The sequence below is a fragment of the Eucalyptus grandis genome, chromosome 6 (assembly GCF_016545825.1).
Source record: "Eucalyptus grandis isolate ANBG69807.140 chromosome 6, ASM1654582v1, whole genome shotgun sequence".
Lineage (NCBI taxonomy): Eukaryota > Viridiplantae > Streptophyta > Magnoliopsida > Myrtales > Myrtaceae > Eucalyptus > Eucalyptus grandis.
In genome coordinates, this window is record NC_052617.1 from 40527633 (window position 1) to 40667740 (window position 140108).

The 140108-nt window shown below is 39.4% G+C and overlaps 13 protein-coding genes, 1 long non-coding RNA gene and 1 other non-coding gene across 25 annotated transcripts; 9 read left to right on the forward strand and 6 right to left on the reverse strand.

Moving 5' to 3' along the window:
- Positions 1 to 3000: 3000 nt before the first annotated feature.
- On the forward strand, positions 3001 to 4800 carry LOC104451999 (serine hydroxymethyltransferase 3, chloroplastic). The gene is made up of 5 exons (XM_018875301.2): positions 3001 to 3227; positions 3358 to 3444; positions 3553 to 3660; positions 3999 to 4071; positions 4161 to 4800. Exons 1-5 carry the CDS (start codon positions 3033 to 3035, stop codon positions 4232 to 4234), a joined length of 537 nt encoding a protein of 178 aa, XP_018730846.2. The 5' UTR covers positions 3001 to 3032; the 3' UTR covers positions 4235 to 4800.
- A 1008-nt stretch (positions 4801 to 5808) lies between these two features.
- LOC108960654 lies at positions 5809 to 44788 on the forward strand. 3 transcript variants are annotated; one of them, XR_001988618.2, is made up of 6 exons: positions 36571 to 36958; positions 37037 to 37142; positions 37222 to 37491; positions 37745 to 38690; positions 39715 to 42804; positions 42909 to 44788. It is a non-coding gene; the product is annotated as an uncharacterized LOC108960654 (long non-coding RNA). The 3 variants fall into 3 exon arrangements; XR_005552032.1 differs by lacking the exon at positions 36571 to 36958 and adding an exon at positions 5809 to 6088 and having other exon boundaries at positions 37037 to 37491; XR_001988617.2 differs by having other exon boundaries at positions 37037 to 37491.
- Positions 13586 to 25128, forward strand: LOC104430165. Its single transcript, XR_005552031.1, has 13 exons — positions 13586 to 14476; positions 17468 to 17691; positions 18108 to 18171; positions 18750 to 19089; positions 20852 to 21147; positions 21552 to 21632; positions 22137 to 22235; positions 22696 to 22917; positions 23085 to 23273; positions 23778 to 23853; positions 23952 to 24246; positions 24375 to 24496; positions 24735 to 25128. It is a non-coding gene; the product is annotated as a potassium channel SKOR (transcript).
- On the forward strand, positions 29914 to 34755 carry LOC104430164 (serine hydroxymethyltransferase 3, chloroplastic). 2 transcript variants are annotated; one of them, XM_010042922.2, is made up of 12 exons: positions 29914 to 30000; positions 31029 to 31273; positions 31397 to 31592; positions 31690 to 31864; positions 31971 to 32088; positions 32189 to 32301; positions 32414 to 32536; positions 33021 to 33125; positions 33255 to 33341; positions 33449 to 33556; positions 33894 to 33966; positions 34076 to 34755. In XM_010042922.2, exons 2-12 carry the CDS (start codon positions 31060 to 31062, stop codon positions 34348 to 34350), a joined length of 1587 nt encoding a protein of 528 aa, XP_010041224.2. In that variant the 5' UTR covers positions 29914 to 30000; positions 31029 to 31059; the 3' UTR covers positions 34351 to 34755. The 2 variants fall into 2 exon arrangements, with proteins under 2 accessions (XP_010041224.2, XP_039171149.1); XM_039315215.1 differs by lacking the exon at positions 29914 to 30000 and adding an exon at positions 30079 to 30173 and having other exon boundaries at positions 34076 to 34350.
- A 3393-nt stretch (positions 44789 to 48181) lies between the features above and the next one.
- On the reverse strand, positions 48182 to 49474 carry LOC104449746 (U-box domain-containing protein 21). The gene has a single exon (XM_010063997.3). The coding sequence runs from the start codon at positions 49472 to 49474 to the stop codon at positions 48182 to 48184; it is 1293 nt and encodes a 430-aa protein (XP_010062299.3).
- Positions 49475 to 65059: 15585 nt separating this feature from the next.
- LOC104449747 (zinc finger protein 4) lies at positions 65060 to 67644 on the forward strand. Its single transcript, XM_010063998.3, has 2 exons — positions 65060 to 65326; positions 66493 to 67644. Exon 2 carries the CDS (start codon positions 66617 to 66619, stop codon positions 67412 to 67414), a length of 798 nt encoding a protein of 265 aa, XP_010062300.2. The 5' UTR covers positions 65060 to 65326; positions 66493 to 66616; the 3' UTR covers positions 67415 to 67644.
- A 3941-nt stretch (positions 67645 to 71585) lies between these two features.
- On the forward strand, positions 71586 to 74033 carry LOC104452000 (protein GAMETE EXPRESSED 1). Its single transcript, XM_010066542.3, has 6 exons — positions 71586 to 72111; positions 72219 to 72806; positions 72897 to 73023; positions 73145 to 73331; positions 73431 to 73578; positions 73660 to 74033. Exons 1-6 carry the CDS (start codon positions 71624 to 71626, stop codon positions 73913 to 73915), a joined length of 1794 nt encoding a protein of 597 aa, XP_010064844.2. The 5' UTR covers positions 71586 to 71623; the 3' UTR covers positions 73916 to 74033.
- Positions 74034 to 74043: 10 nt separating this feature from the next.
- Positions 74044 to 76286, reverse strand: LOC104449748 (pentatricopeptide repeat-containing protein At3g14330). The gene has a single exon (XM_010064000.3). It carries the CDS (start codon positions 76079 to 76081, stop codon positions 74144 to 74146), a length of 1938 nt encoding a protein of 645 aa, XP_010062302.2. The 5' UTR covers positions 76082 to 76286; the 3' UTR covers positions 74044 to 74143.
- Positions 76287 to 76591: 305 nt separating this feature from the next.
- On the reverse strand, positions 76592 to 78199 carry LOC104449749 (uncharacterized oxidoreductase At4g09670). Its single transcript, XM_010064001.3, has 2 exons — positions 77633 to 78199; positions 76592 to 77448 (listed from the first exon to the last, which is right to left on the reverse strand). The coding sequence occupies exons 1-2, from the start codon at positions 78092 to 78094 to the stop codon at positions 76828 to 76830; spliced, it is 1083 nt and encodes a 360-aa protein (XP_010062303.2). The 5' UTR covers positions 78095 to 78199; the 3' UTR covers positions 76592 to 76827.
- A 1699-nt stretch (positions 78200 to 79898) lies between these two features.
- LOC104449750 (F-box/LRR-repeat/kelch-repeat protein At1g09650) lies at positions 79899 to 83227 on the reverse strand. 3 transcript variants are annotated; one of them, XM_010064004.3, is made up of 3 exons: positions 83018 to 83227; positions 81309 to 81492; positions 79899 to 81206 (listed from the first exon to the last, which is right to left on the reverse strand). In XM_010064004.3, exons 2-3 carry the CDS (start codon positions 81473 to 81475, stop codon positions 80246 to 80248), a joined length of 1128 nt encoding a protein of 375 aa, XP_010062306.2. In that variant the 5' UTR covers positions 81476 to 81492; positions 83018 to 83227; the 3' UTR covers positions 79899 to 80245. The 3 variants fall into 3 exon arrangements, with proteins under 3 accessions (XP_010062306.2, XP_010062304.2, XP_010062305.2); XM_010064002.3 differs by having other exon boundaries at positions 79899 to 81492; XM_010064003.3 differs by having other exon boundaries at positions 79899 to 81517.
- Positions 83228 to 103709: 20482 nt separating this feature from the next.
- Positions 103710 to 108396, forward strand: LOC104449751 (transcription repressor KAN1). 2 transcript variants are annotated; one of them, XM_010064006.3, is made up of 6 exons: positions 103710 to 105175; positions 105301 to 105377; positions 105882 to 105927; positions 106258 to 106417; positions 107678 to 107774; positions 107970 to 108396. In XM_010064006.3, the coding sequence occupies exons 1-6, from the start codon at positions 104314 to 104316 to the stop codon at positions 108075 to 108077; spliced, it is 1350 nt and encodes a 449-aa protein (XP_010062308.2). In that variant the 5' UTR covers positions 103710 to 104313; the 3' UTR covers positions 108078 to 108396. The 2 variants fall into 2 exon arrangements, with proteins under 2 accessions (XP_010062308.2, XP_010062307.2); XM_010064005.3 differs by having other exon boundaries at positions 103711 to 105175; positions 107675 to 107774.
- Positions 108397 to 110762: 2366 nt separating this feature from the next.
- Positions 110763 to 114829, reverse strand: LOC104449752 (eukaryotic translation initiation factor 3 subunit J). 4 transcript variants are annotated; one of them, XM_010064008.3, is made up of 7 exons: positions 114606 to 114828; positions 113574 to 113641; positions 113178 to 113299; positions 112288 to 112424; positions 111869 to 112016; positions 111632 to 111788; positions 110763 to 111170 (listed from the first exon to the last, which is right to left on the reverse strand). In XM_010064008.3, the coding sequence occupies exons 2-7, from the start codon at positions 113584 to 113586 to the stop codon at positions 111076 to 111078; spliced, it is 672 nt and encodes a 223-aa protein (XP_010062310.1). In that variant the 5' UTR covers positions 113587 to 113641; positions 114606 to 114828; the 3' UTR covers positions 110763 to 111075. The 4 variants fall into 4 exon arrangements, with proteins under 4 accessions (XP_010062310.1, XP_010062312.1, XP_010062311.1 ...); XM_010064010.3 differs by having other exon boundaries at positions 110775 to 111170; positions 113178 to 113296; positions 114606 to 114829; XM_010064009.3 differs by having other exon boundaries at positions 110775 to 111170; positions 113178 to 113296; positions 114584 to 114829.
- An 885-nt stretch (positions 114830 to 115714) lies between these two features.
- On the forward strand, positions 115715 to 116955 carry LOC104449754 (15.7 kDa heat shock protein, peroxisomal). Of its 2 annotated transcripts, XM_039314932.1 has the most exons (3): positions 115715 to 116033; positions 116296 to 116316; positions 116428 to 116955. In XM_039314932.1, exons 1-3 carry the CDS (start codon positions 115895 to 115897, stop codon positions 116712 to 116714), a joined length of 447 nt encoding a protein of 148 aa, XP_039170866.1. In that variant the 5' UTR covers positions 115715 to 115894; the 3' UTR covers positions 116715 to 116955. The 2 variants fall into 2 exon arrangements, with proteins under 2 accessions (XP_039170866.1, XP_010062313.1); XM_010064011.3 differs by lacking the exon at positions 116296 to 116316 and having other exon boundaries at positions 115742 to 116033.
- A 9068-nt stretch (positions 116956 to 126023) lies between these two features.
- Positions 126024 to 127623, forward strand: LOC104449755 (universal stress protein A-like protein). The gene is made up of 4 exons (XM_010064013.3): positions 126024 to 126485; positions 126633 to 126742; positions 127080 to 127198; positions 127371 to 127623. Exons 1-4 carry the CDS (start codon positions 126311 to 126313, stop codon positions 127459 to 127461), a joined length of 495 nt encoding a protein of 164 aa, XP_010062315.3. The 5' UTR covers positions 126024 to 126310; the 3' UTR covers positions 127462 to 127623.
- An 89-nt stretch (positions 127624 to 127712) lies between these two features.
- On the reverse strand, positions 127713 to 135082 carry LOC104449756 (glutamate decarboxylase). Its single transcript, XM_010064014.3, has 7 exons — positions 134893 to 135082; positions 134540 to 134744; positions 129336 to 129536; positions 128935 to 129149; positions 128590 to 128843; positions 128433 to 128485; positions 127713 to 128343 (listed from the first exon to the last, which is right to left on the reverse strand). The coding sequence occupies exons 1-7, from the start codon at positions 134976 to 134978 to the stop codon at positions 127876 to 127878; spliced, it is 1482 nt and encodes a 493-aa protein (XP_010062316.2). The 5' UTR covers positions 134979 to 135082; the 3' UTR covers positions 127713 to 127875.
- Positions 135083 to 140108: the final 5026 nt, after the last annotated feature.

Genomic DNA, 140108 nt, shown 5'->3' on the forward strand with positions numbered 1-140108 from the left:
TATAAATGATTGACATCAATTCCTAACTAATTTATGCACAAATATAATCGAGCATGTTTCCTTCTAAGTATATCTTCAGAATCCATTCGATGCATATCTTCCAACATTTGATTTGCTTATAATCATGCATTAAATCAATTAGGGATTAGATTGAGATATTAAATAAATTGATTTGTAGAATATCTCTTTTCCTTTTATTCATATATCTCTTGTACTATAATTACAAGTGTTGTACAATTGAATATTATAGAGAAATACATAAAAGAATTTTTCTCCCAAAATTCCTACATCTCTTGCTTTGTTTCTCGCTTCTCTACACCTTTCAATCTACACACAAGCTTTTTTTTTCCTACATGCACAATTTGGATCCGTTGAAAATATTGTAATGGTTGCCCGATCCAAGGAATGAGAATACCACCGAAATTGAGAGACAGAGCTGATTTTATGAAGAACAGAAATGACCGCCTGCGAGCGCACCCTTAGAATAAGTTTGGGAACGCCTGGAGAGATGTTGCTTTGAGTGAAGAGCGTGCGCGAAGAAGCATCGCCTTTATTTCGATGGTCCGGGTGATATCGCAATAGCGCACCCCTTTACAGGCCACTTTAAACTTTTCTGCGTTTCCTGTGTAGAGAGAGAGAGAGAGAGAGAGAGAGAGAGAGAGAGAGAGAGAGAGAGAATCCACATTTTTTTTTTTGTCAATCCTACTCTATTCCTACTCTACACTCACTCTTAGATTTTTGCCCTTACCTTTTATAGAACATGGGAGTTGAAACTCACTCTTGAAACTTACGCGTCCCCACCCCATCCCCCATGAGAAGGTGAGGATTTGAACCCCTCGCCTTTCCCTTTCATGTTGGAAGGGTGGCCACTAGGGCATATCCCAGTGGTTAGAGAGAATCCACATTGCGTTGTTATCAAGTCGCTGGTGAGGTATTACTCTTTGTCAAGCCATCCATATTGACCGAGCTTACCAGTCTTTGTGCGACCCGATCAATGATATCCTCAATGAATCGAAACCCCGCAACAACAACATAATAAGAGATAAGTTCATCAGGAATCCTAAAATTTAACATAAAAATATAATTGAGTCATAAAACTTGTAAAAAGTATAATCAAATTCTAAAACTTGTTAAATAGATGCAATTAGGTCTTAAAGTTAATACAATCAATTTATTTAATGAAAAATATTGACGTGACAAATTTAAATTAATTTATCTCTCCTAGTTGGCATTTTTTATTGTTTTCTTTTTAATATTTTATTTAAATTAGATCGAAAACTGAAAATGCTAAAATTTTGTTAAGAATAAAACTAAGAGAGAGAGAGAGAGAGAGAGAGAGAGAGAGAGAGAGAAGGAAGGGCAAGCAAGCCACGCTGGTAGGCGTTGCCACCCATCACTGGAGGGGTCGATGACCTCCATTGACCTTGGGCAAGGGTGGTTGACCCTCACCAATCCAAGCGAGGGCCAGTGACCCTTGCTAGGCTTGGGCTCGTGCTCAAGCACTTGAACCTAGGTGATGCCGGCACTCACTATGGGCCTAGCGAGCATTGCTAGCCCTCACCTTAGGTTGGCAATACCTCATTTGGGGTTAGCAAGGCTCGCCGGCTCCAAGTGACAGCTAGCGTCACTTAGATCTGGGAGCCCTTGCTTGAGTTAGCAAGGTCTCGCCAAAGCTAGTGAGGGTTGGCCATCCTCGCTTAAGGCTAGTGACCTCCACCAAGCCTTTTGGTGATGGGTGGCAGTAGCGGCAACGCCCACCGCGTGTGCCCTGCCTTGCCCAGCCCTTCTCTCTCCCGCCCTCCCTCCCTCTCCCCGCCCTCCCTCCCTCCCCCTCTCTCTCTCTTCATTTTAAAAAATAAAATGTTAGGTTTTTTGTAGTTTGTTAATATGATTTTATACTATTTAACAAAGAAAACAATAAGAAAATGCCAATTGGGAGAGATGAATTAATTTAAAAATGTCACATCAACATTTTCTGTTAAATAAATCAATAATATTAACTTTAAGACTTGATTGCACCTATTTGACAAGTTTTAATATTTAATTGTACTTTTTGCAAATTTTAAGATTCAATTTACTTTTATGACAAGTTTTAGAATTTCTAGTGAACTTATCTCAATAATAATAATAATAATAATAATAATAATAATAATAATAATAATAATAATAATAATAATAATAATAATAAGCCACAATAAAAAAATAAAAATAAAAAGTAGAAGGAAGAAAGAAATCGGAATACGAAGTGAATCAGTCGAGACAACTGAGCGGACTTTATGCCCCGAAAGTATAACAACTTAGGTCCCATTTCAAAATTAACCAGCACTTTTTAATCTCAATATCGAAATTGTAAAGGTTTATTGTTCCCCGTCTCTCCCTTAGTTTTCGACGAGTTTTATCCCAAAACTCTTTTTTGGTTCTTATGTAATTATAAGAATGAGCTCAAAGTCAAGTGCGCTGTTTCAAAAACTTGTCATTTGTGATTGGGCTTTGAATGAATTAACGATTTCAATCTTGAGTTTAAGTTAGTCTAGTCTTTTTGCCTAATAATTATGATTTTTTTTATTGAAAGTACTAAGAATGGAATTATGTAATTGAGGAATACTTCATCCGATCTTTTTGCCGAGTGTTTAGCATGAAAATATGCAATTGGAGAGACAAACTCAGGATTTCCCACTTTGATATCATGCATATCTTGCGAGATCACTGTTAATTTTTTTAAAAGTTTAAATTGTTAGAAGAATGTGTAATTTAATATTTAATATTCTAATAATAAAATCAATTTAATATTATGAACATAAAAAAGTAGAATAGAAAAAATAACCCAATTATTAAAAAGCCCCCCGCTAATTGTAAGTATACAAAATAAAATTGATTTTTAATTGTTATGGCCATATCGATCTTATCTGTATAATTAGATATAATTGTAATTCGGAATATGTTAATGAGTGCCGTAGAGGCACCTGCTAAGCAATTTATTTCTTGTTTTCTATACTTCGCTTGTTTAGGTTTTCTGTATCAGTGCACTTGAGATGAAAAACAATTACTATACTGAGAATTCTCTCAAGAGGTTTTCTCTTCAAGCAGTAATAGCCAGCTCTGATAATATGAAACTTGTTCAGTCCTTGCGAGGGCCAAGAGGTGGCATGATCTTTTTCAAGAAGGAGCCAGTTCTTGGAGTTGATTTAGAATCTGCCATCAATAATGCCGTTGTCCCAGGCTTACAGGTTTGTTGGAATTGTCTTTTTGCTCAACTTGATGTTTTCGATTGGCTTTACTTCGTTGTAATTGTTCCTTAGAGACACAAGCATATTTCAAGTCATTGTGTGGCATTGCAACATTGACTTGTGAATGCAGGGTGGTCCTCATAACCACACAATCGGGGGACTTACAGTTTCCTTAAAGTTTGCCCAGTCGCCTGAATTTAAGGATTACCAGAACAAGGTATCTGATGTTCCTTTCTGGTCCTTTTTTGTCCAAGTTTGTCCTATCAATGCACTCTGTTTTCCTTCTGGAGAATTTCTTAACAAAAAATTCCTGCTGCTTTCTTAGGTTGTCTCTAATTGTAAAGCTCTTGCAAGCCGATTGATTGAATTAGGGTACAAGCTGGTTTCTGGTGGGAGTGATAATCACCTTGTTCTTGTAGATCTGCGGCCACTGGTAAGTATCAAGCCCTGGTTTCAGTGACTGATCCGATAGGTATAGGTCGGAACTCATAGTTAACCTTTTCTTTTTTTCCCCCTATTGGAGTTTGATAAGCTTTTCGACCAGATTTCCTTGCATGAATTCTGTCGGAGCAAGCTGTAGATTAATGTAATGAAGTAGCTAGCTGCAGGGACTTCAAAAAGTTGACTTCTAGTTATTTCTGGTCCTCTGGTTTTGGCGATGTTCAATTCTTCAAACCCAGTTAATCTTTCGAGAATCTAAGATGGATGATAGCTGCTACTGAGCACACGATAGCTTTTCATCTTATTGAGCATGGCATATATTATTATTAGGGGATCGATGGTGCTCGGGTGGAGAAAATTCTTGATATGGCTTCCATCACCCTCAACAAGAACTCAGTTCCTGGTAAGTTTGTGGTTTTACTTGGACTACATTTTTCTATGCAAATCTGTGTTTGTCGGGATCAATTGAAGTAAACCAATTTCTTCCGGAAGGTGACAAAAGTGCCCTAGTCCCCTGGTGGCATACGGATTGGGTCACCTGCTATCACAACCCGAAGTTTTACTGAGGAAGAGTTCCAAGCAACTGCGGATTTTATCAATGTAAGGCGTTCAAATTACTCTTGAAGCTAAACGTTCCGCTCCGGCGTCAAAGCTTCGAGATTTTCTGAACTTTGTGAAATCTCCCGACTTTCCTTTGAAGGAAAAAGTCTCAGATCTTCGTCGGAGAGTGGAAGCTCTCACTACTCAGTTCCCCCTGCCTGGACTGTAATTTTTACTGCTAACCTTGGCTTGGGGTAAAAAAAACAAAAGGAACTGATGGCAGAATGCTGTCCCAATTTTGGTTCTGTGGGAAGTCCTTGTCTCCTTTGCAAGTGTTATACCAGCCATGATTGTCAGTAACGGTTTTTAGTGTACCGGTCGACAGTTCAGAAAATAAAAGAAATGAGGTGGTCAAGCTTCGGGGACTGTCATTTCTCACGCTTTTTTTTTAGGAGTTTTCACTGAGATTTTGGGAACTCTTTCTCAAACATAGCTATTCTCCTGATCCGCAAATGCGAAACGATGCAATGACAATGATTTGTGTACCAAACTTTTGTCGGTAACATCAATCTTGTCTTTTCTCTAAGTCAAATTTCGAAATGATGTTGCGAAACTATAGCTTTGCTATGATTAGTATGTTTGTGCGCATGCGAGTAGAAATAATGACATTAATCGTCCTGGAACCTTTGCCTATTATTATATAACGTAATCTTCAACTCTTTTTTTTAAACATTGCCGTCCTTAAGTTTTTAAAATTTTTATTGAGTGGACTCTTCAGTTAAATATTTAGCATTGTTGACGCGAGAGTGAAGGTTACTGACCAATCATTTCGTTTTGTTAAATTTCGTCTTTGAACTTTGCTTGTTCTCATCCTTAAAATAGTATAATTTTTGTTCTCTCTTCAACAGTCTTCACTCCATAAAATAGTCATCAAGAAAAATCTTGATAACCCTTAATGTCTAGTAGTTTTCAACACAATCCATTGACAAAATATGTATGCTCCAATATTTTCATGTTTAATCGAGATAAATAATAAAAACGTCAAGTATGAATGGACTCTTTTACTTGTTTATATTGCGTATGAACTTGTTTAGTTAAACTATTGAAGATGTTTCTTGGGTTACAAGTAGAAGATACATAAGAACAAGTGTTATTTTGTATAAGAACATATTTCTTGAATTTTTGGATTGTGTAATCCATTTACTTAACATATCATGTTTGGCTCTCATATCTAAATTTGAGATGTTGCAATTGAGACAGAACAAGGAAGCAAAAATTGGGGATTAGATTGAACAAATAAACAAAATACAAGGATAAAATTATAAGAAAATTTATCAGATTTTGTGAGTGAATCTAACGGATAGATCAACTTAAACAACCTCTGAAAAAATCGAGGAAGACGACGAATGAAAACGTAGTTTAGGAATGATATCAAATATTGAAAAACTAGGTCGGATTGATCACATTAGACAACTTTTGAAAAGACCGAGGAGGACGACGAATGAAAAAGGATTTCCAGAATGATATCAAGTATTGAAAAAATGGGTCAGACGACTGCTGGTTCTTTAGCAGGAGAAGTTTGCAAATGCTCAAGTGAGTCCGTTCTGTGAATTGATGGGGCCAGGTGAAAGCTGGGGCATGAATGGGGTGCAAAGCGCAAATTTTTCTCTTGGAATTGACGTTGCCGAAGAATGAGATTCTCAGTGACCTGTGGACTTGTTTCTTGGGGCGTGATCACGCTTCCGTTACAACCAACCGAACCCTGTTACCTTCCTTTGTTTCTTTATGTGTTTTTTTTTTTCCTGGGTTCCATGGAATCGGTGAATGCAGAGGAAAAGGAAACCTCGGACTCACTCAACGCTGCCAAATGCCGATGTCCGGTATCTATCTCCCTATCTACCATCTTTCGTAGTTCTCGTGGTGTCTCTAATTCTTCTTGACGCTATGAATGAACAGCATCTATCTTGGGGGTACTTCATCGTCTTTATGGGCAAAAGTGCGTGTGACTGTTTTGGGATGTCTGTCCGTGCAGAACTATGTGCTGCATGGCTTGATCAATGGGTACTGGAAAATTTGATTATTTTCTGGAGTCAATGTATGGAAATCAATAGCTTGACAGCTAGTGTTATGTACGTGATAGGTCATCTACATCGAGTTTGAGCTCCATGCGAGTCACTTCGGAAAAAAGAAAGGGTGAAATTTCGGTTGCAAGCGAATCTGTGTTCAAGGCTGGTTTTTAGGGACCCTAAAGGATGTCCAGGAGAAATAGAACTTGGTTGCAGGGTACTCTCTGGGGTTTCTCATCCCAACGGGACAAGCTATCGTGGCACGATTCCAAAGCGGTGGGAGAGAAACTGAGTTGGTTACTAGATAGATACCGAAAGTATCTCAGGATTCTGTTGGCTGATTAGGTGAGCTGACCCTCATAAACTGATCAGGAACAATGTGTTTTTCTTGTCAATATGAACGCGAAAATTTGGAGTTCTCCTTATGAGGTTTGCTTGTATGGTTAGCATTCATCAACCCACTTGACAGCCATCAACGATTTCATTCCCAAGCCACCTTTTTTCTAGAGGCAACTTGATCTTTACCTACTTAACCAGATTATGTTTGAATACCTTGCTATTGCTACTGCCTAAGATTTGACATTGTATGTCCTAAGGTCTTTTGGAAATCACTTCCACCAAAGGTAGTTATGACAAGCTATTCTGGCAAATATGAGAACAGTCATGGTAATTCTACCTGCTTTTGAGTAGTAACCGGTAGCCTTTTCCACCCAGCCAGTATCCTGACAACCTCAACCACAATATATAAGCAACATGGGGTTAGTTCGCAAAGTGATAGCAACCACCTGAGCCTGGAGAATGAGTAACATTGGTTTGCAGAGTTTAAGCAAGCAAGATCACTCTGATGTTGACAGAGTCTACAGTATATGATGAAAACAACAGACATGTCTCAGTTCATTCTGAGCATCTTATCCAAATTAAATAGCCAGTTTCAAAGCACCAGCATTGGTTTGCAGAGTTTAAGCAAGCAAGATCACTCTGATGTTGACAGAGTCTACAGTATATGATGAAAACAACAGATAAGTCTCAGTTCATTCTGAGCTTATTATCCAAATTAAATATGCAAAGCACCACCAAGATTGTGAAGTCCTCTCCAAACAGAACCGAATAAGTTTCTCCAAATGTGCCATCGAGACTTTAAAAGAACGGAGCTCTTTGAGGCTTCCCTTTTCTTCGGTGCGGTGCTTTGCTGGGTTGAGAAGCTTTACTTTGTTTTTCCTCTGTTGGAGCTTGGACGGAATGATGTGGAGGCTCCTGGTCTTGGGCTTTTCTCGAAAAAGCCATAACCTGAAGTTTTAACTTCTTCAGTGTAATGCACATGGGATTAAGCCAAGCATATTCTAATTGACCAGTATTTCTGCCATGGTTACCTTGCAAGAAATGGAGCAGTAATCATAGAGGTCAGGTTCCGATAATCTTCTCTTGCAGATCTCACAGGATGTCTTACCATTTGATGCTGTTGGACCACTATGGGGAAGAGGGTTCAAGGCTATTACCATTCTCTTGTTGGACTTGTATGGCTGAAATTTGGAAGACAAAAAGGTACTTAAATAAAAAAGATAATGCCTTGCTATATCCCAGAAAATCATAATGACAGCATCGACATTACTGCCACCTCAAATGCAATCTGCTCCCAATCCTATAAATGCGATCTTTAACAGGCAATCTTGAAAACATAATGTCATCTCTCTATGTGTACCGAAAGGTGTTCACCTTTAACATGCATGGAGGACTTGTCAGAAAACCTATTAGATATATATAAAAATGTAAGTTGCTTCTGCCAGATAACATTCCTTGCTGGGTACATCTGCTTTGCCTTATGCATGTGCCACTGTGAGTGGACAAAGATCTTGTAGGAATGAAATTATAAAATTTCTCATCACTTGTCCTCAGCAGATGAGCAGAATACTAACTGAATAGATCCCGATGAAGATATCTCAGTACTGATTGATTAATTACTTGCATGTAACCCTCCCCTTATAAGACTATTATGGCCTGCTTATACATTCGTCTGTGTAATGTATATGTAGAAGATATGACTCAGTAACTCTGAAGAATCAGAAAATAGTTTCCACTTACATTCTAACACGAACACGTTTCTTTTTTCAATGAATGAAATTATAAAATGAATTCTGAATGCATTAGTATTTGTAAGGCTTCCAACATTTCAATTTCCGATTGCCAAAAAATAAAAGTTAAGTCGAGATGAATAAAAGTTGGGAGTCACCCCAAAACACCCACTGAACCTTTCCTAGATCAATCACATGCTTTACTTGCATTTCTTTTAGCTAAATAATAAAATAATCCACATCTGCACTTAGGCGTAGCTTTTAACAGAACAATGGCCTTCCACTGTTACAGAGGGCTTGATCACAACTTGTTTCGGACACATCGCACACTTGATGTCTTAAATAGAGTAATAAAGCATCCAGAATTTTCCCTAATAAAATTTAGGTTCAATAAATCCTTTTCAAGCAAAAGTCTATCATCAAATCATGTATATATCAACACTATCCTATACTTAGCTAAATACCATTGATGAGTATTGAAACTTGCAATTGTAGGGTACATAGGAGGTACCTGTATTCTGGAGCAATCGATATGCTTTTCGATGGAGAAGAGGGAGACAACATCCTTGTAGACATGTCTGTAGATTTTAAGTATCTTGTGTTGGCGATGACTTCCTGAAGAGATGCAGTACTGACAAGCAAATGAATCACAGTCGATGCAATACTTATTTAACTCATTCCTACGAATTGGGTGCACCGAACATGATTCGAAGAAAGTATTCTGGAGGAAAGAGTCGAGCCATTCTGGCTCTTGCTTCTTGTGATGGTTTTCATTATCAGCCTGCTAAGAAGAAAAGTTGATTAGACTATTATGTACATTCAACTTTACCCTTTTCTCTCCCTCGTAAAATTTGATACAACAAACAGTCCAAGCGAAAATTAGAATCTATATAAATGCTATCAGGACAGAGGAACTTACATATGAACTGAAAAAAATCTATTGACAATTTTTTTTTTGCTCTGCGAAATCTATTAACAACTTGAAGGATACCAAAACTCATGTTCTAGATAAAAAGCATGGATGGGAAGCTGGAGCTTAGGATCTTATTGAATAAAAGAATCGCTAACTTATTCAGGGGATCAATCCATTTTGTGGGGGAGTCGGCTCAAAACCTATCTAGAGATTATGTTTGTTATGTCTCACTCTTCTTACTAGGTTAGTGCTATCATTCATTGAAAATACAGCTTCCTTCTATCTTGATTTACTTATATTCTTTCTTTTTTGTCGGGAGAAGTGCCAAAAAAGTCCTAAACCTTTTGTCTTTGTGCTGATTTAGTCCTAAACTTTTTTACATTATGCCAATTCAGTCATTTCCGGCTAATTTGGCTGGATTTTGCTGACTGGACGCCGGGCGGCTGACGTAGCCTGATCGGCGCTGACGTGGACAATTTTTAATAATTTTTTAATATTTTTTAATATTTTTTCTTTTTTCTTTTTTTCTTCCTCTAGCCGTCGCCGGAGCTTGGCTAGAGGCGACAGCCGACGAGGGCGGCCTCGCGAGGAGCGGCGGTAGGCTCGCCCTCGCCGAATCCGGCGAGGATCGAGCCTCGCCCATGGCCGGTGAGGCTTGACCCCGCCAAATCCGGCAAGGGCGAGCCTCGCCCGCCCGACGCGAGGCCGCCCTCGAGGCCTAGGCGGCGAGGCTCGCCCCGCCGATCTAGCGAGGATTGAGCCTCGCCCATGGCCGCGAGGGCGAGCCTTGCCCGCCCGCCAAGGCCAACTCGACGGCGACGGCAAGCGGCTGGATTAGCTCCGACGGACGGCGAGCGGGGCACGGTGACGAGCGTGAGAGGCGAAGATGCGCAGACAGGCGTGCGAGCAAGGGATGGCGCGACTGCAGCAAGGCCGCCTCCTCGCCCTCGCCCTCGCCGACCATGGGCGAGGCTCAACCCTCGCCAGATCCCGCGAGGGCAGCCTCCCGCCGGGCGAGCGAGGCTCACCCTTGCCGGATTTGGCAGGGGTCGAGCCTCGCCGACCATGGGCCAAGCTCGACCCTCGCAAGGCTGCCCTCGCGGCCACCGGTGTGGTGGCCGGCGAGGTCGACCTTGACTTCGCCGGCCATCGCCTCTGGCTGGTCGCCGAGCTCCGGCAACTAGCTAGAGGAAGAAAAAAAGAAAAAGAAGAAAAAAATTATTAAAATATTATTAAAAGTTGTCCACGCGCACCGATCATGCCACGTCGCCCGGCTGTCAGTCTGTCCAAGAAAATCCAGCCAAAATTGGCCGGAAAGGAATAAATTAGCACAATGTAAAAAGGTTTAGACTAAATCGGTATCAAAAAAAGGTTTAAGACTAAATTGGCACAAAGACAAAAGGTTTAGGAATTTTTTGGCACTTCTCCCCTTTTTTGTCTATTTGATATGGCCTAATGAGAATCTAATTCCACTTCCCCCAACTGTTATACCTTTTTCATTGGCCTACTTAAATCGTTGCCGGTATAGGTTTTTTGGCAACCTAAGAGATTATAAAGAGGGTCTACAGGATATGAAATTAATACGTAGCTAATATGATATGCTTATTCCATAGATAAGTCACAACTCACAAGTAGCATGCAAATGCAAAATTTGCCCTTTCCCTTTGTCGAAAATATATATCTAGACATATAATATTAAAATATCGAGAATCTAGATTTTATTATTTCCGAATAGTCAATGCATCGAAAAAATAGAAGAGGAGTTTCGAAATCGGAGATCAATGTAATGAAATCGTGTAGTATGTCTTGACTTCTTTTTCTATATAAGAGAAGACAAAACTATGTACTCCATTAGAACCAAAACCGGGCATACATGACCCCTTATCATAGCTAAGGTCAAAGGCATAAGCGCAAATCCTTATTGGATGGTTTAAATATTAAGTAGGTAGAAAATCATCACTTGCTAGGGTTTTTTATTTGGAATGACAAACACGGTGTAATGTGTCACTACTAAGACTCTGTATGTTTCGCGAAAAGTAAAAGATTTGGAAAAAAAAAATCCAAAAAGAAAAGATCTCTTATATTGCTTCACATAATTAGCTAATGAAAAATATTTTCACATCAATAAGAATTTTATTTAAACATTTTCAAGTTTTATTTTTTTTTGTAAACGATACAAATTATTTTATTTATGAAAATATTTTCTCTTGGCCACAAACTAGAGGAGCGTTTCCAACAGTTGTTTGTATGGGATGAGGATTGATCCGCCGAAAGAATGCTAAACAGAATTTGTCCGTGCGATATGCATCCCTTTCAATGTTTAAGTTCTGTATCTAGTGAATTCAAAGCAAAGCAATCGGCTAATAGCGGGTTTTTCGCCAACCAAATATTTTCCTTGCTTTTATTTGCTTAGTTCCATCATTCCGTATACTTGTGATAACTTGATGCGATGGTCGTCGCCTCTTGAAATATGAAAAACTCTAAATTTGATAGTCAAAAACATGTGGCACGTCAGGACCGAACCATAGCCTATTTCATCATTTCCGTCACATATATTTTAATCATTGGGTCAACGTAATTAGTAAGCAAGGTCAGTGTTATTGAATACCAGCCCCTTATATTTAAACTCATTCTGTCCCATCTACAACTCATCGTCTACCGGGCAAAACCGTAAGTAAGAAATGCCTACTCTACGTTAACTCCAGCCTCGCTCCAGCCTTTTCAAGAGCCATCATCTTGCACGCATCTGCACTTATCATTATCATAATCCAACTGTAAACACGTTTTCACAATATAATGAAAAGGCTCCGAATTCGATACGGCAAAGCACATTGCGTAATGTTGATGTACCCGTGCCGCGCACCATCAAGTGGCTTTAATTTTCTAAGAGGTGCGTTTCATTTTAACATCACTCGGTAATTAATACAAATAGACTTAATGATTGGCGGTACAATCATATGAAATCACTAGATTACACATTATTATTTTTTTCCCTGATGCACGTCTCTTACAAGGGGTGTGCATCGATCTAATCTAACCTGAGAACCAAACCGGATCAGACCAATGAATAGCTAAGATTTCTTAATCTTTTCTTTTTTATGTTTTGTTTTGAAGTAAACCTAATTAGTAAGTTATTTATATTTAATGTTGGAAAACTCGCACTAGGGATGAGCATGGTTCCAGGGTAGAACTTGAAATCTGAGAATCGGACCGATAAAAACCTATAGGTTTCAGGTTCCAAGGTATGTAGGGTAGGTTCTTTCAAAAAATGAGGAACCTGTTTTAATAGGTAGGTTATAGGTTCTTAGTTGGAAGAATTTGGAACCTGGATACTGTAACCTGTAACCTAGAATCTAAAAAGTTTTAATATTCTTCTTGGTCCATATCTTTGTGCAATCATCCAATATTCCATATCATTCGATGATGAGTGTATAATCTAGAAGTACTAGTCCGAGTTTCCATTTTATGGCTAAGATTTTTACTTTATTAACGTTCATACTTTTTGTGTGTCTAAATATAAGTTATAGTTAGTAAATTTTAATCGTTCAAATAATAATATATGTGAAACTTAGGTAGATCCTGAAACCGACTTTGGAGATTGTGATAGGGGTAGGTTTCAAGTTTTAGGGTATGCAAGGTAGATTTCAAATTAAAAAAAAAAAAATGAGAAAACTCTTTCAATGGATAGATTCCAAGTTCTACATAGAATTGTACGGAATCTAGAATTGCTCGCCCCCTACTTTTATTTAGTTGAATTCCTTGCCAAGAATTCATTTTCCTCTATCGATAGTTTTGTTCATTTTATATTCTCTTTGATGAATGACAAATTTGTTTATTATTGTTGCGTTCAATTTCATTTTGTTTAACTAAAAGTAAAAATAATAATAATACGTTCCAACTTCTGACAAGTGATAGGATATATTTTAGGTTCCAAGTTCTAACGAGTAAATTTCATGTTTCAAAAAATGAGAAACATGTACTCAAGGATAGGTTCCGAATAAAACTCGTAAGAAATTTAGAACCACTCACCCCTAACTCTTACTCATAAAAATTTTCCAGTTTCAAAACAAGTCAGTCTAGTTTCTCGCCTTGCATATTGAAAACCCACCTTGCTCGATTTATTGGAGATTCTGAGTAAAAATCGAGCCATCTTAAAATCAATTATCCCTGATCTCTCACATTAAATTGCCCCCGTACACGTTTGGCGTTGTATGGTAAAATACCAGATAAATCATTCTCACGCTTACGTCAGCAGTGGATGGGATGGCTGCTTCTTCTGCGTGTATATAAACGCCCGCAGAAACACTTGCGGCATCATCCACCTCCACGTCCCCAACACTTTCCAAGCTCGCTGCGTCCCCAACTAGCTTCTCGAGATTTTCCCCCGCCTCGTTTTCCCTCTCATTTTCCCGAGAAAGTTCCTCCTCCTCCACCACTAATCCCAAAGCCTTTGCGCACGCATGGCCATCGTCTCGGTCTCGTGAAGATTTGACGTCACTTGCCTCCCCGCTTTTCCCCGTGATTCCCGCTCTCTCTCTCTCTCTCCCTATCTCTTTCCAGAAAATTACGTATACAGACGTGTCGGCAAAGGTGAAGATAGCATTCCGCAACTTTCTCTGTGTGCCACATTCGATCTTCTTTTCCTCAATCTCATCGAAATCTTTGAAGAGGAAACGTCACGTCACGTCAGGTCTCGTCTGGCCCTTTGCCAACTTGCGAGCGATGTGCCTTATCTATCCACAACATCGAGGCTCCATTTCCGCCATGGGATCCTCCTCATGTCCTCAATACTCTTTCTGTGTTCTCGCCTTCTTCGTTGCAGATAGGAGTGGCGATCGGGGTGCAGGATCGGGAGCGTCGCGGCGGATGCGATTCGTTCCTCCTCTCGATCCGAAGGGACCGAGCTGGCGTTCCGATTCCGCGCGGTTGAGATCGGAGAAGAAATACGCGGGCGAGAGAGGAGATGGCGCGCGGGAGAGTGAAGCGCAGCGAGAGAGGAAGAGAATCGGAGGAGGAGGAGGAGGACGAGGAGGAGGACGAGCGGGAGTACGAGGTCGGGGAGGTGAGGGATCGGATTAAGTCGTCGAGAGGTAGCCAGTTCAACCTCCTGACCCACGAGCTAGGGCTCGGCGCCGCCGCTAGCCGGAAGTTCAGCCGCGAGACCGTCATCAACGGCATCAGGGACCTCTTCAGAGGCCTCGTCATCCACCCCGACAACAGGTCACGATCTCTCTCTCTCTCTTCATCATGAGGTCTGCGCATGGCGACGCTTGGCTTGATATTTTTTGAGATCGGAGGGGTGATGAAACGGACGCTCGACGATTTGTCGTCTCGCGTTATCTCTCTCTCTTCAAAATTCACGAAGCGCCAATAGGATTCGATTTTGACGTGAAGTAGATAGAGGCGGGATTGATGTTGATTGCTTGGGAATCCGGAATTGATTTTGTGTTTCTGGTGGAACAACCGAACGCGCGCCCGTCGCCGCCGTACACGTGGCGGGTGCTTACTGGAGCGGTCTATGGACAGTTACTGTAGGCCCTCCAGTTGGGTCATGCCATCCTCGCCTCACACTTGGCTCCGACTCCAATCCGATCGGACGGCCAGCGTTTGCCCAGCCCCCAACTCTGTTCCTGTCCCATAAAAAAAAGAAGAAAAAAGAGTGGGGATGCCAAGCGTCCTCCCCGACATCATTTATTAATTTCAAGCCCCCTATGATAGTCAACTTCCCAAGCAAAGGAAAGTACTTTTTATTTTTATTTATCTTAATCTAGCCCTCAATACAATCTTAGATTTTTGTTCTTATCTTTCTACTAAGCATGGATGAACTCCACCACTAAAATTAAACGACTCCATCGTCCTCCACCTTCACCTTCTCCGACCTAGTGATTAAAGAACATTCATATGTCGTATTTGTTACTTTTCGAAAAATATAAATGAGGACTCAAAAGGGTTCCAACATAAGTATGTGATTGAGCCTTCGTTGGTAAAACTAGTAAATGTAACCACCGTTTGCTGCTGATCTGTCTGACGTTGGTGTCTGTGAATACCCCATTTTCGGAGCAGATCATTAGGCAGACATGGGATTTTCTTTTTTAAATACCCCATCTTGCTGGTTGGTGACTTGCCCACTTGGCACGGTGATTCTCTGCTTGGCTGTCCTTGTTTACGTGAAGTCACCATGTTCCTGCTCGACGACAACTGCATGAGTTGAGCGACTGCTCGATTTGTTTGTTCTCCTTTGTTTCTTTCTCTTCCTTTCCTGACCAAGAAAGGGACAGTTTTCGGAATTTCACATTGGCCTGCACGTGCTTCCACATGTGATCTTCTGTCAGAACGTCCGAGGACCCCCGAAATGATATTCTAAGAGAATCCAAATCTATTTTGGATTGATTTTTATATTTAATTTAGTTTAAAATTTCCAGCACACGCATTTATACTTTGATGACATTAAAATCTTCACTTGTAGATTCATTAATAATTTTTTCATAATTTTCTGAAAATTAAATTATATATTAATTTCTGACAAAGGGTCAAAAAGCCAAAGAGTACTTTTTATCTTTGTTTAAGTCCAAATCAACTGACCTATGAAGCCAAAGACAAGGGAATCACTACTCATGAGCTACAAAATATTTATTTACAAGATGTGATGACATCACTGCTTTGTCAGAGGCGATATTCTCTATATAGAGTTGTTCCTACAACATTGGTTGTATGCCAAAGGGGTTGCGTAGCTATTCTAAATAATTAATGGAAATCTTTGCCACTAAATTTTGATAAATTTTGATATGTTTTTTGATCAACTTCTTTAGTTAAAGTGGGTATGTTGCTCGTGGATCGAAAGTTGATTTTAGGAGAAGCGGGTTTTAGAGAAACTGACTTGAAATCTACTTCGTAAGATCGATTCTATTTACCTTTATTCATAGATTGTAACTACAAATAGGATATGAATTTTAAGGTTTGTCTTGTTCTTAAAGGAGCGATTAATTTTTAAGTTATTTTTAAATATAAAATCACTGAGAACAGCAAGACTTGATTAACATTTTAATATCTACTTTGAAAATGTTAAATAGTTAGACATTTATCACTTCTTTAAAGACTCAATAGGCTTTGATTTAATAATACAATTGAGATATAAGACTTTCAAGGAATAAAATCAATATGATTTGTTCGATTTCTATACTCGCCAAGAAAACATTTACGCTGATATTTATCGACACATTATTCTTAAACTTGTGGTGAAAAAAGAAAACTATTTTGGCTAGGGTAAAGTCCATGATGGAGTAAGTGGAACACTGCTAATATGACAATAAGCACGACATGCGGTTATGTTCTGCCACTCTACTTTTGCCCTTTCGTATCCTCTAAAACTGTGCACTAGGAGGCGCTTTATCCCTTCTATAAACACTTCCTCCTCCATTTGTATTCTCTTCTTTCTTTAAAATCGGTTTCTCCTCCCTGTCACTTATTAGTACACTGTGAATACTATGAAAGATTTTGTGGCTTCAAGTTTTTTTCCTCTAGATTATCCAGGGAGAATGTAACATTTTGGAATTGCGAAGATATTTCGCATCATCACGAGTGGGTATTAATGGGGCCGTGCTTTGGTTGGATTAGAGAGCTGAAATAAAATGTATGAGATTATCAATACAACGCTTGCAATTTGGACACTTTGGTTGTCTACCATCGAGTTTTCAAGTCAATGACAAATAGAAGCTCAAACGATTACAAGCTTGTAGGTTCTAAATAGAGCAACACTTGTACCTTAATGCCCTTTTTGCATTTTATTGATCTCATCAATAGTCCCCAAGTTTACCAGATGATCAGCGCAGTGTTGGGTATAGTAGCAATGCTAGAGAAAAAAGAATAATCATATCCTTACGGCAATTAGTAGAAATAAGCTATATCAGCCCCTCTGGTTGGGTTATCTACGTGTATTTGCCTTAAATCATGTTGGTATATTAACAGGAACATAGCTTGTTCTTTTGGCAACAGAGAGACGGTTTTTATTTTTATTTTTTGTGCATTTTTCCCCTTTTCTGATAATCGTTTTCCAGACAATGAGAATTTCTTAAGCTTTTGAACTTTTACTTTTATTAGTCACCGCATGTGGACACAAGTGATCAATCAGCTTTCTTCTGTGCATGAATGAGGCCTTCCAATTTCCTAGCTATGTATTTATGCATTGAAGTTAAATTGCGAGACACAATGCAGGTATTATCGGGCTTGGAAAAATTCATACTTCTGTGGGCTCTCTACTCATCCTTCTTCACGCCATTGGAGTTTGGCTTCTTCAGGGGATTGCCAGAGAATCTCTTTATATTAGACATTATTGGACAGGTTGCTTTTCTATTTGACATTGTTTTGCAGTTCTTGCTTGCTTACAGAGACACACAGACCTATCGAATGGTCTACAAGCGCACTCCTATTGCTCTACGGTCAGTTCTCTATCTGTTGTCTACTTTTTACACGCACTAGGATGATTGCCTTGTGATAATTAGGTACAATTTGCGAGTAGACTTCCTTACAACTTATAGAGCTACGTAATTTATCTACACACAACATTACTGGTTAAGTTCAATCTTAAGATATAAGCAATCAAAAGGAGATGACTTAAGACCATAAGAATTCCAATACCTGCAAGCACTTGCAGAACTGAAAATAAAATGAATAGAGCTTAATTTAATCACAAGGGAAAATTTTCAGCTTTATTGTAATTAAAAAATTACAAATGACCGATTATTACTAGTTCAAAGCTTATTGAAGGTTGGGCAATTTTTGTTGGGTAAGCATAAGATTTCGTCATCTAATAGGTGTAAATAAATCACGCTTCTTTCCTTTGGCTTTCTTGTAGGTACTTGAAATCTAGTTTCATTGTGGACTTTCTAGGTTGCTTGCCTTGGGATATCATATATAAGGTAATCCCTCGCTTTGAAGTTATCTTCAGCCATTCAGGGCGATACTACACCCAAAGTATTTTTCTTCTATGGGTGGCATCTTCTATGCATGAATAATATGGTTGGGAGTGGGATTTTCAGCTTGACTTCATAATCTGCAGCATATTGTCACGGGGCACCAAACAGTTGAATTTCTCCTTTGACCATTAGAATGCACTTTATCACTTTTCAACTTTAAAGAAAACTGTAACTGTCTTGTTATTAGATGATCTCCTTTTATGGTACTACGAGTGCTCTAACTAAAGATACTACTAAGAGATGCAGTGTCATACATCCATAAGGGGATTCACGTCTGACCATGCAACATTGCTGTTGACTGACTCTGGTTGTTAGTTCCATATTCTCAGGTTTACGAATTCGTGCTGGTGAAATTAGTTCGGAGAATTTCTCAGTATAAAATAGGAAATTATCAGACTTCTCATTTTCTTTTCACCTGGAGAAAGATAAGCGGCAACAATGATTTCTCACCAGAAAAAATGATTCATTCATTCTCTATGTAGAGCTTTATCTGATCAAGTTGCAAGATTTGTTTCTGACAGGTTGGTGGAAAGAAAGAAGAAATCAGATACCTTCTATGGATTAGGTTGAGCCGAGTGCGCAAAGTCACAGAATTTTTCCAACATATGGAGAAGGACATACGGATTAACTACATGTTTACAAGGATCGTGAAACTTATTGTTGTGGAACTTTACTGCACACACACGGCTGCCTGCTTTTTTTACTATCTAGCAACTACACTGCCTTCTTCTGAAGAGGGTTACACTTGGATTGGAAGCTTGAAGTTGGGTGATTACAGTTATTCAAACTTCAGAGAGATTGATTTCTGGAAGCGGTACTTAACATCCTTATATTTTGCCATTGTTACCATGGCCACAGTTGGTAAGTCGTGCTTCTGATTTCAGTTCTTTGTGCAAAGTCTAAGTCAAGACTCTCTTGATGCGCTTGTTATTTTTTATTATGTCTTCCTTTTTCGCTTAGTGGCTTATGCAGCTCTAAGAGAATGATGAAATGGCCAGAGTCGCCTGAAATAAGTAAAATGGGCTGCTACCAGTAAATTTATCGTGGGGAATTTATTCCCTACGACAGTTTTTTTAGGTCTAATCGATACTATAGTTAACAGCTCTGACTTATTTAGTCTGGTCACACATGTGAAGAATGAGTCTGCATGATAAAAACGATAGCATTTGTGTATTCCATGCGGGTAAGGGAATGAAAAATAATATGATGCTTCGTCCTTTTTTTACAAGAATATTGACTCAAAGGGCAATATTATTAGGTTCTTTCCTTGAGATAAAAATATGCTAGATATGGAAGCACAATGTTAATAACTATAGCTTAATGGGCAATGATAGCGAAAGCTAATTCGCTAAGTGGTCAATCTTTTTGTCAATAATAGAAAATCAAGTAGTAGTTTGTTGAGGAGTTTTGCTCCGGAGGTACCTTTGCTTGCGGAAGGATTAGCGTCACACAATTGTAACACTGTAAGTGAGATGAAGTGAAGAGGGCACTAGAGGAGGAGCGAACAATTCTAGTAGACTCGAATGCAGGAAGCAGGTGAGGAATGCCAAGTTAGTTAGAATCAATGGAAGTCAAGAGAAGTCGACAGAAATTTGTTGTGGGAACTTCTTAACAGTTCGACACCGAAGTCCCTAAGTTCGGAAATACCGAAATGGAGGAGTCCAACAGTCTAGAAGAAATAAAGAGCCAGCGGCCAAAACTCCAATAGTCAGTTTCATTCTATATCTACATGTGTCAAAACTCTACCAATTGACAGCGGCCGAAGATGGTTAGCGGACAGGATCGTGCCATGTGGTAATTTGGGTGTAGGGAATCGGCAGTAAACATGTTGCTGCGTGTCAGGGAGAAATGGTTAAATTCAGTTTCATTGTATATCTACATGGATCAAAACCCTACCGATTGACGGCGGCCGACACCCAGTCAATTAGATTAGGGTTAGGGAATAGGTCAAGTCATCTTTAATGAGCATCACTCCTAACTCACCAAGTCAAAACTTTATAAAACTTCTCAACTGGACGGGAATGATCCAGGATTCCGCCACCAATATTAAGTCATAACGAGCCATGCTAACGCGAAGTAAACCTGTAAAAACTGCCTGAAAATGACATTTGTTAGTAAATTCAGGAAATTATATTAAATGAATAATGATTTATTTTACAATAAAAACAAAGGACCTATTTACGCATCTATACAGCTGAGCTTTAAAACAGTGTAAAAGTTATGAAAAGCTCTATGAATCATTAGCCCATTATTTCTTCAAATTATATCTTCTCCGAAATGCTGCTTTTGGGGAAAAATCCGTCATTGGGCAATCCATTGTAGAAGGAAATTGATCAATTATATACATTGTTTCATCCCATTGGCTCGGTGTCCATCTTTTCTTTATTTTTTTTCTGGCAAGCCTTTGCTTGAATAGCTATTTGATCGTTCTTTTACTTGCATTATCTTTAAAATTCTTTAATTAGCCTAAAATTATTGATATTCGGATATCAGCTGTGGATGTGATCCTCAACAGGGGATCTGAATTTGGCATGGCATTACTGTTTTTGCATTCATCCACTAAGATCCTTGATTTCTTACATGTTTCACAAGGTAGCTGATGTGTGTACTTTTCCTGCAACAGGCTATGGAGAAATACATGCTGTCAATTTGAGGGAAATGATATTTATAATGGTTTATGTGTCATTTGACATGATTCTTGGTGCCTACCTGATTGGTAACATGACAGCTTTGATTGTGAAAGGATCAAAAACTGAGAAATTCAGGGATAAAATGACAGATCTCATAAAGTACATGAACCGGAACAAACTTGGAAGGGATATTCGTAATCAGATCAAAGGCCATGTACGTTTGCAGTATGAGAGTAGCTACACTGAAGCTGCTGTTATTCAGGATATCCCAATCTCCATCCGTGCAAAGGTAATATGCAGCTAGTGATTATTACCTGTCAGAGCATCCTTAATTTCTCTGTATCTAAAATCTTTGCAGTTTCAGTTGCAACATGCTGACATGCTTTTTTATTTAGTATCCTACGAGTACTTGGGAGCTGTCATTTACTTTAATGGCCTTTTATCAGGGAAATATGGAGTATTGTATGCTTCACTAATCAAAAGCATTTCTGACTCCATCATGGTGATATTAGCATGCTGATTATCTTCTCCTATGTACAATATACAGTATGCGGAATTGTTTCAAAAATTTAGGATTTGCTCCAGATTTGATATTTACACAACAATAGGGAGTTCAGCATTACCGAAGAAAGATGTTTTTCTCATGCTATGGTTACCAGATATCGTGAAGAGCTATTTTCTCATTCCCTGCAGATCTCTCAGACATTGTATATGCCATGCATAGAGCAGGTCGCTCTTTTCAATGGATGCTCATCTGACTTCATTAACCAAGTTGTGAGTTCCTTTTTGATTATATGCTGCACATGTTTGATTGACAGAAGGTGAATAAAACAGAATCGCTCCAAGTCATTATAGAAAAATTGGGTATAATTTTGTCTACAGCCTTTGATATGATAAATAACAAGAAATATAATTCACAATTCTTTGCCTTCCCTTTAGACCTAATTATATTAATAGATTGTTAAGCAGCATAGACAGATGAGTAACATAATATCTAGTTGCACAGACATATAGTGTTCAAAGAGATGCTAATGACTAGAGGATTTTGAATCCTCTTGGCGTTCAGCATTTCCATGACTATTGGAGTTTGGGCACTGAAAGGACTTGGTATTGGTGTGGGAGGATTCGATATCAATTGCAAGCTAGAAGGGTGGCAGAATAAAAAGATCATGGCACTGAATATCGCTTTTGGGAAATGGTCAAAGTGAGAACTCATAGTATTTTAAAGACAACTTTCAGCTGAGTAAATGTGAAGTCATTATTATGTCTCTTTCGCAGGTAACTAAGCTCCATGAAGAATTTTTTCTCCCAGGAGAAGTGATAATGGAGCAAGGAAACGTGGTGGATCAGCTTTACTTTGTTTGTCATGGTCACTTGGTATGGTTTTGTAACCTCTGGCTTCTTTAACATTTATCATTTGTATCTCTCTTTCTGAGCAATAATTCTCTTTCTTCCACTATTAAAGGTCTTTGTTACATCTCTTCATCTAGTAACTTTTACTTTGATTGTCCAAACTTTTTCATTCCCTTGCGCTCTTGGGTTGCTGTATTGTTGGTCCTGACAAAATCAAATATCTGGGCCTTTAAGTTTTGCATTTTTCACATTCAATGCACTAATGATTTTCCTTTGTTTGCATCAAACGAGAAGACGTCTCCAGATTACAGTAATAATTAACAATAGCTTACATGGTTCACTATGACCTTGCCATTACTTAAATTGTTTTTAGTCCCCGTGATGATATCTCATTTACCATAAACGTCCATGTTCTTGTTCAGTTGGCTGGATAGGAACATTATGATAATAGCTACAGCTCATGATTTGGTAAGAACTTCTACAGGAGGAGGTTGGCATAGGAGAGGATGGATCTGAAGAAACCATTTCACTTTTACAACCTAACAGCTCATTTGGCCAAGTCTCCATTCTTTGCAACATTCCTCAGCCTTATACAGTCCGAGTCTGTGAACTGTGTCGGCTTCTGCGGATTGATAAACAGTCTCTGTCGAATATCCTCGAGATTTATTTCCATGACGGGAGAAAGATTTTAAATAACCTTTTAGAGGTAATGTAATTGTGTTTGAAAGAACAAAATGTGTTTGCTCCTGTTGCTCTTCGTGTGTAATCCATTTTTGAAATATCACATTAGTAGAAGATTCTCAGAGTCTTCAGATGCTCTGTGATTCACATTACAACAGTCATATAGGAATTTTTTGCTGCATATGCTTGCAGTTAAGGGAATCTAATCTCCGACTCAAGCAATTGGAGTCAGACATCTCATTTCATATTGGAAAGCAAGAAGCAGAACTTGCTTTGAGGGTAAATAGTGCAGCTTTTCATGGGGACCTCCGTCAGCTAAAAAGTTTAGTCAGAGCGGGGGCGGATCTCAACAAGACAGATTATGATGGAAGGTCACCCCTGGTATGAATTGAGCTTTTGAATTACTTCTTTTTTATTTTTATTTTTTTAGGTACATCTCCTTATCAAGTGATGGGACCCAAATCACAAAGAGGATATACTTTTAATCCGCTTGCGTTATCAGTGTGGTCTTGTGAAGGTGCTCCTGATGTTTCGATGCAAGTGTCTTTAGGGTTAAGGAAAGGACGATTGTGGTGAAATTAGTAGGAATAAGTCATTATCAACTACTATGTCAAATTGTGTGCAGAAATTGACATTTGAACATCCACTGCATTTTTTCCCACTTGTCAATTTGTTAGATTTGGCAATCTTCACCTTCACAGTTACCACAATACCTTAGTAACAAGGTCCAAGGTTTTTATATAGATATCTAATGCCATCTTCAAGGTAGCCAGGAAACCTCTTATATACCAATTTTAAGTTGTGAAGGCCACCTTTCAATGTGGAGGCATTGTGTTTCCTAATTCACAGTTTTTTGGAACTTTGAATGCGTCTTTCTGTTTTCAGCATCTTGCAGCAGCGAGAGGCTACGAGGATATTGTGTTTTTTCTTGTTCAAGAGGGAGTAGATGTCAACACAAAAGGTTTGTTTCCTCATTAATGTGAACTGGCTCTTCTGTCCTCCTTAAACTATAATTTATACCCTTTTCACACCAACATTGCCAAGCTGATTTCATTGTAGATGATTTCGGGAACACGGCCCTTCTAGAAGCTATCAAGAATGGAAATGATCGAATTGCTTCATTACTTGTTAAAGAAAGCGCATCTCTAAGGATAGATGATGCCGGTAGTTTTCTTTGTACAGCCGTGGCAAGGGGCGATTCCGATTTTCTTAAAAGAATTTTGGCTAATGGCATAGATCCTAACTCTAAAGATTATGACCACCGAACCCCACTTCATGTAGCTGCCTCAGAAGGGCTATATCTGATGGCAAAGCTGCTTCTAGAAGCAGGGGCTAGTGTTTTCTTGAAGGACAGGTATATTCAGACTTTCAGTGTCCATTTTTCTTGCACTGAATGATCGGATGCTTCAAACATCTTATAGAACTAATCTAGCATTTTTCGAGATCTCGCAAGTGCAATTATCAACTCTTTTGTTCATGCAGATGGGGAAACACACCGCTTGACGAATGTCGAAAATGTGGAAACAAAAATTTGGTTAAGCTGCTGGAATCTGCAAAATCCTCTGAAATGTTAGAGTTTCAGGACAGCTTTCGGGAAACCACAGGTACCTGCAAACCTTATCAGCAGTTGCTAGGATGTGTGTAAGATCCTAGAAAGAGATGAAGAAATTTCATATAGACATGATTAGTGGGAAGCAATCAATTAGATTTAGAAATGTCCGCAATCGTTACCTTCATTGTGCTTATAATGCGCAGTCTGAGTTCATTACCTTGCCCGGTTCTTACTGTTACCTGATTGAGCTTTAGACTGACGTGAACTCTTCACCTGTCCATCCTTTACAGATAAGCTGCATTCAAGAAAATGTACAGTTTATCCTTTTCATCCGTGGGATCCTCAGGAGCATAGAAGACATGGGATTGTGTTGTGGGTCCCTGAAAATATCGAGGAGCTCATAAGAAATGCATCGGGGCAGTTAAATGTTCCGTCCGCCAATTGTGTATTATCTGAAGATGCAGGTAAAGTTCTTGATACGGACATGATAAGTGAGGGCCAGAAGCTGTATTTGATTACCGAAACGCAGGAATAATTTTCACCAGCTATTATGTTGAGAAACTATACACGTTGTTGTAAATATTATTTTGCATCATTCGCATGTGTTTGGGCGCACTCTTCATGAGTTTCTTGATGTTTGGTCGAGGGATTGATTGAGTGATCAGGTGATCCACATTCCAGTTCTGGTCACAACGACTCATGCGGTTCTCTCCTCTCTGGGTTTGATTCGGAACACGTACTTCTACAAGCGTTAGCATGTGCTTTAAGGTCCCTGAAATCAGACCAAAACTGTAGCATGCTGTACGTTGATTTACATTCATCCCAACGTATCATGGTTTCGGCAAAACACTTTTAGAGTGTTTAGAATGTGCATAGATGGTGTGATTCGGTCTCAAAACTTCCTGGTTGAATGAATCATATCGTCCCTTAACTTTTTAAAGAGATGCAATCAACATATTTTGATTGATTAAGTTGGCTTTTTTTGTTAGAAATTGCTTGGCAAGTACTCTTATGCAATGAAGTGGACAATGAAACTTGTCTCGATCACTTACACTTAGTAGGGTTGACTAGAAAAGAAAAGAAGAGAAACAATTTGATCGTAAAAATAAAAGTTGTTCATTAATACACAAAACCCTTTTTATCTCCCCTGGAGGGATTTAGAATGTACATATGATTTTAACAAGCCCTCCTAATCTCTCCTAATTCGTCTTAATTCTTTCCACCCTTCTCTTCCCCTCCATCAGACAAATCAGATTGTTGTTTTTAGAATCCTTTCTCTTCCTCCCTGATCCTCCTGCTGAACAAATGTGGAAGCCATATCACCATAGATGTCTAAAACAAGAAGTAGTCAACTTATATGCAATGTAATCCGGCCAAGTTGCTTCGTAAACACAAGGTAGAAAGGACTACAGCACGTTTCGAACTCTTCCCCTGGTGACATGCTCATCTAAGATTTATCGAGGAAGTCGTAACATCTTAGGACGTTGGCGGCGGCGGCAGCGGCGGCGGTGGCGGCGGTGGCAGCGGCCGCAAGGCCAGACCAAGGGATTGGTGCCTCACCAAATCCCATGAAGCCGACAGAAATTGGTGATTAAGACTGTCAGAAGGGGTGTGATATTCGGCCTATATTATATGTGGAAAACGGAAGGACCAACAACAGTACAAAAAATAATGGAGCTATCCTGGTGTTCATATGATTGCTCGGTTTCGGATAATAAAATATTGAATCCAATTATTTAATTTTCATAAAACTGCAGAGAAGAATTACCTGATTTGCAACATTGGTATTATAAGAATAAAAAATCATTATGGATGCCCTAATATTCTTGCAGAATTTATAGCAAGACAATTAAAAAATATAGTTTCGTTTCACAAAGTGATAAACGATAGCAACTGAATTAATCGAACTTACAAATATAGAAGGAACTCAAGTACAAATTGCAAGTCACATCAACGGAAAAGATATTGTACATGTCGATAAAAAAGGTGAGACTCCTCTACAACCATTTAAGTTAAAATTGACTATTGTTCCTATGAAGTCTAAACGATTTATGGAGTACTAGGCATCGAAATTTGGGTACACAGGAAATAAGAATACTATCCTTGTTTTTATTCTATATACTATATTCATTGATAAATAAAATAAATAAAAAGGCGAAACTTTTCTCTTCATGCTTTTTATCTTAAATAGAAAAATCGCCCAATGAAAAGTGCAGAGAAGAATTATGTTGATTTTGCTGAACGTTCTAAATAGACAAACGCATGGAAATGACGGGACAATTCTTTCGGTCGGATTACATGTTGATTTCCATTATGAAGCAACTAAAGAGCGCACGAAAGCTTTTTCTGAGTTGATAAACTTGAGCAGCCTTTTAGATATATCTAACGATCAATGACCACGCAAGGTTCCGGAATTAGCCGTTCCACCATCGAGTTGGGGACAAATTCGAATGAAGAGTCATACTTTGTAAGTTCCCGATCCAACTAGAACCGGTCATCCTATGTTAGATATATTGAAACCTATTTGACACCGTTGTTCATATTTTCATCTCAAAACAACAAACTGATACGATTCCGACATATTCAAATGAGGGGAAAAAAAACAAAGAACCAGGTCGAGGAGATCCGAACTTTGCGAAATTGTGATTAAAAGTCACAGCCTCTCTTTACTCCTTGATTTCTGCGGCTAAGCGGCGGAAGACATTGAATATCTGGACATAAATTAGTCTGCTAAATGACAAGGAAAAGCAAGAGCACCATCATCAGAGAATCCTCAAAGATCAGTCGAGACTTTAATGATTCAAAACCCCCAAAATTAAAAAAAAGGAGCCCCAGGCTCACGACGACAGGTAATTATAAAGATCATACAAACACCGAATCTGTCTGGTTTCATAGCATATCAGGACCACAAATATTCAAAACCTGATGCATGCTGTAACCATACTAAACGACTAAATTCATCACGAAAGCCAAATCACAAAGGACCAGGGGGTGATCATCTTCGAGAAGTTACCATCCGGGGGATCCTCAGGCGTATCGCATGTGCTGAGGTTGTTGGAAATGCCTCTGCACCACAGCACTTTCCGAACGTTCAGCACCGTCTCCACCTTCATTTCCGTCCACGCCGTCACTTGAGGTAGGGCTCTTCTCGCCGTCCGTGGCGTTAGACGCCAAAGCAGACCGATCAGGAGGATTCAGCAGATGGAGGAGAGTCTGCACGACCGCGCAGCCTAGGAGAGGGAGTGCAGACAGCATCAGCGCAACCCTCTTGAGATTCATCGCCGAGGACTTTGACCGAGCCCAACAAACAGTCTAGCAAGCAGCAAGAGCAGCGACTAGCTTGCAGAGAGAGAGAGAGAGAGAGAGAGAGATGAGACTACAAGGGAATGAGTCAGTCTCATAAGAGGAAAATGTCTGCCGTACCGTATTAATTTAACAAGGCATGCTTCCATGGCGTCAGCGAATTATCGCTCCCTCAACAAGCCACATCCATCAACGGAGACACTTCTTTTATTCTTTTATAATAAAAAACGACCAAAGTCCGAGTATTACACTACTAATCTCTTAACAAAACTTGAGCCAGATCCTTCGATATAGATAAAACCCATGACGATGGCAAATATTTTCGAAATACAGAGAAAATGTACCGAATGGATCTTGGAATAATTTACGTAATAAAGTCTCCATATATATGAATCTTTAGTTCGCAATAGTAATAATCTATGGATGACTTATCTGAAGTTATATCATCATCCATGTCATGCATTTAGGATTGGACGACCAAATTCGATGACCAATCTGCACACAAGCTTCTTTTTCCCGCACGCACAATTTGGATCCGTTGGAAATACTGTAACGGTTGCCCGATCCGAGGAATGAGAATGTCACCGAAATTGAGAGACGGAGCTGATTTTGTGAAGAACAGAAATGACCGCCCGCGAGCGCACCCTCAAAATAAGTTTGGGAACGCCTGGAGAGATGTTGCTTTGAGTGAAGGGCGTGCGCGAAGAAGCATCGCCTTTATTTTGATGGTCCGAGTGATATCGCAATAGCGCACCCCCTTTACAGCCCACTTTTTAGACTTTTCTGCGTTTCCTGTGAACATAGAGTAGAGAGAGAGAGAGAGAGAGATTCCACATTGCGTAGTTATCAAGTCGCTCGTTAGGGATTACTCTTTGTCAAGCCACCCATATTGACCGGACTTACCAGTCTTTGTGCGACCCGATCAATGATATCCTTGATGAATCGAAACCCATAAATTCATCAGAAATCTCAAAACTTGACATGAAAGTATAATTAAGTTTTAAAATTTATAAAAAGTAAAATCAAATTTTAAATTTTATTAAATAGATGCAATCAAATCTTAAAATTAATACAGTCAATTTATTAAATAAAAAATGTTGACGTGACAATTTTAAATTAATTTCTCTCTCCTAATTGGCCTTTTTTTTGTTTTCTTTTTAATATCTTATTTAAATTAGATTAAAAACTGAAAAAGCTAAAATTTTATCAAGAAATAAAACGGAAAGAGAGAGAGAGAGGGGCAGGCAAGCCACATTGGTAGGTGCTACGACTGCTGCCACCCATCGTTGGAGGGGTCGATGACCTCCACCAACCTTGGGCATGGGTGGTTGACCCTCACCAGTCTCAAGAGAGAGCTGGTGACCCTTGCTAGGCTTAGGCTCATGCTCAAGCGCCTAAACCTAGGTGATGCCGGCGCTCACTATGGGCTTAGCGAGCGTTGCTAGCTCTCGCCTTGAGTTGGCGAGACCTCTCTTTTTTGATGCTTATGTAATTATAAGAATGCGCTGAAAGTCAAGTGCACTGTTTCGAAAACTTGTCATTTGTGATTGGGCTTTGAATGAATTAACAAGTGTTTAGCATGAAAATATGCAATTGGAGAGACAAACTCAGGATTTCCTACTTTGATAACATATATATTTTGTGAGATCACTACTAATTTTTTGAAATGCTTAAACTATTAGAAGAATGTGCGATTTAAAACTAATTTGATAGTATGAACTTAAAAAAGTAGAAAAGAAAAAACAACCCAATTATAAAAAAATCCCACTAATTGTAAGTATACAAAATAAAATTGATTTTTAATTGTTACGGCTATATCGATCTTGTTTGTATAATTAGATATAATTGTAATTCGGAGTATGTTAATGAGTGCCGTAGAGGCACCTGATAAGCAATTTATTAAACAAATTTCGGAATTTTTCGATATATTGATCATCCTCATATTATACATAATCAATATTTCGAAAATTTTAATCTCAGCGCTCGAGGTGTTCAGACCAATTCTAATAACAAATTTGATGGTTCGTTAATTTGGATTGGCTAAGTTTCCGACGAAGCATCGGCAATTAATGGCTAATCCTCAAGATTAGCTAATCCTAATTATTACAGAGTTTTGAATCCCATAATCACCCTCGTTTATTGCCGATATTACAGAAATACCCATCCCAGTATTTAAACCCTAATCTCGTCGTCTTTCCCCTGCCTCGGCTCCTCTCCATTTCGTGGCGGTGTTCTTCTGCAAGGTCGAAGAAGGTCCGCGTCCCCTCTCCCTTCTCTCTCCCTGAATCTCACTCTCGCTTGCCCACTCTCTCTCTCTCTCTCTGCAAACAGGCGGTTTCCTTTCCAACTTACTCCTGTGGCTTTAACTCCGGCAGAGGACGCCTGCCCTGTCCCTTGCGTCTCCGTACATTTCGTGGGTCTGCGAGGTGTGGCAGCCGTGTTTTGTTGACACGCTGTATCTAATGCTGCGTTTTTATCCAGTTTGCTGCTTTTGGTCGATGCCATGCAGGATAAATTGGTTAAAATGGGGTTTTCTCATTAGAAAGTTGGTTTTTTTTTTTTTTTTATTAATTTTTTGGTGGAGTGGCATTTTCCGGGACTCATGAATTAACCCCCATACGCTAGATACTGCAGAGCTTACGGTACACAGCTGGTGAAAAAATTGAAACTTGATTGCCTGAAGATGATTATGCACTATCCACAGGGTCCAACTCTGTAGACGTTGTTCAGAGTGCTAAATTGTCACACTCTGAACACAAGATCATTTGCTGATTTTGGTTGATGCCTGCAGGATAAATTGAAAAAAAAAAGGGGTTTTCTTATTAAAAAGTTGGTTTTTTTTTGGTGGAGTGGCGTTTTCCTGGACTCGCGAATTAGCCCCATACGCTAGAGACTGCAGAGCGTACCATATACAGCTGATGAAGTACATGAAACCTGATTGCCTAGAGATGATATGCACTGCTGGGTTTAATTCTGTGGACTTTGTTCGGATTACTAAATTCTTACACTCTGAACACAAGATCTTATGTTTGCTCGTATAGCGATATGCAGTTATGTTGGTATTGCGATTGAGTATTACTGTTACCTGTGGGGATCTACTAGTGTACTACTAGAAAATAATTAGGAAAAGATTTGAATTGGTAGTTTTGGAAGGAACTAATTGAATTTGTAAGTACTATCGAGTATGTTATGAGTACATGCTTCTTTTTTTTCTTCTTTTTTTCATTAGTCCATGCTTAAGAGTCAAGTGTTTTGACTTTATTGGTCCATGGAATTCACAGGACAACTTCAAAGAGAAGTTCTTTAGCCAAAATGCAGGCTTGTAGTGGAGCTGCTGTGACTGGGTCTCTACAACAACCTTTACGGACCAAGCCATCGGCCTTTCCTCCAAAAGGCTTTAATTTTAATGGATTTTCTCATCACATAAATCCAACTTCAGTTAAGCCTCGATTGGCCTGTATTAAAGCAAGTCTGGTCACTGGTCAGCCACCCTCTTCAGTGTCTGTCCCTGTTGGTGAAGTGGAAGGTGACTTTTTTTTTTTTTTTTTTAACACCAAAGTTAAATTGTCCCTGCGTAAATGCGTAAAAAGGATATTAAATGCATAAGCTGATTTATCAAAACCTTTTGAATCTTGCTTGCTTTTATCAGGTAGAAGAAGCAGCTTTATAGATTATAGTTTGAGTGAAGCTGATCCTGAAGTGCGCAAAATTATTGACATGGAGAAGGAGAGGCAGTTCAAAAGCCTTGAGCTTATTGCGTCAGAAAATTTTACATCACGGGCGGTTATGGAGGCAGTTGGGTCCTGCCTCACAAATAAATATTCTGAGGGGTTGCCTGGTAAAAGGTGAATATACTTAAATTTAAAATTTCATCAGCAGTGTTTGCCCCTCTTACCCATTTTTTGGCATGTGACATGGCTAATGTTATTATAAATTTCACAGGTATTATGGTGGCAATGAGTATATTGATGAGCTCGAAACCTTATGTCAGAAAAGGGCTTTGGCTGCATTTCACCTGGATCCAAAGAAGTGGGGTGTTAATGTTCAACCTTTATCTGGTTCTCCTGCCAATTTTGAGGTTTACACTGCAATTCTCAATCCCCATGACAGGATAATGGTGCCTTCTCTCTCCCTTTCTCTCTGCGTTCATGCCTTTTTTTCCTATTTTTTTGGTTTTGCTAAATAAGTTGTAGTTCAAGTTTTTTCTCGTTTATTCAATTTAGGGTTTGGACTTGCCTCATGGTGGGCACTTGTCTCATGGCTTCATGACTGCCAAACGACGGGTTTCTGGGACATCAATATACTTTGAGTCGATGCCCTATCGACTTGATGAATCAACAGGTGATGTACCTTTTGTCTGTGTCTCAACTTGATGTCCAGGTTATGCTTGAGTGGTTGCTCTTAAATTTGGCATGCTAATTTTGTCCACTATCTATAACAGGCCTTGTTGATTATGACATGCTGGAGAAAACAGCTACTCTCTTTAGGCCTAAACTCATAATTGCTGGTGCCAGTGCCTACCCCCGAGATTTTGACTATGCTCGTATGAGGAAGGTAAGGGTTGCAATTGTTCCGATGGGTTTTGCTTTCCATTAGATTGCATGACCAAGGAACTGATTTTACTTCTCTGGCTGCTGAATAATCTTGCAATGATATGCATGCGAAGATTGCAGATGCAGCTGGTGCTTTTCTTATGATGGATATGGCACACATAAGTGGTCTTGTTGCTGCTTCCGTGTTAGCAGACCCCTTTGAGTACTGTGATATAGTGACAACGACAACACACAAGGTGCTGATTTTTTCTTCCTTGATCTCCCTATTTGAGATCTTTTTTTACCGTAAGACCTAGATGTTTATATGCAACTGTAGCCCATTCGTGGTTGCAGGAATGTTGTATTGCTATATTATTATTATTATTATTATTATTATTGGTAGAGAGCTATTCTATGTCCGGTGGTTGAATGTCTAGAGGCTACTTTTACAGCCTGACGTCTGTCTCTTCTTACTCACCTCTCCTCTATTGATTTTTTGGGGCTAGAAAAATAAGGGAATAAGGTAGAGTGAGGAAAAAAGGGAAGGGAGAGAAAAAAGAAAAGGGGGGAAGAGGGGGGTGGTGAGTGTCTTATCACCTGGTCATTTCTTGTTTTGTATACTGCTCTTGTTTAGTTTTCTGTATCAGTGTACTTGAGATGAAAAAAAATACTGAGAATTCTCTCAAGAGGTTTTCTCTTCAAGCTGTAATAGCAAGCTCTGATTATATGAAACTTGTTCAGTCCTTGCGAGGGCCAAGAGGTGGCATGATCTTTTTCAAAAAGGAACCAGTTCTTGGAGTTGATTTAGAATCTGCCATCAATAATGCCGTTTTTCCGGGCTTACAGGTTTGTTGGAATTGTCTTTTTGTTCAACGTGATGTTTTCGATTGGCTTTACTTCGTTGTAATTGTTCCTTAGACACTAGTCATCATTCAAGTCATTGTGTGGCATTGCAACATTGACTTGTGAATGCAGGGTGGTCCTCATAACCACACAATCGGGGGACTTACAGTTTCCTTAAAGTTTGCCCAGTCGCCTGAATTTAAGGCTTACCAGAACAAGGTATCTGATGTTCCTTTATTGTCCTTTCTTGTCCAAGTTTGTCCTATCAATGCACTCTGTTTTCCTTCTGGAGAAATTCTTAACAAAAATTCCTGCTGCTTTTTTAGGTTGTCTCTAATTGTAAAGCTCTTGCAAGCCGATTGATTGAATTAGGATACAAGCTGGTTTCTGGTGGGAGTGATAATCACCTTGTTCTTGTAGATCTGCGGCCAATGGTAAGTATCAAGCCCTGGTTTCCGTGACTGATCTGATACGTATAGGTCGGAACTCATAGTTAACCTTTTCTTTTTTCCCCTTATTGGAGTTTGATAAGCTTTTCGACCAGATTTCCTTCCATGAATTCTGTCGGAGCAAGCTGTAGATTAATGTAATGAAGTAGCTAGCTGCAGGGACTTCAAAAAGTTGACTTCTAGTTATTTCTGGTCCTCTGGTTTTGGCGATGTTCAATTCTTCAAACCCAGTTAATCTTTCGAGAATCTAAGATGGATGATAGCTGCTGCTGAGCACATGATACCTTTTCATCTTATTGAGCATGGCACATATTATTATTAGGGGATCGATGGTGCTCGGGTGGAGAAAATTCTTGATATGGCTTCCATCACCCTCAACAAGAACTCAGTTCCTGGTAAGTTTTAGTTTTGCTTGGACTACATTTTTCTATGCAAATCTGTGTTTGTTGGGATCGAATTGCTAGTCCAGTCGAAGTAAACATCAATTAACCTTTCTTCCGGAAGGTGACAAAAGTGCCCTAGTCCCTGGTGGCATAAGGATTGGGTCACCTGCTATGACAACCCGAGGTTTTACCGAGGAAGAGTTCAAAGCAACTGCGGACTTTATCAATGAAGGCGTTCAAATTACTCTTGAAGCTAAACGTTCTGCTCCGGGGTCAAAGCTTCAAGATTTTCTGAACTTTGTGAAATCTCCTGACTTCCCTTTGAAGGAAAAGGTCTCAGATCTTCGTCGGAGAGTGGAAGCTCTCACTACTCAGTTCCCTCTGCCTGGACTGTAATTTTTACTCCTAACCTTGGCTTGGGGTAAAAAATAAAAGGAACTGATGGCAGAATGCTGCCCCAATTTTGGTTCTGTGGGAAGTCCTTGTCTCCTTTGCAAGTATTATACCAGCCATGATCGTCTGTGACGGTTTTTAGTGTACCGGCTGACGGTTCAGAAAAGAAATGAGGTGGTCAAGCTTCGGGGACTGTCATTTCTCATGCTTTTCTTTTAGGAGTTTTCACTGAAGATTTTGGGAACTCTTTCTCGCATATAGCTATTCTCCTGATCCGCAAATGTGCAAGTTGCAACGATGCAATGACAACGATTTGTGTACCAAACTTTTGTCGGTAACATCAATCTTGTCTTTTCTCTAAGTCAAATTTCGAAATGATGTTGCGAAGCTATTGCTTTGCTATGATTAGTATGTTTGTGCGCATGCGAGTAGCGATAATGACATTAATCGTCCTGGAACTTTTGCCTATTATTATATAATGTAATCTTCAACTCCTTTTTTTTTAACATTGCCGTCCTTAAGTTTTTTTTTAAATTTTTATTGAGTAAACTCTTCAGTTAAACATTTAGCATTGTTGATGCGACTGTGAAGGTTACTGACCTATCATTTCGTTTTGTTAAATTTCGTTTTTGAACTTTTCTTGCTTTCATCCTTAAAATAGTATAGTTTTTGTTCTCTCTTCAACAGTCTTCACGTCATAAAATAGTCATCAAGAAAAATCTTGATAACCCTTAATATCTAGCAGTTTTCAACACAATCCATTGACAAAATGTGTATGCTCCAATATTTTCATGTAAGTTTAATCGTGATGAATAATTAAAACGTCAGGTATGAATGGACTCTTCTACTTGTTTATATTGCGTATGAACCCGTTTAGTTAAACCATTGAAAATGTTTCTTGTGTTACAAGTGGAAGATATGTAAGAACAACCGAACAAGTGCTATTTTGTATAGGAATACATTTCTTGAATTTTTGGGTTGTGTAATCCATTTACTTGACATATATCATGGCTCCGTTTGGTTTGGTTTTGGGAATGGGTTGAAAATGTTTCTTGTGTTACAAGTGCAACCAAACAAGTGCTATTTTGTAGAGGAATACATTTCTTGAATTTTTGGGTTGTGTAATCCATTTACTTAACATATATCATGGCTCCGTTTGGTTCGGCTTTGGGAATGGCCTTTGGGACTCTAAAGTCTCTTAGCCAAATGTAAACGCGTTTGGTTCGATTTTTTGGACAACTTTGGCCCAATGCAGTTCTAGAGTTACTTTAGGAAGTTGCATTTTCGGAATGCAAATCTGGTATTGTTCATCTTCTTCCTGGTAATATTCATCTCTTTCGGAGAGACATGAATAGAGGATGACCACCGGCCAAGGAGTGGCCTGTGTCGGCGATCGTCGCCTGAGGCGTCGCTTGACCCCGACGACCACCACTTGGGGGTTGCGGCCACTCGGCAACCGCTACTTGAGGTCGCGTGACCCAAGCGATGGTCACGTGACCTTAGGCATCGCCTGGTAATTGGACCTCAAGTGTCGTGCAACCTAGGCGTTGCTTGAGTTTTGGCGACCTCAGGTGGTGGTCGCCGAGGTTCGCGTGACCCAAGCAATGGAGGCTTGAGGTCGCCCAACCTTAGGCAACGCTTGGGTCGAGAACCCTAGGTAACAACTCGGCAACAACAGGTGACCGTCACCCGGGTTGTGTGAACCCAGGTGACCCTCGCCGAGGTCGCCGGTGGCTACATTTAAAAAGAAAATTATATGTAAAATTTAGTAAAAGTCACTTACAAAATGTAGTTTTTATCGAACGATATTTAAGCTAAAGTTCTTTCACAATACATTTTAAAAACTACAATTTACCAAACATTATTTGCATTTGCACAAATTCCTTTAGTTCAAAAGTACTTGTATTTTTCTTATGACATTTGCTCAAAACCGAACCAAATAAGCCCTATGTCTGGCTGTTAAATCTAAATTTTAGATGATGCAATTGAGACGGAGCAAGAAAACAAAATTAGGGATTAGATTGAACAACTAAACGAAATACAAAGATAAAATTTTAAGAAAATTTATAGATTTCGTAAGCGAATTCAATGAATGAACCAACTTAAACAACCTTTGAAAAGATCGAGGAAGACACGAATGAAAAAGTAGTTTAGGAATGATATCAAATATTGAAAAACTTGGTTGGATCGATCACATTAGACAACTTTTGAAAAGACTGAGGAGGACGACGAATGAAAAAGTATTTCCAGAATCATATCGAGTATCGAAAAAATAGGTCAGACGACTGCTGGTTCTTTAGCAGGAGAAGTCTGCAAATGCTCAAGTGAGTCCGTTCTGTGAATTGATGGGGCCAGGTGAAAGCTGGGGCATGAATGGGGTGCAAAGCGCAAATTTTTCTCTTGGAATTGACGTTGCAGAAGAATGAGATTCTCAGTGACCCGTGGACTTGTTTCTTGTGGCGTGATCACGCTTTCATTACAACCAACCGAACCCTGTTACCTTCATTTGTTTCTTTATGTGTTTTTTATTTTTTTGGGTTCCATGGAATCGGTGAATGCAGAGGAAAAGGAAACCTCGGACTCACTCAACGCTGCCAAATGCCGATGTCCGGTATCTCTCTCTCTCTATCTACCATCTTTCGTAGTTCTTGTGGTGTCTCTAATTCTTCTTGACGCTATGAATGAACAGCATCTATCTTGGGGGCACTTCATCGTCGTTACGGGCAAAAGTGCGCGTGACTGTTTTGGGATGTCTGTCTGTGCAGAACTACGTGTTGCATGGCTTGATCAAATGGGTACTGGAAAATTTGATTTTTTTCTGGAGTCAATGTCGGGAAATCAATAGCTTGACAGCTAGCGTTGTGTGCGTGATAGGTCTTCTACATTGAGTTTGAGCTCCATGCGAGTAACTTCGGAAAAAAAAAGGGTGAAATTTCGGTTGCTAGCGAATCTATGTTCAAGGCTCGTTTTTGGGGACCCTAAAGGATGTCTAGGAGAAATAGAACTTGGTTGCAGGGTACTCTCTGGGTTTTCTCATCCCAACCGGACAAGCTATCATGGCACGATTCCAAAGCAGCGGGAGAGAAACTGAGTTGGTTACTAGATAGATACCTAAAGTATCTCAGGATCCTGTTGGCTGATTAGGTGAGCTGACCCTCATAAACTGATCAGGGACAATGTGTTTTTCTCGTGAATATGAATGCGAAAATTTGAAGTTCTCCTTATGAGGTTTGCTTGTATGGTTTAGCATTGATCAACTCACTTGACAGCCATCAAAGATTTCATTCCCAAGCCACCTTTTTTCTAGATGCAACTTGATCTTTACCTACTTGAAACAGATTATGTTTGAATACCTTGCTATTGCTACTGCCTAAGATTTGACATTGTATGTCCTCAGGTCTTTTGGAAATCACTTCCACCATAGGTAGTTATGACAAGCTATTCTGGCAAAAATGAGAATAGTCATGGTGATTCTACCTGCTTTTGAGTAGTAACTGGTAGCCTTTTCCACCCAGCCAGTATCATGACAACCTCAACGACAATATATAAGCAACATGGGGTTGGTTCGCAAAGTGATACCAACCACTTGAGCCTGGAGGATGAATAACATTGCTTTGCAGAGTGTAAGCAAGCAAGATCACTCTGATGTTGACAGAGCCTACAGTCTATGATGAAAACAACAGACATGTCTCAGTTCATTCTGAGCATATTATCCAAATTAAATAGCCAGTTTCAAAGCACCAGCATTGGTTTGCAGAGTTTAAGCAAGCAAGATCACTCTGATGTTGACAGAGTCTACAGTATATGATGAAAACAACAGACAAATCTCAGTTCATCTGAGCTTATTATCCAAATTAAATATGCAAAGCACCACCAAGATTGTGAAGTCCTCTCCAAAACAGAACTGAATAAGTTTCTCCAAATGTGCCATTGAGACTTTAAAAGAACGGAGCTCTTTGAGGCTTCCCTTTTCTTCGGTGCGGTGCTTTGCTGGGTTGAGAAGCTTTACTTTGTTTTTCCTCTGTTGGAGCTTGGACAGAATGATGTGGAGGCTCCTGGTCTTTGGCTTTTCTCGAAAAAGCCATAACCTGAAGTTTTAATTTCTTCAATGTAATGCACATGGGATTAAGCCAAGCATATTCTAATTGACCAGTATTTCTGCCATGGTTACCTTGCAAGAAATGGAGCAGTAATCATAAAGGTCAGGGTCCGATAATCTTCTCTTGCAGATCTCACAGGATGTCTTACCATTTGATGCTGTTGGACCACTATGGGGAAGAGGGTTCAGGGCTATTACCATTCTCTTGTTGGACTTATATGGCTGAAACTTGGAAGACAACAAGGTACTTAAATAAAAAAGATAATGCCTTGCTATATCCCAGAAAATCATAATGACAGCATCGACATTACTGCCACCTCAAATGCAATCTGTTCCCAATCCTATAAATGCGATCTTTAACAGGCAATCTTGAAAACATAATGTCATCTTTCTATGTGTACCGAAAGGTGTTCACCTTTGACATGCATGGAGGACTTGTCAGAAAAACTATTAGATATATATAAAAATGTAAGTTGCTTCTGCTAGATAACATTCCTTGCTGGGTACATCTGCTTTGCCTTATGCATGCGCCACTGTGAGTGGACAAAGATCTTGTAGGAATGAAATTATAAAATTTCTCATCACTTGTCCTCAGCAGATGAGCAGAATACTAACTGAATAGATCCCGATGAAGATATCTCAGTACTGATTGATTAATTACTTGCATGTAACCCTCCCCTTGTAAGACTATTATGGCCTGCTTATGCATATGTCTTTGTGTAATGTATAAGTAGAAGATATGACTCAGTAACTCTGAAGAATCAGAAAATAGTTTCCACTTACATTCTAACACGAACACGTTTCTTTTTTCAATGAATGAAATTATAAAATGAATTCTGAATGCATTACTATTTGTGAGGCTTCCAACATTTCAATTTTCCAATTGCCAAAAATAAAAGTTAAGTCGAGATGAATAAAAGTTGGGAGTCACCCCAAAACACCCACTGAACCTTTCCTAGATCAATCACATGCTTTACTTGCATTTCTTTTAGCTAAATAATAAAATAATCCACATCTGCACTTAGGCGTAGCTTTTAACAGAACAATGGCCTTCCATTGTTACAGAGGGCTTGATCACAACTTGTTGCGGACACATCGCACACTTGATGTCTTAAATAGAGTAATAAAGCATCCAGAATTTTCCCTAATAAAATTTAGGTTCAATGAATCCTTTTCAAGCAAAAGTCTATCATCAAATCATGTATATATCAACACTATCCTATATTTAGCTAAATACCATTGATAAGTATTGAAACTTGCAATTGTAGGGTACATAGGAGGAACCTGTATTCTGGAGCAATCAATATGCTTTTCGATGGAGGAGAGGGAGACAACATCCTTGTAGACATGTCTGTAGATTTTAAGTATCTTGTGTTGGCGATGACTTCCTGAAGAGATGCAGTACTGACAAGCAGATGAATCACAGTTGATGCAATATTTATTTAACTCATTCCTACGAATTGGGTGCACCGAACATGATTCGAAGAAAGTCTTCTGGAGGAAAGAGTCAAGCCATTCTGGCTCTTGCTTCTTGTGATGGTTTTCATTATCAGCCTGCTAAGAAGAACAGTTGATTAGACTATGTACATTCAACTTTACCCCTTTCTCTCCCTCGTAGAATTTGATACAACAAACAGTCCAATCAAAAATTAGAATCTATACAAATGCTATTGGGACAGAGGAACTTAAATATGAACTGAAAGAAATCTATCAACAATTTGAAGGATACCAAAACTTATGTTCTGGATAAAAAGCATGGATGGGAAGCTGGAGCTTAGGATCTTATTGAATAAAAGAATGGCTAACATTTTCAGGGGATCAATCCATTTTATGGGGTAGTCAGCTCAAAACCTATCTAGAGATTATGTTTGTTATGTCTCACTCTTCTTACTACGTTAGTGCTATCATTCATTAAAAATTCATCTTCCTTCTATCTTGATTTACTTATATTCTTTCTTTTTTGTCTATTTGATATGGCCTAATGAGAATCTAATTCCACTTCCCCCAACTGTTATACCTTTTTCATTGGCCTACTTAAATCGTTGCCGGTATAGGTTTTTTTGCAACCTGAGAGATTATAAAGAGGGTCTACAGGATATGAAATTAATACGTCCACTGAAGAAAACTCCTCATCCAGCAAACTATGTTACTAATGACAATGAGATATGCTAAAAGAAAGCTCTTTTCTACTATATAGTGGTCGTATATAGAGAAGTGGGCATATCATCGACTATCTGACAAGCTCCATTCCGAGAAAAACGACAACTCTTGTTTTTTACGGTTACATGATGCAAAGATATTGAAACATATGCTCATAAGAACAATAACAGATATACACTGAAACTAAAGCCGTGTAAATTTTTTGACTCAATAGTAGGAAGACAGAATCTGAGGTTGCATATGTGATAATATCTGATTTGTATTTCACATAGAAAGTAATCTCTACGGCATGCTCATAAATTTAAGTCATGTCACAAGGCGCCGGGAATACACGTTGTATTTGGAGTCTTAGCCATTTCAGATTCAGGTATCTGTTTGATCTAATCATTTGTCCTTTGCAGAAGAGAAAAATCTAATCTCTTATGTCCTATTTCGCACTAGTTTTAACGGTACTAAGCACTTTTTATCCTATATCTTTGTGCAGATACAATGATTTCTTGTGATATTATGAGAATCTTACAGGAGAGATCCTGGAATGGAACTTCTGTATGCCTGATCGTTTAATGACAAAAGCAAGGTACATGTCACTAACTTCAAGGTCATTTTTGGCGAGTGAAATTAATCTCATGTGAAAATATTACATGACGACAAAGAGGTCAGTATACGTACTGTTTCTTTTGGTCCAAAAGTCTGAGGTAGTTTATCGACTCAACTGTGCAAAAGAATGAATTTTTATTTCTGATAGCCACAGATCTTACTCCTTTTTTTTTTTTTTCATTTTTTGCACTTTAACTCTTATCTGTTGTGGAGAGTAGGAAGTAGTCAAAATAAATTGATAGATTAGTTCTTCCGTGACCTAATCTCGTTTATGCTACACAATAAAAAATTGACTGCACTTAAAGAATGAGATCAAGGAGCCTTAAGGAATGATCTGATGCTACAAAGCAGTTGAAGGTAAGTAATGAAAGATTTCATGTATATAGGAGAGAAAATATCAAAAGCATTAGCTGTCTCACACATATTGCACTAATTGAGAAGGAGGAAGACTTGCCATTTTTCTTGTCAGAACAAAATCAGTCCTGGATCTTAGGGTGTTGCAGAAATGGAAGCGTTGGCCCAGAAATTGAAGAAGAATCGTGCAAGGGATCACGAAGACGATACCAAGCGCATGATTGTATACACTATCAGGAAGACGAGAGTAGAAACGGGAATTATCGATGAAATAAAATTGTATATAGCGGACTTGGCGATGGAACCAAGGCAAGTAATACTCTGGATTTCTTTCTCCTTTATCCATCAGTAATTAACTTGCATTGTTAAGAGACATCTGTTAGTTTCAGAATGGTTAAGTTTTCTTTCATGACATGTAAGATAATTAACACTGGCCTTTTCTGCCTAATTGATGAACAGAAAAGTTAATGATATGATTTCTATGTCCATAAAGAGATGCCATGATATCCTTGTGATGCTTTCTGCTTCTGATTCAACAATTAATATGGCGTTTTGTTTGCTGAGTAGAATCTGGCAGGACTCGAGGAATCAGTCACGTCACACCAAACATCCCACTCTACAGCTGTTGAAACCTTAATCCACGTGTTCATTGCTGTTTGGACAATTGAATTTTTTCTCACCATTTTTAATTTTTCATGTGAAACAGTCAGACCACTTCAATTGTATTAGAAGATATACCAACCATAGCCACTCTTTTGATCTCCCACTGTGGTAGAGTTTGTAGATGATCAATGGTTGCTTATTTGGCAAAAACAGCTGCAATGGAGCCTGATTGGATTCTTGAAAATTACAGTTGCTTTTTACCGAAGATTTGTATCAATTGTGAGGCATGATATAAGGTGTCAAGATTTCGACCTCAAAAAGCATCAGTTTGAATGAGCATGACTGGTTATAACCGCACTTTCAAGGTCTGCTCATAAGCTTTAAACATGTGATATTGGCTGGACAAATCAACCCTGTACAATTTCTGAATTGACTGCAAATTTGTTTTCTTTGCATAAATATTTTGGAGTCCACTGCTATCCTGGTAGAGAAAGTCTCAATGGATATGAGTTCAGGTTCATATGCATCCGAGTGGGGCAATCTGTTTTAACATTTGAAGCATGTAGCTTGCTGACTCAGTGCCAGGTGTGCATGCCGAACTGCTCCTTCAGGAAGCCGTTTTGACCCGAGGCACATCGTCCCAAGTATGCCTTCAAGACTTAGCACAATAACAAGACATTTGAAGCTTATTTGAGGTGACACTCATTTATGGCTTTATTTGTAACTGCTTATCTTTTGCTTTGCCCAGGATTTGATGCAGGAAAAGAAAATTTAAACTCTTCTAGCAGTTACTCAATACGTTTGCACAGTGGGGCTCCTGTTTTCCGGTTGGAGTATTGATTTCAAGAAGAGGGAGAATCCTTATGAGGAAAATCCAGAAGAAAACAAAGATAAAGAAGAAAATTACATGCCCGTGCATAAGCATTCTTTGGTTCTTGATTATCCTAACAAGCCTTCAGCGGACTAATTTCTGGTCAAAAGTTGACTAAACTTAAAAGTGCCATTAGAGGAAAAAAATGCGAGTCACCATGAGTTCTTCAATGGCTTCTCTAGCAAAGCAGAGAGGTACATCTCTTGAAGCTCGGGCCCACGGTCAAGCTTCCTTCCCACGACCCACTTCAGCTTGTTGAAGCCGACACTCTCAATCACTGGTGCATACACTTTCTCCAACTGATCACCGGAACAAAAGAAATGGTCCAGCCAAAACAACCCTCCAGGCCTCAACACTCTGTACACATCGAACAGCAGGAAATGCAGGAGTGTTGTTGGGATCCAGTTACTCAACACGTGCATTGAGTGCACGATATCAAGAGTGTTGTCAAAAAATGGCAGCCTCTGGGAGATGCTTATGTACAGAGGCACAACTCCCCTGGAAGCAATGAAGCTGTTGAAAGGACCATTTAGGTTCATGGAGGTGGTCACAATGGTTATGTTCCTCTGCATCATCCGGATGGCGAACGTGGCCACGCCACCGCCTATGTCTAGCCCAATCCTGATCGTCCCTGGTGGTTTTGTTGCCAGGACTTCGTCAATGGTGAAGTCAAGGCTTCCATGGCTCTCGGTCGCAGTCCACCGGGACTTCTCCCGCCCCTCAAGGTCAAAGCAGTCCTTGCAGTCGTCAAAGCCTTTCTGCCGGTGCTTCCGGTTGATGAGGCAGTCATAGTTCTTGCACGTGTAGGCAGTCCACACCACAGAGTTATCCAAAGGAGTTGTCCATAAGCACATCGGATGAGGAAAAGGCTCAACATAGTCGGGAGACGCAGCAGGGCGGCAGCGGCGGCGGGGGAGGGCCTCACAGCCACGTAGGAGTAACTTCTGCGCAAGGTGTTCGTCATCAGGGCAGGAGCCATTGACAGCATACGTCATGAAGCGGCGGAGATCATCTGGGAACCTTGTGCATCCGTTGCCAACAGGAGGGAAGATGGTATCAGAGTCAAAGTTGGAGTTGAAGCCAAAGGGGAGGGACTGGCCTGATGTGAACGCAAGGAACTCGGGTGGGAGATCTTCGGTGACACTGGACCGTTTGAATTCATCGCGTGAGACTGTGGTGGAGGGAACACTGTTTGTTGAGGTGGTACTACTGGTGGCGTCCAGGACGGAGGAAGTGAGGGAGCAAGAGGGGTAGAAGGTGGTGGAGAGGAAGAAGGTGAGGAGATTGGTGGAGAGGAGGAGGACGAAGAAGAGATTGGTGGGGAGAGAGCGGGGCTTGTGATGGCGAGGTGAGTCCATCCCCAATCCGATGCGTTTGGTGTTTGCAAGTCCCCGCTACTTTTGCACGCCGATGTTTTCACTCAGAAATGGACTCCGCAGTGTGTATGGTCTTTAGCAGTTGCAGGGTTCAAGTGCTGTGTAGTATGTGGAACAGTAGAAGCAGGCATCGACTGAAAACTAGAGTTTCGTTTAGGCAGGCATCGATGTGATTTCTTTACGATAAAAAATTAGCAAGAGGTGAGTCATAGTTGTGAGAAGCGATTAAAGAAATGGATGCTTTGGTGAGGGTTAGTATTGGAAGCTTGTGGAAGGTCAACGGTTGGGAAATCTCCATGAAGTTTTGTTGATCAGACTCTCTGCTCTTCTCATCTTCTTTGCTGCAGACATGCATCCATTGCTTGCGGATCTCCTAGTCAATTGAAATTTGAACGCAGAGGAAACTAAAGTCCCGGAATTTTGCGTCTGTGCCTACTTAATATAATGCCCAACTGGCATCCATTAATATAACAAGAAAAGGTCTTCTCGTACAATAACAAATACAAAAACAAATTCTGAACTTGTTACTTGCTAATGACTCAAACCTTGTCGGTTGTGATTTAATGGTTACGCCATATATCTGTGTGCCAAGCAGAATCCAAAGTTGACTGGCAAGAACAAAAAGAATTTCCTGCTGCTCTGGTTGGATTATCACCCCATCAAGAAAATCAGCATTTTAAGTTGAAGTCTTGATCTCAACAATATGAAAACTTTAGTTTACATAGATGGGTACTTACAAATGCACATGGAACGAAGAGATCACGTGCATATCCCCGCAACCCCCGCATCCTTGCTTACCAATTCTTCAGTATTAAAATATCTTATATGCAAATTTTCGATAAACTAATCGAAACTTCTGGGCATCTGAATATTACAGCAAAGTCTGATTTCAAGTCCTGGAAAGAACCAAAAATTGAGCGTGAAAGCGACATGAAGTAATTAGCTGCTTGGTTGCTTAAAATGCTTAAATTTGTATGTGACTATCTTGGTTCCAACTTCCAATTCCAAGTTGGTTAAAGTTATGAAGGACTCCATAAAGCCTTGAACTAAGATAGAAGAGACAAAAATTACGGGTTACTGAAGAAAGTGCATGAGAAAAGTTTGAGTAAAATAGAGTCGGTAGCTCTGTTGATCGCTCGTGGAAACGCTTTGAACATGGAAAAGAGACGACATGATATCTGCAAATTGAGTAGAGGAATATAGAATAAGGACAGAACTTAGAACAGATAAGGCGTTAAGAATTTGGTATTTTTATTGAAGTCAAATGCGTAGAAGTTGCCTTCCTTCCGCTCCCTTTTCAGATGAACTGTCCATTTCTCTGGAGCAATGGAATGAGGATGTTTTTGGATAATATATTCTCGCAAAAATGAAGGAAACAAGAGCTGCATTTAACAAATGAACTCAATGATATCCGAAGGGGGGAAGAATAGCTCCGGTGGATGAAATCTCGGATAGAGTGGCTACGATCTGGTCATAGCACCATCAATCGTTGTCTTGGAAACTGCATCGCCCAACTCCTCATGAAAGATCTGAACGTTTTTACTCAACAACGTTTCACCAAAGTTTTCACAACCACACTTCAGACAGCTTCCCAGCTATTAATATACTTGCAGTCAACTTTTATCTGCTCCTCCTGTGGGAGATGTTACCACTTGCTCTTTGGTCCCTCAAACCTTGTTAAGACACCCGGACCTCACGGTTGTCAGGGAAAATATTTTTCTAGGAATCAGACATATCTTTCATGTAGGTCACATTGGCCGGGGTGGAACCTTACTCAGGTTTGCCTGGTACTAAAGATTATATATTCCTCCGCCGCCATTCATTACTGACCATAAGCCTTTACAGGCTAATATGGGTTAATGGCCATTCGAAATGACCTACTTAATAAAGCTTATGATGGCTTAGAATGGTCCTTCGTCCGTCACTTCTACCAGTCCCCTAATAATAATATCACAGCTCTGGTTGAGCTGTGTACCTTCAGTTGAACCCGCTGTCCTAATAAATGGAGAGAAATTGGCTTATATATCTCCCAACTCGTGGCTTGAGACAAGGAGAAGCCCTTTCTCCTCACCTATTCATCTTGTGCCTTCAATATCTCTCGCAACTTATTACTAAATCTGTTGAGTCAAAAGAGTGGCAACCGATTCTGGTGGGAGAAACTGTTTTGAACTTCCTTGCATGTTTTTTGGCGGATGACCTAATGCTCTGTGCAAAAGTTAATGAAAGGACTTGTTGATCCATCGCAATTGCACTAGCAGAAATCTGCTTGGAATCGCGCTATGTCATCCAATGTGAGAGATCACAAGCTTTCTTCTCCTCTCCAATACCGTCTTCACTAAAAGCTCCTATCGCCCATTTCTTGGTATCAAGAAAACCAAGAAGGTCTTGGCTTTTCATTATTCAAGAGAAGATGAGACCACAAAATTTCAGTTTGTGTTTCTCTCATCCGGTCAGTTCCATCAATTATGCCAATTCATATAAATGCAGGTGACTAAAATTCAGAAGAAAGTCGGTGGTGATGATCAATGTACAAAAGAAAAATCAGAAGAAAGTGAAAAAATGGACCAAATGATACTGATGAGAAAAAGAAAATCCACTTGCTTAATTAGGATTCAGTAGCCGTGCCAAAAAGCGAGGAGGTTTAAGCCTTCAAAAGACTAAATTTTGAAATTTAGCACTCTTAGCAAAACTCCATTGGCAATTGCATCTACCATAATTTATCCCAAGGCAGTAAAAGTATAGGACCATTTCAGCTGGTTGGTAACCACCGCTGCAAGAATGGTCTAAGCTGAATACAGATGAGCCTCCGTTAGAAAATCCTGAGAAAGGAGGTGTAGGTGGGGAGTTGAGGGATTTCCAGGGAATTGGATTGCCCAGTTCAGTAGAAACGTTGGCATTGCAACCAGCGTGGTGGCAGAACTATGGCACTTCATGATGTGCTCAGATTAGCTAAGGTTCATAGCATTCAACAGCACTAGTGTACTTGAATTGGATGCTGAAATTGTCAATGCATTTCTACACAACCTCCAAGCTCACAACAATCTTTGTACTCACCAGTGGTTGCAGGTCATTGCTCCAAACATTCAGAGACGTGCCGGTCGTCCAGTGTGCTACTGCTGAGGGCAACCAGATGCTGATGCCTTAGCCCAAATATGGGCTACTACTGAAGAGTCTTTCTCTGCATTTTCCCATGTTCATTATGTCCTGTTCCAAGTATTATGTCCCATAGCTGCCTTATGGATTTGCTCAGGCTATGTTTCCCTCTGTGGCATAATGATTTGTGATAATTGATCACATGTTTGCAGACTCACACAATCAAGATACACAATTAAGTGAGAATTAAGTGAGCGAAAAAGGGTGCAATTAGTGCGCCTGATAATTTCGAGCACTAATACGCAACAACCAGAAGCAAGGTTAGTCCATCTAGCAATTTGATCCTCCTTAGGAAGCGATCTATCATGCCAAATGTGGTTGTGCTGAGGATTTGTGTGCAAAAGGACAGCATAAAATTTAAGAACTTTCTTGGTCTCTATTGTACTTTTCCAGTTTCCAATTTTGGCATTCTTCGGGTATATCATGTAACAGATGGTATTCATGTATATCTTATCGAATTCATTATAAAATGGCGGTCAAGTCTTCAATTTGCGATCAAAAGAGCTCGTGTGTATCTCAATTCTTCTAACTAGAAGAGTCAGTTTTATAATTCCTGTATTTTTTTGTACATCTGTTTCTGATCTAGCCTAATGAAAGAATGGGTTAAAACTGGGCCAATCACTATGGCCTTTTCAGATACTTCAAATCCAGAGAAGAGTCCACACAATCCACCCGGTCCTTGTGCAGATGCATCAGCTTCAACAGCTCTCTCACGTTCACCTTCGTGCCGTCCCCACAGCCCACCTGTAACAGCACCAACATCTTCTGAAACCCACCCGCCTGGATCGCCTCTATCAGGGCTCTCCTGTCATCACCCTCTTCGTTCTTGCACAGCTTCCACAGGATGGCAACCGCGAAGTCCGTCGCCAAATTGGACACCCTCAGGATCTTCTTGACCAAGATAGGCATGGTCAAGGCATGGCCAAAGGCCTCCTCCCTCCCTTCTCTGCTCTCACAGAGGAGGTCAAGAACTCCCAAGACCCTCTCGCACACGCCTTTGTCTGATGAGTCCAGAAGAAGGTCTATCAGCAGAGGGACAAGACCCAGTTGCAGTAACTTGGACGTTGTCTTGTCACTGTTTGGAGACTGAGAGATCATGTTGAACAGGGTCAATAGAGAAGCATTTGTTGCGGTTGGGCCAATTGGCTCTCTGATCATCCTCACCATTGCCTCTTCAATGCCATCGACTAGTGCCCTGTGCCAGATCCGATCCGACGAGATGGCTTCTTTTAGCACCAGGACCGCGTTTTGCCTCGAGGACAGGTCGTCGGAGTTCAAGAATCCTAGGATGCAATGTAAGGACGTCGCCGATCCTAGCCTGGCGAGACCTTCCTCGCTGGCCGGCCTCACGTGCGCCAATGCCGACACGATCTCCTCGAGCAGCCCGCCGTGCTGTCCCTCCGCCGAGGCGCTCCCGAACGTCTCGAGCGCCGCCGACAGCGCATCGCCGGCGCCGCCCTCCGTCACGCACCGCTTGTTCCGCTCGCTCTCCTTGACCCACGACTTGATCTTCCCCACCAGTTCGCCGCACCTCCTCGCGTCGCCGCGGTTGGCGGCGGCGGCGACCCTCTTGCAAGCCTCCGACACCTCGTACGGCGACACGGGGATCCTCGGCGTGGGGATCCTCTCCACCCCGAGGGAGCGGTTCTCGACGCACCAGCTCTGGATCATCTTCCTCAACGCGTGGTTGGGGATGAGGTAGAGCCCGCCGCCGACCCCGAGCGGCTGCTTCGTGACGGGGCAGCTGGCATTGCCGGCCTCGATCCACCTCTCGATGCTGCAGCGGTCGTACGTGATCCCGGTGGGCAGCGTGACCGGGTCCTTCATGAGGTCGAGGGATATGGGGCACCGGAAGGGCATGGGGACGGCGACCTCCGTGTCGAGGCACGCCGCGTCGATGCCCGAGTCCCCCATCTTCTTGCCAGCGCGGCGACCCGCGCCCAGTCTTCTCAAAGAAAAGATCATCGTCGCCGTCGTGGATGTCCTTTGCGTCCGACAGACCAAGGGAGAGATTCGGGTTCTTGAGAGAATGTATGCGTGTTTGCGTTCTTGCGTTATTGCTTTGCGGAGATGAAGAGGGAGGGACCGAGATGGCCTTTTATACGCGAAGGGGGAACAGTTGAACGCGGGTCAAAACTTCGGGGGTGTGGGGAAAGGGGAAAGGGAAAGATTGATGACTCGTGTGGGGGCGGGATGACAGGCAGGATCGTTCAAAATCTTGGGCGAGAGATCGTGGGAAGGTAATAAAAGAACAGTGACGGGGTTTGACCGTTGACCGTTGAACGTTTGAAATGGGGTGGAGGGTAAGATGGGAAACATGTTACGAACGGCAACCACGCGGTCTAAGGATCCGAGGGCTGGTCTTCGATGACGAGGGAGAGGGGGGATTAAATATATGTAGTAGTAAAATGAAGTGGGCTGAGGTTTGACCGGTTGACTCGGCCCTCGTGGGGGAGGTTGGCGGGTCAAGCAGGCAGTGAATGCTGAATAATTAAGGCTTTAAGAGCTGGCGTAGGGCTGGGTTAGACCACCCAACTCGAGGGGTGGCTCTACCTGCCGGACTTTATGGCCGCGCTAGTCCGCGGTTGCGCGCCCGCCCCCAAGGGGTCTGTCCACGTGGGGGTTGAATTTGGTTTGACCAGCTTGGAATTATCGCTTTCTATATTGCAAAAATTGCCCATGTGAATCCTTGATAGGTGAGTTATTTAGTTTCCTAAAATGAGTTTAGGGGATAATTATTATAAGGAGAAATGTTTTTCATGAAAATCCGTCTTTAATGAAAAAGATTTAGTTTCCGATTATTTATTGAGTGGTTTAGGAAAAGTGATTTTCTTCTTACTAGTAATACAACAATTATGAACTCGGTGTTTTCGATCGGTGAGAAATATTTTTCTTGGATTGATTAATTTTTCATCTTTCAAATATCATAAAGTTGAAAAATAATTTCTCATATATTCTTGATAAGTGGTGAATAAGGAGCGATGTTTACGTTCGTAATTTTACCAATTCGAACGGAGAAAATCATTTATTTGAAAGCGAAAGAAAGCGCATGGTCCTGAGTAATGTGGCTAGAAAGAACTGGAATTGAGGTGAAAAACTGAAAATCGCGGCGCTTTTCCAGCCGTGTAGGACTCGTGTAACTTTTGTCAAACCGTGTTTCCAACTGGACCCAAGTCAGATCCTGCTGGTGGTGACTACCTGGGAAGCAGCAATCCGTTGAATTTGTGTAGCTTTCGAGAAGTTCGGGATTGATACGTAAAAAATCCATTCAGATGGGATCCATTGCGCGTGGGTAATCAAGTAAACAGTTCACAATTCAACTATTAAACGGAAAGTAATTTTCTCACAAAAAGAAAAGGAATCGATGTCATTAATCACGGTGTGAATCGATTTCATTTATCTTGTTTAAATATTTTTCCCTTTAAAGGTTATTTTGAGACAAAAAAATTTCCATGTTAACGAGTGAAATGAGGAATTTCACTGCTATGAAAATTCTCATTAGAAGATTCTCGCTAAAGTTACTTAACAAGGAATTACCCCAAGTCAAACGCATTGACCAGACATGTAAGGATGGTTCGCGAGAAATTGTGAGACATTCATTGCGTTATTACTTTGAAATGTTGAAACCGCTCTTTAAAGACAAAAATCCTTCAGTAAAACCGCTCTTTAAGGGCCTTCATGGTGCTATTACTGGCTAATTCATCCGGAATGAAACTTACCTCCCTCTCTTATTTCAATTTTGTTTAAACCTTATTCTAGTTCCAATTCCTTTTATGATTTTATCACGGAATTGTTGCATCAAAGATAGGGAAATTTTCAAGAATCTTCTTTTCTAATTCTTTTCTTTTTTGAGTGTTACTGCTAATGCGAAAACCAATTTCAATGGAAGAGATGCTAAACAAAATATTGCGAAGGATCAAAATGTACTATGTCTGGTCTTTGCAACAGGATTAAGTCGTCCACGAAGAGCCAAATTACATTAAAATCAAGTGGTGATTACAGCTTAATGAGGACCATAAGCCGATTTTTTTTCCCTTTATTCAAACAATATACATATTTCTCCCGTAATTTGGGCGTAAAGAAGCGAAAAGCAAGGAGGGCCTTTGGAATATTTCTTGTCCATTATTCAAATAGACACGCAATTTGCGGATCACTTCAATTAATTACGAAAAAGAATGAAGAATAAAGCTATCGAGCAATCACTTTAATTAAATTAGGTCGCCAATGCCGGTTGCCCTATCTCGTCCTTATTTCTTAAACATTTGCGCGTAGTAGTACCGCTAAATTCAACCTCTCTTCTAGATATAATCTATTGGCCTGTACTATTTTAAAATGCCCCCTTTATCATCAAACAGGTTGAAATGACCTCCCTCGTTTTCCTATTTTATTCGATATTTGGGTTTCGAGCTGATAAATTTGTACAATCGAGTCATCTAGCTTACTTAATTTATCTGATCAAGTACCGACCACTTATTCTATTCGATCTCTGAATTGTTAGAATAAGAAAATCAATTTATTCAAATAATAACGGGGTTGCTACGCAAGAACCAATACCGGTACGTCACCAATTAGGAAAATTGCGGAACCCACATAATATAAACATACATTTTCATATAGTCTATATATTATGATCGATTCTATTCATTACACCAGAATTAATCAATTTAAATGGTTTTTTCCCGCTGAGCAAAAGTACATTTGCTCTCCTCGACGGGTGTGCTCAATTGATCCGCTAGGGCAAGTGCTCGTAGCACACGAACATGCCCACGAATCTTTTAAATTTTCAAGATTAATATAAATGTTAATTAAATCATGGTAACTCGAAATGTAATTACTGTTCTAATATACTACTCGTACATGCCCGTTGTAATATTTTATACTTTTCAATCCTGTGTCGCCAAAATATACCAAGGAAAACTCAGGATGATGGGGATGATGGTGATTATAACCCTTATAAAACGGGAGTATAATATCAAACCGCAATAGATGGGCCTGGCAGCCCATGCCTCTTAGAGCCGAAGCCCAACCCATTTATTTATTTCTTCTTCAGCAGACGGGCCAGGAAGACCATCAGGGACAGTACCAAAGAACGAAGCTTGTTCGTGGAGAAAGGGAAAGAGGAAAGGAAGAGAGGAGGGAGAAAATTTTTCGAGTGTAGCCGATGCGGAAACCCAACAAGCGGAATCAATTTCGAATTGTAGCGTTGGGTAAATATTCAAGCCTATTATTCATCTAATCAGAGTAATTTTTTAAGTTAGATCTTAAATTTGGAGTTATGTGATGCGAGGTTTGATTGAAAAGTTATTGAGCTTTAGATTTATATGGAAATGGTAGATAAAAAGTGTTGTGGAGACGTAGGGTTTGATGAAAATTGGTTTTGAAGTACGGTTTGATTGGAACTAACTTCTGAATGTTTCGTGTGCAAGTTACGCGTAACAAATAAAGACGAACATTTGTCATGAATGAATTTCTTCGTTAGCATGTATAAGTCATTTTATCTTACGGATAAGTGTAATTTAGTAGTATCATTCATTAGAGTAGCATATTGTTCGCTTTTTAATATAGTTCTTTTAAATAATGGATTGGAATACGAGTGCGTCAACTAAGTAATCAACGTAGGTTGGTCTTTAACTTTCTCAGATGAGTAATGCTATCTCCTCTTTAAGTTTGTAAACTCAAATTTCGATTCTGAAATGATTTGAGAAACATTTTGTGAATGGTGTTACGAAAGGTTATACATATTGATTTGTGAATTAGGTTTATGAATAATTTTGAAATGGTTTGAGAAATGCCTTGTGAAATGTATTTTGTTTAATAAGCAGAGTTGACAAAAATTATATGTTTTGATTTGTAAACCGATTTGTAATATATATTACCAACTGGCTATATGGATTTTGGAGGATGTTGTTTAGGCTTGTGTTGATGCTCAATATCTAATGAACCCATTAAGTGGACTGTAGGTAGGGATACTAATTTTCCAGCGCCTTCAATTTTATTATTATTATTTTTTTTTTTGGGCAAGCAGTTAACATTTAGAAAAGACAAACCAGAAGTCAAACAGAGAGAGATATTATGTAATCTCTTTAACAAAGAACTTTTGAAAAACAGACAAATATTCAAAAGTTTAACTTTGTTTGGCAAAAAGAGAAATACTCATACTCATAAAGCTATTGAGATAAAGACTTTGACAAACTTGTTATATAATCTAACATAATATGCACGACATTCTTTGAAAGCATCTTTAACCTCCCAATGTTGTTTGAAAATTAGAGGTCTTACACAAATCAAAGTGAGAGAAAATTGCCCTCATTTGCAACATTTGAAATCCATATTGATGAAAACTTTAAATCCAGTTAGTCTTAGACAGAAAAGTCAAGTAGCTAATATTGAGAAAAGACAGAACAAAAGTCTCATAATTTTTGCGAACAGAGAGAATTTTACGAAATCTCACTGCTCAGTAAGAAATTGACTAGATTCAAGAAATATGTGGGATATTCTACACGATATAGATGACACTCTTTATGGCACATTAAATTCCAAAGGATTGGAATTAAGAGATGCATTGGAAATAGTGCCATCGCATGCAGCATTTGAACAGAAACGTGGTAAAGAAAGGCATTAGCGCAAGATCTGTGACAAAATGATTAGAAGGCTTGATCTGAGGATAAGCAATAGCGAATCATCAAAAGAAAAGGTAATTTCCCAAAATCGAACATCAAACGGTATGGCTGTTAAGGCATGTCAATCTCTTTATAAAGACGTGTTCACGTTACGAAAAGATCAACAAACAGGTTGAAAAACCACAAAACTCTGGCAAACAAATCAAGTTACTCTCTAGCAAAGCACTTTGAAGCAAGAGATTAATATTTTCAACGTACAAAAAAAATCAACTTTTTTTTGGAGAAAAATAGAGATTTGTCCAAAAAAATTACTGCTCATAAAGCCATTGACAAATAGGTTTAAAAAATTCGTGGGATAATCAATCATAATATGCACGTTCCTTAAAAGTAAAATCCAAAACCCCAAAAATGTTTAAAAAATAATAGGTCTCGTATAATTCAGAATAGGACTATAAATTCTGTCGGTTGCAAGAGGCCTATAAATTCTGTCGGTTGCAAGAGGACTAAAAATTCTGTCGGTTGCAACTTTTCAAACTGACTTTGATGGGGTTACTCTTTGATAGAAAACTTAAAATCAATGAGTCAATTTAGAGAAAGGACAAAATAAAAGTCTAACAATTCTATAAAATAGAGAGAGCTATTTCGAAGTCTCACTGCTCATCAAGACATTGACAAATAGGTTCGAGAGACTTGTGGGAATTTCAAAAGATGTATGAAAAATAATAAGTCTTGTTCAAATCAATCCAAGGAATTACTAATATTCATAAGCCCGTATGAATGAAGATTTTAAGTTCTCATGACAAGATTTACCACATACGATAGCATCACCGTCACGCAACAACACCCATTCACACGAGCCACAGAGAAAAAAATTCAAAGAAATTTACTAATCCACCTCAAACTCAAGCAAGCCCTCGCATGTCCGTGATCAGCCTCCCCTTCGCCGCTGCCCCAGGCGACCCAGTCTCTAAGCCCCGACCAAGTCCCACTCCTCTCTCTCTCTCTCTCTCTCTCTCTCTCTCTCTCTCTCTACCCTGACATTGGGGCGTCTGATTGCAGATCATCAGCCGCCCATGGAGCCAGATGTGGTTCCGCCCTTTCCGATCAAGCCGAATGTGGCTTTGTTGAGGGAGGAAAATGAAACAATCAAACGAAGAAGATGGTGGAGAGAGAAAGAGGTTCTCACTAGGGGTGAATATGGTTTCATAGTACAATTGATAACCTGATCTAGTTCCAGGTTCTAGGGAGACTGAAGAGAGAGATTCTCACAAGGAATGAATATGGCTTTAGAGTACACTCAATAACTTAATCCGGTTTTAAATTTTAAGGAAACCAAAGAGAGAGGTACTCACTAAGGGTGAATATGGTTTCAGAGTACAATCGATAACCTTATCCTATTCTAGGTTCTAGAGAGATCCGATTCATTTCCCTATTTTTAGAAACTGGACCCAGAACAGGAATCGGAATTGGTACAAAACCCTAAAATAGATCAACACGCATGCTTTCTTTCTCCCGATGCACTAAGCTGCCATTGAAGATATTGCCTCAAAAGGGGCTGCTTCATTAACATCCATGTCACACAAAGCTAAATAGAACACGACAAGTTTTCATTTTTGTTGTTATTCTCACTTTCATTTTGCTTAATTATAATAAAAACAATAAATGGAAATTGGCTAGTTCCACGTACAACTTGGAATAACTCACCCCAGTTCTAACTGGGTATTTTGGTCTCACTCTCCTTGTTGTTCCAAATTTGCCCCCGAACGTTGGAGGTCAAAATGGTAAATTGCAATGGCTACCTCCACAATAATCTTCTTTTTTTTTTTGGTCGGAACCTCCACAATAATCAATGTGGTGGATTCGTTTTAATTTTTTAGTTTTTATTTTGTGGCAATTACTCACTAAAGAAAAATCCATTGACTTAGGATGTTTTGCTGAACTGGTCCTCTTGAAAGGCTAACTGATTTTCTATGAAAGCAGTAATTTATTGACAATTAAGAAAGTTCCTTTTTCTTGGTTCGAAATTGACATATAAGAAAGTTTACCGACGTAGAATTTTAAATTGTAGAATTAATGAAAGAGAATACTTATCGATAGACTCCATTGATTGCGAATTAGAAATACACGTTGCAAACCATTTAGGTGAATTTACAAAGAATAGAGAAAAAGAAAGTTCAAATAATTTTAAGTTGCTCACTATTTCTCAAGAGAAATTACCATCATCATGACCTCTGAGCTTTCGATAATTTGAGGTAATTAATTATTTCCAAAGGTGGATTACTTACAACCATATACGTGGACTTACGGATAATTTACTATTATATAGGTCAATTGTAGATCATAAGTTGTGTTTATACGACAATTTCAAGTACTTTACTATTTCATTATTAATTACTAAGTGATGGGAATTTCTTGCTGTGAATTGTACAACTAGATTGCTGCACAAAAAGAAGGAAAGCACTAATTGTAGGTGCAATTGGAATCACTGTGTATTTCAAGCAAATTACAATTATTGGAGGTATAATTACTAAAGACGAACTACAAGTTATGACTTGCTGATGAAAACTACACTATAGTAGGATGATTACTTAGTAATTTCATCGTCAAGTGACAAAGTTTAAAGAAAAGTTTCCATTAACATGGGAATACTAACATCAACAGAACTACCAGTTACAGCTAATTGGAGAAAACTATAATATTACTTAGTAATTACTTGTGACAACATCCCCAACTTACGAATTGTAAAGCTATATCACTATTTTTATAAAATAATTCGAACAATAAGTTCAATCACCTTATGAGAAATTTAGCAATTTACCATACCTTTAAGTCAATTACCAAATATCAAATCACTCGTGATGGTTTGGGATAATTTACTGTGTTACAGTAAAATGACCGACTATGGGCAAATATAGGAGTTTGTAGATTATTTTCAATCTCTATTTGCTGTATCTGCTTATAATGAATAGACTCCTTAAAAGAATTTAATATTCCCAATATTTAGCAAAACTCCAATTAACAATTCTCTTTTCTGCAAATTGTCTGCCATCTATTGTAGGTTTACTTAATTTTCATGTACTCATGATTCCCAACGAAGAAACACTAATATAACTGAACTAACGTAAAAGTCATGCAACTTGGTTAAGAGCGACATTGGTTATCTATCCTTGGTCAGCATATATGGTGGAACTATTATATTCCAAGGAGGACATAAGTCAAACACGTAATAGTGGAAAACTTTCTTAAGATATTTTGATTTGTGGGTATTGATCTAAATGAAGACTTTCCCTTTTTATGGAATTGGGGTAATGATAGTCTGAAAACTTTCCCATCTTGAAATAATTGGAAAAACCGCATGTGTGGTCCCTAAAATTTGTCCATTTTCCAGTTAGTTGCTTGATCTTTGAAAGCTGCAATTTTAGTTCCTAAATTTCATTCTTGGGTAGAGTTCACCGTGATTATCATTTAATTACAATGCAAGTTACATTTCTTATACGCTAAAAATTAGTAACAACATAGTCACATAATCAACATACGAATCTCTTTTTTAGTTAATAGACATAGACAACCTCGAGAGTAGTCATCTCCTAGATTCACGCCTCAGATTCATGATATATAGTAAGACCCGTGAATGTGGTGGCATAAAAGTGAAAACTTAAGAGGGTCACACCTCAATTCTTACATGCCACGGAATGAGAAGAGAAAACGTCAAACTCTAGAAATTACATAAATCACTTTTCATGATGTAGTGGCATTATGATTTGTCCTCAAAATCTTGCAACGTGGGGTCACTAGCTAGTCCACGGGTGTCGAGTTGAGAAGATAAAAGGTTTTTTTTTTTTTCTTAAAAAAAAAAAAAAAAAAAAGCATGTTAGGGAACCCCACAGCACTTGTCTTGTATTAAACTCACTAGGGGGGTTGAATCATGGCACTTGCTATTTGAACTTCTCAAGGCCAATGTGGACTGTACACACAATCAAGCATGAAGTTGAAAGTCATGCAACTATCCATGAGAAGAAACCATTTTATAAACCACCACTATTTGGCAGCTTTGATCGATGGATATGCTTCAACGAGCTTTGGAATCTCCCGCACTCGGTGGGGCTCTTCACTCGCACCCCATCATCTACCTCAACCGCTCTACGTGCCACCTGTCTACTGATGATAGCCAAAGCCAAAGCCAAAAAAAAAAAAAAAAAAAAACCAGTGGAGGCACGAGCGGAATAAACAAACCCGAGCCACTATCTAAAAAAGTTAGGTGGTGGAAGATGATGAATTACCTATTCCCGCTTATGAAAGTCTTTTTTTTTTTCCTCTCCCATATAAAATGTAAAGGGGAAGCTCTATAATTACACCTGACAATGATTAAAATAAGCCTTTTAGATAATCACCGGATTTCTTTAAGTTTAGTCAGCCAGTGATATGCAGAGATGGGGATAGTGCAGGGTGACAAAGACGATGCTGCCTTTTGGAGTGCGGAGGAGGGCGGATGGTGGGAGGGTGGGGGACCATTGTAGTCGGAAAGGTCAGTTCCTCGTGAGGCTCGGAGATGCTCAGGAACGGCGTCCTCGGGAAGCGTTCTCGAGCGGCGCGAAACGTGAAGCTGTCGGAGATTGCCGAGACTGGAGCAAAAGGTGTTGGTGCTTGCCTTTGTTTTTGGGATCACTCTGGTTTTTTTCTTTTTTTCCTTCCTTCAAGGTTTTTTTTCCTTTCACGTGGGATCCGAATGTTGTTGTGATGGAGTCAGCGAGACAGAAGACAAGGTTGTCGTGTGTACAGTGATTCCTCACTGATTAATCCCCCCTGTTTTAATCAAGTTATCTTTATTCAAACAAGAAGAACATGATAAGAAGAAAAACATGATATTAGTTGGAGAGACATTAGGGAGTGGAGAGAATATTGGTTTTCTTTTTCCTTGTTAAAAATTATTTTCACTCTATGAACGGTCGTTTTGGTATGCACACATATATGCATACATGTTTATATGGATTTATAAAATTTAAGTAACATATGTCACATTATTGGTTTGCGTTCTATATAAGGCGGTTGGTCTTATTGCATCTCATGTTTCGCATAACGCTATAATACCCCATGCTCTCTCTCTCTCTCTTTCTCCCCCTCCCTCCATTTTAAGTGGATATTTTCTAAATTTATTTTTTTAGTTCAAGTGTCATAAGCTCAAAAGAGAGAAACTAAATGAGTTGTCAAGATAGTAGCTTAGCTATAACTTCATAAAGAATGAAGAATAACATGGTTTGTAGGGCAAAGTTGTCTCATTTTATTTTTTTTTTGCCATCATTCAATTTTATTTTTCTTCGCATGACCAATATTATCATATACTCATTTACAGAATGGATTTTGCCTCAGGACACTTACTAAATATATTACAAAATAGAAGTTTTAATTTTTAGGACATTCGATTAGATACTTTACAGGTCGCTGCAATATTTTTTTGATTGGATACTTAACAATCATCCACGAGATGTTCGCCTGATAGAATTCTTTTAACAACATATGTTTTTTTCTCAACAATTCATGTGCGAGAAGTAGATATTCTCCCCCTTTTGTGCAAAGTGGGGAGAGAGTAGATGGTGATTTCCCCTTTATCTAGGGTACAAATAAAAAAGGTATTTTAGACAAGTCTTGTGTGCCACACATGAAAATCGACCAACCACGGCGCTTTTACGTACAACTTGCATCGCTTTTCAAGATTTTGTTGAGATTGAAGCCGGACAAATAATAATTTTTTTATGGGCTAATTAATAATTTTATTGGTTCGTGCATCTCATGTGGATATGGGCAAAAAAAAAAAAGTACTTTGGGTGCGGCCAAGCCAACACGTCGTACGTTATAAGTCCCCATCGGTGTTCGTTCGAGGCCCTTGAGGGGACGCAAAGCACGAGAAATCCAACAGATTCCTTAAAAAGGGTTACGAATCCAATGGATTGAGATAACGACATTTATTGACTTAGAAGGTTGAGTACAACAATAAATGGAGTACGATAAACCCTTACCGATGCTAGTATACAGGAAAAAGTATCACCAAGTACAGAATTTTTAACCATGCAACCAAACCTCCTAGTCAAGAAGGTTTTCTTGTGGCTTTCACGAGGCCATCAATTCATTTCTGTTCTATCTATTAGGGGTTAAAAAAAGGGGATTGAAATCGTAAACGAATCTCTGAATAGCTTGCGATGCTTTATCTACTTATGACGTACGGCACATGGAAAAAATTATTTTTTTCTGTTAGCATCTTAATGGGATTATGTCAATGAACCTATCGACTTTAGATCAAGCGATCATAAGTGGTACAAAATAATTATATCTCTTTGTAGCGAGTGTGAAGCTTTTATGATAATACTTGGAGGGTTCCTCCTTACCTTTCCGTTAATTAAAGAGAAAAAATTTAATAATTGTGATCACGTCAAATTGGCGATGAGGAAGCAAAAGAAGAAGAAGAAGAAGATGGGAAGGTTATGATTAGAATACCCTAACTCCCAAAGTCTATCGTTGATAATAATAGTTTGCTTGGCCCTCCATTGCAATTAAAAAAATGAATTGAAATTAAATATCACATTTAACATGACATAAATTTAATTATAGCGAAGTGCATTTGGCTGTGGCCAGAAAACTATAAACTGATAAAGTATTTTTTAGTCATCTTCCGATTATTGCATATGATTCCTTGAATTATTTTCATTATTTGGAGAGGCATGGATTAATCATAATATAAACGATGGCATATTATCATGCAATGTCATATGGAAAAAGAAAGTCTCCTCTCATTAAAATAAATGCATTAAATGTCCAAAAGTCTATTTAAGCATAGTATATTAGGTAGGAAGAATTAATTCCCCAAAGAAGTCACGTCCAAAAGAATAAAAAAAATTCCTTTCCATGTGGAGATGATTGGTAATTATCCTATAAAAAATTTAAGCACGTAACCAAATCAAGTAAGGAAATCAAATAGGGAAAGTGTCAAATCAATCATAAACTTTTCAATTTAGTCAATTAGTTTCAAACCTTTTTTTATTATATAGAAAAGTTCACTATAATCCTTTTAGCCAATTTTCTCTGAAAATGCTAAAAGTGGCTAGCAATAATTGGCCTATCACATTAGCGACTTTCACTGAAAATTGACCATAAGGAATACATTATAATTTCAGGTAGAGGTTTAAGATTAAATTAATTATACTAAAAATTTTATGATTGAATAGATATCCGTATAATACATTTCTAACTAATCAGGTAATTTTTCTTGAGTCAATTAGACGGTTTTTTAGCAAAAGGAAGGAAAACAAAAAATCAAACATATTGAGATTTTCTTAGCTTGACTAGGTAGTCTCAATTGTTGGCCAATTTTTTTTTTTTTTTTAAATCACAAGTCTCAACTTAAAAAGTTCACGCCTTATCGTCCTCAACGCTCCGGATCGATCATTCGATCATGGGGATTAGTTTTTTTTTTTTTTTTCCTAGGGATTCAGTGATCATGAGTTATGCCCACTCTTGAGCATGACATACTTCGATCAAGTCGTGTTTTATTTTTGTTCTTTTTGTGGTTTTGTACTCATCGTTTTGGACTTTCAACGACAAGTTGCAACTCTTGAAAAGCTCAAATAGACTTGCTGACTTGCTCAAATGGTCTTCTAGGTTTTAGAAATACCGTAATAAAGACATAAAACTATTCAAAGAGTCCTAAATCTATTGTATGGTGGCCAGTTTAGTTATAAACATTTTTTGTAGTCATAGAAATTTCAATTATGTTAATTTAGTTCTAAATTTTTCAATTTTAGTAATTTAGCCTTTCAGTGATTTGCCAATTTAGCCTTAAATTTTTTTGATAATTTGCTGATATAGTCATTTTGACCAAATAACTAAATAATATGTTTAGAACTAAATTGACAAATCATCGAAAAATTTAGTACTAAATCTGTGTAATGAAAATTTTAGAACTAAATTGATATAATTGAAATGTTTAAAGTTAAATTGGCCATTATATAAATAAGTTCGTGACTCTTTTTATAATTATTTGCAATAAAGATGACCACTCTTTTTCGAGGAGGGATGAAGATCAGCACTTTACCATACGGAGATGATGCCAAGCTCTTCTCCACGCGAAGAGCCGTTCCGGAATTTGGACCACATCAGGACAGTGACTCAAGTGAGTTGAGACAATGTGAACAAAATAATTGGGGAGAATTATTAATGCAGACCCAGGTTGAGTTTAGAAGTTTTTTTCCCCTTATGTTTTTTTTTTTTTTTTTTTGGTCAATCCTACTTACATTCACTCTTTCTTTCGCCCGCTCTCGCTAGACGTGAGAGTCGAAACCCACTTTTGAAACTTACTTGTCCCCACCCCATTCCTCCTGAGAATGTGGAATTTGAACCCCTCACCTCCCCCTTTCATATTGAGCCCTAAAATTGGGAGCAAACCTTATGATATTAGGACTTGGAAATCGCCCATTTTATGTTTAAGGTAAAAATAGAAAAAGAAAACCGCATTCTTGAATATAATATAAAAGTCCCATCATTTCTGTACAAAAATATTTGTTGGTAAGTAATTACATGGTTGTATCTTGGCTTCAAAGATTATGATTTAATTCTTGTTGGGTGCAATTTTTTTTTTCTACAAGAGATTTGAAAATTGACTTCGAATTGGTTCAACCTTGGAACCATTTCAAGGTAGAGTCCCTTGTAAAATAGGAAACGAACCCTGGGTGAGTAGAACTGAAAACTGAATAGGTTCTTCCTAGAACCAGCCTTGAACTGCTTGGTCTAGGCCGGTTTGGTCTAGTTCTATGGATGAATTGGACCTGGCGCACACAGTTAATTCTCTGGTCAGCATTAAATGATACATGGCATTATTGTGCTTTATGAATTTGCTTGACATGTTCGGAGGTAAAATCGGTTATTTTTCAGACCACGACGCGTCATTCAAAAAGGTTGATGATTGAGACTGAAGTCACCGCACACATTTTTCAACTATCAGATTCTCAATGTTGCTTTGTTTGTTCGTTTGTCGCTTTTGCATATCTAAATGAATGTCAAGAGCACGCTAGTATTGGTTCTCGCTTTAGGGCATAATCTCGCTTTTTCCCAGGAGCGATACTTGATGGCCACCTGCTTTTAAGATATGATTCATCATTTAGGATTTTCAACCCATGCATGAATGATGGCAAAGGTACTAAGAACAGCATTTTGAAAGAGGACTCAAATCATTCCACTGTCATCTAGCATGAGTAAAATTAAAGAAAAACGACACAAATCATCTATCAATTTTAACTTAATGTATAATATGATCTCTTAATTTTTGATTTTTTAATACGATCCTTGAATTTTAGCCTAATATGCAATGTCATATTCCAAATTTCAAATTGTTTAATGTGGTTTATGAGCTTTTAGTACATGTTCAATGTAATATCTGAACTATGTAAAGATATTAAATGTTGTTCATAAACTTTAATTAATAAACGTTTGATATTGAATATTTTTATATAGTTCAGAGACTAAGTTGAATGTGAACAAATTAGAATTTCACAAATTACATTACACATGGAGCTGAAATTTAGAGATTATATTTTACATTAAGTCAAATTTAAGGATTAATTGTGTTATTGTCCCTAAAATTAACCACGGGAGACGTATGGAAAAGATGCGAGTCTTGATGGGCATCAAACAAGAGGGAACACTAATGGCACAAATCCACATCAGAAGGTACAGCTCCTTTAAAGGCTTTGTCTCCTTTGTAGCTAGAAAACCAGAGGCTTATTGGGTTAGTCCTAGGACGGGTACAAAGAAAGCACCATAATTTCCTAGGACATGTAGCGCAAAATGGTGAGTATAGATCTTGTTGTTGGGTTGATGCCAACAACCGAACTGACAAGGTCCGCTGGCAATGGATGTGACTTGAGTAGCTCATGGTAATTTCCCATTCCCCTTGCTAAAAATGATTAGGACATGAAAGCAGAGCCTTGGGCTTGGGACAACTTTCTATGGTGGTAGAAAGGCTTTTGGTTCCTCCCGCAAGAGAACGATGGTAGTCCCCGACGCACCGACACAACTTCTCCTGTGCTTTGTTTCATAGAGATTCGACTTGAGAGATGGGGAGCACCAGTTGCCTATAGCTCGATGTGCCGATCTCTGTTCTGGCAAATTTGAAACTTTGCTTCGGGGGTGAAGGTTCGGAATCCAAACCTTTTGGGTCGCGCCTTTAGCACCGTCTGCTATACCGACTGTCTAGGGGCGCTCGAAAGACTGCAACTAATGGAAGCTGAAAACCAACAAAGGCTAAGGTGACTTTAAGGAACGATGGATGGAGCAGAGTCGGCGGACCCCATGTTACGGTGAAATTCAAGTGAAATGCCCTTTGAAGAGAAGGGGAAGAAAAAGGGAAGGGAAGGGAGGAGGATACTTTTGAGGGGGCCTTTGACTTAGACTTGAATATTATCCCATCTGACTCGAATCTACTGTTTCAGTTGCAGTAAACAAGGGGTTATCATGGCTTCACCTGTTCGTGGGTTAGCAATCGTTGGTCGGGAAGAAATAGGCCACATTAGAAATCAACACGGCAGTGACACAGTAACCCTGTTCATTCTGCTATTGAGTAGGGTCTCGTGACCTTTCGAGTGGTCGATTAACGCACACCATCCATGGCCATTATGGCGTATTTTATCTGTGTTCTTAGGGGGGGGTTTTAAGAGAATACGCAGGTGCAGTAGAAAAGACCAAGCCCGAAAAAGCAAATGCAATATGCTGCTTTTTCGTTGTATGAAATGCACAGGCAACTTTTCTTTTTTTTGTTTTTGCTCTGACTCTCACTGACGTCCCCACCACTGTCTCCCCCCACCCACCGCTCTCTTCCTTGTTACCTCTGCTTTTCCCATAATTATACATCAGTCATCAACCATAACGCTCGAACCATTTCCACATCAGTTTTTTCCCTTTTCGATATCTCTGCAAATCTGCGACTCTCTGCTCTCTGCTCCAACCCCCTCCTCTTCACTCTTCTTCACAATCCCTGTCTCGCGAATTTATGGCACTACCCGCACGACAGTCCGTCCCTTCCTTTGATCACTAGCAAATGTACGACCGAGGATTAGCAACCCAAAAGCTGTCGAATTCCATCTGATTTGGTGCCTCTCATGGTGTACGCTCTCTCTCTCTCTCTCTCTCGCTCGCTCGCTCTATCTCCCCCCATGATATCTGTTTGCCATGCTTTATATGTTTGTGATTGCAAATGAAGAGATTGACTTGGTGTTGGCCTGTTGGGTACTTCGATTTTGTTTTTGTGTTCTGAAAGGCTATGTTACTTTGACTGGGTTGCAGTCTCCTGCAGAGCTCCCTCCCTCCTCCTCCCCTTCCTCCTCCTCCTCCTTCCTTCATCTTGACCGTCGGATTCTTGGTGTTTCCCATGGTTATTACTTCTATACTTGGTTATGCTTTATCGGATCCTTACCTTTTTACAAGATCAAGAAGTCAAGAAAAGGAATTGTGACCTTTACCTTTTGCCTTGTTTTGCTGGTGAAATGTTGAGACCTTCAGTAGATGTGGTTCTCTGTCCAATGAAACTCTAGTGGCTAAGAGCAGTCACAGGCCAGTAGAAATTAGCAGCTTGTCTAGTGGCTGAGATTGTCCGAAGAATGGTAATTTACAGACGACGAGTTAAATATGATAATTAATTGTCAATGTAGCCGGTAAAGTCGATAAGCATCTGTGTTTCCGTACTGTCTTTGATGAGGCTTCGGTCCTTAAGAGCGATGGTTCCTGGCAAATTTCTTACCTTTTCATGTGGTTGCAACTTATAAATGAGCTCCTGTGTCCTTTCAGTCATAAGGTCAGGCCATAGTCATTGGTCTCCGCTCAAACTAGAAATCTGATGCTAGATCTTTATGATATGGGGAGCTTTCAATATAAAGACAAGCAATAAAACTATGAGATTTGAGGCACGGGATCGGGAATAGTTCAGCCTGAAATATACTCCATTTTCCTTCTCTAAGTCGTCGAAATTTTTGCTAAGCCTATAGAACAATGAGAAATGAGCTGCTTGCTTTGTGTTACTATGTGCTTTTCGCTTTTGTTTGCCACTGTGTTATCCTCTACCCAGTAATTTTAACTAATATTTAGTTTCCAGTACGCTTTGTCACTCTTTAATCTTAAGATGCACATATCTTGTGCTTTCAAGTCCTTTCATTTCAATTTCACAATGCAGAAATTTATCAAGCGGTATCTTTTCGAAATTTACTTACAAGATCCATAAAGTCTTTGATTGAATCACAATAATCTGTCTCTTACACAATGCTTTCAATTAACCAGGTGAAAAGCAGAACTGTTCTCTCGTATTCTTGGCATCAGTACAACTGGCTCAACATGCTGTTACTCTTACTCAACTAAAACTTCAGCACCACATTGTCGTTGGCCTTAAAGTTACAGCTCAGTAATGAAACCAACCATTGATCTGGAAGTGGAGGCCGTCTCGGAAAATGACTCTGAGATTAGTAGCCAAGTCGCCTCCAATCTATCCAATCAAGAGCCCTCCATGGGTCCCTCCAATGACAGCCTTGCTAACTCTTCCTACCTCATCAGCCCTTCGGCTGTTGGATCAGGTTCCGAAACTGTGTTCCTAGACTTGAGCCTTGGTTGCAGCAATGATGAGTCCAGCGGGAGGGATTCTGTAGGAGTCGCCTTCTCGAGCACCAGCGAATGTAGCAATGAGCCCGAATCTCATCCGGCAGCTGCAGGACCAACCACTTCAAGAGTCTTTTCTTGCAATTACTGTCAAAGGAAGTTTTTCAGCTCACAGGCACTCGGTGGCCATCAGAACGCGCACAAGAGAGAGAGGACCCTGGCAAAGCGGGCAATGAGGATGGGCATGTTTTCTTCACAGAGATATTCCAGCTTGGCGTCTTTGCCTTTGCACGGGTCTCCCACTGTCAGGGATCTGGGGATCAAAGCGCATTCTTCCGTGCACCAGGTGCACCAAGGCATGTTGCAACAGACAAGACCACATGATCTGAGCAGTGGTCCAAGATTCGGAGACGGCTTTCTAGGTGTTCCGATCTTCATAGAAGATGATGATGTTGAGCTGTTGTGGCCTGGCAGCTTCCGTCAGGCGGCACAAGCACACGCTCCTCAACCGAGTTTTGTTCTAACTGGAGGTTCTAACATAAGCTTCGTCGGGGTGAATCCACCATCTGATGCAGGCAATTCAGCTCCTGACTTGACACTGAAACTTTAAAAGAGGTTAATCTTCAGTTAAGTCTCATGTTTGCTTAACCCAACATTGCACTTCTGCTTTCTTTTGGTATATTCCCAAATGTTCTTTCCAGTTCCTTTCCTGTAAGTTCTCACTCCAGTATGAAGTCTATAAATTTTTAGTTGTTCTAGGGTTGATATTGTAACTCTCCTGCTTGTTGTACTGCTGATCATGCTCTGATTGCTTGTTATGCTTGTTGCTTTCTGCTTAAATACCTTTTTCTGCATTTATCCTTTCCCCGTCATTCAAGCATCAATTTGAGCAGTCCACCGAATATTAACCCAGGGCCGTACGGGATTGGGAATTCAGGATTCTGCATTTTTATTCCCTTTTGGATCTGCATTTTGGAGATTTACTGTAGTGTGAGTAAATCATTGGCAATGTAAAATGATTGAGCAAGGCGATCCTGACAAAGTTCAGAAGCCATCTGTACATGCGTAAACAAGAGAAGGGTAGCTCTTACCTCGACCGGGAGGATTTTCTGCACACGACGCGAGAGAATCCTTGTGAATATCATAGTGGAAATCGGAACCTAAGACTACATGGCTGGAGCTCAACTTTCTGTAATACCGGCATGTCTTTGAACCTAAAACACACTCCTTGCAACTGAATTTGTTCTGTTACTCTGAAAATCTCTATCCCTTTCTCTGACTTGATCGGCTGTTGAGTTTTAGTGTGCTCGTCCGTCAGGACATTGATCGTGAGCATCAACTTTGTTAGGACAAACGCATGCCCGGTCCTTTCACGTCCGTCTGTCAAAAAACTTCAGCATCCGAAAAGTGCTCCATCTTGTTAGTCATGGTGGAACCAAATTCATCTTACGCACCTAAGCCATGATGATGCTGTCCCGCTTTTGTCTCCAAAACTTTGAAAAAATTGTCCGAAAGACCTAAACTTATTATACTTTTGTCAATTCAATCTTAATTAAACTTTTGCCAATTCAATCATGCATATTTTTATTTTATCAATTTAGTTGTAAACCTTTTCAAGTTTTGCCATTTGAGTCAATTTAGCCAGTTTTGACCAAAAATTGCTTACGTAGACATTAACCATCTTATGCGACACAATTAACATTTATGTAAATAATTTTTAATAATATGTATTTTTATTTTTATTAATTTTTTTATATTTTTTTTTTTTTTTTATTCAAAGGGTCGATGAGACTCGCAGACTTTGACTAAGGGCTAACGACCTCCATCAACCATTGATCAAAGGGCCGATGACCCTTGTGGGCGGGCGTCTGGCCATAGCAAGTAGGGTGTCAAAGATCGAACCAAACCGAAAGGTTTGGTTTTTTACAGCTCGATTTTCATTCGGTTTGGTTCTTATTAGAAATTGAAACTTTTTAAACCAATTCGGTTTTTATCAATTTAGTTAACCAAACCAAACGATAAAATCTAAAAAATTTCCTTTTATTTATTATTATTATTTTCTTTTTGTTTCTTCTTCTTCTTCTTCATTAGGCCGGTCGGACTGACCACAATGGTGGCTAGCTACGGTGGTGGCTAGCTTTCAGCCAAAAGCAAGCTGGAACCTTGCCATAGGGCAAATGAGGTCAAGCTCGCCAAATTTCGATGAGGTTGAGCCTTGTTGGCCTATGGCAAGGCTCGGCCTCTCGCCGGAGGTCGCTAGATGCCAAGTGAGGCTTTGGTGACCTTCGAAGAGGCTTGAACCTTGCCTAGCACATCATATTTGGTAGGCTCGAGCTCACCAACATCAAGCGAACTCGACCTCGCCATAGGCTGGCGAGGCTTGACCTCACTAGAATCTAGTGAGCTCGAGCCTTGCTGGCCACTTTGGCCAATGAAGAAGAATAAGAAAAAGAAAGAAAAATAATTGAACAATAGACTTTTAAAAAGAATAAAAATTATTTAAAGGGGTGCATGCTGGGGAAAAAAAAAAAAGTAAAAACCGAAAACCGAACCGAATTGAACTAGGATTTTGGTTTGCTTCGGTTTCAATTTGGATTGGATTTCGGTTTGGTTCAATAAAATTCCTTATTAGTTCGGTTCGGTTTGGTTTTTCAAAAAAACTGAACCAAACCAAGCCACTTACACTTCTAATAGTAAGGGCATGCAGCCCTCGCCACTCTCGTCGAGAGTGGATGAGGGCTGTCATGCCCTCATCTTGCTAAATTTGGTGAGAGCTTGCGAGCCCTTGCAAGATCTAATGCGGTCGTGACCCTCGCCCCCAATTAGCAAAGGCTTTGTGGCTAACAAGGGATGCCGGTGCCCAATGGCCAATAGAGGTCATTGGCCCAATGGTCCCACTAACCCTCTGAACAAAAAAATAGTAATAATAAAAGAAAATGAAAAAGGAAAAAATAAAAAAATATAATAATATTTAAATTTTATTTAAATTTATCCACATCGATGGCCAGCGTCGACTAAACTATTCCTTTAGTGATTTCTAGTCAAAATTGATCGAACTTACTCAATTGACTAAATTAAAAAATTTATGACTGAATTTATAAAAATGTTATATATTTAAATATTTTTGAACAATTGTCTTCCGTACCTTTGCACATGAGCATTGCATTATCCCTGCGCAAACTGTTTTCAAAATTTAGCGGTGTCAAGATTATTGCAAGCTTGAAAATTGCATTAACTCGATTTAATAAACGCTAATGGTTTCAGGACCGCGTACACCTCTTTTGCTTTCTACGTACATTCCCTTGGAAAGAAAACATAATTCAACCCTTTTTAAATTTCTTTGACAATGAATGACCCCGGTTTAAATTAATGTATGTAATGTATAAGTAAAAAAATCACTGGATTTGCTCCAATGGCCAACCTTCCAACATAGAAGGAGAACGTGGGGTATTCGAATCCACATCTTCTTAGGGGGATTGAAACGAGGACAATTTAGTTTCAAGTGTGGTTTTCGACTCTCACACCTTCCAAGGAGGCAGGATAAAAATCTGAGAATTAAAGTTAGAATATGAATAGAGTAAAGACTGATAAAATTTGTGATAAAGGAGCACTCACATTTCGAATCTCTATTTGGGAAAGTTAATAGTCTAAGATCACACCCTGATTGCTTTTCTTCGGAAAGCAATTTGGACGAACATGGAAATTTATCTTGTGTCATTGACAAGTAAATCATTCATGGATGAGGGTTTCTCAATTTGGAGTCACGACCGCCAAGTCATGAGCAAATCTTTATCCAATTGAATTTGATAAGAGAGACTCTGCGCGCTTGAGAAATTAACCCGAAGACAGAAGTCCAGACACACCGAATTATCTAAAAGCAATCGTATTCGAGCAATTACCCCTTTATCAACAAATTGTTAAATTACGAGATTTATATCAGAAAAAAAGATAATAATAAATGGAAAGAAAACAGAAACAAAGAAAGAGAAAATACGAAAAAGGAAACGGCGCCGTCGGCAGGCGCCTATTCGCAGCACGGAGTCGCGTCTGTTCGTTCGCAGGCGAACGCACCGTTCTGTAACTCCCACAGGCCTCATATAGTTTCGCGCCCTTCCGTGCAACTTCACCGCCCCTCTCTTCGTCTCTCTCGCTCTGTCTCTCTCTTGGGGTAAGTTGATGAATCATTGGAACGTCGAATTCTTCGGTTTTGATCATTGCATTATCACTCCCACGCTCTGCAATGGCTCTGCGTTTCTCGGCCCCGTATAAATCTGGCAACTTTTCCCGTTTCTTTCGATGCGGGACTTGGATTCTCAGCAGGTTGTTCCGTGGATCGAAAACGTACTTTCCATATTTAGCCACGCCCCTTTTCACTTGCTGTTGAGATTTTCCTCTGCTTTTCTTTCCCTTTCCTTTTTCGCTCTCAGGGTCCTCTGTTTCCGTTTTTTGTCCTGTCATGGGCAGGTGAGACGCACCGAACGTATGAACATACATATTTCGACGTCTCTTTTCTTGGTTTTTTCAAAGGGTGTCCCTGTCAACGTTGTTTTCATCAGAAACGGATTTTGTTTCCTTTAATTGTATTACCCAGATAAGGTTATTCTTGTTGGCCTCCATTTCTTGCACTCTAAGTTTGTTTCCTCTCTGGAAGATACGGATGGTAAAATCTTATTGGAAGCTTATAAATCTCTTTGCCGTCTCAATATACACTCGATAAGATGTATATATACGCTTGTTGAACTGGACTTTTGAATCTTTCTCGTGATTTTTCTACAGGGTCTCTCCAGGTCGTCTTCAAACATAGAGAACACAGACTGAAATGGGTTACAGTCCCGTTCCTCTGTTTCTACTTGTTCTGGCGTTCGTCCCCTTGAATTGCCACTCGTGGGGTTGGTTCTCCTCGTCTACTACGGCAACGCCTCGCTCCGAAGGAGGTTCTTTCCGAGCGACGAGAGACAGTTCCGATGGTTCTGTTACGGAGTTCTCCATGGAAGGGCTCAATAATCCCAGGGGGGCCAAATTAGTCGAGAACGCTAGAAGGAAACTGGCCGCGTCGAATTCGTGTTGGAGGAATGCGTACAACACTCTTTTTGCCGGGTGCTCAGAGATTCTGGCTGCTGAGGAGAAGCGCTCGAGGTTTGCTTGGCATCTCAGCGATTGCTTCCAACGGGACTCGGGACGGCCCGCTTTCCCTCGCTGTGATGAGAAGTCCTTGATGGTGGATTGCCGCAAAATGCTGGACGACTCCGAGCGCACGGTTTATCTCGAATTTTACCTCGAAACCAATTCTATCTGCCACCAATTACAGTTCAGTATTTATAATGTTCTTATTATTAGTGCGATCTGCCGTTGCATTTTCATTATTTCCTCTGTGCTTTTCTAAAGCGAGAAGTCGATTCTCATGAGTTTTGCAGGACACATGCATTTAAGCAGGAAACGGAGAGACTGGTGAACGATCTAAAGAAATCTGCAGAGAGTGCAGAAGACAAGCTAGAAATCATACAAGATAGATCGGATTCCCTTTTCCAGCGTTCCAACGAGATATACGATTCGCTGATCTCTATTGACTCCCGAACTCAGCAAGTGGCTCAGGCATCGAAGAATGTGCAAGATCACATTGAAGAAGTTCTGCACCACTCGGAAGCAATTTATGAGCAATCCAGGGGAATTGCCGCTTCCCAAGCGGAGCTACAGGAAGGGCAAGAGAAAATGAAGGAGAAAATAGAAGATGGCATGGCGAAGATTTTGGAATCTTCCAGTAATTTGGGACGAGAGATAGATTCGTTAAGGAAGGAAGCTGGAGAGATAGAGAAGGAGATAAGTAGAGTTAGAGATGGGATGTTCTCGAAGATGGAGGATTTGCAAGGTAAAGCTGATGATATTGGAGATAAGGCAGGGATTTCACTGGAGAAGCAGAAGCAGCTCTTGGATGGACAATCTTCTGCACTTAAGGGCCTTCAGTTTCTCACCGAGTTTCAGTCTGAAGCATTAGAAGAGAGCAGGTAAACAGCAGACAATCGACAAACATGTTTCATATGAAAAGATGAACACTAACCTGATTATCTTTGTTCTTCTTGTTATGACCACCTCAGGGGCACCTTGCAACAGTTGGCTGAATATGGCAGAAGACAACAAGAAGACCTTCTTCAACGGCAAGAGCAGCTTCAGCTCGTCCACAATCACTTGATCAAGAACTCGAAGTCTATCTTGGAAGCTCAGGTTTGTCTTGTCTTAGAAATTTTATTTTTGTCGAGTTAGGAGTTTTGAATTTAGATGGTTCATTATCCGTATGTATTAAACAAGCTCTTTACAAAACAGCAACATCTTGTCATATTTGCAGGAAGCCTTTGAATCAAAGCAAGCGACGATGTTTGTGGCCCTCGACAAGCTATTTGCTTTGCACAATGCGATGCTGCTCGAGTCACGGATAATAAAGGCTTTCTTCCTTTATTCTTTATCGATCTTTATTATTTATATGTTCACCAGCACCAAGCAAACATACACTGTGAGGCCCTGGCTCTATATTGGTGAGCGTTTCTTTTCTCCAGTCATTTTATTAGTGCAAATTGCAAAGTAGCTTTTAATAATGCCAGTTTTGACTAAATCAAACACTTGCGTCTTTGCAGGTTTGTGCATGACTTTTGTTATTGAAGTATTTATTCTTCGATTCACAACCATGGGTATTGAAGAACAGGCATGGATCATAAACTTGTTTAGATCTGTCTTTGCACTTGCTGCTTTTGCCCAGCTTCTGTATGCAATTTTTACATACAGGTGAGTAAATAGAAGAATACTTTTGGAATTGGCACAAAAGGTCTAGCTTAGTTACCTTATTTGGAAACTGTGCGATTGCAGGGATTATGAAGTTTTAAATCATCGGATGCTATTAGCCTTGGTTGAAAAGGTGAACAGCTTGCAAAAGGAGAACAAGCTCTTTGACGACCTGGACAGTGATGTAAACTGGTTGTCATGGATGGATACTGAGCTACCGGAAGAGGCAGATACCAATGAGGACCCAGACTTCTTGCCACGCGAGGAGGTTGGAGAGAATTCGATCACAACCGACATTTGCACAAGAAGATATAACCTCCGCCGTCGGCTTCCTTATTGATCATGTCTCTTTTTGTTTTGGTTGACTTTGTTAGACTGAACTTTCTGGTCCATTTTTAGCTTTTTAACATACACATGGTTTTGACTTCAAAATTCTTAACATATCCAGAGTGTAAACATCACAGAGGATTTAAGGCAATTAGCACATATTCACGTTCAATTGAAAGTTTTTCATTTCTTTTTTTCAATGCAGTTTCATATGCTTGCTCAATAATGTACTTCTACAAAACTACCAATAATCCTTACAAGAGCATGTACCTCCTTTGAAATGGTGAAACCGATTCGTATCTCTCAATGTAATTACTCGGCTCGTAACTCTCGACACAAACTTCATCCAAGAATGACAATCCACACAAACACGAAGATTCTTTGTAATCCTTATTGGTGTCCCAGCGCCTGTGTGAATGAGAGCAAACGTAGTCGCCAGTCTCTCGCTATGCCCACAGACCCACAATGTCTTCATGTCTTCATTCACATTGTGAAGAACTGCTCTAGTATCAGGCACGTATCCCACTTCTTCCATAGCTTCCATCAGATCACTCCATAAGTTTCTATATTCTGAAGAGTTCTGGAAATCAACATGCCCTCCAGCTACGAAAGTATGTATTCTGTTCTTTATTTGTATCCAACTGCAGCCAGCCTCCTTCTTTATCCCTCTCTCTTCCATCAACTTTCTAACCACTTCAACATGGTCCCACATTCCTGCATTTGCGTAAATGTTGGAAAGGATCACATAGTTCCCAGAATTGTTCGGTTCAAGCTCAAAGAGATGGCCTGCTATCTTCTCTGCAATGGCCACATTTCCATGGAGTCGACAGGAGTTGAGAATAGACCCCCAGACGCTGCCACTTGGCTTCATCGGCATATTTTCTGCAACTTTCAGTGCCTCCTCAATTTTTCCGGCTCTTCCTAACATATCCACCAGGCAAGCGTAATGCTCTGAAGTTAGCGAGATCTTGAAATCCTCCATTTGATCAAAGAGTTTCCTTCCCTCATCAGTAAGCCCGGTGTGGCTGCAACCAGACAATAGAGTGACGAAAGTGACCGCATCTGGCCTGATACCGGACTTGGTCATTGCATCAAATAGCTTGACTGTTTCATCCATAGATCCATTTACTGCATAACTATTCAGCAATGTGTTCCAAGTCGTTAAATCCTTTGCCTGCATTTGATCGAACACTTTCTTGCAATAATCCGTGATGCCACACTTAGCATACATATCCATGAGCGAATTAAGTACCAAAATGTCTGGTCTTGCTTTTGATTTCACAATCTGCGCATGTACTTCCTTCCCGCTATGAAGTGCCGTTGCCGCTGCACAAGCTCCTAAGATTGTTGTCAACGTGACCCAACTGAACAATATTCCGCCCCTCTGCATTCTTCTGAGAATGCTCAATGCTTCAGTCACCTGATTTTGCTCAACGAAAGCAGCAATCAACGAGTTCCAAGAAATTACATTCTTCTCAGGCATTTTCTCAAACACCCTTAATGCTTCCTCCAAAGACCCACACTCTCCATATAAGTTCAGAAGAGCATTGTAAACAGCTTGATCTGGGTCTTCACCAGACTTCACCACCTGGGCATGCACTGCTTTACCAACCCATAAATCCGTCAAATCTGCACTTGCCTTTAAGGCCATTGACAAGGCAAACTTGCTTGGCACAACGCACTGCAACAACATGTCACGGTACAGGAGCAAGGCCTCTTTGGAGCACCCATTTTTGGAGTACCCAACGGCCATAGCCACCCACATGGATTCAGAGACAAGTCCATTGTCAAGGCCATCTTCGAATATTTGCCGCGCCTGATCGACTTGGCCACAGACCGAGTAAAGGGTAACAAGCTTGGCTCTCACGGTCTGATCATCCAGTAGATTATCATTGCCTCTATCCCTACGTAGTAATAATTGTAGATACAGTCTCTGGCCAAGTTCTAAGGATTTACAGGAGATGCAACTATGGAGGACGAGGGAATAGGACTGGGGATCGACGAATTTGGAAGGTGCTGATTCGATCAAGCGGACAGCCTCTTCTAGTCTGCCCGATCTGCAGAGAGATCTGAGGGTTAAATTGAAGGGCTTGCCAGGTTTGACGGTCCTGGGATTCGAAGTGGCTGTTATGGTAGTTGGCAAGGTAATGGTTGGTGAGAGAGAAGTGGAGCAGAACATGATCAGGGAATGAATTGCGTGGACAAAGGTTGCGTGTGAAAAACTGAGGTTTTCATAAGGATCGTTTGGCACTGGCAAATGGTCATCACCTGTTATCTTCTTTGTAACTGTCTGGCGTGATGGTTGATACGTCCCTCATCCGACAACGGAATTTTAGGAGGTTGAACAGGCCTGAAAAGTTGAACTAACACTACAGGAGCAAGTCTCTCCATTGCTTAATGAGTCGGTTTCCATGAGCCAGTTCAGAAGATTGAACTAGCTCCATAGAAGTTACGTCTGTTAGGCTGATTGCGGTTGCCAGGGTATTTTCTCTTTGCTCTGTTTCAAGTCTCCGTTGGCCTTTTTAGCTTGCAATGGGACTAGTCAACCCATGAAGTTGTTGATGAAATGAACTAAACGAACCCATATGAGAAGAAGAAACTGTTTTTTTGTACCGATTCATGGAAAATGCATTTTCGCAGAAGCTGAAGCAAAAGAACTTCAATATTAGCGCATTGGTCTTGAGAACGATTGAGCGCAAAAACCGCAGACTGAGAACTGAATAGCTGCTATCTACACATACACTGACTGAGACTCTTTCAAATTATAGCAAATCCTCAATTACATTATTACAAGTGAACAAGTATCCTCCCTCCATCCACAGACTTCTTTACGGCGTCGAGGACTAGCTGCGAGAACTGAACAGCTGCTATCTATACACACACTGACCAAGACTTACAAATCAAAGCAAATCCTCATTAACATGGCTACAAGTGAACAAGTATGCACCCTCCATCTATGGACTTCTTTACCGCGTCGAGGACTAGCTGCGTCTTTCTGCTGATTTCAGGCCATTTTCTCTCTGGGGAACACCCAGAATTGCGAATGCCCTGAACAAGGCTTGCAAACTCCCGAATCATCAAGGCCTCTTGTGGAAGCTCCGTGGGGACAAGGACCCTCTCCGGCTTTACGTTCCACCCTATATGGAGGTCCGCGAATTTAGCACCGGGAGTGAATTCGAATGAAGCAGAACCTTCCTCGATCGGTATGGTGAAGTCCTTGAGATGCAGCGATCCATTTGAACCGATGATTGCAAAGTCCATGGACACGTGGGCGAGGAACGAGCAGTGGAACGTCGCGGCCGTTTCGTGCGCCGAACCCCAGTACAACACAGCAGAGCACGACAGGATGACTCCGGCCGAGTTGCGGGTAACATCAGGAAGAGCGGATACAGCAGATGGTAGTTTGTAACAGGCAGCCCAGAGAAAGGCACTGATGCAATACCAGCCCAAGTCACCGAGCGCACCGAGGGAGTCCAGGTCGGGCTTTACTCGAATGTTATTCTCGAAAAAATCTCCGCTCGGCGTAAACATGGACATGCTGTTGATCTGGGATACACAAGGAGATGCCAGTATCAAGTATCATTTTTTTTTGTTTTGGATCTCGGCAAGATTGCAGTCATGAATAAACCATATTCTTTTTTTTTCCTTTTGGCCATGAATGGACTATGAGTTTTCTAGGATTTCTTGAGAAATACACATGAAACGAACTCTTAAGACATCCGATGCTCACCGAATTCAGTTCTCCAAACCGCCCAGGATCAGACACAATCTCCATCATCTTCTCCGTCCTCGGATGATGCAGCCACATGGTCCCGTCCATGAACTGGACCCCGCTCGCCTCGCAGGCCTCCAGGATCCGGTCGAGCTCCGCCGCGTCGACCGCCGTCGGCTTCTCCAGGAGCACGTGCTTCCCCTTCCTGGCGGCCGAGACCGCCCAGGCCACGCGCAGGCTCGTCGGCAGCGGGAGGTAGACGGCGTCGACGAGCGGGTCGTCCAGGACGTCGCCGTAGCTCCCGTACAGCTTGACGGCGCCGGAGAGACCGTTCGCGGCGGCGAACGACCGGGCCTTCTCGATGGAGCGGCTGGCGAGGGCGTGGAGGGTGGCGTTCGGGGCGAGGGCGATGGCCCTGCACAGCTTCCGCGCGATGCCGGCGCAGCCGATGATGCCGAAGCGGACGGGATCGTGCCCCATGTTCGCGTCGCTCTGCTCGTGAAATTTGCCCTGGAAAAATGGTGAACGGGAGCGCGAAATGTGAACGAGAGAGAGAGACGAGTGATGGTCCGTGTGGATAAGATTCTGCGCTATTTCCACTACTCGTTTGTCTAATTACACTCAACTTTTCAACAAAGTCAAATCAGCCATTCCATGTTCACAAATTTTCATAATTTCATTATTGTCCAGGTTTAGATTTCTTTTTATTTCAACCATTTTTTTTTACATCAATCAAAAAAAAAAAAAAATGTAGGCTTTTGTTATCTTAAGGAAATTCTTTATAATGGGACCGATGTACTCTTTCGTAGGATATTCAAAATACACAAAATTTATCACTTCCACTTTATTTTTATTCTATAGATATCAGAGTCATTACTAGTTGCTATTGAAATTTTCCTCCAAAAGAAATAAACACGTAACCAAACCTAGTGATCACCTAGCTCTAATAAAAAAAATATTGCGATGGTTCATTTTAAGTAAGTTTTAAATTATGATCTCTAAATAGCAAAAGTAGTTCTTCGTTAGAATTGTATCAAGTGCTTTCTTAGGAATATCTAGAAATGATTTTAATTTATCTATATATATTAGTACTTATATTAATCTAAATCTAGTTCCCTATGTTTTGAAAAATACAAAACACAAAATGAATAGAAATTTTATCAATCTAAAAAATTAGGAATAGGATTGAGATTTAATATATGTACTAATATATATAGACAAAGCAATATCATTTCTAGATATCTTATTTTTAAAAAGAGACTTAAAATAGCAGTCAACTTGATAAAATCATGAGCTGAAATTTACTTACATTGAACTATTGTAATATTTATAATTATGAAATGAAGACTATCATTTTCTTATGATTTAGGAAAAGGATATAAATGATTTTTTTTCCTAAAATACAGACAATAGCATAATAATGAAAACTTTTGAATGGTCCCTAAGAATTAATTTGAAATTGTTATAAAAAAATTGAGGGAGTAAATTGAAATAATTAAAAATTTAGAGACTATCTTAAACATTTAGGAATGTTTAAGAATCACACCAACTGTATAAAAAAGCCTAATAATAATATTACCCATTAGACTAGCATTTAGGAACTATTGGTGTCAATTTTTCCTTTTGTGAACATACACATTAACATTATGCTAACTTTGGCATAATGTGAATGGTACGTAAGAACTAATTTGAACAAACAAAAAGCCTAATGATAACAATACAGATTAGGTCGGCATTTAGGAATTATTAATATCATTTTCCCTTTTAAAAATCATACACAGTTACATTATGCTAAGTTCGGCGGTTGCCAAACCCATCCTTAATTGATTAGAAATTTGAACCTATATGTGATTATTATTTGCCTATGCATCAAGACCCCAGTTTTGACTTCTGCTCTCTCTCTCTCTCTCTCTCTCTCTCAAAATCAACAAAGTGGCATGGCATTTTTTCTTTCATTTGTTTAAAACTTAAAACAAGTTATTTCATTTTCGAATTTTGATAAGAAGAATTTGCTTAAAAGAAAAAATCCGAGCTGGCTCATTTGATACTGTTCGTTCCACAATCGAATCATGCATCTAAAAAGGAAAATGTTCACATTGGGATAACATCTACCGAACGCGACAAACTAGTTGTGATTCTTGAAATTCTTGTTTTCCCCATTTTCTCAACATACATAGATGTAATTATCCACTGATTTTCGCTTAGAATAAGAAAGAAATTCAATCCCTTCACATTTGAACCCAAAACGAAAGAATCCATCCTCTCTCTAGCTCGGGATCGATGGTTTTCACAACACTCAGGTTCACAATATAGACAAATTTCAAACATGTTTCAACTTCAAGCAATGATGTTTGATTTTAACAACGATACTGAAGCTCACTCGAAAAGAAAGACACAAAAAGTAACGGCACACACGGGTGAGTTCTAAGGACTAGTTAACGCCTCTGAGTGGGCCGAGCCAGGCCTAGTGAACCATGTATATACAACAAAATCGGCTTCAGCAATGACTAATCAATAAACTTTCATATGGGTCTCAAACCCCATCAGATCATATGCTGCTAGAAGTCAAGTAGTATCATTGTATCAGACCTCCATCAACGACACAGCAAAGCCGGCGTCTTCTCTGCAGCATCACCAGGAGATGAAGCTATTGACATGGGCAAAATATGAATTCGATGACAAGGCGAGGTTCTCTTGCACCTCGATCCTCCTTATTTCTTTGAGCTCGAAATGATATCGGTACAGCGAGTAATCTTCATCACGCTCAAAAATGATATCTCCGCTCATCTTCAAACCCAGTAGCGGAACCATGTCAAACGTGCAACCCATGGTGATGGAACACGTCTGTTTCCACGCATGCCCTGACAATCCCTCCAACATCCAGATGTTGATCTGGGTCATCTCTTCATGAGCAATGAAGCACAAGGAACCACGTATCTCAAGAATCCGGTCATGTGTTCTGCAGCTTGTAGGGAGCGCTACTTTATGAAACTTCTCGCTGTCCATTTCCATGGACACTATGTAATCACTGTGATCAACGAAAGGAACCCAGTGCAGATATCCTATAGCAAAAACTGGTCTGTACCCTAGCCAACCGAATAGCCCAGGTTCCGGTCCGTCAAGTGGCCTCCACACTCTTGTTCCGAGACTAAGAATCTCACAATGGAAGTAGTTCAGCTCGTCTCTGAATAAGTGCACTACCTTATATACCCCGGAGACCTCGCTCAAGGCAAAACCATAAGATTCATTATGCGGAGGACAGAGAGTGCCTAAAGGAAGTGGGTCGAGCTTTCTGGTCACGGGATTCAAGACTATCAACCCACCTTTCTTTATCCTGTTCTCTAGCAGGATTAAACCATCGCAAGTTGCTCTTATCTTGCCCAAGCAGCTTATCTTGTAGTCTCTTTCCTCGCACTTCCCATTGCTAAATTCCATAAACTTGACACAGGATTTTCTTGGATAATGGATGGCAGGCTGAGTTAAGATGGGAATGTTCTGTGATTGCAAATAGTTTGTGTCAATTGAGAAATAGTTTGGGTTATCAGGCGGCCTGGATGTTAAAACAGAGTAAATATTGTGAGGTGCTGGAAGCCTAGACAGAAAAATCAGGATGGTGTCAGACCGATGAAGATGGGCATGAACAAAATTGAGGCTCTTTATGATATCTCTCCAAGACTTGCAAACAAGCATCGACCTGAGGAGGGATTTGTGAGGGAGACAGAGGAGGATGTTAGTGATGCAGTCCTTTGGAAGATAAGGAATTCGCCTCTGTTCTTCCTCTTGCTGCAACCTCTTTGAACAAGCCTTTTCTTCCACTAATCTTGCAAGATTCTTGCCCTTGCTTCCCATGGATTTTTCCATTGAACATTCCTTAATTCCTAGACAGAAAATTATGACAGCAACCTGTGAAGTGGAGAATATGGAAATAACTGATTCCTAGAGGTATTCAGAGGCTTATATTAAATCAGATAACCTGTCTCAAAACATTCGCAAGTTTAGGTAGAAAATAAATAGCAAAGTTGAGATGCTACAGCAGTGAATGAATGGCAAAAATCTCGCCATTTAAGCGAGCATCATTTTGCATCTAATACAGCACGAGCATAACACCACCCAATCAACGTGACAAGAAATCACAGATACAAACTTCAAAAGAAATGAAGGGCATATTTCGTTAAGTAGTTGAAGTTGGATGTAGAGGTGTGAGATCAGGTGAATATGTCAATCAGGCACACAATCAAGATTGAGTTTACCTCATTTAGAAAGTGTTTATATTTCAAAAATCATGGCATCAATAGTAAGGCTTTCTGTCCAAGTTAGATTAAAATTAGACCCCAGAACTACTGACTTTCATGAAAGGACTTTTACAAAAGGAGTAAATGATGTTAAAGTTATATCCTAAGGAGATAAGAATGCTTTTGACTTAGAGTGAGGCATCTTACATGCCAAATGGATATGATGTGCCTCTCATGCATCGCTAGTATACAAATAAAACATAGCGAAACTGATCAACGTGGTGCTTTGAGTTGAGATAATTCCGTCTCTTTTAATCTGCTTCATCTACTTAAGGAAAATTGATTAAGGCTCTCTCTTTTCATCTAACCGTGATAGTTCTGTCATAAATTGTCCCTTCCTTTTTTGATTTCACCTATAATCTCATGGCTATGTATCCTTTTCGGACCATATGTATGAATAATTTGGTTTAACTAATGTTGGTAAAGGATTTGTTAGATAAGTTGCCTGAGAGTTGTCAAGCTAATTTCCCGAGGGATGACATTGCTACATACTCTCCATTGCTCTTGCTGTTAATTGAGAGAGAGAGAGAGAGAGAGAGAGAATCTTGCCTACCTCGACGGCAAAATTTATAAACAAAGACTACATAAAAACGTGTGTTGCACAGCAGCATCCCGCGTCATTTACTAGTAATAGTCTATAACCACTTTAGAACTCATCAAAATCGTGAATTGACTCATGCGAAAGGCACCCTATCCCGCACAATTCACTAAACTAACTCAACAGATTAGGGGTTTTCCAATCAGTGGATAATCAGAATCATGCTTGAACAGATCACAGCGGAGACCGCAGTCTCAATTCAACAGCTTCACGGTTCAACAGCAGTACTCAAGACCTCACATACTGGAGACAACCCAAGAAAATCAAGATCCAGCATAAATTCATGCCAGTTCTGAGACTCAAACCATCACAGAGACGGACAAACGGTGCCTAAAGAACGAGAACGTCGCTCCACACTCAGGTCCAATCACCGATCATCCGGAAAAGAGCGAAAATTCCCCCGACCTCATGCAGAATATTCGATCAAGGCATGCACAGACAACGTGATAAAATGGATCCCAGAAAGAACGAAACAGCAAAACACGGAAAAAGGGCATGAAAAAGAACCGGAACCTGGTTAACTGCTTCTTAGCTCATGAGTGGAAATTCCGGACAGCTTACGGGGGGGACGAAGACGGTCGATTCCATGACCCTTTGGAGCTCTGCCCAAGACCCAATTGTCCCCAGTTCGAGCGAGTGCACGAAGTAACGAAGAAGAGAGCGTCCCTCGGTTGACTCGCTTTCCTGCCGGCTAAGCAAAGTCTTTGCGAAGTTCTCCATGCATAGTTGCATACGCAAGAAAAAAACACGGGGTGTCGCTATCCGTCACATTTTTCAAAGGACGCGAGCACTTTCGTCACGGTAGAGCCACGAGCCCAGCAAGCCCATCCCGGCTTGAAGGCCCAATGGATCGAACAGTTCGGACAGGCCGAGAATGAAGAGCATGCAAACGTAAATCGCATGGACAGAAAGTGCGGACTTGGGTTTGCTATCCTCCTCTTGCATTTCGGTTCGTTTCGGCCGAATCACCGCGAAGGCCCACGGCGAAATGCTACAATGGCTAAGCTGCGGATACTTCATTTGGAAGTTCATGATCGTTTAGGAGTCTCATCTCGCAAAACGTTCAATGACTGACGGATCTCTTACCATCGGCACGAGCACTTTTCATGATGGCGGACTCTTATTCATTTGGAAACTGTTTTCTAGAATACAACCTTCGATAATAATAACCTGAAGCATGGGAAATCAACGTGAGTTGCTCAGTCCACGTGCTTTAGACAAGACTTTTACCTAAAGTGAAAGATAATGTCCTAGAGTTATCATGAGTGCGAGATATAGGAATTCGAATACATAATTTATTGTATTTAAAATTTGCGCTTCACCACTTAGTTATCAACCTCCCAGGGGTTAGTCTATAATTTTCTTAACCTATGTTTAACCGACGAGAGAATCTACATGTTGAGATCTACATATTACGAAACTGTAAACATCACTAAATGATCGGGAGAATTACCAAAAAATTCCTAAACCTATTACAAATTTTGCTAATTCAGTCTTAATTTTTTTTTTTTGGCCAATTTAGTCCTAAACCTTTTAAAATTGTGCAAATTCAGTCCATCTAGCCAAAATTGGCTGGCCAGTTGATGTGGACGCCGACGGGGAGCCTGCCGGCGAGACAATTTTTTAATTTTTTTCGAATTTTTAAATATATTTAAATTTTTTATTTTTTTATTTTTTTTTTTTTTTTTTTTTTTCGGCGAGGTCGGCCTTGCGCCATTGGTGAGGCTCACCCTCGCTGGCCGGAGGTAAGGGCCGGCGAGGACGAGGCCCTGCCAGATTTGGCGAGGTTAGCCTTGCCGACCACTAGCGAGGGCGAGGCCTCGCCAAATCCATCGAGTCGGCCCTCACCAAGGCTGGGTGAGGCTGCCGTCGCCAAGGGCTGAGGTGGAGGCGAGGAGGGAGAGGATGAGGAGGAGGCAGCTGAGCAGTTGCGGAGATGGGGGCATTGCTCCAGCACCAGAGAAACCCGACATCCCCGTCATTGTCGTCGTCGTCACCATCGTCCTCGCACTTGTACACAGATTTCCGCCCCCACCTCGCTTTCCCTGCCGCCGCCGCTGCAGCGCGTAGCACCCCTCTTCACATCTCCGACCTCTCCTCCTCCTCCTCCTCCTCCTCTCCCTCTCGACTTCACCGCAACCCTTGGTGACAAACGACCTCACTTAACCTTGGTGAAAGCCAAGCTCGCCAGATCTAGTGGGGCCTCGCCCTCGCCAGCCCTCGCCTCCGGCCAGAGGAAGAAGAAGGTGAGAAAAAAAATTTTAAAATTTTAAAAATATTAAAAAGTTGTCTCGCCGGCCGGCTATCCCCCGCCAGTGTCTACGTCAGCTCCGACCGGCCAATTTTGGCAGGATAGACTGAATTGGCACAATTTTAAAATATTTAGGACTAAATTGACAAAAAAAAAAGTTTATGACTGAATTGGCACAATTGCAATAGGTCTAGAAATTTTTTGGTAATTCTCCCCTAATTGATCCAATATTTTAATTAAGTTAAATTAAGGAAAGTACTAGAGACTAATTTGCTGCCTCTTGCGGATGAGGATCGGCATCAATTGGTGTTGATCTCCCCTAGCCCTTTTCTTTTCTTTCAAGACCAAACGGTATTACATAGGAATGTGGCCAAAATGTGCTAGATTGTGCCATCACGTGAGGAATGGCTACTCAGTTGATAATTCTAAGATATGGTAAAATCGGTTGAAAGGTTATGGATTGAAACTGGGTTTACAAGAATTTGATTGGGTCACATTACATACAATAGTTTATGGGTGCATTTAGTTTGGTTTTGTCAAGAGACTTTGGGCCTCTAAAGTCCCTTGAGAAAAAATGAGGGCGTTTGGTAAATATTTGAGTGAAAGTTAGCCTTGGCAAAACTAAAAGCCCAAGGCACTTGCTTGGGCTTTCAGCATTTTTGGAAGGTAAGTTCCATAGTTAATAAAATTTTATCAGTTCCCTTTTTTGCCCTAAAAATTTGCTGAAAGTTCAGGTTTAGCCTTTTTTTTTATAAATAAAACCCTAGATCCACCTCTCAAGTCGCTCTGATCAGCCGCTGCTCGCCCTTTTCTCTCAAAGAAGTCCCTCAGTCTCCTCATAACCCAGTCACTCAACTCTCTCTCGCTTAGGCAAGGAGGTATTATTTTGTCTATCATTGCACTTTCAGTTAGGGTATAAAATAATTTTGGACCGATTTTTCTTGGAGATTTGCATTGGTGGAATTGTTATCAAACTGTATTATTGTCCTCAAGCTGATATAATATAAATATATAAATATATATGGTACTATGCATTTTGTAAGGTCTTCAAAACAACCACTTAGCCAATCATAATTTTTCTTTGTTCCTATCGGATTCCCCTGCCTCCCTTCTAGCTGTTCAATGTTGTGATGACCAAACAACTTTGTTTTTTTCTGCAATCTCATAGTGGGGTTTGGCAAAACTTGTTCCTATAATGTAACGTCAAACTAGCTCAAGCACAGATCTTGACCCTGAAATAAATATAATTTTTCCTGTTTAGACCGAAACATGGAAGTTGCTCAACCTGTTTAGCGATATACTATGGGGATGTGCAGCTGCTTGCTTACTAGGAAGTTGGACTAATTGTGTATTCTGTCAATCAAGAACAAAATTGATCTTGCCTGGTGGCTAAGTGGACATTTTTGTGATGATAGATTATGGAAGCATTAATTATGAAGAGATGTGGCTTTACTGAGCTGGTGATGGAAGGTTAGCGATGATGAGTCATGTATTATAGTTTGTGTTGGTGGCAGCAGAGAGACATGAGTAGGTAGGCAAATATAATTCGGTAGATGCTAGTCCAAATCCCACAAATTATTTGGGGCTATACGAAGAAGTTAGCTATTATTTGCCAAAGTTTCAAAGAAATTATGCGTCTTATCAAGAAGTGTTCAACTATGCCTAGTTCTCACTACAGTCAGAAATTGAGCAAGCTTTCGGCGTGTTGAAAAAGAAGTGGAAGATTCTAAAGAGTATGCCAAATTATCCGCATGAAAAGGGAATAAAAATTGTGATAGTGGCAATGACTTTACAAAATCATATACGACACCGTGAATGATACTTTTTGGCAAAAGCATATTTGGATCCAAGTTATGGATACGCAGTGGACAGTAATTATGTAAATGAGCAGGCTAGTGCTTAAAAAATAATGCATTTTCGGATATGGCATGTTAACATGATCAAATAGCCTTAAGTTTAATCGATATTGGAAGATTCTTGTACTTTTTAAGTATAACATATTTTATTCATAGGGGCATATGTGAGCATGTTTATTAATGATGAAATTAGTCTTTAATCGTGAAAGAGTTTACTTCAATACGATTTTTTTCATTTGAGTTTTTTAGCCAGAAAAGAAATGTGATTTTTTTTTTCGTTCACTTCACACGAAACATGAAATAAGTACAGGAGTCGTGGCCATTATTTTTTCTAATTTTAAACATATTAACAATTATTAGCTTAATTTGATCACACTAAAGGACTTTTGCAACATGTTTCCACTAAATGACATATCTCTTAAAGTTATTTCCCAATGTTCCACCAAAAAAGAAAAAAGTTACATTCCTAATAGACTTTTCAATTATAATTTATCAAATAGTCTTTGCTTTATTATGAGACTTTTCAATTATAATTTATCAAATAGTCTTTGCTTTATTAAAGTGGATATGTTCACAAAACCCATTATAAATGAACCTAAATGTTCATACATGAAGATGGTGAAAATATCTTGTAACACTATTCCTTAATTTATTTATTATTTATTATTTATTTTATTTTTCCTCTTTTTTATATTATTTTCATTATTATTTCTTTTTCCCTTTCATCATTCTTTAATAAAAAATTATCAAATAGTAAACTGTACTAACATATTTAAAATACAAAAATACCTAAAATATATAATAAATATAAATATTTAATTTTATAGATTGAATGTTTATTATAAAATAGAATTAAAATAAGATTAATTAAAAATAATTTTTTATTTTTTTATTTTCTTAAATTAGAATTCAAATATTATTTATATTGAAATATAATTTCAATTTTGTTAATTTAATAAATTTGTTATTCAAGAAAAATAACTTTCCTATTATAGACGTTAGAAATCACTATCCACCTTTAATGATAATTTTATCCTGTCTATATCCCCCTTATATTCGACTTTATCCTATCCCGGTTAAAAATTATATCCTTTTTTATCCCGCATTTGGTCAAAAGTTACCAAACATAGGCTAGATGGCGTATAATCGAATGGGAAAACAAATTAGATTGAGTCGAATTAATGTCGGTATAAGGTTTTTAAAATGTGAGATAAGTATAATTATGCAATCAATTTTCAAGCGCGCGCGCACATGATATATGCACAGAAAAATCGTTCAAAATTTTCGCTTTCTCCGTCGTTGAGTTGACTAAAATGGATTTCTAACAATGAATGTGGATAACAAAACAAAAAAGCAAATGCGTTTGAAAAGTTACGGGGAAAGAGAGAGAACGAGGGGGGGCTTTAAATGCGAGGCAGACAATACGGTCAGCGACTTTCGTGAAGCAGCAGTGTCGGGTCCTGTGTCACCGCATGATGTGATTGCTCAGTCTCTCCCACCCACCTCCTCCTCCTCCTCCTCCTCCTCCTCCATTCTTGACACATTCTCCTCTTCTTCTTCCTTTTTCTTCTGGTTCTCTCTCCACAAAACAATTCGATCCGAGGCCTATTCTCTGCAGTGCTCCGAGCAACGCCCCAGACGGAGAGAAAAAAAAAGGGGGGTTTTTTTTTTTTTTTAAGGGGGTGGGGGTGGTTGAAAAGGCGAGAAAAGGCGAGAAAAGGCGGGCGCAAAGCGAAGACCGCGACGACCACTTTTTCGGGCTGTGTTATGAGACACATGCACGACATTGCATGGCGTTTCGATGATGGACTCATTATAGCACAATAATTACAATCACCCGCTTCTTTCTCTCTCTATCTGTGCCTGGCTTTTTGTCTGTCAGAAAAGAAGGAAGGGGAAAAAAAAGTCATTAAAGTGGAGAGAGAGTGAGACGGTCTGAAAAGAAGTGAGAGGGTCTGAAAAGCCCTTCTCTCTCTCTCTCTCTTATTCTTTGGCAATCATAAAGCAATCGATTACAAAATGATTTCCTCTCTCATGCCTTTCCCTCTCACATCACCTCTCTCTCTCTCTCTCTCTCGACCCGCAGAGACCCGCATTGATTACTCACTTTTGGCCTCGATGAGTGGGCCATTTGGAATTACGAAACCCACCCCCAACATGCACTCTCTCCCTCTCTCTCACGTCAACGTCAGAGCGTACAACTTTGTTCCGAGCGTCAATGGTCGATAACACGATGCGGGATGACTTTCTTTAGCTGTTGGGCCAGTCCCGTTACCAAAAACTGCAACTGCAGAAAACGAAAGGGAAAAAACAAATAACGAGTCCTCTTCCCGTCGCGTTCAAGGCACTCCTCCTCACATGCGCCTCTCAGTAATTTTCAGCCTTTTCTTTTATTGTTTATTTCCTCCATGGCAACTTGACATGTTCATCTCTTTATGCCAAACTTCCAGATTCAGCTGTAGCAATATGTGTTCAGGTTCATCTTCTGCATTGTTCTTTAATCTCTGATCGCAACACACGAATGCTTTAAACGTGGGCAAACAAGAAAAGACTCTTAACAGCTCAGCCACTAGAGATCGATTGCCATATATAGACATCGTGGTAAAGTTTTTTTGGACGTGGTGATGAATATTTTCAGCTCCGCTCATTCCCTTTTGGGTTTCAAATATTGTCTCTTTTCTAAGCCATGCATGTATTGGGATTCACTAAAGTTTTATTTTCGTCCCAAAAATTGTATTAGAGCATGTCGTATACCTAGAAATTCCGTTAAAAAATTATATCTTCTTTGATTTGTTTGCAAAATATATATAACTTTAGCGCATTTATTTCTTGAGATGAATTAGATAGTTGTTACCCACTAATGTGTATGGTTACGCCATTAGATTGTTAAGAGGTGATGGCACTGGGTAAAGACTTCTAAGCAAATTTTGCCGAGATTTGACTCGTGTTACATCTAGAAGTATTCAATGTGATTACACACAGCACGCTCACTTGTGAGTTTTATCCAGTAATTTGCTTTTGATGACTGCTCTACCAAATCTCTAATTCTCATGCACCTGTTGTTCATGTATATATATACATTCTCTTTAGTTTTGCAATGTCTCTATATCATCGAATGAAAAAAAAAAAGTTCTATTCGATGATTGGACATACTATGGTGATCAATGTATAAAATAATTGTTCATGTGTATATCAAGAAAAATTGAAAATGTTAATGTCTTGCTCCATCCTTGATTAATGGATCATGTTAGGATGCAAGTGTAAATTGTGTTGGAAAATCCCACATTGAGTAAGTGGTGTGCTATTGAGTAGTTAATATATCTTAATTTTGAAGGTATTAGACTTCTGTTGCGAACTCCCTAAAGATTACACACATGAATGTAACTCATATTTTTATTTAGTTAAAGTTTATATGTGAATCATGTCCATGGTTCGTGATTCACCAATTATAACCTCCAACCAAGTTTGAGGAAAATATAGGCTATAGGAAAAAATGTGGAAGTATGTTTCTTGACTTGTTGAGAGTGGATGCATAAGGGGTTCGGAATTAGGTTTACTAGAGTGTGTTAGCATTTCTTGTACTTGGCGTCTCTCTCGTACTAATGATTGGGCTATTCTCTCCATGATTGATGTAAACCGTTGTTGGGTATGTTGCATTTCCCTGTGATTCGTGCTCTCGCTTGCCTATCTCAAACGGCCGCGCGTGAAGCAAGTTTGAAAATTGCCAGGGCATTGATATTCACAACAACCACGTGCTAGGGTTAGGCGTGAAGATTGATGGGACGTGAGTAATTAAAAGGGAGTTGCAATCTCTGATTGTAGTTTCGAATACAAGCTAAGAAAAAGGACATTCTTCTTCCAACCAAACAGTTGAAGGACTGTTTTACGGTCCCTACGTTATTATTCATCTGTCCTCTTGATGTCAAGTGATGGATCGCACGTATTACTGGGACAAGCACAAAAGCCTGGTATGGGGCGCTTGTGACCGAGTTCAATGCAGTCAATGCTACAGATTCTTTTCCTTCCCTCGACCACGGCTTTTTTCCCTTGGTAACATGACTGGTGAGGTTTTAAACCATTCACTCTGTCGACTGCTCTATGCCTTCAATCGCCTGTGTCAAAATTGATGTACTCTCGCATGAGGAAACAGACATGGGAGCTATTTCCTATGAATCTTGATGATAAAGCTTGCCCGACATTCTAGGATGTTAAGAGTGACTAGTTCTTGCTCTCACGAATGTGACTCTGAACTTTCTGAGCTCAGATCATCCAAAACCATTAGAATTTGTGTAAGAGGTACGCGAAAGAAGAGTGAACCTCATAAACCAAAGAGCTAAAGTTAAATAAAGCAGTTGATCCTACGCATAATCGCTCAAGACTCAATAATTGATATCCATGATTATGCTTTTAAATTCATTCTGCCTCTAGTAATCTCCACAATGAGTGGTATATGAGCATATGGTTTCAGTAAATGGGCTATTGCCTATTGGTGTGTATATAATTTTCTTGAAGCTTATCTTGAGACTAGGAGGATTCGCCATACAGTTCAGTCTAGCAATAGGAGACCTCTAGAAGACCTGTCTTATCATAGCAATATATAGACCACATAATTAATTTAGTGTGCCACTTCGTAGTCTACTTGAGGACAATCATAATAGGTGGCATGAGAGTACTAGGTTAATTTTCTTAGTTCTTCTTATGTTACTAATAATTTGAGATTTACTAATACAGAAGAAATTATAAGGTTAATTAGCAGAGGCCTAAAATGAGAGGATCACATATTACTAAAAGACGTATTACAATGTATTATGAATGTGCGGGTGAATAGTACGTCCCGGAATGGACAGGTCAGTTTAGCAAAATTAAATCATAACGTGCACAATCCTACTTCATTAGCATGTCTGTCTATGAAGACTAATTGAGTCCTATGTCCAATTCCCAGATGTGCTTAGAAGTACAATTCGAGCGCACATATTTCTTTATCTTAAAATTAAAATTATGATCCTCGGATCACATTAAGAGTCTATCGCAACAAGTGGAAATGTGAAGAAAAATGAAGGCAAGGAATAAACTTCCACTCTAATAAGTTATTCGATGCATTGAGACTATTGTCAAAATCACTAAAGAAAAAAATACATTTGATGAAAATATAGTTTAGTATTAAATTTAAATGCGGTGAATGCTCACTTTTCCCCTATATTTTATTTTTGAGGAAATTAAGTGCATGAAGAAGCTGGCTATGATCGTCGTGAGCATCATCAAGGATAATTGGTTTGAAGATTGATGTTAAGGTCTTTAGGTGGATGCACGTACAGAATGACTCCTGCCTACCTAGGTTACCAACGCAAAAACCACAAATTACCACCTTAATTCTTGATTGTCTAGTGGTCAACGAATCGCGAGGAGGTCTATCGGTTGACTTTGTGGGCTCTTAGTCCCCCCCCACAAGGCACCTTCTAATCTTAATTTTTTATGTCAATAATACACCACGGTAATCAACCACACATTTAATGAGGAATCTCGACATTTGTGCCACTGACAGATATATTACAGCAAATAAAAAGGAAAAAAAAAACAAGTACAGAGAGTTCCAAGAATTACTGTTCAAAAAAAATTTCGGACGAAAGAAAAGGGAAATTTCTTTCAAATAAATGCCACGCGAAGAGAATAAAAATTGTCACGGGTCTCGGAGACGTCTCGTCCCTGCCTCATTCGCTCTGATTTGCAGGCAAAATATGATTCCAAGATCCTGAGAGAGAGCGTCAGAATTTTCAAATTCTGAAAAACTAAGAGGGCAAATTCCACGATTCAGCCACGGGACGATACACCAATGAGGGAATATGGGACTTGAAGAGACACCCAGACTCTGACCCTAATGCACGAGCAGGTGATTTTCAAGTAGTCCCACAATGGTTTTTCTAGGGAAAAAGAACGCCTGCACACGCTCATTTTATGCATGACGCGGTAGAATCGAATCGATGGCTACTGACATGTATTGCTTGTCGGTATCGACCTTGACCGGGCCAATGAGCTAAGCTTAGTATGGTAGATTGAAGCATGATAAAGGATATGACATGTCATTAACTGTTACGAAAAATGCTTTCCTCATAAGAGGTAGCCTTAGCACAAAGAACTTTGTAACCTAGTATACATTCAGAATAAATCTGGATGAATAAGACGGTGATTACGAGAAAACCTGCAGTGGGCTCATCGAAGCATACCTATATGGGAAGTAAAGAACTCAGCAAATTAAGTAAATTGTAACTTAGAAATATGCTTGTAATATAATGCATACAATGTATAGAACCTTGTACTTGAACATATGTAAATACACGGCCATTTACGCAACAAATCATTCTTTGTTTTTTTGGTTTACAAATTAATTTAACCAACTGCAAATGGATATTTTAAAATAAATTCTTGCACCTGCTAAGAAGGATTTACATAATCAGTGGCGATGATTTCGTATGATTCATATAAAATTGGACCCACATAAGTATTTCCACATGGTTTTTTTTTTCTTTGAAATAAAAAGGTTCAAGGGTGTGAATTTTGAACCTCAAACTGGCATAGAAAAATGTATTTATAAGAGTTATGGGACATAGAAAATTGTATCTGATAAGAATCATGGAACATAGAAAAACTATATAGCGGGATGAAATGTTTAATCACACAAAATTACTAGGATAATTTTAAAAAGACAAGGGCATCATGTCGAGCACAATGGCCCCAAAATTCAAAAAAAAAGGAAAAATAAATACAAAATAAAAACCCAAGAAAGCAACATGATCATGAAGAATTTTTCCAAGACGTGGACCCTTAACAAAAGAAAAAAAAATGCTATTCGAGCATCCTATTCTAACAGAACCCATGTGAAACGATCATGCTAGATCAGTCCTATGTCTTTAATACGAGAACAACATAAGAACATAGCAAAAAGTTGCGGTCTCTCTTGCCTCACTCCATGATGGATAGGGTCTAGGGTTACTACTCTACCAAACAAAGAAAAGACAGGATTACATAATAGCTCCTCCGCGAGAAAATCACTTTACGTAAAGAGGATGTACCTTTGTTTTTCAAAATGCACATCATATGTTCGTCACATTTTCCATGAAAGAAAAAAAAAAAAAAAAGTGGTCGATTCCTTGCGTCGACTGCCCAAGGAAGAGAGAGCGATACGGCGTTTCCTAAAATCTATCACCAGTTTTAGGAATCTCCAAAAGTTGTCTTGTCTTCATTGGATCCTCTCTTTTGCTAGCTTCTAAAAACAATAGATAGATTAACGGAAGAATTAGTAATAGGTATAAAACAATAGATAATAGTTAACTAAAGGTAAAAGCTGAGGGCTGCGATGCCCTCACCATATCAAGACGAGGGCCAGTCATCCAGGCCAAGAAAAAGGAAAAAAAAAAAAATATTACTAGAAATTGTCGATGTCAATATTCGGATGTGCCACATAAGATGGCCAATGCCACGTCCGTAATTTTCAATTAAAATTGACTAGATAGACTCAATCGGTAAAATACGAAAAGGTTTAGGATTTACTTGGTAAAATTGAAAAAAAAAACACATAATAAATTTAGGACTTTTTAGGCAATTCTCCCAATGTTGGTCTCTTTCCTTGTACTTGCTTCATGTTCTTGATCACAAGATTGTGTTTATCTGATTATGAGAGAGAAGAATAACTATCAACTGAACATATTGTATATATTAAAATAAATACGGATCATTGAGTTCGGTGAAACTCACGCAACACCCACATGAATCTTACCATTCCTAATACAATCCAAATTGCTTATAGTGCAAACGACTCATTCGCCTAATGATATTGTAGCTCAAGTGTATTTGGGTCACGCTGCATGGCATAAGAGATAGTTCGATCGGACTCTAGAGAAGCAGCTTGTCGCTCTCTTTTCTTGCTTACTCCAATGTAAAATGCCGCCACACACAAAATTTCGAAAGACTTTACAGCCAACGGAGAGACTCGATCCTTTTCTCAACCCGATGGTTATCGAGAGTTTGAGGATCCCGGTTTTTCTCTCCTCGAACCAGCGATTTATCGAGAGTTTGAAAAGATCCCGTTTCTCCCAAAATGTCCTTTCGACGCACCCACGACACGAGCGGGATCCAAAGCGAAAAGCGAGAACACATCTGGGAGAGCAGGAACAGCTGGTAAACGGGACAGTAATGCCGGTGATCGAGGGGACCCGCGAAGAATGTTGCAGCCACAAGATAAAGAAAGAATCGAAACAGAGAGAGAGAGAGAGAGAGAGGTGGGGAGGAGGCGGAATCATCGGAGACTTTCATTCTCCGATATATTCTTTTGACTGAGGATCGTACACGCATAATACTACAAATAATTATCAAGCAAAGAACAACGACATTATAGTATTATTTTATTTTATTTTATATATTTTTTTTTGTACTTTAGTATTGCTTGTTGTGCGTGCGTGCATGCATCATGTGATGAATGTCCATGGGAGGTCAAAAGGAGATGTGTACATAAATGTGTCACGTGAGGGACATCTTCCCTTCTCACATGGGACACCCCCGGGAATCTAGCTTCGGCAATCTTGTATCGACTTCACGTTTGGGAAAGAGAGAAGCACAGCCAAAGAAAGTTCAGTTCTTCCATTTCCAGGCAATTTTCGCTCTTTTCGATGTCATTGTTATCTGTATTTCTTTATGATGGGGAAAATTTGATCTAGGTTAAAGAATCTTCGGCGCTCGCGTGTAATCCCCATAAACCTCATAAGTCAAGCAGGGGATTAATCAAAGATTAGGCCGGCAACTAGCTGGAATATATAAAATCGTTTTTGATTCACGACATTTATGATAACCCCCATGATATGATTTACACATTTAAATCATGCACACAAATCCATTCTTTTGTTTCATAATAGTAGATCTTTCAAGGCTTTGTGTCAATTCTTTGGATTCCCTCCACCTCTCTCCGATTTTTTATTTTTTTTTACAGAAAAAAATATTAACATTTCATATGATGATGGAATTTTTTGAAAAAGGTAAACTTAAGACCCTTGAAATACTTTACTAGTTTCATGAGTTAATAAGATACTAACCAAAATCTAACTATAAAATTTTTACACTAAGTTATTTATACTTAGCGATGGGGGAGATTGAACTTGTTAGATTATATGCATGCGACAATGAATAATACGTCCCTTATCTTTGGGTTGCTTGCAATGAAGAAACATTTTCAGTAAATTCTAGCGTAACATATATTATTTCAATAATCACCTTTTTGTTTTTCTTGGCTGTGAATTAGGGTTTTACGACTTGCACGGAAGGCATACCATCATCCGTTGAGTTTCTCATCTCAGTACATACACACATCACATCACATCTGACCTTCTTTTTTACATCCACCTTGGTTTCGGCCCTGTTCATGGTAAAACCCTTTTGACTCGACAAATCATTGCCCCAATTATTGCAGTAAAAGATTAAATAGGTCGGCGCAATGTAGCAGCGCACGTGTCGGGCTTGCCATTGACTGCTGTCCCACGTGACACCAGCTCCAGGAGGACTGTACGCTTTCTTTCTTTCTGTCCTTTCGGGGGCCAACAGCTATTGGCTTCTCGTCTGCAACATGTTACAGTTAGAAACTGATTCTGGTCTACACGAAATTGAAGTCATAAACCTACTCCGGGTAAGCACATCCCTCTAGATTTACATGAAATAAAAAACATAATTATTCAGAAAACTTACACTATGGTCATAATATTTTCCACCGTTAATTAACGCCTTGACAAGTCAATAAATTAATAATATGACCAAAGTTTTCTTTATCTTCATTATTTATTGGATTCTAAGCCGTTCGTTTAACATTATTGTAAATTTTATCTTACATTATCGAATTATAACTTCTAGCTTATCTCCACGTATCAATAATACTTTCATCATTATCTATTAAATTACATATGGATTTTTCTTCCCTTTTCATGGCTTGGGGTGTTATGGCCATACGAATAGTTTCTATATTCAACTTAGCGCATTCACCAAAATGTTACGAGAAGGATTAAAATATGTTGGCTACTTAGGTTCCATTTGTTTCGCGAAAAATAAATAATTTAAAAAATATTTTCCTAAAAATGATGGTTTGTACCGCTTTCAAAATGAATGAATAAAAATAATTTTCTTGACACAAAAATATTTAAACATAAATTGTTATCAATAATGAAAAGACAGATTCATAAAAATAAAAATAAAAACAAAACAAAAAAGGAGAAGAAAACGTGGAAATTGATTATGGCAATTAGATGATTTATATGGAAAATTGGAAGAGGAACAGGAAAAGCCAAACGGCTCTGCAAGTATTCACTTTGGGGGTCCTTTGTTTGTTAGTAAAGTTGCGGGTCCTTCCATTTCGCAATGCTGATGAGAAGACAGAATTCACTCTCTAGGTCGTCCTAATCACCAACTAATCCCAGTTGAAGCAGAATTAAGTGCTGAATAATTGAATATACCATGTATCGGACAGACTCATTAGAATGAGAGTAAGCTGCAACTAATTAACTGGGATTTAGAGGATATTAGTGAGTTTGCTTTATGATGACTCCAAGTTGGAGCTGCTTGAGGGAAGCGCTCGGCACTTGCCAAATTTGTCATGTCCCAAGTAGTGTTGGCAAGGCAAAATCAAGCATTTCCATTTGCTAGATAAAGATTCTGTTCAGCATTTGTCTTGAAGCAATGTATGAGTATACATTCCATGAAAAATCTTACATTGATACACCAATGACAAATTTACTCCACATTAATTTTTGGGTTACAAAAAAAATCCAAAATTAGTATACTCATGATATACTTACCTTTTGTTAGCTTTCATCAAATTTTACTGTGAAATTGCTAAGCTAATTGACATGATGAGTCAATATGAAAATCCATATCTCTAAATAAGTTTTAGGTAAATTTGTCACAAGTATACCGGTTTGGATATTTGCGTGATACAAAAATTATTTTGAAGTAAATTTGTCAAGATATACTAATTCGGATTTTTCGTGGAATTAATCCAAAATTATAATACTATATAGAAGAGAAGAAGAGTATGATAAAAGAAAAGCCAAAAGACTAAAATGCTAACGCACGTTTATCTACCCTGGAGGGATGATTGGTCGTGCCTATATCATTTTGCTTGTCTAAAGGGTTTCTTGTTGGCTGTCGTGAGGAATAAAGTAAACAGAATATATTTACATAGTTGTTGTTTGTTTTCTTTTTTTTCTTTTTTCCTTTTTTTTTTTTTTAGTTTTAGCGCTGCGGTAACTTCATATTTTGAATCAAATATCATTAAACCACTTCCCTGGTTAAAGTAAAGTGAGGCCATCTGGATGAGCCTAATGAACCAAATTTTATTAGACCAAATTTGAGTCAAACCTCTTCAAGGTTGGCATAGTTGATAAGAGTATTGGAAGATTTCCAATCAATGAGTGGAGATTACCTATCCAAACTTCATCAACTGCGTGCAAACTACTTTGGGTTGAACCTGCCTGTATTGACTAAAAGTCGAGATTTAACCTATTTATAGGATATGTGTTTCATAGTTCTTTAGGTAGTCAGACTTGCATGTCTGTGTCTCCAGATCATTAAAAAAGAACATCCAACCATCCATTTGAGAGGAGAACTCGCAAGGAGTTATATTCTCTGTATGCAAATCTTAAGAGACACAAGAGATTTTCATACTTCTAGAGGGGCAAGGTTCATAATTTGTCAAACTCGGCCAAGCATTTAGGTTCGATAGAAAGCACATGCTTGTGTAGACACATGTGAATACAAATGTATTAAATTGAAATACTCTTCATTCATTGTGATAAACTTATATATTTAGTGTAACTAATCAACTGACTAAAACATCATGCAAACAAATTATTGAAGATCCAGATTTAATTAGATGACCAAAACACTCAAATTTTAACTGAATATCGTCATACTGTCCAAATATTGAACGCCGCTCTTCTTTCTTTCGTGCTTTTCTTCATCTCTGATGGCAAGCGTTGTCGCTTACCAAGGCCCTAGTCACTAGAAAGAGTCGGAGGATCTTCGTTGTTGTTGTCACCTCTCCTTTCTCTACCCCAATGCAGAGAGTGCCACAGATATCTATAGGGTTGAAATGAAACCTTTCTGCGCGTGGGCGAAAGAAGGGGAGGGGGGAAGAGGGAGAGCATTAATGTCCTCATCAATGGCGGGTAGAGTGGTGCCGATGTCAATGCTAGGGCTGGTGGGGACGCCGGCTAACGTGTGAAGGCCGCTTTGGTCCAATCCATTGAAGAGGTTAGAGACATTTTTGGAAGCTCAAGTATTGGATTATTGAAGAATTGAATCTTTTCTGTTAATTAGTTATATATGATAAAGTCGACCCTAAAAGCTTACATATCGATCATCTAAGGGTTAAATCCACGTCATTCCCCGATGTCCATATCAAATATTTTTTAATTGGGTGCTTATGTCAAAAAGATGCGTGCTGGACTGAAAAGCAACTGCGTGTTGATGGGGGAATGAGATCATACATAGAGGGTATAAATCTGTTGGTGAAGCCAAGTATGAAGGGTACAAGCTATTCCATATTCTCCACCATACATTCCTTCCAAGCTGACCACCAATTAATGACATACATGTGATCAAATCTTCTGCTCATATCACCCCCACAACAGAAAATTTCCCCCAAAGCTGTCGTCAACATCGATTCCTATCTTTCCTTTGTGTGTGTGTGTCTTGTGGAACTTGATTCGTCGTCCGACACTGTTTGTCCAATTTCAAGGACTCCTCTGCCACTGTCCTTTCCTGTGAAATTTCAACTGTGCAGCGGTAACATGTGTAAGTTGTGGTCTACTCCTGTGCAATTGAACTGAATTAAGAAAAACTTTAGAGAATAAAACTCGATTTGTTTTACATAAAGTGAATGATTTGAAAAATATTTTTTAAAACGATTGTTTGTATCGGTTGAAATAATTAGTCAATGAAAAATGTTTTCATTATTAATAAATAAAACATATCTAAATATTTTCATGGATGATGTAAAACTTTTTTCGTTCATTCATTTTCATGAACAATATAAGTAATCATTTTTAGGAAAAATGTTCTCCAAGTCGTTTATTCTCCGCAAAACAAATACTCCCTAAGTAATGTTCAATCAGGACAACCCTTCTACAATCCAACTTTGCTTAGATGGTCACAACAATAAAAATGAAAAAAAAAAAAAATGCTTGAACCATTCATGAATTCTCAAAATATACTATGAATTGCAAATAAGCAAGATTTGGTAAGGCTAGATATATGGTTTCAAATGAAGTTTTTAAAATAGTTGACAATGATTCCATAAAAACTAACTTGGTATCACAATGTGAGGTCTTGAGTCCAAATTTTTTCAAGCCTGTATTTGTCATCCTCAAAAAGACTAGACCAAGTGTGAGGAGAATGTTACAATATTAAATAATAAACCAAACTTTCATCTAAAGGTTTAAGTTTTTTAACAGTTGATAGTAGTCCCACAAAATCTCACGCAAAATAGATAAGCATTATTCCTATCGAGAAGCTAGAGTGGTTGCCAAGAAGTTGGAGCTTCCATATTCACATCCAAGCCCTATAAAGTTAAGAGACCAATTCCAGATCCAAAGCAGTGGTAAGCACCTCCGAAGCGGTCATTAGGAAGAGAGGAACATCATGCGTCCTAAGTCTTTATTGCGACTTGCGGCATATTAGGTGTCCTTTCATACCAACCAGTATTTCAAGCATATTTTCATTAATGTTATTTTCAGAACTTCAACTTGACAAACCGAAAAAGACTATGTAATGCAACTAAATGATGATTTTGGTGTATACCAATATGACACAATGTGGATGATCCTGCTTAATTATGATGCATTAAGCTAAGGAGTGGAATGATGATGTGCATGTGGAGGTCCATCCAGAGATTAAGTTTAACCTTGAACTCTCTCTACCAAAAGCGGCTGAATCACCTAAAGCATTCGTGGCAACTATTGCTCGCGATAATCTCAATATGTAACAAACTCGATTTTGAGTCATATAATCATTTGGCTAGGTCGCATGAGACAATTTGAACAGCATAAAAGGAATTGAAATAAACAAAGGGGGATCGAACCAGTGGCAATTGCACTATTCGACCGCAATCGATAACGCCTGTTGGTAGGAGAATGAAACCTTTCTAATCTTTGGTACATATTACCGGGAATGGCTATGGACAAGAGCGGAATTGATGGACTTACAGAATTGGGCAAGCCACGTCAGAATTTTCTTGTGAAAAAAGCTGTCCAATTTTGGACGTGATTAGCTATTGGTCTATTTATACAGTACCTTCTTCTCTGCTGGGTCTTACTCGAACATTTTAATCCATACTCAATCCATTCAATTAAAGCGTGGAAAGGATGGTGATTGATGGAGAATAGTGCTAGAAAGAGAGTGTTAGCAATGGTGTTGGACTTGATAGTGGTAATGATGGTAATGGTTGATGGTGGCATTGATGAAATGTTGGTGCCACGGCAAACTTATTGATGTGTGATTTAATTTATAAATTATCGTGACACTTTCGTTCAAGCATAGGTTGAAATTAGTGTAGAAGTAAAGTGTGGAAATTTAAGATTTGAACTTACCTCCTATTTCTAATAATACATAAAATATATATATTTTATATATGTTATAATTATGGTTATAATTATGGTTAATGGATCAACGAATGCCAATAAATTAAGATACGTCTTTTCTATTCACGTATCTCTTTTTGGATTCATGAATTCCTTAAACTTTTCTGTTCACGTATCTATTGAATTCATGAATTTCCTAGATCCATGTATCTTTTAATTTATGTATTTATTGAGTTCACGAATCTCTTGAATTCACGTATCTCGGATTCGTGAATCTCTTGAATTCATGTATCTCTTGATTCATGAATTTCGTGGATACATGCGTCTATTTAATTCATGTATCTCTTACGTACATGAACTAAAAATCTCTATAAATAGATGGGAGCATAGAGCTTCATAATGGTTTTTTGGTTTTTCCGACTCGATTCCAAAAAGGCTCGATACACTTTTCTACTCTTGAATTTTCTAAGTGTCTTGGTTCAATTGAACGGTTCGGCGAGTCTGTTTGCATAGTGCTAATCCAAACGGGTTCGAGGTGTTGTATCTTGGGAGGCATAGTTCGTGAATCTGCGGAGCACCATTGGCGGGAACTAATTGCCTTAAGGAGATTCGGATATCCGTACCTCACCTCCAATTTCATGTTCGATTGCAACAAACGATTTGTGTTTTCTTTTGGATTATATTCCAACAATATATATATATATATATATATATATATATATATGTATGTATATTTTAAGCTGTCGAATGATGTCGTAATTCAATAATTTAACTATAGTAATAAATTGATAGTGGATGCGGAATGGGCAATTATGGTGGAAGTGAGCGAACACGATCCATTGTTTTTCTCTATATAAGACATGCAAATTCATCTCTTTTTCAAAATCCTATATAACATATTCAATGCGCGGTTTTTGTCCATCATAAGATATAGTTTTTTTTTTTTTATCTAAATTAGAACTTCATCCCTAGAATTTTTTATAGTGCCAAATTTTTATATGAGGAAACTAAGAGCAAGAACGATATGAAAAGACAAACAAGAGTGGTTTTAGAAGTCGACAATACAATAATCCATACATATTAACTAAGTAGACTAAGGTAATATAATACAATTTAACACCAGAAAAATTTGTTTAATTCTAATTAATTTTTCATGCAGCAAGAGGTAATTTTCATTTTGTGAACCAAGAAACTCTTTTTTCAGAATTTCAACGGGAACAACAATCTTCAAAAACCCAACCAATCCCTATTACTGACGACAAGGCCACGACAGATGCTGCAATTGCCCTAAGTGGGAGTACTTTGATATAAAAATAAGTACATGTCTATCACTTTGAGCAACCTATTGAATGAAATTGAGGAGCTCTATCTGATAAGATTCATAGCTCCATCCAAAGTACCATCTCTGAATTAGTGTTCTCCTGGGAAACAATGAAAAGGGGGCAAAGTTAAACAAGAGAGCAATTTATTGAGAGAGAGAGAGAGAGAGAGAGAGAGAGTCACTGAAATTTATCTTTTTAAGAAATACATAAAAAAAAAAAAGGAGGGTTTATTATTATTATTATTATTATTATTATTATTATTATTATTTTCTTTGGATTTAGCCTAGGGTTTTGGAAGCCCTAGCACAAAAGCTAAGATGAGGTTTTGGACGGTCACGTGGAGGAGGACATAATAAAACCCAGAAATGCCAGACATGGAGGTAGGCAGATTAGAAGGGAATATTTGGGAGGGCGGAAAGAGAATAAGAAGGTTTACATAGAATAATTAAGATGAGCTTCCCTCTGTCTACCTTTGAAAGCAATCGATCAGTCACTCCGAGGTCAATGGGTCCATGAGCATCAATATTTTTTGTTATTAGGTGAACTGTTCGTACTGGCGGATGAATACTTTATATTATTCCTCCGTTATTTTATGAACAATGCAATGAACGACTATGAGATTTTCATAAGGTCGAACCTAACTATTCTTCTGTTACGCATATACTTCAGTAGATCGCGTAGAATGAGTCCGAGCAATGCAATACCGTTTTCGTCTTTCTCTATTATGAACAAAGAATAATTCACATCTGCTGTTTAGGCCCACCCCACATGTAATAACTCTCCCTGCTCCTTCGAGATTAAGGATAAAGGACTATTTTTCCTAGAGGGTTTCCATCAAACTACTTAACAAAGAAAATATATCCTTTTTGATTTATTATCTTACCCGTGTCATGTGTAATCAGTCTATCGAAGATGACAACAATTTGCCCCCGCCTTTTGGTAAAATTCAAAACAGAGAAAGTCCAATATTATAGTGGATACTTATGGTGAGAAGCGAAGAGAGTGGGGGAAAAGGAATCGCACATGAGGTTTCCTTTTGTCTCTCTCTCTCTCTCTCTCTCTCTCTTTATTTTATCCCGTCGTCTCCGGGATGTGTATGAAAATCTGGAGCGACCATCTTCATCCCCTTTTTTCCTTGTTTTTATATTGGATTTTCGTACTGTTAATATTTGCAATAGAAAATGCTTGTTATTTGGGCATTTGCGTGTTTTGACCTTACCTTCTCCAGTGTCACTTTCCTAGATATACTCCGAGGCCAAGAGAAAACACAAGGACTCGATTCCCCACCACTGTTCCTTCCTCTGTTTAACTTTATGGATTTCTTATTTTATACATTGTTCTGTTCTTGTCCATTACTTTGCTAACAAGCACATGCATCAATACCAGTCTCCTCTCCAACCATTTCTCTCTTCCTGATCTCACTCTCTCTTTCCTTGAGCATGTCTGTTGCAGAAAGCAAAAGGCAATGAATTATATCTCGCTTTCTACTTCATCGCGTCTCTCCTCTTGTGTTCTTGCTCTCCAGCTGTTGCGAGCACTAGATTTAGTTTTCTTGCTCCCTTTGAACTTTTTCTCTGCATATCCTTTCAGGAGGACCATGTCTCACACATCCTGAAAGAAGAAAAAAGAAAAGAAGCAAAAGACTAGAGATCCACTTACAAGATTGGAGCCTTTTATGCATGCTCAATTTGGGTTTCTTTATTGTCAAGTGTCGTTGAGAAAAAGCGAGTGGCTGGAGGGGAAAAATCCAAACCTAGCTTGAGGAAAAAAGATGCCCTTGGAAGGGGTTTTCATCGAGCATTCTTCAAGCCCAGTTCCTGATCTTTCTTTACACATAAGCCTGCCTAGCGCCAGCACTCCCGCTGCGTCAATCTGCCACGACATCAATGGAAGAGAGGAGAGCGTCGATCTTTGGAGCAAAGGCGAAGCTCTCAAATCGAGCAGCAACTGCTCCGTGCGGGTCGACTCACATGCCCACACCGAGCTTTCTCTAGCACACCCAGCGAATGCCGCCATCGGCAACGAGAACTGGTGTCGGATGAATTTCTCCGTAGAAGCTAAAGATGTGCTCCCGAATAACCCTTACCAAAAGGGTCATAATGGCGGGGTTTCTCCGGTCGATGTGATGGACAGCACAAGGCCAATCAAAGGGATCCCCATCTATCAGAACCGCTCTTTCCCGTTCCTACCCATGGAGAACGCGAGAGAGAAGGATCCCAAGCTTTGCCTTCCACAAGTGCCTTATTCCTCTTGGTCACCATCCATTTCGCCTTCGTCATCGTGTTCCTCCAAAGCGTTCCACTCGCCGGCACCTTACCTTGGTAGGAGCTTAAATCCTTTCTCAATCTTAAATTCTGGAACGCCCGATCCGTCGTCATCAGGATATCAAATACCAGCGACGGGGAGATTTGGCGGTTTGTCAGCTTACCAATTGCACCAGTATCATCACCACCATCATCATCACAGTCAGTACGCAGTCATCGGATCATCCGAGGCTTCACATGGCATGATGAGATCAAGATTTGTGTCGAAGCTCCCGGTGAAGAGAAGCATGAGGGCCCCCAGGATGCGGTGGACAAGCACACTCCACGCCAGATTCGTCCATGCCGTTGAGCTTCTAGGAGGCCACGAAAGTACTGAAATCTCTTTCCATTTTGGCTATTATGTGTTTTCAATTGTATCCATCCTTTTGTGGTCTTGTGTCATGTTTCAAATCTCTTTTCACGGTGATCTTAAATTGATACTCATGAGTTTTCAGGAGCTACTCCGAAGTCGGTTCTTGAGCTCATGGATGTCAAAGATCTCACCCTTGCTCATGTCAAGAGCCATTTGCAGGTAATAATAATAACAAGAAGCAAGTGATCTCTCTCTCTCTCTCTCTCTCTCTCTCTCTCTCTCTCATGATTTGTGAGGGTTTCTGTGGATCATTCAGCGAAACCACCACTGAGAAATTGCAGCGAGCGAGTGAATGAATTGAAGGACTGTTGCGATAAGAGCATGAATGACTGAGACCAGACATTTTCTTGCTCGAGAGAGAGAGAGAGAGAGAGAGAGAGAGAGAGATGACAAGATGATAGCAGACAAAAGAAGAGCCATCATTTTTCAATAACACACAGCTCATTACTACCTTTTATCAAGCGTCAACCTCGTGATTAATGATGAATCCAAGACAAGCCCAGAAGACCATGGACAGGAAGAGAGAGAGGATAATGGACATTACTATTATAGCGTCTCTTTTCTCTCCCTCCTTTTTCTTTGTTGTCGACATTAATATTAGTGCATTGTATTCTGCTTGAGTTTGTCATAAAGAAAAGTTCCAACCCTTATGACTTTTTGCAGATGTACCGAACTGTTAAGACAACTGACAAGCCTGCAGCTTCCTCAGGTAACGCACAATGCTTCTCCTTCACTTTTTTTCCCCCAAAACAAAGAAGCAACACGATAGAGAGAGAGAGAGAGAGAGAGAGGAGAAAACAGAAAGTCCTCCGCTTCCCTTAATCTTAGGGTGTCTTTGCCCGTAATGTTTCTAAGCACAAATTCGGAAACTCTCTTCTCATTTTTGTTTTGTTCTCCAAAGAAATTGTTTTTTTTGGATGCCCGTATAGAAAAACTCCTTCGATACCAGAAAAAAACATGTACATTTATAGACATTATAGGGACCGCACGTTATGGTGTTGAAGCACTGACTCATTAGTTGGGTCGAAAACATTTGAAGGCCAATCAGATGGGTCTGGAGACGAGGATGTTTCACCGATGTGTAACGTGAGTGACCACAGCTCGCGCAGAGTCACCGATCAAAGGAAGATGATAGATGGATCTGCGCATGTTGACATGGATACTCCTTCCAGTACTATTCTATGGAGCAACTCATCGAGGTAATAATCTTTATTAGTCCCCTCAATGGTAATATGCCACACACCGTTGAACTTATTTTCGTTTTCTCGAGATGACATTGGATTATGCAAGATAGTGCGTGCCCCAACGCAAAGTTGATGAATGTAGATGAACTTGTGAAGACGTCCTAATACAGTTTGTTACTGAAACATGAAGTACTACTGATGTAATTTGAGTCTCAATTTACTCGCGAGCTTTGCTTTCCGACACTGACAATTATATGCCTCGACACTTCCCTTTTTCTTTTGCATAATCATCGCACATTGATCATCTCTGATGGGGAAAAGAGCTCCCGTATGTCAGCCTTAGCTTTATCTTTTGCTCTTCATTTATTCCTCCTTTTTCCCCATTCTTTCACTCCTTAAGCAGTACTTAGCCAAATCAAATGCCAAACTCCATCGCATTTTAGAATGCAATAACCTGTGCTCCTGTTTCTATTTGAAGTGAATTTGCTCATGCGTTATGTCGCTGATTTTTTTATTTTAATATGGATAGTCTTATTAACCATTTTACAGTCGCATTCCCCTACTTCTCCTTTTCCATTTTTAACAATGTCATCATGTATAAAGTCGCCAAGAGTCTTGTTTTGCTGGGTTTCAATGGTTTTGGGTGTCAAAATATGTAGTAATGTTGCTAAAAAATTTGTGATAACACCTAAAAATGATAAATCCAACGTGCAAAATTTTCTTTTTTGGTAAGCATAAGCCTGAAGGATCGAGAGAAAGGGTTGTGGGGGGAGGGAGTTGGCAAGAGTGTATGACTTGAATTTCGAGTTTGACACACTTCAGGGAGTCCATGTAGAAACTGATCATTAAGTTAAAAGACTATACACATACATGACAGTACTAGTACCCCTACTGTATCCCCTCCGCCAACCAAGCATGTCTTGGGAAACTTACATTTATCAAAAAGCTTTTTTATACTTTTTTCTGAATTATTTCATTTCTTTGTGGCATTTCCAGAATAACAAATTGCCAAAGTAATGGTCACTTCCCTCACTGTGAATCTTAATGTTTATTTTATAATGTAAATATAGGTAAAAACTTCACATTAAAATAATTTAAACAGAATCGAGACATTGATTCCATATATCAGATCATGCAATGTCTACTGTACACAGTATAGAATGCAAGAGAAAAGATTGACCAATGATCCTCAAAGTTAAAGGACACTATGGCCTGTCTGTCTATGGAGTTTTTGGGTCAATGAGCTAAATTGTTTGCTTGGATCAATTACAGCAGTAGATCAGAGGTGTGCCGGCGGTCAAATCCAACTGATGATGGGGATGGACTCAGACAGCCTCCATTCCACACCCATCGAAGGAGTCTTGGAGTTGAGGTATTCATTGGACATATTTAACTAAACTTACTCGTGTGAATGGACTTCGAGTTTGCTTGGATAGTGAAAACACAAATATTTTCACATTCTCTTGGATAGGATACTTTTTACGTTGAAATGCCTGTTTCTTCTTTTAGTTTAGTCTTGATTAGGACAGAGAGATTCTCATAAGCCATTTGCAAAACTTCTCGACAGGGGTCTGATTCGATGGAGAGATTATTGCTACCTACGCAAAGTTCTCAGAACCCAAGTTTAGAGTTTACATTAGGGAGACCGGATTGGCAAGGCGAGGAAGATGACTGAAGTGCTTACACTCATTAGAGTCTGAATAACAGATAAAAAAGGTTAATGTTCTTGATTTCAGATCACGAGATGACGATGACATTGTGATTGTTGGGAATGAGATTGGAATGTCACCTTCAGTCGGCATAAGGTGTTGCCTATCGTCGAATTTATCGATTGAAGTATCCATTCTTCTGTTTTCAACTGCTGAGTTCGTTAGTTTTGAGAGACTGTAGGATCAAAAGACTAGACAACTTCTAACTATAAAAGCGTCCTCTTTGTTTTTCCATTTGGATCAAACGGTCAGATAAATAGGATACATGTAGATGGCATTCTGGTTCGCTCGAAATTATGTGCTTGCTCCATTTTTCATTTTTCTCATCTCCTTCTACAAATAGGATAAATTAATTTGGCACTTGTATTGTTTTCTTTGCTGTAGAGATTACTTTGTCAGACAAAACTTCTCTACCTTGACAGATATCGATCATTGCACACCATATATTACATCTACCCTTTTTCTTTTGTCAGATGCATCTACCCTATTTTGTTAGTAGTAAGGGTATGAATGAATTGAGGCACTAGACGGCGACAGAGGATCTTACCCAATGTCTTTGCCTATATTTTGCTGGATATGTCAATAACAATTTGAGAATCAACTTTTTATTAACTATAAAAAAGAAAGATACAATTTGCTCATTTGAGGGATATATATCCAAAAAGTCCAAAACTAATTGTACAGTGACTAATTCAATTATAAATCTTTAATTTTGACAATTTATTCCTAAACCATTCGACGATTTATCAATATAGTCATTTTGGCCAATATAAGGCCAGAAATCACTAATATGGTCATTTAACATCTTACATGACATAAACAGTGCTAACGCAACTATTTTTGTAATTTTGGCCGAAAGGATTATATTAACAAATGGACATAAGGCTTAAGACCAATTTTTTCAAATAAAAAAAAAATTGACTAAATTGGCCACTATATAATAGATTTTAGACTTTTTGGACAATTTTCCCATTCAATTGATGAAGTATGAATAACAAATTTACCTACACATCAGATATTGTACTATCTGAGGCTTTAAAGAAACCAAATATTTAAAGTGAATTATGTGCTCAATAACGCATTAAAATAATCTAGTTCAATCATTATGAGTGAGGCATAACTTTGTAATCAAGTCATTCTGATGTTTCCATGAACTTTCATGAAACTTCTTTAACAACAAATTAAGAGTAAATAACCTTAGTTTAGGTAACTTTGGAATAGATTTGAAGGACGAAACTGGTCGCAAAGAAGTCATTCTTTAAAAGGGATAAACCTCACTTTAATATCTCAAAGTATCATAATCCCATCACTTCGTACAATGTCAGGGTTTGAGATGCATTTGCCGCGAGTTTCCATGGTTTAGAGAGGGTAAAACCTTGTGCCCACTTCACTTTTACAAGACCCATGTTGAGAACATTTATCAATAAATGTTGACCACCTTCTCTAGATTAACATTTTTTTAGGCATTGAGACATTTCCAGTTTAGAAAGTTGCAGGATGTTCCGTTTGGATTTCATCAATTGCCCGCAACCTCTTCTAGGGACAGGCCAGAAGTCTGCATCTAAGGATTCATATGGTCGGGTCCGTACACCGTGGCTCCTAAATTATAAAATGAAAACAACATTTTTTCCAGGTCTCTTATTTTTCTTCTGGCCATATTTTATTTCCATTTAATCCGGGTCCTTTTCTTTAGCATCTGATGAACCGAAATTTACAATAAATTTCCATCTGGAGAGATGGATTCAAAAATAAAAAAAAAGAGTCAAGTTCAGCTCCAAAGAATCATCAATTACACTTTTAATTTGTTCTTCCCTATGATTAAGGAACCTTTAATGGGGTCCCAATTGATGATACCGGCTTCTGTAATCTTGGTCACCCAAAACCTTCTTTTTTCGTCCACAATACGCAGTCCATGTGCATCCACGGACCCTTCTTTGGGGTCGTGCCATCGACTAGCCATCAAGAAGAAAGCGGTCGATGTATCTCCGATGGTCAGAGAAAGTTTCAGGAAAATAAGAAAGAACGACTTATATGGCCAAATCCTTTTCAACGGCAAATGAGGTTGGGTTACGGGAACGCCCAGCAACGAAAGAGTCATCTCATGTCACGTGGCGGATCCCAAGAGCGCACTACCCCGCCTCAGCAAAATTCATTCGAGATTCAACTCAAGGACTAGATCTAGAAGCATGAGAGATTTCTTACCATGTAAACCAACACCTTATCAATGTATCTGATAGATTTCACCACCTCAATAGCGTGATTGACCCATACATACTGTTTCCCAATAAGGGAAAAATTTCGTTGGCTATATCGCAGAGCAGTCTCACCAAGAAAAAACAAACATAATAGCATACACTCGACACTCGGCACATAATCCTCGCGTACCACAAATAAGTAAAATTTTCCATATAAAACTAATTTGTAGAGGCAAAGCACGGAGCATACACGAAACCAATCCGCCATCATGCACCCGGGTTCTTGCACACCATGTCCATCGTAGCCCTTATGTCTAATATTCTTTAAGGCAAAGGCAAGCCACTTGATCCAACAAAAGACATCAAAGCCAGAGCTCAGCCAACATGAGCATTAAAGTCATATCACAGCCAACGGCCAAATGGAAGAACACAGAGAATCACCAAAAGAAGAAAGAATGGAAGAAAATGATCATAGAATAGAATGTTCACAATTCAGCTCACAACGATTTTACAGTAACCAAGAGAATCGCAAAAGGAAAAATATTCAGATGGAAAAATGCCAGTAAAAATTATGACGTTATAATTAGATACACCCTCCACTAGTTCTCTTTATTCATCATACCATGGGGCTGCGCTCACTTATCAATCTCCGAAAAACTGGTTAACGGACGCCATATGCCGATCACCACTTTCTATCTTTACTTTGTAACAGGAATATGCAGTACTACAAAATCCAAATCTCAAGTACAAAAGACCCTGAACAGAAATCTCACATAAACTCGTAATCATCATCAAGAGCTCTGTATCCATCAACCACAATGTCATCGTCTGGCTTGTCCACGTGGAGTTGCTTTTTCTTTGCACCTGAAAGGAGGCAACATTGATTATAACAATATAATAAGGCCTCCAAGAACAAGCCTCTAAAGAAGCATGAAACTGCAAGCAGATACAAAAGAATTTATGCTACTATAACAAATGAATTGGCCTCAGCCGAATTCTCAAACTTCTGCTCTTATTCACAATAAAAATGAATCCAATCTCTTGTGAGCCAGAATAAGTAAAAAGAATAAGCCCCCCAGCATCTACAATTTTGTACATCTTTCATACAAAAACCCCCAACGGAGTTAAAACAAAGGAATTTTCCACTCCCAAAACGAGGATGGTCCAATATTTTAAAATTAGTATTAGACAATAATAAATAGAAAAAAGAGTGCCCTCATTTGAAACACCCCGTGATCTTCAACCAATTTTGGAAGTGGCGAGAAATCTAGATATCTTTAAAGGCAAAAAAAATCATAACTAGCTCGTCCAGGAACACAAGATACCTGCTTTCTTTTTAGTATTGGCCTCCTTTTCAGCTTTTAGTTTTTCATTGGCAATCGCAGTAACAGAAGATGCAACTTCTTTTGCATCGGCCGCCTTCAATGAGGTCATTGAGAGTCTCATCACCGCCTTGAGCAATCCAATATAATGGAAACTCTTCTGCATACATTAACACAGCATATTCAGTAAACTTTAAATGCCATGCCAGAATCAAGAGGCAAATAAGCACATAAAGATACCTCATATGGACGAAGCTTATGAGCAATCAACTCTGCATACTCATTGAAGTCACTTTCAGATTTCGGAATAAAATTATCAACAGTCTTCTCATCACCTTTCCTAGCGAACAATTCTTCTGTAGACTTGTAATCAGCTTCTTCCACTAATCTGTTGAATAGACAAACATGGTAAATAAACCCATTGTATGGCACCCCATGAAATCTCAAGGCGTGAGGAATATTATTCAAACGGGCATTTAAAATACAAGTGACATTAAAAATTTCCACATTCAAACCTAATTAACAGGCACTATAATCACTTATGCAACTAATTATACTCCTTGATTGAAATTCCACACGATGAAGCATGTGATACCATGAGATCTCATTTTCCAGACGATTATCCAGCTAAAAAACATATACAGAAGCACAGAAGTTACCTCTGTTGCCGAAGTTTTTCAGCAACAGGATCTAGCAGCACTTCCTTCTCAACTTCAACTGTTTTCCCCTTCTTCTCAGCTGCTTTCTCCACAGGCTTCTTTGGAGCCTTTTCAACCGGAGGTTTAGCTGCAGGTTCCTGATCTCAACAGACAGCAAGTACCAATTTGAATAATGCAAAGGTAATCAGAGGAGTTGAACATGACAATCATCACAAACACATTTGTCCTCTATTACCCTTTCCTCTTTGTTCTACTTTCCTCCAAAAACCACACAAGAAAAAGACTGATAGACACAGGAAATATCATGCTTCACATGGACAAATCCACTCAAACCAACAAAGTGCAACTGAGACAAGAAATAATGCAAAGTCCATACATTAGATTAATTTACTGAGCAATGCAGCAAACTCCTGTGGGTAATTGAATATGGCATACATGCTTAAGTACCACAGTTACAGTTCGTCATTAACAATTTTGAACACCAAATCTTAGTGTCTCCAGCAGTATTCCAAAATAGGCCATACCAATCTGTGTATCTCCACCAACTCAACCAGCATAAATCTTAGTATCTCCAGAAGTATCCCAAAATAGGTTATACCAATCTCTGTATCTCCACCAAACTCAAACAGCATGACTTCATTATGGGAAGCTACACATTCCCCTTTTGCAACAATAGAAAGACACAAAAGACTTTCCATGCATCAACTACAAAGTAGAGCATACAAGTAATCTCCTACAAAAGGTGCTATTACATTACAATTGGTGCAACACTTAAAAAAGTAATAACAACACAATAAAAAGCTGATTTCCCATTTAGGAGTTAATAAGTTTCTGCTCAACTTCCAGAAGCTAAAAAATCACCCATATGAGTGTTGATCAATCAGTCATACCGGAGCAGGTTCATCTTCATCTTCCCATGATTCCTTGATGTCATTCTCATCCACATCTTCATCATCCCATTTGTTCTTTGGTTGCTTCTTCAAAGTAATAGGTGCAATTTGCTCATCTTCTTCTGTAAACAAATCATCAGTGAAGTAACCATATGAGAGAAGGGTTTCCAAATAGAAACTATGGCGTCAAAAAAGAACCATCTACAAATACAATAGTACATCCATTTCACCACCACTTTACAAATCTTATTGAATTCATAATTTACCATATATTGTCGCAATGAGACAGACCATACTCTATAGCTAACGCATTCACAACAAGCAATGTCATGACGCCAGCCATTCACCTTGCAACTACTAAATCACAAGATTCAGTAAGATAGAAAGTTATATTACCCCAGTCCTCCATCAGCACTTTCTCCTTTTTAATGAAGAATCAGCAAATTTTATCCCACAAGAGGAACCTATACCAACAATATCTGTCAGTCAATTAGATAAAATATCCAAGATTATCATCAAACAATATACAAACAAGAAAAGCTTACATATTTTGCACAGTAATCCCAACAGTCAGAGATCTGCTCAATTTACTTCTTTTAAAAATCACCAAGACAAATGTCAATTTAATATATTGCAGGATCATCGACATACTAATCATCGCATTGCCAGTCATCATTTTGATATGGTTCTTTCTAACTTTGCCACAGTGAAGTCCACGTGTACATCTAAACATAATTATAACTACGGTTTGTCAAAACTGGAGTCCTCAAGAAAACGTTTTGAATCTTCAGCGGTTGGCACATGCGATAATTCTACTAAGTTCATATTTCAGCATTAACTAAAACTAATTGCCTAATCGATAACCTTGCAATTCATATAAAAGGAATTAGCCACACGCAATGCATCCGATATGATCCGGATAGGCACGTGACAGCACAATCGCGCGATGGGATCAACAACAGATGATATAATGCGCCAAGAGTCGGTAATCTAGCGCAAAACCCTCGGCAATCGAGGAAAAGATTCTGGAGCGACCCGAAACAGCAACAGACGTATATTACACACGACGGCGCAATCGATTGTGAAAACTTGGAATCGGACTCGGACTCGCGGAGACAGAAATTAGCGCCTGCGAACTGAATGGGGAAGAAGACACAAACACGAAAGCAAAGAATCGAGACCGAAATCAGCAGTAATTTAACACGAAGGGATTCGACCGCCACAACACCGAAGCAGAAAAGAAAGAAAGAAAGAGAGAGAGAGAGAGTAAGCACGGATCAAAAATCAAGACTTTGACATCGTCCCGTATCAAACAAGAATCTTGCCTCCGACCCATCCCCCATCAACTAACGAGGACGACGCCGACGCCGACGTCCGAATAAAAAGGAAAAAGACGAAATTCGTACAGAAGATTCGCGAGGTAAGCACCTCGCGGATGGATTTTGACCGGCGGGCCGACCTCCGATTGTAAGGAGAAGGAAGCGATTAGAAAGCGTAACGCCGCAGCAGCAGCAGCAGATGCGAGAGGTCTTCGTCTTCTCCTTCTCCTTCTCCTTCTTCTTCCTCTCTCTCTCTCTCTCTCTCTCTCTCTCTGTGTTTCGAAGCTTCTACACAGAAGCAAGGGGAGAGAGCTAGCGTTTCCGATTCGGTCTCTAATGCCCTAACTCTTACGGGCGGGCGGGCCCTTAAAAGGGAACTTTCTATTTCCTGTTCGGGATCGGGTCTCGGAAGATTTTTGGGCTTTCTGCTGGATCGAGCCCATTAACTCTAATGGGCCCAGAGACAACGCCCCTTCATGGATGGGAGCGTAATAAATTGCCCCGCCGTTTTCTTTGATTCTCTTGATTCGTGCCTAGACATCATAGTCATCATCATCATGGACCATCGCTACTGTTCGCATTAAATATTTCTAGATTACCTATCAAGATTACTCGCGTCATTTGAAAACCAGAACCCACACATCCAAGGATTATACTTTTCATTGTGAATTTATGCAACTTCGACCGAAACTATATCTATCAAAAATGTATTTCTTAAAAACTATTTATTTTTTATTTTTTATCTCATATTTAATACTGAGTTGTTATATTGATTAATTATTTAGTAAATGATTTATAAATGGGTTTAGAATGGCAAAATCCGAGATAGTATAGTAGAATCTCGCCTCTATAGCCCTTTTTTGCTCTTAGTCCATCTTGCACCCACTAATTCTGCATTTTCACCTTTGTTTAATTAAATATAAAAGCATTTTGATGATATGATTCAATCGGGTATATGTGGTGTCGAGTATAAATCACTAAAATAAGTTGAAAATGGCTTAAATTGATTAATTTGGGTTTGATAATTTTCGATCCAATTCGATTCAATTCACTGATTTGATTTGATGGGTCTATCCATAAGTAAATCTGAGCAGTTGGATGGGGGAGAATCCTGGATCGGGAACATTCGAGGGCGGCCCCGATGTAGCCGAAAAGCCTCTTCTCTCTTGTCCTCAGTCGTCACCATCATCCCCCATCAAAGAACCTTCTGGACAATGGCCGATCCCTCGTAGAACTACCTTTAAAAAAAAGGATAGAGGAGGACAAATCGTCATCTGCATGCTTCGCTGGAGCCGTCGCTACTACCCCCGAACGAAACCGAGGGTTCTAGAACCACAGAGAAAAGCTCAGGGGAGCTGAATCGCTGGCGGATACAAAGCGATACAGAGAGGTTTGGCAATGGCGGACGGCATCCTGGGATACCCCTTCAGGCGTCTCTTCTGGAGCCCCACCATTTATCGGGATTGGTCTGGATCAGCGGCCCTCATGGACTGGATTGAGTCTCCTAATTCCCACATCTTCAAGGTCAACGTCCCAGGTATGCTCTGTTTCCTCCTCTCTAGCAATTGGGGAATGAAAAGATTGTTGGGTTTCGCTTCCATCTTGTAAATCCGCTTGCCAATCGTAATTTGTTTGTGTACATTTTGGATTTCTTAGGAGCTATAGATAAGTGGCCATGTTTAACGAATCTTTTCATCCACTTTAATTGTCATAGCATGCGGAATTGGATTTCTCTTTTTGAGTCTTTACTTTGATTAGACATCCTCGATAGCCTATTCAGTCACTTCCCACGCTGACGGCAAGCTACGAGACCTCATCCGGTAAGGACTTCGATTCGCTCATTTTCCCAATAACGACGAGTCATTAGAGAACGGCGCGGCGCATAGGTTTTTATAGGAGAAGAGTATAAATGAGAAATTTGATGGGAGCAGGATTTGCCAAGGACGACATAAAGGTGCAAATCGAAGACGGCAACGTTCTGCACATAAGAGGAGAGGGTGCTAAGGAAGAGCTGCCAGGGAAGGACGCGGTGCGGCACGTAGATGAGCGAGCGGTGAACCGGAGCGGATTTTCTCGGGAAATCGAGCTGCCGGAGAATGTGAAGGTGGATCAGATCAAGGCCCAGGTCGAGAACGGCGTCCTCACGGTCGTCGTCCCCAAAGATGCTTCCCCGAAGCCTTCCAGAGTTCGCAATGTCAACATCACCAGCAAGCTCTAAGGCTTCACTTGCCTCAGCTGTTGTGCTGCTTATCCTCCGATGTGTAGAATGAAAATGAAGATGCTTCGTGTATGAGACTTGATCTGTGTTCTGAAGTGCATGCTGGACGTGGTTGTACTGTGTCGTCTTTGTCTACGGTCGATGTCCAATGTTCAATTTCCAGCCAAAGTTCCTCCATCGGCATCCCTTACCTTCATTTCTTCTCCTCGTTCTTTCAATATACATCGGATTTGTCGAGCAATTAGACAGCTGAGCTAGTGCGGCCATGGATTGATCATTCGAAAGCGATGAGCTGAGGGTGCGATGATGTCCCCCTAGGACATATGAATGGATTTCTTGAGGAGGGTGTCGATGCAATGTTAAGTACATATGCAGCGAGTACGTGTAAGAACAAAGTGGTTTTCATCTTCTTCAATGGAGTTCGCCCAAACTTTAGAGAGAAGGCTCGGTCCTGATAAGCATCCAATGAGTAGTAGAATTCAAGCCGGTTAAATTCGTTGGGCGATGCTAAGTTATTTGTCTTAGTCGCTCGAGCTTTATTGTCGATCAATCGTACTAGATGGAAATTGGAACCGTCAATGCTTCTTTATGGTCCGAAAGCAAAAGTTCTGGTAGCTTGGCAAGGCCCCTTCTCATGTGAATTTACCATAAGGTTTGGAATTATGTTAGCAAACAATAGGGGCGCAATTCATATCGAATCTGATCATGGATTTAGCAGCTTGTTAGGTCCCGTCCAAGCTCACTTTGTTGGAAATACTATTGGACACGCAATTTTATTTTGATTGTTGTAACTGTAGATGGTTTGATTCAATCAATCTGTAAGATCGGACATACATATTATAAATTAGGACAATGTTACATTGTATATTTTTTTCCCATTTTTGATTCCTCTATTATAAATGAACTTGTAATACACGTAGGGGGACTTGGCCTTGAGCCAAATTAGCAATCGGGGAAAACTATTTTCCTTTATGAGCTGAGCTAGTTTATTCATTTTCAAAAGAAATTTTTTCTATTATTTACAAAATCCCCATGAACTGCGACGTACAAATTTGCCTCTGCACTTTAAATCGTTGCACAATATACTCATGAATTTTTATTTATAGTCGTTGACTCTCTTTTTCTTTTTTCGTTAGCAGGTGCAATGCAAATGACTTTTAATGGGTGAATTTTCATCCTCGGTTTCATTTAAAAGTGGAAGAACAAAATAAAATGGGAGAAGATTATATTAACTAAAATACTAATGACAGACGAGTAGGGTTAATTAATGTAAAGAATAATTTATTAATTAAAATATTTTAAAAAAGTATTAAGGAAATCATGTCCTCAACTCAAGAAAGGACAGATGAATCAAATTTTATGGTGATTTTAGAAAGTGTTTTTTTATCGATTAATCATTTTTTTGCAAAATTTAATCATTAAAAAATACATAATGAGTATATAATTTTTTTATTTGTCCTTTTGGTTACTGGATATATTTCCTTTCTATTTAATTGTGTTTCTTTCTCTCGAGATAACTCATTAAGTCTACTAATGTACCCAGAATTTTTTTACAATTTTAATATTATTTTAATAGTTATTTTCAAATATGAATATCAAAGATTTTTTTTTTTTTCCTCCATTTTTTTCTTATTTTAATAGAAATCGAGGACAGAAGAGAGAGTTTCTTCAATTAATGTGTGAAAGTACCAATCTATCCCTTAAAGTCATGTGTATTGCACATACTAACACTCGAAAGCTAACATTTGTTCAAAACAAAATTCGAGAAGTATCGTGTAATCATTGAAAGTTCGGGGACAAGTGTGCGCAACCCCAAGTTTGGGGAGTTTTCTGTAATTTCATCTTAATATTTTATTAAGCAAGAGCAAACTTATTAAGCCGCTGTTTTGGCTTTGCCTTCAGTTATTTTACCTTAACACCCTTTCATTCGCTATGACTTTTGTTTTCGTGAGTATTAGTTTTTGGTGCTGAATTATTGCCGTATAGATATATTTAGCTCTTTCGTTTAAAGTCAATATAATCTTACCTTTTACCCAAAAAAAAAAAAAAAATTACTTGCATAAAGTTATTAAGTAGTGGTATGTCGACTAGCCCCCGTCGTTCAGGTCTAACTCAAGCAATGATTGTCAATAAAAGCAATCGAGATGGTACACAGCCCACGACTCACGTCCACAGAGAGAGAACATCGCTGATAGAGATAGAATTTCGGTAACGCCGGCGGCCAGAGGTCGGAAAGAGGGATTGGAGGGGTCAGAGTTTGGAGAGTAAGGTTTTCATAAAGAGATTTATCTAAATTACTTCGTTTCGTCTCAAGTTCTGGAATAAAAGTTATGTTCATTGGTTCTTTGCGAGTTTTGGAGCAAAAGTTATGTCCATTGGTTCTTTGTAGGGTTTGGAGTAAAAATTTTGTCCATTGGTTGCCCACAAATTTTGAAGCAAAAGTTTTGCCAATCGATCCGTGGCAAGGTTTGGCACAAAAGTCATGTCTACCGTTCGCAAGGTTTAGAGCAAAAATTATGTCCATTTGTTGGTCGCAAGTTTCTATTGATAAAAGAATCTTTGTCCCACATCAAAAAGATGTGAATACACACATGATTAAAATTTGGCACTGATCATTACTATTTATTGGAAAATTCGGATTTATATTTATAAAAAAATTAATCATAGTGTCCTATTGAAACGATGCTATTATTCATAAAGGAGTTTCGGTTATTTATTACTTATTTAATTCAAACATTTTTATGTCTTTCAACGTAACCTTTGATAATATTCATTTTGTAATATTTTCCAAAGGGTTGCCTTTATTCAAAAGACTGAGATAAGTATATCAGTTTTAGAAATCAATTATGACCAAGTCTTTTCGAATTTTCTTCTAAAAATACAGACATCATTTCAATTGTTTCCATTGAGAGACCTTGGAGAAATATTTTATTATCTGGCATTTTCAATTGAGACTTTGTTGTATCTTGAAAGAAATTTACCTGTAACTATTAGCAATGTTGTGGGGTAAATAATTTCAAAAGTAATATCACACATTAAAATCTGATTTCATTGTTCTTCTCAATCATTCATCATATTGTCCCAACCAATTTAGGGAATTATTTGTGAAACGATGGAGTTAGAGCTGGAGAAAGTGCAAGCCCCTGGTGGCTCACGATCAGGTAGTCCTCGAGATGTCATTCATGGATAGCGGATTTTCCTCCTCTTCCCCATCGCAATGTGTCTCTCATATAAAATACACTAAAGAAAAGTGGATCAAGGGAGATAAATCGGATTTTTCCATTTGCTTCAAATTCTTCAATAATTTCTTTTCGAGGTTTTTCTATAGATAAAAAGTATATCTTCATCCATCTTATCGTGAAAATCATGAAGATCAAATATCTCTGTTTTTGAATTTCCGCATGAAGAATTACGTTATCCATTGATAGTTAGTATTAGAATGTGGTTTAGGATCTAATAATTTTTATTATTATTATTATTGAAAATTATGGTTTATGGATTAAGATTCATCGAACGACGTTGTTCTTTTTCATGCTAGTTGCTTGTTGATGAAATTTTTTTGGAGGGGCTATTGGATAAAATCTGAATGGTGGATGGTTTGATGGAAAATTGGGTAAAAAACAGAGAAAATTGGCAAAAATGTGCGAAAGGGGAGAAGGCGTGTGAATCCAGGCGCTTGCGCACGTGCACTAGACATCGTGGGCATGAAATCCACCCGCCAACACACGCACTGGTCTGGAGTACCCGACGCGTGGGATCCACGCGCTTGCATGTAACTGCTAGCGCATGCCGTCATGGCAGTGAAGGCGCGCTCGCTTGTTGCCCTTCCTGTAATTACATTTTTGCCCCTCAGCATGTTATTATGTTTCTACCCCTCACCTCATTATATAATTACGATTCTACCGTCATTGCTAGTTATTTATCGTTTTGCCCCTAGACGTTAAATTTATGGTTCTACCCCTTTGGAATTATTATTCTACAGTTTGGCCCTTACGTATTAATTTACAATTTTGCCTTGCGTGCAATTTGGTGAAGTTGATACTATCTTGGCTATTAAAATTAAAACACGGGGGGTTTCTTTGAGTCAAAGTAATCACGTGGAAAAGGTTTTAACTAAATTTCAACATCTTTGTTTCAATGAAATGAATACTCCATTTGATTGTAGTATTAAGTCAAATTATAACACAGTTAGAGTAGTAGCACAACTTAAATATGTGAGTACTATAAAGTCTTTAATGTATGCGATACATCATAATAAACCTAATATTGCTTATTTTATATGCAAATTGAGTTGTTATACTAGTAGTCAAGATATCGAACATTGGAAGGCTATTACCAAAATTTTTTATGGTTATCTTAAGAGAACTAAAAATTTATGATTATTTTATAATAATTATCCAACTATATTAGAATGATACACCAATGCTAGTTGGATTATGAGTGTGAAAGATGAACAATCCACTTTTGTATGAATTTTAACATAACGTGAATGTGTTGTTATTTGGGCGGGCAAGAAAAAAATGTGTATAAATCACTCAACTACGGAATTTGAATCATTGTTTTAGCAACAACTAGGAAAGAGGAGAGAGACTAAATGGATTAGGAATTTGTTATTAGATATTGCGACATCTAGATTCTTTACTTAACAAAATAGCGAACCTTGAATGTTTAATGGTCCACATTACATTAGCGAGCTCACTATTGAACTAGGCCGTTCTTGTCAAAAAAAAAAAAAAAAACTAGGCTGTTCGCATCCCCACTGCGACATCACCGAGTCGTCGTTACTCTCTCGTTGTCAATAAACTATTCTGATCCAAATATCCGAACAATCTCAAGAATTTCCAAGGTGTTGGCCTTTAAAAAAATAACTAAAAAAAAAGGATTTATCAAAGACTCTTGAATCTTCTCCATGATGCCCAATGATCCAACTAGCCAAAGGGATGAGGCAAATAGTCAACAATTGCTGCTAGAATGGAGACTTTGGCGGTGGAAGGGTCAGCAGTCCGATCGTATCCTCACTGCGACATCACCGAGTCGTCATTGCTACCTCGTTGTCAATAACTCCAAATATCCGAACAATCTCGAGCACTTCCAAGGTGTTGGCCTTTAAAGAAATATCTATAAAAAAAAAAAAAGATTTATCAAAGACTCTTGAATCTTCTCCATGATGCCGAGCAATCCAGCTGGCCAAAGGGATGAGGCAAATAGTCAACAATTGCTGCTACGATGGATACTTTGGCGGTGGAAGGGTCAGCAAGCAAATAGAGAGAGAGAGAGACCACTCCATTGGATGCCCAAAGAATTCCCTCATGTTCCACTACAATCACTCAGTTGCACCACCAGTAGGAACTTGAGGCCAGCAGCTCGTGGTTCTAACTCCAAACGCAGAAGACCGAAGAAATTGCAGTTGTCCTAACCAACCATTAGGCGCACTTTAGCTGAACCGTTGCCACCATCGGCCTCGTCTTCGTTCCGCCAAGTCACCATAGCAACATACTAGGACCCAAAGCAAGTGGATATCCTCCGTTCTATCCTAGACTGATCATTTGTCGTGCGACGAAAATAGTTTTCTAGGAATTCAAGAATGTCGTTTTGATTTTCGTTTAATCGGAATTTTTGACTATGTTACCTAGTTACATTGTCGGGTTCAAAGTAGTCAAGCTCGTGGTTAGGCCGTAGGGGCATGAACAGTCAATGTTTGGCACATGCAAGAGCAGGTTCGATTCTAGCCTGACCCTAAAGTTTGCTAATTTTGTACTAACTTATGTTGTGCAAATTTCATGAGGCATTCTTCATGAAAGTCGTCCCTTATTGGATTTTCTATTACATACTTTAATTTCAGATTTTTTGGATTCCATCCATCAAAAAAATACTTGAAAAACTTTGGGATTCGAAGTCTGTTTTCGGGTCAGCACGACCGACCTCATTCTATTTTTCATTTTCTATAAATTTCTCGGTCCAAAATTATAAAATATTTCCTTCATGAAAGTTGTAGAGTACATCCTAGACTACCATATTTCAAATTTTCATAATTTTTGGGTCTCATTTGATTGGCAAAATATTTATTTTTCTACTGATTTCGTTCTGAAAATTTAACTGTTTTGGGCTTGGATTGCAAAAATTACTTAGAACTATATGAGCTGAATCGGACTTTGAGTCCTTCATGAAAAATGTTCCTTTAGGTCTTCTATACCTCATACCAAAGTTTCATAATGTTTGAAGACCATTTACCTAAACAATAGCCATCGTTTCTCGAGATGTGCAGGATGCCCTATAAGGCTGGTTTAGGTCTAGGATATGGAACCTTCCTTACATTTCATTTAATATCTGTACGGATGAGTTTATATTAGTTTAAGGGATGAAATGACTAATGATTCATTAGATGCATGCCTAAGTTCCCAAATAGTAGTGATGTTAACGTACTTTTAAATGAATTATGGAATTGCTACATCATGGTGTGAATATGTGACTAAGAATGCCATCGGTCTTGAGACGACGATGTCCCAGGTTATAGGAGGGATGCCTGGAGGGTAACTAGGTTCTTCCATATGCCTAGGAGGTGTAGTGTGGTTCCCTTAGATGCCTCGCGATGCTAGATGGATGCAAGATGCTCAAGGGATAATGGGGTTCCCCGGATGATGATGGAAGCATGAAATTATGTCAATTATGAATTTGGTATTTCTAAATTGAACTACTGGTTATTTGTTGGGAAAAGTTATTGCCTATATTGACCGGTCATGTATTTTGAAATTGTTTTCAGATAAGTTGTTGTGCATGTGATTTACTATACTTTTTATTGAGATTTTCTTTGTCAATGCGATGATCGATTTGTATAGTATAAACCGGTGGACCTTCTTACTGGGTTGTGACTCACTGGTTGTTGATGTCATCTTTTTAGATTAATAGAATGTCGATCCCACCTGCTTCCCTGATGGTTCGTTACGGGGTGCTAATATACTTCACTTGAAAGGAAGATAGGTTCGTAGACCCCTGTTTTCCGAATACTATCTTTATTCGGATCAAGTCACATATGGTCGTTGATGTAGGGCCCTCGGCGGGGCAAGTCACCCTTGGGTTCATCAGGATGTACACCTATGTCAACGAATGCACAATGGGTCCACTCCCACTATTCACTAACGGGTCAGGAGACGAAGGCAACCCCGCAGTATAGAAGTGGGTAGGAGGGAAGAAGGATTTTTAGAGCTGTTTTGACAACATTAAGGGCCAGGGTTAGACGACACTTGTACAGCTAGGTGGGGATGGGTGACAGGTGTATAGTCTAGTATAGTCAGTAATACTGACCTTTTGAATTTCCAAGAGCACCTCACTTATCGTCTGATGTACATGTATAAATAAATAAAAAATGAAGTTGCCACGTTTATAGAAAATCACGTGTACCCCAGGATTTTCTTTAGTCTCTTACACTTCCACATGCTTAAGAAAAGTAAAACGAGAAAGATAACAGCAATAATAGTTCTACATTAGCCGTGATGTGCTGGGATCATCATAGATATCAAATTATTGCCTAATCTTATGCTTCATATTTCTATCCGTTGTGATAGTCAAACTATTTTGGCAAGAGCTTATAATAGCACTTATAAAGATAAGTCTAGACATATTAGTTTAAGATACAAGTACATGAGACAATTGATCAAAGATGGTACTATAACAGTTGTTTTCTAGAGGTCAAGCAAGAATTTAGCTAATCTCTTGACAAAGGCTTTACCAAAAAATATGGTAAATATGATTGGATAAGAAGTTAGGCTGAAACCCTTTAATTAAAATCACTAGTACTAGTAACTCGACCTTAATTCTAGAATATTACTAGTTATAAGGTTTAGTGGGTAAAAATAAGTTATTGAAAGTAATCATTTGATACTAACATTACTAGTTATAAAGTAATCATTTGAATTCTTAATAAAGTACAGTAAAAATTAGTAATGTGTTATTAATAACAAAAATACATGGTAAATATTTCACATATATGAGCCTAATAATGGTGTCGTTTCTTACAAAAGTTAGGATTGTTTTTTAAAGAGCTCATGAAACAAATACAAGCACAAGATCATAATAGTGCTAAAACTTCTCACTAAAACAAAAGGTAAGTATATGTCCGATATGTCCGATTCTATTATTTTAAGTATAGTTTAAAGCCAAGCTACTTGTCACTTTATAGAGTTTTGAGATATTTGCACTAAGTAAAGGTTTAACCTCAAAGTTGGGGATTGTTGGTAGTTTGTTTGTAAAACAAACTAAAATGTGCATTGTCTCACATCGAAAAGATGCAAGTGCGCGTGTGCTTAAGATTTGGCTTTAACCAACAATCATTATTATTTATTGGAAAATTCAGATTGATATTTATAAAAATTAATCATATTATCATGTTGAAATGGTGTGATTGTTCACAAAGAAATTATGATTTTTATAATTTATATAATTCTGAATCTTTTTATATCTTTCAACATAACCTTTGATAACGTACCTATTCATTTTGCAATCTTTTCTGTATGGTTTCCTCTGTTCAAAAGATTGAGATTAGTATGTCGATTTTGGGGATCAATTATGATCAAGTCTTTTCGAGTTTTCTTTTTAAAAATACAGACATCAGAAACATTGAGAGACATTTGAGAAATATTAAAATTGCTATCTAGTATTCTCAATCTAAATTTTATTATACCATAAAGGAAATTTGCCAATAATCATTAGTAATATTATGAAGTAAATAATTCCTTAAAGAAAGTGATCTTAAGCCTCAAATTCTGACTTCATTATTTTTTCCAATCGTTCATCATGCTTTCCCAATAGTTTTGGTGCAAAGTTATGTCCATTGATTCTTTTTAAGGCTTGGTGTAAAAGTTATGTCTATTGGTTCTTCGCATGTTTTGGAGTATCGAATCTTAGGAAGTTGATGTGATATGACAACGTCTAGGTTGTACTTCAAATGGTGAGAATCTCTATCTTTTGTTAATCCAGTTCAGGACGGTGGATAAGTTAACTGAAGAAGGGGCAACATAAGATCTTACTATTTTTCTCCGCTTTCCCAAGATGTTGCCCGATTCCCGATGGTGCGCGAGGAATTTCAAGGCCCGCTCCGACACATAGTCCCAGAAATGTATGTGCCTCGTCATCTTTGACAATGAGCGTGAAGGTCACTAAAGCTAATGGCATAATCAAGGCTTAAGCCGCTCAATTTGTATTTTCTTATTACCCAAACAAAGAGATACAAACCTTTTGTCATATATACCCCTTTTCAAAGGCGGAATCATAAGATTCTTCGTTTTTATAAATACACCCATGCAACCCCGAATTATATGATGGGGTCAGGCCAAATTCACGGTTCTCGCTCATTTGATTCTATATGCTAGGATTTTGAATTCCCTAGTTGCAAAGTGGCCTCTCCTTTGATGCTCTAATTCCTCCCAAGTGCCCTATATTCTTTGATAAGGAACATTAATATTTGCCGGGGAATAAAGCTTTGAATAGCTTTATCTAGGATTCCTCTATATATAAATTCTGACACGGCTGCCAGTTCTAGTGCCTTCAAGAATCTCCACACCCCTGTAGCTTTTCCTGATCGCCAGAAGAGGAAGAGAAAGATGGGGAAGAAGCGAGTGGTCGGGGTCGGAATGGATTACTCGCCGACAAGCAAGGCGGCACTCAGGTGGGCGGCAGAGAACCTCGTGGACGAAGGTGACCAGCTGCTGTTGATCCCTGTTCAGCCTCCCAAATCCGATCATACCAGGAAGCAGCTATTCGAAGACACCGGATCACGTAACTAATTAGCTTCGGACATACTTTCCCTTGAATTCTTCCACTTGTCTGATATAAATTACCAAATCTTTTTCCCAAGAGTTTAGACTTTTGCGTTTAATATGGTTCGATCACGCATATGTTGGGTATGCGTGAACGGTTTTGCAGCTTTGATTCCACTCGAGGAATTCAGAGAGATCAACTTCTCGAAGCAGTATGGACTGACTTCTGATCCTGAGGTTCTTGATGTGCTTGATACGGTTTCTAGGACTAAAGGGGTACTCTCTCTCTCTCTCTCTCTCTCTCTCTCTCTTTCTCTCTCTCTCTCTCTGAGAACACACACACACATCCTAGTCCAGGTTTCATTTTCTTGAGGATAACAAATTGAGGATTATTTAATCAATCCACCGTCGGAGAAGAAAACAGTTTCACTTCATCGATGGCAGTGGGTTCGGAAGGTCAGTTGCGGAAGCCAAATCATTACGTAAGCGTGACGAGGCTAATGGTGGTTATGTAAAAAAGAACAGATTATACAGTTTATGTAACACAAATTCATGAATTCAAGCAGCAGATGCTCGGGTTAAGTTTTTAATGAAAAAGTTTGCATGCGTGAAGGTGAAAGTGGCGGCAAAAGTTTACTGGGGCGATCCGAGGGAGAAGCTCTGCGAGGCAGTGGAAGATCTCAAGCTCGATTCTCTCGTCGTCGGGAGCAGAGGCTTGGGCAGTATCAAAAGGTACGTGATGTTGAACTGTAATTCAGGCAAACACACATGTTTGTCAATCCACTTTGCTGATTCATCTGTCTAATTGATAGCATTTGACATGATAAACAACGATTACTCTTTACAATCACGATCGGGTAATGATTACTATTATTTTTTTTATAATTCCATCTTCTTTTTGCAGGGTTTTGCTTGGCAGTGTCAGCAATTATGTAGTGACAAGTGCAACATGCCCGGTCACTGTGGTCAAGGGAGCATCATCTTCTAAATCCTGAAAGGCCCACTAATAGTCTCTTTCTTACGATGGCTTGAAGAAGTTGCTTTTGTAATGATGATCCGCCATGAAAACGTTGCTTTTGTACTTCAGAAACTTGGTTCTGTGTGGTGAGCTTTGCTGTTATGATCTTTATATTACAAAGAGAGGGAACAAAAACGAAGCGTTCGAGTGCATTTTCTGCTCCTCTCTTTCCCAATTTCGCTTCACATTCATGCATACGAGGAGACGAGACGAATCGCCCGATCAAACTTTGGCAAAAGCATGAATACTAAGATTGTCTCGGAGGGACAACAGGTCGAATATCTCCATAGGCACACAAATATGTTCTCTTGCATAAGCCGAGCACACTCACTCAAACGGCGATAACGGATACCTAATGGCAAGAAAAATCACCATCACGACACATTTGATTCTAGCAGACGCCGTTCATCTTCTTCTTATCCGACACGAACTTCCTCCACGCTGTAGTGATCTCCAGCTGGATCTTCCTGGTATCTGCAGCTCCGTTCTTTGCTCTCTCTTCGGCCCTGCGCTTCTCATCGATCTTGGCCGGGAGCGCATCGAGATCGTGCAGGACCTTCTCGATGTCGAAGACGAGGCGCTCCGCGAGAGTGCGGGAGAAGTCCTCCCTTATCACGACCCGCAGCACCGTCACGTGCTGCGCGTCAGGGGGCATCGTGTAGGCGGGGACGATCCAACCGAAGCGCCTCAGCATGTCAGAGATCTCGAACTCGTTGTGGCGGCTGTTGTCCTTGAGGGAGAAGGCGACGAGAGGCACGCCATTGTCCTTGGAGACGATGTTGAATCGCCCCAGCTTCTCCAAACCTTCCTTCAGCACCGTGGCGTTCTCCCTACAGTTCTCCATGATGTTCTTATAACCCTGGCGAAATCAACATCGGTGTCAATGGACAATACAGTGACACCACCAAAATGCTATATAACAAGACTTCCTTCAGCAACACAACTTACCTCATATCCCAACCGGATGAGCTGGTAGTACTGAGCAATGACTTGACTTGAACCTGCACAAGTTTTCGTTTGCAAATCAGATGACGGTGCAGAAGCACAATCTAGTTGGATTTTACATGAATTCGGAAGCTGAAAAGGCAGCAAGAAATTGAAGTACCCTTGGAGAAATTGAGGGTGAAGGTGGGTTGATCAGCCCCAAGATAGTTGATGTGGAAGATGAGCTCTTCAGGCAAGTCCTCTTTGCTTCTCCAGATGACCCACCCGATTCCTGCGTAGACCAGCCCGTACTTGTGCCCGCTCACGTTGATGCTCTTCACCAGTGGCAACCTGAAATCCCACTCCAGCTCCGGGTACAAGAATGGCGCGATGAACCCTCCACTCGCTGCATCCACATGAATCGGAGTGTCCCATCTGCCAAGTTCAAAACAATGAATGATCCCTCGACTCGCAAATCGAGCGCAATTTGGCGCAAGAACGGGCCATTTCGTGAACGTGTTCTTACCCAGTTTGCTTGTTCTTTTCGGTCAAGAGGTCGTTCAGGAGCTTGACGTCCTCGAACTCGCCATTGAGGGTGGAGCCAAGGATCGCAGCGACGCAGATGGTGTTCTCGTCGACCATCTCGACCGCCTTGGCAGGGTCCATCACGTAGTACCCCTCCCTCAGTTTCACCTCCTTCAGCTCCACTTCGAAGTATCTCGCAAATTTCTCCCAGCATACCTTCGCATTGTAGTTCATCACAAGTCAGGAAACTAAGCACTAAAATCTCTAGCCGATCGATGTTTCCCGCGAGTTTTGCTTCTTATTACTTTGAGCTCCGAGAAAATTCAATTTTCAAGCAACAACAAAGCTAGGAGATTGTTTCTCCATACCTTGACTTAACTTTTCTTTAGTGATGAATGGTACCTGAACATTAGCACCGGTGACGATGTTGGGCTTGTCGTAGGGTTTGCCCTCGGCTTTCCTCTTGTTCTGCCACTTCCTCTTGAAAGCGAGCCCCGCTAACATGATCGCCTCCGACGAACCCACCGTGCCTACTCCGACCGCAGTTTCCGATTCCCCGAGCGGTGCATTGAAGAGATGGGCTATCATGTTCACGCACCGATTCTGCATTCGACATTAACTATGAGTCGTGTCAAAAGAAAAAGTTAACACAGAAAATCCATAACGACAGTATGATTGCAAACCCTCGTCTCCCATCTGCGCTCTTTTTTAAGAAGTCACATTTCACATCTTCGATTTTCTATCGGTTTTAACAAGTGACACATTTGAATGCAATTCCCAGAATATAAAATGGCAAAAGTGGGTAAGAGAATGCAAACATTATGCAACCACAAAATTCATCCCCGTTTATTTTTCTTTTTACCGCGCGCCGAATCATTTTAGGACACTCATTTTTTTTCAATTTATTTAATACTATACACGCGATATTGCTTGCAGCGTTTTGTGATCCTTGAGCGTTGAGTTGGCGCAACTTGGCATTCAAGCCAGCTCAAGAAAGGGGTAGGTTTTAACGCCTACCGTTGCATGGTCCTTGGGTAGCCTCGAATTGAATCGGTTAGCATCCAAACCACCGTGTGTTGCCACACCTACCGTTACCCCGGTAGCTGCAACCCCCTCATTCCTCCCAAGATTGTTTCTCCCTTGGGAGGAGGGATACGGGGCCCCACTTTGGGGATTCTCACCCCTAGGAGGTTCTCCCTCCGGTGGGGGTTCCCCTTAAGCAGTTTAAGGACCTGCTTAGGTCGAAATTTATTTAATACTATACACGCGATATTGCTTGCAGCATTTTGTGATATATACAAAATTGAAACTCTAGCATTGAAGATTAGTTGATAGGATTAGGTACCTTAATAATTTTTTTTATTTAAGAGTATTGTACATGCAAGGGAGGATATAACGTACTAATTATAATAACTATACACGATACACGATTTTCTGAAAAGAAAAAAGATATTGAATTAGTCTACTGAGTGGGATTTCCAAGAACCAAGTGCACTGTATAGTTGCGCATGAAAAGCTATAGTACGCTAACCACACCATATTCATTTGCAGAAATGTCAATTGCACCCTATGGAGGAAGGTTAGTCTAATAAGATAGTCGGCTAGCTAATAACTGACAAATCAACGCCATATCTCTAGCACGAGTAGCCATGGAAAATGGGGAACTTCCAGATTTTATCAAAGTCAAATGAAAAATCAAAATCAATCACCATCACAATAGCTAACCTGTGAGAAATCTTAAATTTCTAGAATTTTTTCTATTCAATTTTTGCCACAATCTAGAAAGTGTATTTTATTGAATCTCTCTAGATGGACAAACAAGCTTCACACCAGATCCATTTGCAGAAAAATCAAAAGCTATAGTATGCTAACCACACCAGATTCATTTGCAGAAATGTCAATTGCACCCTATGGAGGAAGTTAGTCTAATAAGATAGTGGGCTACATGATAACTGACAAATCAACACCACGTCTCTAGCACGAGTAGCCATGGAAAATGGGGAACTTCCAGATTTTATCAAAGTCAAATAAAAAATCAAAATCAATCACCATCGCAATAGCTAACCTTAGAGAAATTTAAAATTTCTAGAATTTTCTCTATCCAATTTTCACCACAGTCTAGAAAGTGTGTTTTATTGAATCTCTAAATGGACAAACACACGTCAATACTCCGATTTCAAGTTTTGAATGTTTAGCTATAGTGATTTTCAAGCACTTGATAAAAATACTGACGTGAAATAGATGTCGAATTCCTAATTAATTTTTATGAATGACTTCGTTGATGAGCATTTTCGACAAGTGGTTGTACCTAATCTCAAATGAAATCAAAATATTATTGAAATGCACAAGTGAAAACAAATCGTCCTGTTCTCCGAAATGGCATGATTGGGTTCCGACAAAGGATTAGGGGACCAGCAGAACGAAGCCCCCACCATGTGACAATAGTCATTGACTTGAATCGAAAGCCGTGGGCCCGACTCATGGCTTTAGGACTAGAATGGGGACACGAGGCAGCTGGTGATTGGCCAGGAGTTTGTCCTGACATGGGATTTGGTTGAACAGTGGACTAAATTAAAGGCGCCCCAATCGGTATCTAACGCCGTCCGTGGCGGCACGGCATGCGCTGCCTCTGATTTCTGCGCCTTGAAAGTCGGACTAAACTAAATTCCTATATTTCCTAATTAAAATATTTATAATGAAAGGCTTTAGGACACGGTCCGAAAATAAGGGACAGCGAAATTGGCGCCTCCCCAAAAATATATAGTTGTAGGTGCTTTGTTAGCGTCATCGTTTCAAATAAAATCGGAAAGAAAATAATTCATGACGATGGACGAGAAATAATCGATTTAACAGCTGAGCATGAAGTAATGTTATCGATTGATGAAGTAGGCAAACGTTTTTTAACAAAATACATGTGCATGTGGTTTCACCCAAAAACGAAATAAAGTTAGTAGATGCGTGAGAAAAGGAGATAAAGCACCTCCTAGAGTAACAAATTATTGGAATAAGGGGGCAGGTAGGATGAATGATCTAGACGTGAAAGTCTTTTCTCTTCTCACGCAATGAATTGTAGAAGATGAAAGAAGGAATGAAAGCGAATGAGGAAACTTCGGACCCGCTTTCGTGCACGTCAATTGCAAAATTATGGTATGATGGAGGTGTTCATCAGGTTCGGTTATCATGTCAAAAGTGTTTTGTTGCTTCTGTCCATGTTATCTTCTAAAAATAGATAATCAAATCGGTTTTTTTTTTCAAAAAGTGAATTGCTTTTCTTAAAGTAATTACGAAATAAACACACGCCCGCACACACACATATATATAAGCTTTCAAATTTTATATTGCAAAATTGGTGTTCATCGGGTTCAATTATCTTGTCAAAAGTGCTTTGTTGCTTCTGTCCATATTATCATCCAGAAAGAGATAATCACATCAGCCTTTTCTAAAAAAGCAAATCGCTTTTGTTAAAGTAATTGCGAAATAAACACGCGTCCCCATATATATTTAAGCTTTCAAATTTTATATTGCAAAATTGATGACACAAAGTAAAGGGGATGCATAAGATTGGAGGTACTAAACGCGTGAATTGATATCTAGCTTTTTTTTTGTGGACCATGTTAAAATTGACTTTGTTGAGTCATTTCGGTGTTCGTTTCCTTTATTAGGTAAGAATCATTAAGCATGGTCTGTATCCACTTCTTTTTTAAACCCAACAAAGGGTAAATGTGCTGTGCACTAATCTCATATTCAGACGATAACGATGCCCCAATTAGAGCTTTTTAAGGGAGAAGCATGATCGAGACTTGTTTCTTAAATCTTAAGAAGGTTTCGATTGAGTTTTGATACGAATATCCGTAATGTTTTCAGGATTAAATGATAATTTACTCTTTTATGTGGATGGTAAATAGTAAGATGTGTTTGGTCATCCTAAGAAGGAGCTAAATAGAGTGAGATATACCTCATCCAGCACCTGGAGGCAAACCCAGATTGAAATAAGCCTAGATAAGTCCGGATTAATTCTTGGATTACTTATCCAGACACCAAGAGTGGGGTAAAATTATCTCATTCGTATATAATATTTTTAAACAAAGAGAAATGATAGTCTTTAGGGACGACGATAGTGGCGTCACTTGTGACAAATTATAGCACACTTCAGTAATAATTTAATTTTTTTTTACTTTAATTATATATATCCACCGTCACATTTGGTGTTCAACCAAACAAAAGATACCATATGGCAAATTCCCCACATTTTTTATCCTATCTTTTCATATCCAATTCTAATAATATATTGCCTGACAACCAAACAACACCAAAGGGTGGCGAATAACAAGCTTTAAGATTAAAATACATTATGAAGTAAAAAGTAGAAAGTGTCTTTCAGTTCCTTATCTACTTACCAGTCAGTTTCTCTATCCTCCTCCTTGTTCATTCTAGACCTTCAAGATGTTTCATATATTAAATTGTCATTATTTGGGGGACCCTTCCTTCATTTAGTTTTTAAATCCCAATAGCTGTAAGCACAGAAAAGAGGCTTGCCGCACTTTATGCTTGTTCCTTCATTTTCTTTACTTTTATTATTTATTAAAATTCTTGATCAAGGACAAATTGGATTTGGGGGGATATGTATATTTTCTTTTCCTTTCTAACATCACTTTTTATTGCCCCTTAGAGTATGGACCTTTCCTTGACTAAGAAAAAAGAAACCTTCTTTGTAACCCGCTATTTTTCAACCCGAAAAAAAATCACATATTATATATATTTCGGTGTTTAATTTTATGTCGGCTCTAGGACTGACCACAAGAAAAAAAAATAACAAAAATCAATGGTCCAAGACTTCAAGTAACCAACTTACTTGTGGAAGCAAAGTACGAGGTTGATCGATCCCACAATCTAGATTAGTTGTAAAAGTTCATCATTGAATTAGTACTCAGCTTCGTCAAAATCTGCGGGCTCTAAGAGGAAGAAGACAATCCATCTAGCTAAGTGAGGAATCGATCTTTTCGTGAATTTTATATAATAAAAATTAAGTTAGTGTTTTAAAGAATCAAACCAAATTCTTATTTTCTTTTTAAGTTAGTGAGGAATCGATCTTTTCGTGAATTATATATAATAAAAATTAAGTTAGTGTTTTAAAGAATCAAACCAAAATTTTATTTTCTTTTGCCTACTTTAAGTATACCGCAAATCTGAGTTTTGGCCACGAATTTTCTTCCCTTTTTCAGGGTTTGACATGAGCATTGGTCGACTTTATCAAAGAATAATTGTCAAGTAACCGATCCATCAAGCAACCTTCGTCATACCCAATCCTCCCTCTAAATAAAATAATCTTTGTTTTACTAATCGCTTTTTTCTGAATGGACAAACCTCATTTAAATAATCTAGATCTAGCCCACGAGAAGTTTCGCCATGAACACCGCAATCCACGCTTACTGGACACTTCGATGTCCGCATTTAGGCGTGTACTTTTCTTGACATGAATCTGTGATCTAGGAAGTGATCTTCTTTTTTTTTTTTCTAATTGATCTACGTGATTCGGAAAGGAGTAGCAGAAATGGCGACACAACGACGACGACGAGGTGCAAAAACGAATGTTTAGGAGGACTTACCTGCAACTCGGTGGTGACCGGGTATTCGTCCATGTCAACGTAGTTCTTGTTGATGGAGGCCATTATCAGCTTATCGCACTCGGGCTCCATCCATGTGGTGACGAAGGACGCTAGGTTAAGCCTAGGGTTTCCGTCCAGCATGAGCTCGTCGTTGATGATCTGGAACGCCGCCTCCTTGGGGATCGAGTTCTCCGACATCTTGAACCTGGATCGAGATCCATCCGATCATAACGAGCACGCGTCGACGACGAACGTCATAAAACGGAATTACTGAAAGCCCGAGCCATCGGAGAACGGCCTAGTCGTGACCAAGATAGCACATTGAAGAAGACTGAAGGATCGCGAGGAGTCACCTGGGGAGGGAGGTCCGGACATAGCGCGAGGCGAAGGTCGAGTGGACGGAGACGTCGGACTCGGAGGCTGTCTTGGAGAGCACCATGGTGATGAAGGTGAGTCTTCTTCTTCTTCCTCGCTGGGGGCTTTACAGAGAAATTGAGGAAGAACTGAATTGGGGTTTATGAGGGAAGATGGGTTATTTAAGTTGAGAATGCGAGTGGGCAGGCACTATATTTAATTAAGATATTTTCGGACTAAATAAAGGTTTTGATGAAGTTTGTGTTTTTTTTTTTTAAACTACTTGTTCCCACTGTCATTGCAATTTTCTATTGTTGAATTAGACTAATAATAAATAAATAAAAAGACGAATAATACCGCCCCTCATTCATGACTGGACACGATTGCCCGTTGACTGTCAGGCGAGTACGCGTATTTGCCTGAGAAATACCTCTTTTTTATGTATTTTCTTTGTTTGGCAATGAACTGTCCGGTTGGAACTTCGAACAGGTCATTAATGACTCACTGTAATCTGATTTTGTCACGTAGACAGATGAGGAAAAGATCATCAGTATTGGAGAAAGCACCTATCTAAAGCAAAAACAATTCCAGCATTGTCTCCCGATCAGATCAGAAAAATAAAGCAATTCATGTGTTCTTAACAAGTGCAACAAGAGCTTCGAAAATTGACAAACCTATTATTACTAAGGAAGGGTCTCGCTCTGTCTTTTCATGTATCATTAGGTTTTTTATACTTGAAATGCATATATGAAATTACAGTACCGTTTGTTTAGTCCAAATCCATTATGGTATTGGGGTTTTTGCACACAAGAATAAGCTAACGAAGATTTGTTGCAAGTATATAATGATCGACTCACGGATGCACTAACAAAGCCAACTTGCACGGCAATGTTTACTCATTTACGGTCCAAGATTGGCAATCGTGATGGAAACGCCTTGTTTGCAAGGGCATATTGAAAAAGATAATTCTCTAAAGTCAAGTAATTTGGACGATTGCTCTCAATCAAATCAAGACTATTAAAGCAACAGTGCAACAAGCGTCTTCAAAGTTGGCAAACCCATTTAACTGGGTAGGTGTTCACATCAAGAGGGGTTTCACCCAATTAACTGGGTAGGTGTCCACATCAAGACTAGATGGGTTTCATTGTATGTGGTGAGTAGATCACTCCCAATTAGAGAAGCTAATTAATTGTGTATATCTGTAATATAATATGTGTAGTTGTAAGTGTATACAAGTAAAAAGAAAAAAAAAAGAATGAAAGAAAATCAAAAAAGATCAAAAGATAAATTAACATGATCTTTTATATATAAAAAATAAGAGAAATCGGAAAACAAATCAAAATTATCTTTCTATATATGTAAAAATCACGAGAGATTAAAAAAGAAATCAGCGTGATTTTCATATTAAACGATGACAATTGAAAACAAATGGCTCCAAATCCAAAAAAATAAGGCGCCATCATTCCTCACAGCCTACCTCCGCCGACGATGAGGGCGTGATCATCGTATTTTTTCTCCAATGTCCATGAGACGCAGATCCGACGGTGATGATTTTGACAGGCTTCTGACCGGTGCCTTGGACATATCAACTCCAACGTCCTATGTTGTGCTCGAATACAAAAAGACACTGCTCATTTCCGCCGGAATATATGCGGTTTGCAGAAACGGGGTCCCCGGCAATTTGTCCCCATTTTTTCCTAAATAGAACGGCGTAGACACCTAATTTTGACAATCTTAATAAAATAAAAATAAAAATCGCAAATAAAAAGAAAAAAATAGAGGAAACAATCCGATTGATTATGTAGGGAAGTTGGAAATTTTAAATATTGGTAAATGCGGAAACAATTCTTGATCAAAGATCAAGATTTAGGGAATAAGGTAAATAAAAAGCAAGAATTTTGATAAAATAAAAGGAATCGAAGTAAATTGAGTTGATCGCGAAATCACGCTTTGATTTGCAGTTTTGAATTAATGTAAAAAAGATACAAACTCAAAAATTGCCATGAAAAGGGCGGTCTGGAATCACTGCAAAAGAGAGCCACAATTTTCGTGACCGAAGGGAGCAGAAAAATTCGACAGAAAATTTCGTGAAAGGGAGAATTCGTAGCAAAAAAATTCGTGAGAGAAATTCGCAAAAAAAAAGGGCGTGAGAAAAAGTGGAAGAAGAGCCGTGTGAGAGGAGAGGGAAAAGGAGAAGCCCCCCGTCCATCTTGGGTCAACAAAAAGGGGTCATTTCCCTTCTTCCCTGACAAGGCTGCTCTAAAAGAAAAGACAGAGAAAAGACTTGAGATCCACGTGAGCAGAAAAAAATAAAAATAAAAAAACAAAAAAGAGGAAAAAGAGGAAGAAGAAGAACTGTCTTCTTCGTGCTGCTCAGCCTTCGTCTTCGCCGCCCCTCGCCGGCCACCGCTGCTCTGCCAGCTGCACCACGTCCGCGCCACACCTCCGCCGGTCCCCTCCCGACAAACGGTACAACGTTTCAACACGCTTTTTGCACAGGAGCACGATGTTTAGCACACTAATCTAAGACGCGTCTTCGCCCAATTTCGGTCCTTGCCAAATAGAAATATATGAGTCCACGCAGAATATGAGAATTTACTGAACAAGTACCAAAAACCGAATACTCAACTCTCGTAAACTATATATTTAACCGATGAAAAATGGACTCTCGTAGACTACATCAACAATGTAACATTTATGTGTCATAATTTAAGGACAATCGATCCGTGATACATACATTCATAATTTAATAAATGTAACATTTATGTGTCACGGTGGTGTGAAATCAACCGAAATCTTCGCTCTGGTGTCGCCCTAAGCTACCATCGTTTTGGAGACGCGAATCAAAATGGGGATCCTGCCCTTTGGTGACAAAGGGACGACGAACCAATACTATCAGGATTAGAAGATGTTAAAACTGTTCTTGGCTCGAAACTCTTTTAATGGGGGATTAAGGCAATTGAAATTTGAAACACGAATCCATCCGAGTACATAAATGATACGAACTACTCTCATTTAATTCCTCCCCAACAAACCATCTCATTCTCCCCGAATCGATCCCCCTTTATTTCTTCTTCTTCTGGATCACAGCCACAGACGCCAGTGCTTCCCCCATGCTGTCCGCAAGTCACCTGCCCGGGAATCAAATCAACTGCACGTTAATAAATAAATAAAAAATGGCAATGCCAACGAAGAAAAGCTTCTGAGCGTTAGCTGGATGGGTGTCCAAATCAAGACCGAATGGATTTCATTCTATCTTTTATTGCCCATGTTTCGGTTAATATATTTCCCATAAATCATCAGCCACAGCTACTTTCTGTTTAGTGCAAATAGGACAAATGCTGTGTCATTTTAGTTCCGGTGGTCTAATCTAATGTCTAAATGACTGTCTCTGCTTAATTATTTCAAGCGACCTCCTAAGACCGTAATGATGGGAACGTTGGCTGTATTTCTGTCTTCTTCTTCATTTTCGCGTCCTAGTTTTCCAAGTGTGAATGTACTTTCTGATTTAGTCTCTTAATTTCATAATGTCGAAATCCAACATCATATCTGTCCTCATTGATGTGTGAACCTTGACTAGGTTGTATTTCTCTTTTATATAGTAGTTTCATAGCATATGATTCTCTAAATCCACCGCACAATGATGATGAAAAAGAAATCGATCTAAATCCAAAATGAGGCACCATCATTCTCCACCCTTACCTCCCGCCGACAATGAGCCCGTGATCGTCGTCTTTTCTCCAATTAAAGACAAGGCCGCTCTCCAATAACCATGAGATGCAGACCCGACAATGACGAGCGACGGCTCGTTCTGCAATTTCAACTTCAAATTGTCTTCGGACCACTCTTTCTTCTCCTGTTCATCGATCCAACTTCTGAGTCTCTCAGGCCACGTCAACAAATCGAGGTGGTCCTGGCCTCCAAGGTAGCCGACGGCAATATTGGGCGGTCATGATCAATCGCAATCCTCGTCGCCGTTGGTCAACCCTCTCTAGTATGAAAGGTCGGGATCAATTGCGTTTTTCTTCCTTACCGCCATTAATAGTATTTAGGTGGCCAGCTTGGACCTATTCAATTTGGCCTGATCAAAGAGCAAGTCCCCAACTCGCCCACGTCCACCTAGCATCCGATCTTGAATGCGGTCAGTTTCCTCTTAGATGCGAAAGGTGCACGCCGGGACGGGACGCGGGATAAGCCATGGTTGATTGGATTTTCGTGAGCAGAGGAAATCGAATCCGCGGCATTGCGGGCCACCGCGAAGGTGATTTTGACAAGCTCCCAACAAGTGCTTTGAACATATCAATTTGCAACATATCACATCGCTTTACTCGAAGACCAAAAAGACAATGCTCTGTACGCCAAAACGGGACGCAGGATGAGTAGATAGTTTATTGAATTTTTGTGAGCGAAGGAAAATCGAATCCATGGCATTGTGGTTGCCACCAAGATGATTTTGACAAGCTCCCAACAAGTGCTTTGAACAAATCAATTGCAACATCGAAGATAAAAAAGACAATGTTCAAGTTTGCACAGAGAGAGAGAGAGAGAGTCCGGGTTAATTCCAAAAGAAAAACACTAATTTTAGGTCAAGTGATAAATCTAATCCATTTTTTTTATCTTGTAAAAAACACCAATCTTAGGTCAAATGACAATTTTAGCCTTAATTTTTTTCATCTCGTTAGAAAATCACAAACTTTCGCCCTTATCAAAACCTAACTTATACCGTTAACTCTCTATCCGAAATCAACCTTATTTTGGGAAAAAAAGTTCTAGATGTGAGCTTGGCAGATCCTGTCCATGATGTCTCTTGATGGGCAGTGGTCAATAGATTCACATTACAACAAAGCGACGAAGTCTGGCCAGAGAAATTCAAGTGAATATCTTTTTGATATGCTAGTAAATTGTAGGAGATGATAGACAGTTTTACTGTTATTCTCCAAGCTACAAGAAGACAATGGAGTCCGGCCAAGTATGTGGACATGAATTTATTGCTGAGGACAATCAATGGATTTAAGTTAAAGGGACTAGATTCGAAATTTAAGTGAAAGTTAATAATTTTTTCAAGACAAAAAAAAGAAAGTTAGGGCCAGATTTGTCACTTAACCTAAAGTCGGTGGTTTTTTACAAGATTAAAAAAAAAATCGAATCAAATTTGTCACTTGATTTAAAGTTGATGCTCGTTTTTGGAATTAGGCCAAGAGAATCCCAGGCAATT

Excerpts from the sequence above, each read along its gene's own strand:
- LOC104449751 (XM_010064005.3), top strand. The coding sequence starts at position 104,314 with ATGCCCTTGGAAGGGGTTTTCATCGAGCATTCTTCAAGCCCAGTTCCT. Across the intron at positions 105,928-106,257 it reads CAAGCCTGCAGCTTCCTCAG|GCCAATCAGATGGGTCTGGA; the intron begins GTAACGCACAAT and ends AAACATTTGAAG. Across the intron at positions 106,418-107,674 it reads CTATGGAGCAACTCATCGAG|CAGTAGATCAGAGGTGTGCC; the intron begins GTAATAATCTTT and ends GATCAATTACAG.
- LOC104449755 (XM_010064013.3), top strand. The coding sequence starts at position 126,311 with ATGGGGAAGAAGCGAGTGGTCGGGGTCGGAATGGATTACTCGCCGACA. Across the intron at positions 126,486-126,632 it reads ATTCGAAGACACCGGATCAC|CTTTGATTCCACTCGAGGAA; the intron begins GTAACTAATTAG and ends ACGGTTTTGCAG. Across the intron at positions 126,743-127,079 it reads CGGTTTCTAGGACTAAAGGG|GTGAAAGTGGCGGCAAAAGT; the intron begins GTACTCTCTCTC and ends GCATGCGTGAAG.
- LOC104449756 (XM_010064014.3), bottom strand. The coding sequence starts at position 134,978 with ATGGTGCTCTCCAAGACAGCCTCCGAGTCCGACGTCTCCGTCCACTCG. Across the intron at positions 129,150-129,335 it reads TCACCGGTGCTAATGTTCAG|GTATGCTGGGAGAAATTTGC; the intron begins GTACCATTCATC and ends TACAATGCGAAG. Across the intron at positions 128,344-128,432 it reads TCATCCGGTTGGGATATGAG|GGTTATAAGAACATCATGGA; the intron begins GTAAGTTGTGTT and ends TGATTTCGCCAG.
- LOC104449747 (XM_010063998.3), top strand. The coding sequence starts at position 66,617 with ATGAAACCAACCATTGATCTGGAAGTGGAGGCCGTCTCGGAAAATGAC.
- LOC104451999 (XM_018875301.2), top strand. The coding sequence starts at position 3,033 with ATGAAAAACAATTACTATACTGAGAATTCTCTCAAGAGGTTTTCTCTT. Across the intron at positions 3,228-3,357 it reads CCGTTGTCCCAGGCTTACAG|GGTGGTCCTCATAACCACAC; the intron begins GTTTGTTGGAAT and ends TTGTGAATGCAG. Across the intron at positions 4,072-4,160 it reads CAACAAGAACTCAGTTCCTG|GTGACAAAAGTGCCCTAGTC; the intron begins GTAAGTTTGTGG and ends TTCTTCCGGAAG.
- LOC104449749 (XM_010064001.3), bottom strand. The coding sequence starts at position 78,094 with ATGGGGCACGATCCCGTCCGCTTCGGCATCATCGGCTGCGCCGGCATC. Across the intron at positions 77,449-77,632 it reads GGTTTGGAGAACTGAATTCG|ATCAACAGCATGTCCATGTT; the intron begins GTGAGCATCGGA and ends TGTGTATCCCAG.
- LOC104449750 (XM_010064002.3), bottom strand. The coding sequence starts at position 81,475 with ATGGAAAAATCCATGGGAAGCAAGGGCAAGAATCTTGCAAGATTAGTG.
- LOC104449752 (XM_010064008.3), bottom strand. Across the intron at positions 111,789-111,868 it reads ATAAGCTTCGTCCATATGAG|AAGAGTTTCCATTATATTGG; the intron begins GTATCTTTATGT and ends TAATGTATGCAG. Across the intron at positions 111,171-111,631 it reads CAATACTAAAAAGAAAGCAG|GTGCAAAGAAAAAGCAACTC; the intron begins GTATCTTGTGTT and ends GCCTCCTTTCAG.
- LOC104452000 (XM_010066542.3), top strand. The coding sequence starts at position 71,624 with ATGGGTTACAGTCCCGTTCCTCTGTTTCTACTTGTTCTGGCGTTCGTC. Across the intron at positions 72,112-72,218 it reads TCTATCTGCCACCAATTACA|GACACATGCATTTAAGCAGG; the intron begins GTTCAGTATTTA and ends TGAGTTTTGCAG. Across the intron at positions 73,332-73,430 it reads GAGGCCCTGGCTCTATATTG|GTTTGTGCATGACTTTTGTT; the intron begins GTGAGCGTTTCT and ends GCGTCTTTGCAG.
- LOC104449746 (XM_010063997.3), bottom strand. The coding sequence starts at position 49,474 with ATGGGGGACTCGGGCATCGACGCGGCGTGCCTCGACACGGAGGTCGCC.
- LOC104430164 (XM_010042922.2), top strand. The coding sequence starts at position 31,060 with ATGCAGGCTTGTAGTGGAGCTGCTGTGACTGGGTCTCTACAACAACCT. Across the intron at positions 31,865-31,970 it reads ATCCCCATGACAGGATAATG|GGTTTGGACTTGCCTCATGG; the intron begins GTGCCTTCTCTC and ends TATTCAATTTAG. Across the intron at positions 33,126-33,254 it reads CCGTTTTTCCGGGCTTACAG|GGTGGTCCTCATAACCACAC; the intron begins GTTTGTTGGAAT and ends TTGTGAATGCAG.
- LOC104449754 (XM_039314932.1), top strand. The coding sequence starts at position 115,895 with ATGGCGGACGGCATCCTGGGATACCCCTTCAGGCGTCTCTTCTGGAGC. Across the intron at positions 116,034-116,295 it reads CTTCAAGGTCAACGTCCCAG|CAAGCTACGAGACCTCATCC; the intron begins GTATGCTCTGTT and ends CCACGCTGACGG. Across the intron at positions 116,317-116,427 it reads AAGCTACGAGACCTCATCCG|GATTTGCCAAGGACGACATA; the intron begins GTAAGGACTTCG and ends TGATGGGAGCAG.
- LOC104449748 (XM_010064000.3), bottom strand. The coding sequence starts at position 76,081 with ATGTTCTGCTCCACTTCTCTCTCACCAACCATTACCTTGCCAACTACC.